The sequence below is a fragment of the Microcebus murinus genome, chromosome 14 (genome assembly GCF_040939455.1).
Source record: "Microcebus murinus isolate Inina chromosome 14, M.murinus_Inina_mat1.0, whole genome shotgun sequence".
NCBI classification, from domain to species: Eukaryota; Metazoa; Chordata; class Mammalia; order Primates; family Cheirogaleidae; genus Microcebus; species Microcebus murinus.
In genome coordinates, this window is record NC_134117.1 from 79,950,704 (window position 1) to 80,094,882 (window position 144,179).

Here is a 144,179-nt window from a genome sequence, read left to right on the forward strand (position 1 = left end):
CAATTAGAGCACTGATATTGACAAATTATTATTAACTAAAGTCCAATTTTATTTAATTTTCTCAAAACTTAATGTCCTTTTTCTATTTCAGGACCCCATAACTATTAGTAGCTAATCCCAATTATTCCTTCACTCTTATCTCTGACAGCTACTAAATCTACTTTCCATTTCTATGGAGTTGCCTATAGTGGAAATTTTATATAAATGGAATTGTATACTATGTGGCTGTTTGTTTCTGGCTTCTTTCACTTAGCATGATGTTTTTAAGGAACATCCTTTTAGCATGTAAGAATAGTTGATTCTTTTTTATGGCTGAATAGTATTTCATTATATGGATATGTCACATTTTGTTCATCTATTTTTCATTTCATGGACATTTGGGCTATTTCTATAATATGTTTTGACTATTATGAATAATGTTGCTATGAACATTTATATTACTGGTTTTTGTGTGAATATTTGTTTTAACTAGGAATGGAACTTCTGGGTCATAAGGTAATTTTATGTTTAACTTTTTAAGAAAGTGCCAAACTTTTTCACATCAGCTGCAACGTTTTTACATTTTTGCCAGCCATATATGAAGGTTGTATTTTCTCCAATTGTTGGTAACACTTGTTATTATCAATATCTGTTTTTAGAATTTTAGCCATCCTAGGGTATATGCATATCTTTTTTTGGTTTTGATTTATATTTCCCTGATAACTAGTGAATGTTAAACATCTTTTTATGAAACGTTGATAATTAGTTTATCTTCTTTGGAGAAATGTCTCTTCAGATTATTTGTCCATTTTTTAATGGTTTTTGTTTTTTTGTTGCTGAGTTGTAATAGTTCTTTATATATTCTGGATTGTATGCCTTTATTAGATATAGGATTTGCACATGTTTTCTCTCATTCTATAGGCTGTCTTTTTACTCTATTGATATTGTTCTTTGACATGCAAATGGTTTTAATTTTGATGAGATTCAGTTTATCTGTTTTCCCCTGATTCCCTGTGTGTTTGGTTTTATATGTAAGAAATTGTTGCCTAATTCAATGTCACAATAATTTTTACCTGTTTTCCATCTGAGGTTTAGATTATTAGATTTCACACTTAGGTCTTTGATCTATTTTGGGTTTATTTTTATATATATTAATAATCTGAGGTAAATGTGCAACTTCAGTCATTTGCATGTGAATGTCCAGTTGTCCTAGTACCTTTTGCTAAAGAGAATATTCTCTGTTCTGTTCCATTGATCTTTGTGTCTGTTCTTTCACCAGTTCCATGCTGTCCTGATTACTGTAGCTTTGTAGCAAGTCTTAAAGTTGGTTATTGTGAGTCCTCCAACTTTGTTTACCTTCAGTATTGTATTGGGCATTCTATATTTTTTGCTTTTAGAATCGATTTGTTAATATATACAAAATAGCTTTCTGGTTTTAAAATGATGATTGCATTGACTCTACAGATCAAATTAAGAAGAACTGACATTCAAACACTGCTGAGTCTTCCAATCTATGAACATGGAATAGCTCTCTATTTATTTAGATTATCTTGATCTCTTTGATCTGAATTTAGCAGTTTTCTACATATAGATCCTATACATGTTTTTAGTTAGATTACCTAAGTATTTCCTTTTATTTTTATGCTTTTATAAATTATGTTTTTATTTTACAATTCCAAGTATTATTGGTATATAGCAATGTAATTTGATTTTATATATTAACCTTGTATCCTGTGACCTTGATATATCTACTTATTAATTTCAGGAGATTGTTGTTGATTCTTTCAGCTGAGATAGTCCTTTCGTCTGCCAACAAAGACGGTTTTATTTCTTCTCAGTCTATATACTTTTATCTCCTTTCCTTTTCCTATTGTACTTACTAGGATTTCCACTATGATGTTGAAAGAATACATCATTTCCTAGTTCCTAATCTTAGGGGTAGACCCTTTAGTTTCTCACTATTAAGTAAGATTCTAGCTGCAGTGTATCTGTACATGTTCTTTATCAAATTGGGAAAGTTCTCCATACATTGAATGGTGAGATTTTGTTTTTTAATCATGAATAGATGTTGGATTTTGTCAAAAGCTTTTTTTGGATCCATTGATAAGAACATATAATATTTCTTTTAGTCTATTGATGTGGTGGATTACCTTGATTGATTTTCCTTGTATACCTGGAATAAATCCCACTGTATAATTATTTTTATACATTGTTGTTTTGCTAAGATATTGGATGGATATTTGAATTTATATTCATGAGACATATTTGTGTGTAGTTTTGCTTTCCTGTTTTATGTTTATCTGGTTTTACATTAGGATAATGCTGGCCTCATAGAATGTGCTAGTAAAGTTTCCTCTAATTCTGTTTTCTGGAAGAGATTCTGTAGAAATGATGTCATTTCTTTCTTACATGTTTGGTAGAATTCATTAATGAAGCCATTTGTGGCTGATACTGTCATTATTGGAAGGTTATTAATTTAATTTCCTTAATAGAGGTCATTCAGATTATATTGTTCTCAGAAAAGAAGGATAGCTTAGCCCTGCAACTAAGGTATCTTTTCTTAGGTTTCTGGTGAATGGCCTAGGCGCACCACAGGGTTTTTCACTGTGGGTAGAGCTTGAATGTCTCTGCCCTATGTGAGCACTGGGAATTGTTTTGCTTTAGCTCTCGTGTTCTCTGCCTGGTCTTGTGAAGTTACATTCCACACATATGTGGTTTGGACTTCAGAGGAGACTCAAGAGAAACTGTATGCAGATTTGTGGAGCCTCTGTTCTCATTGTGGGAAATACTTCTTACTTCTTGACAGTATAAATGCCCATGAACTTTTATTCATTCAGTACATTGAGTACCTACTTTCTGCCTGGCAATTTTCTAGGTTCAATGACTTAGCTGTAAACAAAACAAAGAGAAATTTCTATCTTCATGGTGTTTTCATTCTTGTGGAAGCAACAGACAATAAGTAGCTAACTATATGGTAGGTTAGATGGTGCTAAGTGTTATCAAGAATAGACAACAAGTATAGAGAATTAGTTTTTAAAAAGGGAGCTCAGGGAAGGCCTCACTGAGAAAATGACATTTTAGCAATGCCTTAAAGGAAAGGACAGAATAAACCATGTGGCAACAGTCACAGGAATGCCTTCCAGACACAGTTTGTAAACTGTTATAAAATGTATTCATTATGTACTCTAGTATTTTCTACTCTATACAATACTATTTTATTCTATTTCATACTAATAAGAAAACTTATAGTACCTTGGGTAGATTATAAGACTATCTCTAGAACACTATTAAGCCTTTTTAACTTTAGCCCAAGGAAAAAAAATATATATTTTACCTCAGATCCAGTATGAATATGCATATTCATGTTAAATATTTGGCATTTTTTAATTTCCATAGGCACTTGGTTTATATCAGTACACAAATTGCACAATTCCTTGTTCTCCCAGTCTTTATTCCAGAAGGAGAAATTCAGTTTTATTTATATACCCCGTGCCTACACACACACTTTGTGTATGAAAAGGTGACAAGTGCTAAGGAAATAAAAAGTAGTAAAACAGTATAGGAAGTTGCCAGAGGAAGGATACAAGTTTTGTCGTGGGCAGTGAAGGCCTCAATGAGATGACATTTGTGGGAGATGAGAGAGTGAACTATGTTGATACATGTGTTAGAACATTACAGGGAGAAAAGAATGAAAAAATCCATATATTAAATCTATAGCTAAATATATTTATATGTATAAGTTTTTTGTATTGAATGTGGTCTAAATAAAAAAAAAAAATGAAACAGTACTCTACCTGTGGTACATTCTGCTCTTTATTGTATTCTAGCCCAATTCCATAAACAAGGTGCTAACCTGTGTTAGGGTTCTCCAGAGAAACAGAGCCAATTGGCAAATGTGTGTGTGTGTGTGTGCGCGCGCATTTGTGTGTCTGGAGAGCGAGAGCGAGAGCGAGCGCGCGAGCCAGAGCGCCAGAACCAGAGCGCGCGAGCCAGAGCGCGAGAGCCAGAGCGCGAGAGCCAGAGCCATAGCGCGCGAGCCAGAGCCAGAGCGCGCGAGCCAGAGCGCCAGAGCCAGAGCGCGCGAGCCAGAGCCAGCAGCCAGAGCGCGCGAGCCAGAGCGCGCGAGCCAGAGCGCGCGAGCCAGAGCGAGAGCGCGAGCCAGAGAGCCAGAGCGCGAGAGCGAGAGCCAGAGCCAGAGAGCGCGAGAGAGCGAGAGCGAAAGAGAGAGTTGTTATAAAGCATTGACTCATGCAATTATGAAGGAAGACAAGTCCCAAGATCTGCAGGGTGAGTTGGCAAGCTTGAGACCGAAGGGAGCCAGTATTTCAGGTCAAGTTCAAAGGCAGGAAAAGTCAATGTCTCAGTTTGAAGGCTGTCAAGCAGGAGGAGGTTTTCTCTGGGAGGGTCAGCTTGTTTGTTCTATTTGGGCCTTCAACTGATTGGATTAGGTCCACACACATTAGGGAAGGCAATCTGCTTTACTCAGTTTACTGATTTAAATTTTAATCTCCTCCAGAAACACCTAGAATAATGTTTGGCATTATCTTGACACCCCCATGGCCCAGTCAAGTTCACACATAAAAAATTAACCATCATATAAGCCACTAAGTTGATTTCACAATTCACTAATAGATCATGTTATCCACTCTTCAAACCAGTTTTCTAATTTGTAAATCTGGTAGTGGGATTGCAGCATCATAATGTTCCTGCATTTGAATATGATTTTGCCATTTATCGTCTCAGCCCCTGGTAAGGATTAGTTTGACAGAAGCTTCCAAACATCTTTCTTCCCTTGTTCCAGCAAGTACATTTTCTTTTTTTTTTTTTTTTTTGAGACAGAGTCTCACTTTCTTGCCCAGGCTAGAGTGAGTGCCGTGGCGTCAGCCTGGCTCACAGCAACCTCAATCTCCTGGGCTCAGCGATCCTACGGCCTCAGCCTCCCTAGTAGCTGGGACTACAGGCATGCGCCACCATGCCCGGCTAATTTTTTTTTGTATATATATTTTTAGTTGGTCAATTAATTTCTTTCTATATTTTGGTAGAGACGGGGTCTTGCTCAGGCTGGTTTTGAACTCCTGACCTCGAGCAATCCGCCCGCCTCGGCCTCCCAGAGTGCTAGGATTACAGGCGTGAGCCACCGCGCCCGGCCAGTTTTTTTTTTTTTTCTTTCCTAAACATAGTCTTCCCATTCATAGTGTATCTGTCTCCCTTCATATACATCTTAATTACTGTCTTGTTAGAGAAAGGACTTATAACAACTCTCTCTGTCTCTTTCTCTATACTCTCTCTCTCTCTCACACACACACACACACATACACACACACACTTGGCCAGTTGGCTCTGTTTCTCTGAAGAAAGTTCTTGAGTACCTTTTCTCTTGGTATCATAATGACCACTTGCACCTCTCTACTAAAAGCCTTATTCCCTGCCCCACAGGGAGGCTATAGATACGTCAGCAGGAGAATTAATGCTGAAAAATCTTTATCAAATAGCTTACTGCATGCTTTACCAGCAAATTAGATATACCTGGATATTAGACTAGAAGAAAGTATCTGAATATTAATGAGAGGCCAAAATAAAGTATACAGTGTAGAGGTTTACTATATGCTTAATTGAAATTTTAGTTGAATAAGAGAGTGGAGATGGAGTTGAAAAAATATTCTGAAATGTAATAGCTTAGAAGTTCTCTGAACCCCAAACCAAAAAAAAAAAAAATTAAAAACTGCATACATCATAGGAAAACTGCTGAAAAGTAAAATAAGTAAACAAAATGTATAGGCCGGGTGCAGTGGCTCATGCCTGTAATCCTAGCACTCTGAGCTGTGAAGATTGCTTGAGCTTAGAAGTTTGAGATCAGCCTGAGCAAGACAAAACCTTGTTTCTACTAAAAATAGAAAAATTAGCTGGGCATCAGGGTGCACACCTGTAGTCCCAGCCACTCAGGAGGCTGAGGCAAGAGGATTGCTTGAGCCCAGAAGTTTGAGGTTGCTGTGAGCTAGGCTGATGCTACTGAAATATAGCTGGGCAAACAGAGTAAGACTCTGTCTCAGAAAAAAAAAGTGTAATCTAAAAGGTGCAATAGGAAATAAGATACAATTTTCAAATTAGCAATATTTATGCTAGCAATTTTGACTTTTCAACATAAACAACAGGCCAGGAAATAATAGGAATGAGTAGTAAATCTTATTAAAGGAAATTGCAGCCAAACTAGAATTCTACAGCCAGTGAAACTATCTTCCTAGAATTATGAATAAAGCTGTTTCAGACAAAAGTAATAAAACAGCAGACCTATACCCAAATAAAAGTGTTCTTTGGCATAGAGAAAAATGAATCCACATAGAAGCTTAGAGCTCCAAGGAAAAATTAAGAATGAATAAATTTGTGGGTAAACACAAATAATCATTGACTGGATAGTATAATAAATTGATATGGGATTTAAATATAAATACTTCAGTAAAAAGCTATAGTATGTGATTTTTAAAGGCATAAAAAAGCATTTTAGAGGTTTTTTTGTGTTATGTGGGTAATAGGTAGATGTGCCTATGGACAGTAGACTTTTATCAGGAGTGCATGCTACATCTCTTGTAAATATATGGAACTTCCAAGATAAGACAATAAAATTGCAAAAATGATCAATTAAAAGAGTGCAAAAGAAAGGAACATGGAACAGGTAGAAGAGGTAAAATTAACAAGGCATTGAGATAGAGTATGCTAAACTTTAAATATTCAGGAATTAATTATGTTAAATGTAAATAATTATTAAAGTACAGTTTTACAGAACACATTTCATAATAATATCTGTTTATTTACAATAGACATAAAACAATTATATGGAAAGAGTGAAAGCAAACAAATGAAAAACATCCTACACATACACCGTATGTTAATGTCAAAGTATACATTAAGACAATGTTAAGACAAAATGTGTTATTAGAGAAAAAGCAGGTACAATATGTGGTTTTTATCAAAAATTTATCAAAAATTTTATAAAATTTAAATTTATATTCACCTATAGTTTAATAGTATGCAAATATTACGGCTGAAATTAATGAGAACATACAAAAATTTAGAAAATCGGTGAAACCAAAATCTGGTTCTTTAAAAAAAATGTGACACACCTTTACTATATTGGCCACGATTATAAAAAGACAAATTACTAGAATCAAAGATTAAAGATAGTACTACTGGCTTTGATGGATTTTTTAAAAAGTTATTAAAGGAAAACAATTTTTAAAAAGGAAAATGAACAATTGAGCACAAATTATATAAATTAGGTGGACTGGAAAAATTTCTAGAAACACAGCAACTGCTGAAAGAGACTAAAGAAGATTTAGACAATCTGAATAGAATTATAAAGAGAGAAGAGATTGAATTAGTAATTTAAAAAACTATTCACAAAGCCCAGGACCAGACAGCTTCACCGCTGAATTCCACCAAAAATTTAAAGAGATATTCATGCCACTTTATCTCAGACACTTCCAGAAAACAGAAGAGAGGAAATGTTTCTCAACTCATTTTATGCAGCCAGTATTACCCTGATGTCAAAACCAAAGACATAATTAAGAAAACTACAGAACAGTATCTCTTATGGGTATGGATGCAAAAGTCATTTAAAAAACCCAAAAACCCTAGGAGATAAAATTCAGCCACATATAAAAAGAATTACATATGATAACTAAGTGGAATTTATCCCAGGAATGCAAAGCCGTTTTAACACTTGAAAATTAATTAATGTAATGCATCATAAATAGAATTTAAAAAATCATCTCTAAATTCAGAAAGACCATTTGACAAAATCCAGCACCTTTTCATGATGAAAACAGTCAACAAACTAGGAATAAAAGAAATTCACCAACTCAATAAAAGGCATCTATGAAAAACCTACAGTTAGCATATTTAATGGCAAAAAAACTGAAAGCTTTCCTAAAAATATCAAGAACAAAACAAGAATATCCAGTCTTTCCACTTCTATTCTACATTATACTGGAGGTTCCAGCCAGAGCAAGTAGGCAGGAGAAAGAAAGAAAATTATCTCTATTCACAGATGATATGATCTTGTGTATAGAAAATCCTAAGTAATCTACTAAAAAAAAGATTAGAACTAATAATTTCTGCAAGTTAGCAGGATATAATAGCAATATACAAAATTAATTGTATTTTTATACATTTGCAATAAATAATCCAAAAGATATAATTTACAAAGCATATCATTTTTACTAACATCAAAAAGAATAAGATAGTTATGAATAAACTTAACCGCAAAATGTATATTTCATAAACTACAAAATACTGTTGAACAAAATTTTAAAAGACTTAAGTACTTGGGGAAACTTCCTACAATTATAGATGAGAAGACTTAACATTTTAAGATGGCAGTAGTCCTCAAAATGATCCATAGATTCACTCCAATCCCTATCAGAATCCCAGTTGAATTTTTTCTGAAAATTGATAGCTGATTATAAAACTCATGTGGATCTCCAAGGGACAAAAACAATTTTGAAAAAGAGGACCAAAATAGGAAGACATATTTCTGCACAATTTCAAAATGTAATACAAAATAATGGTAATCAACACATTATAGTACCAGAACAAAACAGACACAAAGACCAATGGAAGAGAATTGAGAGTCCAGAAATAAAACCATATATCTTTAGCCAACTGATTTTTGACAAGGGTTCCAAGATCATCTAATGGGGGAATGAATAGTTTTTCAACAAGTGGTGCTGGGATAACTGAATAGCCACAAAAATAAATGAAGTTGGACCCTTACCTCATTATGCAAAAACTAACAGTGTGGGTCAAAGACACAAATGTAAGATATAAAACTATAAAACTCTTAGAAGAAAACAAGGTTAAATCTTAACCTTGGATTGGCAAAGGATTCTTATATATGATACCAGAAGCACAAGCAACAAAAGAAAAACATAGATGTTGGACTTCGGCAAAATTTAAAACTTTTCTGGTTCAAAATATACAATCAAGAAAGTTAAAGATAGCCCTTAGATAGGGAGAAAATATTTGCAAATCATATATGTGATACGTGATTTGTATACATAATATATAAAGAATGTTTGCAACCCAATAATTAAAAATCAATTAAAAATTGGTAAAGAGTTAGATGTTAATTGTAATCCCCAAGGCAACCAGCAAGAAAACAATAGCAACAAAATATATAGAAAAGGAAAGAAGAGAATCAACATGGTCCACAGCAAAAAATTAACTAAATACCAAAAAAGGCAGTTATGGAGGAATTAAGGAATAAAAAACATATAAGACAGAAAATAAATAGCTAAATGGGAGAAATATATTTTTAAATTAGTAATCACATTGGAATATAAATGGATTCAACACTGCTATTAAAAGACAAATTGCCAGATTGGATAATAAACAGAATATATCTATACACAGTCTATAATAATTTCAGTTTTGATATAAGGACAAAATGAAGTTGAGAATAAAAGGATGGAAAAAAGACATTCTGTGTGAATAGTAACCAAAAGGCAGTAAGAGTGGCTATATATATATTTTTTTTTTTTTTTTTTTTTTTGAGACAGAGTCTCGCTTTGTTGCCCAGGCTAGAGTGAGTGCCGTGGCGTCAGCCTAGCTCACAGCAACCTCAAACTCCTGGCTCAAGCAATCCTCCTGCCTCAGCCTCCCAAGTAGCTGGGACTACAGGCATTCGCCACCATGCCCGGCTAATTTTTTGTATATATTAGTTGGCCAATTAATTTCTTTGTATTTATAGTAGAGACGGGGTCTCGCTCTTGCTCAGGCTGGTTTCGAACTCCTGACCTCGAGCAATCCGCCCGCCTCAGCCTCCCAGAGAGCTAGGATTACAGGCGTGAGCCACCGCGCCCGGCCAAGAGTGGCTATATTATTGTTACACAAAGTACACTTTAAATTAAAAAAATCTTAAAGGGATAAAAAATAACATTGTATGTTGTTAAAAGATTCAATATGGCAAGAAGATTGAATAATCATAAACATATGCACATAACAAAGGGGCTCCAATTATATGAAGCCAAAATTGATAGAAAGGAAGGAAGAAATAGACACTTATGCAGTAATCAAAACTTCAGTACCCTACTTTCAATAATGAATAGAAGAACCAAATAGATGATCAGAAGAAATAGAGGACTTGAACAACTCCATAAACTTATTAAATCTAAGACATATACATATAGCACTCCACCCAACAGTGGCAGAATATACACTTTTCAAGTGCACATATTCCTGGATAGACTGCATCTTAAGCCACAAAACAAGTTTTATTGATTTAAAAAATACTGAAATCATACATAGCATCTTTTCAGATTATAATATAATGAAACTTTAATATTAATAATACATGGAAAACTAGGAAATTCACAGTATGTGGAAATGAAACAACACATTCTTAAACAACAAAGGGGACAAAGAGGAAATCACAAGAAAAAGTAGAAAATATTTTGAGATTAATGAAAACAAAAACATAACATACCAAGACTTACAGGATGCAGTGGTGTTAAGAGGGAAATTTATAGGCATAAATGCATACATTATAAAAGAAGACACATCTAAGATTATTAACCAAATCGTACACCTTAAAGAACTAGGAAAAGAAGAGCAAACTAAAGCCAAAGCTAGCAGAAGGAAGGAAACAATGAAGTTTAGAGCTGAGATAAATAAGATAGAAGGTGGAAGAACAATGGGGAACATTAATGAAATCAAAAGTTGGTTCTTTGAAAAGACCAACAAAATTAACAAACCTTTAGCTAAATTGACTAGAGAATAAAAGAGTGAACTCAAATTACTAATATTAGAAATGAAAACAGAGAGATTACTAACAATTTTATAGAAATAAAAAGGATTTTAAGAATACCACAAGAGTTGTATGCCAACAACCTAGATAACCTAGATGAAATGGACAAATTGATAGACACACACAGTCTACCCAAACTGACTCAAATAGAAAATCTGAGTAGACCTATAAATAGTAAGGAGATAGAATCAGTAATCAAAACCCTCCCAACAGAGGAACCCCAAGATCAGATGGCTTTCCTGGTGAATTCTACCAAATATTTAAAGAAGAATTAACACCAAATATTCTCAAACTATTCTGAAAAATAGAAGAGGACAGAATATGTCCTGAGGCCACCATTACTCTGATTCCAGAACCAGACACTGACACCACGAGAACACCACAGAGCCATGTCCTTTATGAATATTGATAAAAATTTGATCAACAAAATAATAGCAAACCAATTGGCCAGCATATTAAGAAGATTATACACAACAAGAAAGTGGGATTTATTCTGACAATGGAAAGATGTGAAATACAAAAATTAATTAGCACATTAATAGAATGAGGGAAATAAACTACATGATCATCCCAATTGAAGCAACACAAACTTTCGACAAAATTCAACACCCTTTTTTGATAAAAATGAATAAACTGGGAATAGAAGGAAACTTCCTCAGTGGATAAAAGCCATATATGAAACATTCACAGCCAACATCATGGGCACTGGGGAAAGACTGAAACTTTTCCCCCTAAGATCAAGAACAGAACAAGCACACCCAATTTTGCCTCTTTCATTCATTGTAGTAGTCATTGTAGTTCTTGCCAGAGCAGTTAGGCAAGAAAAAGAAATGAAAGACATGTAAATTCAAAAGGAAGAAGTAAAATAATCTGTCTTCATAGATGATATGATTTTATGTGTAGAAACTCTAAAGGAAGTGCCTGTGAGGGAAAAAGATTTAGTTTTAACAGACAAAGACTTCAAAGTAGCCACTAAAAATCCGTTCAAAGAATTAAAAGAACCATGCTTAAAGAAATAAAAGAAGATATGATGACAATATGTCACCAAGTAGAGAATATCGATAAAGAGAAATATAAAAAATGCACCAAGTGGAAACCCTAGAGTTGAAAAGTACAGTAACCAAAATGAAAAATTCATAGGAAGGCTCAATAGTAGATTTTAACTGGCAGAAGATAGAATTATAACTTGAAGATAGATTGATAGAGATTGTGCAATCCATAGAACACAAAGAAAAAGGAATGAAGAAGGATGAACAGGACTTCAAAGAATTGTGGGAGACCCTTAAGTGCACAAATACATGTTGTTATAAAAATAGCAGAAGAAAAGAAGATAAAATAAAAGAGCAGAGAAAAATTCATAGAAATAATGTCTGAAAACATCCCAAATTTGATAATATTAATTATACACCTAAGAAGGACAATGGGCATCAAATATGATAAATGCAAAAATAGCTACATCCAGACACATCAGAGTAAAAATGCCAAAAGCCAGAGACAAAATCTTGACAGCAGCAAGGAACAACAACAAAAGAGACTTATCATGTACATAGTAACCCCAATAAGAATTATCACTGACTGCTTATCAGAAACAAGAACATAAGGCAGTGGAATGATATATTCAAAGTGATCAAGGGAAAATACCTGTCAACCAAGAATCCAGCAAAATTATCTTTCAAAAATGAAAGCTGATGAAGATATTTCCAGATAAACAAAAATAAAAAATTGTTTGATTTTAAACCTGTTTTGTAAGAAACACTAAAGGAAATTCTTCAGACTGAAAGCAAGTGACCCCATGTCGCGCCCGCCTCGCCAGCAAGGAAGACGCGGCAACTGGAGTTCTTCTGACAGTGCTTTAATGGGGTTCCCTTTAGACTTACATGATGCGGAAGACCCTGAGCACAAGCTCTCACACACTTATATACTCTAAGGAAGGAGGAAAGTGATGGGGATAGGTTAAAAGCGCGCGAGGGTTATTACTGATAGGCCAAGCTAAGATCCTTCATATGCATACTTATAGAACAGGCCAGGACTTACTCTGCGCATGCGCTGAACTTGTTTACTACAGGCGGGCCACCGGAAATCGGCGCCATCTTGTAATGGCGTTGTCACCGCGCCCCACATCTCCCCCTGTTTTATTAATTTAATGAGAGCTGAGCAACCGTTCAGCACCGTCCTTCGACCGTGCGATCAAGGTTGCAGAGCCTCACTTTCACCAGCAACCACCTTACCTCGTGCAATGAGGAAAACTCGGAGGTGTGCAAAGGCTGGCTGTGGGATAGGAGACATGCCTTATCTGGTGCAATGGGAGAAATCCCTCAGAGTGCAAAGGCCATGTCTGCTAAAATACCCGGGGGTAGGAGCGGGTGCAACCCAAAACTAGGCTAACCTTTTAGCATGGTCAACCACACCTGTGTAGGCTGTCCCAGTTCAAGTGCAGCAAATGCCTGTGCCAATACCACATGGTCCCTCTGTCTCTGGGCCTGCAGCCTACAGATGGCCCACAGCCCGCCGCCAGCCGCAGCAAGCAGCAAGACGGCCGTGGCTGCAAGACCGAAACAGAGTCATAGAGCTAGGAGCTTTAACAGAAACAGGAATGTATCTAGGCAAGCGGGTAACAATGGCAGAGGGGTGAGACGTGGCATTCTAACACAATGTATAATTGCACGTATTAGAGGGACAGTTCACATGTGTACCAGAGGGTTTTTCCGTGGATACCACCCAGATAAACGGGGGCCAAACACAAACAGGTGTAGGGGCAAAGGTCGAGTTTCGCCCTCCCGCAATCACCCTCACAGAACCTTCAAAAGAGTCGCTAAGATTCCATGCGAAACTAGCATTCCCTGCCATACCCCCAGCCACCAATGGACAGGGGGGCCAAGTCCGTGCAGCTTCCGTTAACCCCACACAAAACACAAAGTCCCCTTCAAGGAGAAGGATCTATTTCCCTCCAGTTAAGCAGGGAGCTCACGGGCTCTCAATAACAGTAGGCGGGGGGAAACGGATGCGTCATGTGTCACAGGCAACGGCAGGGGAAGCACTGACAGGATCCCCCAGCGTGGCTCCGCTGCCATCCTCGCGATCATCCATACTGTCGTCAGGAGGAGTAGCCACTGGGTCCCCATGCTGCTCTGGAGGCTGCTGCACCGTTCTAGTCAGCCGCGTGGGCACCCAGATGGGATTGTCCTGGTCCTGTGGAAAACTACAAATAGCTCCCCTGGATCTCATTAACACTGGATCCGGGCCTTTCCATAGGTTAGACAACACATCTTTCCACTTCACTAATTCTTTCTGTGGCGGAGCAGGCGTGACATGCCTGTCTGCTGCCGAACGTCCCTTGACATCTAAATTTAAAAAATTTAAAGTAAAGAGAGCAAAGGAAAGGCATCTCCCCCTTTTTGTTTTTGTAAGTACATTTTGAGCGTGCCGTGAGCACGCTCCACGATGCCTTGCGCTTGAGGGTTGTAGGGAAGACCGGTACGGTGCTCCACACCCAAGCGAGTGCAAAACTGCTGAAAAGATTTTGAGGTATAAGCCAGGCCATTATCTGTCTTAATAACCCGGGGCTTGCCCCAGGCTGCCCAAGCTTCTAGGCAGTGAATGATAACGTAACTTGCCTTTTCTCCAGCCAGAGGCATGGCATGAAGGACGCCTGAGCACGTGTCTACAGACACGTGAACATATTGAAGCTTCCCAAAAGATGGGACATGAGTTACATCCATTTGCCACAGATGTAGAGGACGCAAACCCCTAGGATTCACGCCCGTATGAACAACGGTGCAAAAAGGAGCACAATTTGGACATTGCAGTACAATCTCACGAGCATCTGCACGTGTGATGTTGAACTTAAGTCGTAAGGTTTCAGCTGGCACATGATAAAGTTTATGAAAGTCTATGGCGGCGGCGTGGCCATCAGACACCCAGAGGGCGCGAGTGGCGCGATCTGCCATAGCATTTCCCGCAGCCATAGATCCAGGTAACAAGGAATGAGCTCTGATATGCTGAATGGAAAATGGGTTTTTCCTATTTTGAATAGTATTCCTAATTTCTGTAAATACAGAAAAGACAGTACTCTTGGCAAGAATGTGAAAGGAGCTCTCTAACTGTTTAACTGCGTTGACCACATAAAAGGAGTCTGAGATGATGTTGATAGGTTCAGTGATGGTACTGAGAACCAGACCGACTATGGCACACTCTACTAGCTGAGGAGAAGAATAGTTAAACTGTTTGGTATACACCTTGTCCTGAATGACATAGCTCCCAATACCCGTCTTAGAGCCATCGGTATACACATCCAAGGCATCAACCAAAGGTAACAGTGAAGTTACTCTTGGGAAAATAAGCTCGTTCCTCATTGCAAACTGCAACAAGGCATGTCTGGGATAATGGTTGTCAATGCTCCCCGGGAAGGTGCATCTCAATATGGCCCATGCATCAAGAGTGGCACATAAGGTGTTCACCTGATTGGCAGTATATGGACAAATCAGGCTATCAGGGTGACGCTCAAAATGGGACACAGCCAAACTAATACCCTTTAAAGCTATCTCGGCCACACAGGTAGGATAATGGCCAATCACCTTTCCTGGAGAGGCTTGAGGATGCACCCATAAAAGGGGACCATCCTGCCAAAGCACTGCCGTAGGGAGCGTGGGAGAAGGGGCAGTCCTCTTTGAACAGGCCCCATAAGCTGCATCTGGGCATTAATTGCTCTAAGGTCATGCAACAGTCTCCATTTACCAGACCTTTTCTTAATCACAAAAATAGGGGTATTCCAAGGAGAATGAGAGGGTTCAAGATGCCCAAGAGTAAGCTGCTCTTGCACTAGATTATGGGCCGCGAGTAACTTTTCAGAGGGTAAGGGCTACTGAGGTACCCACACTGGCTCCTCTGTTTTCCAGGGTATGGGCAGAGGATCCCCAGCGGCGGCGAGCGGCCCCTAAGAAAAACCCAGCCCTTCCCAAGGCGGGGCATGCGGAGGTGGGCGGTACCGCTCACAACCAGCCGCTTCCTGAAAAACTGGTTCCTCTTTCTTTTCTAGTTCCTCATCTGACTCTGGGCTATTTTCGCAGTCTGGCTCAGAGTCAGCAGTGTCAGATAAATGTAGATTGTCAAAATCTGATAAGGGGTCACAATTAGGCAGATCGGGCTGCGCTTTCCCTCCCTGCATTTTCCTTTCTAGCGCTTTACATTTCCTTTTTTGAGCTCTATATTCCTTTTTTCCACCTTTTACCGCGGTCCCTCCCTTACTGCTTCTCTCTGAGCTTGCGTCTTGCAAGTCACTCAGTGCTCTTTGGCTAGCTGCTACGCGCGGGCCTGAGCTTTCATCATACAGGCACTCCATAATTAGGTTGTAAACAAGGAGGGTGCCTGGCCTCAGAGTCCCCACACTACGAAGGTCCCGTCCTAACTTCCCCCAAGAGGGAATAGTCAAGGAACCCGAGTGGAGGAACCAAGGAGCTACACGGTCCACCTCCTTCAAAAATTTTATGAGGGTCCTTTCCTCACAGTGCACTCCTTGTGATGCTAAGAGGTTCTTAATAGGCCACAAAAAGCGCCGCAGCGGAATATTACCCATTTTTTTTGGAAGCAGGGGAGTTTTGGCCGTTCCACACGTCAGTTCTGAACTCACCTCTGTCGAGGTCGTCTCCGCTGGTGCCTCAAAGTTGTTTCAAGTCCCGGGTTTCGGCACCACTTGTCGCGCCCGCCTCGCCAGCAAGGAAGACGCGGCAACTGGAGTTCTTCTGACCGTGCTTTAATGGGGTTCCCTTTAAACTTGCATGATGCGGAAGACCCTGAGCACAAGCTCTCACACACTTATATACTCTAAGGAAGGAGGGAAGTGATGGGGATAGGTTAAAAGCGCGCGAGGGTTATTACTGATAGGCCAAGCTAAGATCCTTCATATGCATACTTATAGAACAGGCCAGGACTTACTCTGCGCATGCACTGAACTTGTTTACTACAGGCGGGCCACCGGAAATCGGCGCCATCTTGTAATGACGTTGTCACCGCGCCCCACAACCCCAGATGTTAATTTAAATATTTTACAAAAATATCAAATAACACTGATAAATATAATACTGTCCTAATGGTAGGTTAGGTTGAGGAAAAGTAGAATTGTCTTCTGCAATATATCTAGCACTTGAACAAAATGGGGAAATGGTAAGTTATGGAGTTAATGATTTTTCTATTCTGTCTCAGAAGCCTTGAAGATAGGATAGATTCAAGTTAGCCAAGAACCTATTTATGACATTATGTGAGAACTTACTGTATCTAAATTAGTCAAATTCATAGAATCAAAGAGTACCATGGTGGTTGCCAGGGTTGGGGAGAGGGAGAAATGAGGAGTTGCTATGCGACAGGTTCCAGTTATGCAAGATGACTGAATCCTAGAGATCTCCTGTGCAACGCTGCACCTATAGCTAGTAATACTGTATGATAACCTTTGTTACAATGGCAGATCTCATGTTAAATGTTCATATGTGCAACTGAAATAAAAATTTCATGAAGAAAACTTAAAAACAAAAAATAGACTTCTAATTAACATATGAATTAAAGAATAAGTCTCATGAGAAATTAAAAAATATTTTGAATTAAGTGAAAATGCAACCTTTCAAAACCTGTGGATGAACCCACGGCAATGTTATAATCTATGTTTTAAACAGTCATTTATTTTTAAAAAATCAAGATTTAAAAAGCCCTTTTATTTTTACTCAAACATTTACTATTTCTGATGCTCTTTAGTCTTTAAATTCTGAGTTTCTTTCTAGTATCATTTCCTTTCGTTTATAAGAACATCCCTCAGTATTTCTTGAGGGAAGGCCTGCTGGTATAAATTCTCTGAGTTTTTCCTTATTTGAGATGTCTGCTTTTAGCCTTCATTCTTTAAGGACATGCAATTCTAGATTGACCTTTGTTTCTTTCAGTACTGAAAAGATGTTGCTCCATTGTTTTCTGACTAAGTTTTAAATGTATTCTCTTCATTCTTGGTTTTTTTTTTAGCATTTTGATTCTCATATATCTATATTTGGTTTTCTTCATATTCATTCATCATGTTTAGGATTAAATATTATTTTTATACAATTTTTATACAATCCTCTCTCTCCTTTCCTAGGATTCTAATCCCATGTATATCTGGATTGGTTCCACATGTCTAATGTTCTAATTTTTTTCCAATTCTTTATTTCTATCTCTTCTTTAAATTGGACATTTTCTATTGATTTTTCTTCAAATTCACTTACTCTTTGCTCTGCCATTTCTATTAGACTTATAAAGTCATCCACTCAATTTTTATTTCAGATTTTATATTTTTCTGTTCTAAAATTTCTAATTGGTATTTTTAAAGAATTTCTATTTCTATGCTAGGACTTCCTATCTTTTCACTCACAAGTATACTTTCTTTTATCTCACTGAGTGTAGTTATGATGCATGCTTTAAAGTTCATATCAGATAATTACAAACCTGGACAACCTTGGTGTTGGCCTTTTTTAATCATCTTTTCCCTTGAGAATGAGTTAGATTTTCTTGGTTCTTCCCATATTGAGTAATTTTACATTATATCCTGCATAGGGAAATGTAATGTTGTGGAGACTCTCAATCTTAATGCTCTGGATGATTTTTGTGTTGGCAGGCAATTAACTTGGTTAGATTATAACTGAAAACTTATTTCACTTGCAGTGGGTAGTAGCTGAAACGTAGATTCAGATTGTTTGCAGTCTGTTCTGTACAGATCAGATCCTGTGTGGATCTGGAATCAGTGTCTTGGGAAAGTTCATACAGAATTTAATGTTTCTCTTCTCTACCTCTCCTTTTTTTTTAGGATTCTCCCCTGTCACACTCTAACAGCCCTTGTTCTAGGCTCTTTCTCTTGGTTCATTCAGCCAGAAAAATGGTGAATTTTCTGATAGAATTTTATCTGCCATGCCATGCTGTTCATGTGGCTGCCCTGTCCTATGGACAAGCCACAAAAATGGAAAATTCACCCTATGCTAGCTTTTTAAAAAATTGATGGGCAGGGGGTGTTTTATTTTATCCAGAATTTATAGTTGTTATCTGTGGGAGAGTCAAATTGTTAGGAACTCACTTCTCCAAGGAAGAAGCAGAACTTTGCCTCATTGCTTTCAGACCAGTAACTAACTCAGCATAGCTTAAGTGGGGAAAATATATACAATCTCTGCTGTACTGGGAACTTATTCTGAGGAGGTTTTTGACAAGGCTAATCCTAATAAAGGACCAGGGAAATTGACTAGGAGGGGGTCTTATGGTTATCAGACAAAGGAAGAGTATGTGAGACATAAGACTAGATAGGAGGGAGTACATCTATATGGCACATTCTCCTTTTACTTAGAACTTAATCTTTTGACATGGACATCTGAAGCTGGTTATGATACACTGCTGGGATGGCTTCTTGGCACTTGGATTTAATAATGGAGCACAGCAAGGTAGAGATTGTGGAGTTGCCTTGGATGAAAGGGACCCTGAGGTTAGGAATTTGGGCATGGTAGAATAGATTAATTATGTAAAACTGGAAGACCAACTATTTAACCATGGTACACAGGAGGGCTCTATTAATTCACTAAGGCAATAAGGAAATACCATAGTGGTTGAGACACAAGCATTATTGAAAAGCTCAGTGGTGCCTGTTTTCTATAGTCAGAGGTTAGCAATAGAATATATAGCCAAGGAACTGGCTTCATAGCACCAATGGGAGGACAAGATTCTGGGATAGCAGAGGCCAGATTTTATCACCTAACCAAAATGGATATAATCACCGTAATAGGCAGGATAATTGTCCAGGTGACTTGATCATCTGGGATATGTAGCAATGGGTAGTAGGTAGTGGTGTTCCTTGGGGTGAGACAGATTGATGCCCAATCAGAATATATATAATCTTATGGAACCACTATCATATATGTATTCTGTCATTGACTGAAACATCCTTATGCAGCACATGACTATACTTGTATAATCAGAAAAAAGTTAAGAGCTGAAAGGCCAATGTCATATCCCAAAGGAGAATTATTATCCTCATCCAAGTATTATTTATAAGCCATTTCTCAGTCCCTAATCCCACTGATTTACAGGGTGGCCAGACCTTATTGAGGAAGTACCCTGCAATGGAAGCACAAGTGTTTTCTGTATATATTCTCCTAATCCTTTCTCAAAAGTATTTACAGTCATTTACAAGAGCAAATTAGCACTAGGGAAAGGGCAACATCTACACTCTTGGGGAATCGTGGGCCCAGAGTGCTGACACCATTGTGACTTCAGTTATTAATAGAAGGTGTCTTATGGAGATCGTTGATGCAGGGCCTGTCACAGTTCATTGTCACAGTTAGTGCACCTACAGATCCACCCTGCAGTCATTTCCCCAGTCTCCATGTGTGGGTGGATATTGCTAGAAGAACCCTCATCTTGGTGCTCTACCCTGAGAGTAAGAGTCATTATGGTAAGAAGGGTCAAGTGGAAGCCTCTGGAACTTTTCCCTGGCCAAAATAGTACTTCATCCAGAGTGGTAATTTAGAGACCTTTGAAAACATAAGGATTCAGGGCTGTTTTGTCCACATTATATCCCAATTCGTTTTACTTGTTTGACCCCTGCAAGAACCAGATGATGGCAGATGATGGTGGACTACCATAAACTTAACCAAAATTACCCAATTTTAGAAGTTCTGCTAGATGTGATATCTTTACTAGAATAAACACAGTCTTTCATTTATAATCTGGAAAATGTGTTCTTTTAAACCCCATTTTACTAAAGGATCAAGAGCTACTGCTATTCACTCTCTGTCTTGTTCCAGAGCTGTGGTTGCACACCTTCTCTCTGTCACAAACAATTTTGGGGATCCTTGATCATCTTCTGTAGAAGAGCAAACTAGTCCATCATATTGAAGTCATTGTGCTAATCAGACTTGGTAAACAAGAAGTAGAAATACTCTGGATGCCTTAGTAGTTAGACACATTATGCCAGAAAGATGAGAGAGAAACCATACAAAAAGTGTAGAGCCCTGTCACATTGTTAATTTTTTTCAGGAGCCCAAGGGTCTGGGAAAGACAGGGCATAACTTTAGATAAGCATAATGTTTTGTATTTTGCACCCCTTCCTACTAGAAGGTTCAGCACTGTCTTGGGGTTAAGAAGCAAAACATAATGAACTCGGGAAAACTATTCTGACTCAAGTATTGCTGATTGTTTTGAACAGGGCCCACAAGGAGAATGGACTCTACAGCAGGTGTACTCTTTAGTGCAAGATTTCCTGACACTCAGGCCATATGACCTGTGAGATTCAGTCTTATTTTTCCCAGGCTCCGAATCAGCAAAGCATTTGCCATTGCCAGAGCATCCATGCATATTCACACTTCCCAGCATTTTTTCTATATCTAGAATTGATGACTAGGTTTCCTGCTTACTCAGAGGATATCTCCTCCCCACTGTCAGGCCTGGTTCTCAGGCAGGCTGAAGGACAGCATCAGCTCATTTTTTAAAAAACATTTTTTATTTTAGCGTATTATGGGGGTTCAAGTGTTAAGGTTATATATATTGCCTACGCCCCCCTCCCCCCTTGAGTTCAGCTCATTTTTTAACTTTCACTATCATGCCGTGCTAATCCGTCCAAAACTGGGCCTGGTTCTTTGCCTTCTCCATCAGTAAGAAACCCCTACAAGACAGGGGAGAGGCAATAGGGGCAGGTCACATGTGGGTCTGGGCCACCACTCTGTGCAATATGCCATCGACAGACATTTCCTTTTTATATTGTTGACACTTCATGTTGTTCTCTGCCAATCTTTTCTCTATGTATATATATATATATATACTTTTTTTTACATAGACATACAGATGCACAATTAGTGTCATTTTGTACCTATGCTTGTTGTTTTCTCTTTTCTTTAACTTTATAGTTAACTAGTTTTCCATATTTAAATATAATTTGAAAACATAGATATTAATGGTTATGTAATAGTCTATCATCTATTTTCCATAATTTATGTTCCCTCATCTCCAATTTTATTGCTGTTACATATAACACCATATAAATATCTTTGTCTCCATCCATGACTTCTTTAGGGTAATATCCTAGAAAGGGGAATTAGTGAGTGAAAGGATCAGAGCTATGTTCATGCCATGGTACTACCAAGGAGATTGTGCCAATTTGCATTCCCACCAGCAGTGCAAGACTGTAATTCTCCGAATGCATGCTAATATCATATTTGCTAAATTGGTAAGTAGAAAAAGTTATGGTTTTTTGAGTTTACAATTTGTACTGAACATTTTTCCTTAATTTATTTCCATGTGAATATCTTCTACTGTGTCTTGCCTAACCATATCCTTTGCCCATTTTCTGTTTTCATTTTAGGGTTTTGATTTTCTTGGTAATCCATTTTTATAAGGTATTTTTATGCTTGATATATTAGTCCTTGTTCTCTCCAACACAAGTGGTAAATGATTTCCTAATTTTTTAACTTTTTTTTAATTGACAAATAAAATTGCATATTTACCATGTAAAAAATGACATTTTGAAATATATATACATCATGGAATGGCTAAATTGAGCTAGCTAATCTATGCATTACCTAACATAGATATCATTTTTGTGGTGAGAATACTTAAAATCTACTCTTAGCATTCCTCAAGAATACAGTATATTGTTAATATTAACTATAGTCATCATGTTGTACAATAAATCTCTTGAACTTACTCCTAACTGGAATTTTGTATCCTTTGGCCAACATCTCCCTTACTCCTACCCTACTGCCCCAGCCCCTGGTAACCACCACTCTACTCTCTACTTCTATGAGTTCAACATTTTTAGATTTCACATGTAAGTGAGATCATGTGGTATTTGTCTTTCACTTAACATAGTGTCCTCTGGAATGTACCATTTCCATCGTAAGATAAATTGCTCCTTCATCTGTAAGACCTATCTTAGGGCTGGATATCTTGACAGTAGCCAGTGCCTCGTGCAGCTTCATTTGCATAGTCACCTCTTGTCTTGGTGAGACACTAACAGAGCCAGTAGCATTCCCAGCTTTTCAAATGGAGAAGAGTTCTTTACTGAGAAATATGTTTCTAGTCACAGAAACCTAGGAACTTGCACTGCAACTCTCCTATATTGTGTTTCTCCAAAGATTCTGCACGGCATTCCAATCTAACAGAACCTTTGGAGCTGTCATGTTACAAGGCCTGTGTGTAGGATGGCGTGTCTCATAGCCTGATCCTGTCTGAAAGAATTTGCTCTGCCTCACAGCAGGCCGGCAGTGGGTGGGTAGTGTTGCCCTGAGTGGTGCACGGCGTCTCCCAACCCAAAGAGTCCTATCAACTGCTCTGCCTCTTTCTTAGTAGAGGATGTGGTGCCTTGGAAGGATATCCCATGGGCCCCAGAACACTGTTCTTGAGAGCTTCACTGAGGTGACAAGCCCCACCGGTGCTCCCCCTCTGTGCCTCACCCTCTGTTGCTCCAGTTTCTGATCAGAGCATCTGAGTACTTGCTGCTTGTCACTGACACCATGTTATTAATAGAAGGGTCCCAGTGTTCTCCACAATTCCATGATAATCAAGGTCGCTCAGGGATGTATTGTGATGGAGAAAAGGAGAGTTAACAGTCACCAGGCAAGACAGCAAATGTGTACTGCTGGCCACCCACGTGACCAGTGTTGACCTTTTGAGTTAAATAAGTCAAGCAATGTCCTCATTAATTAGCTGCTGACTGCCTGACTCTTAGGAGCATGACAGTCTACATGCTGTCACCTTGCGTCCCTGGGGGTCAAAGTCCCCTGGTCCCCATTTTGGCCCTGCAGCCCTTTGCAGTCCTTCTGCCCACTTTGCTTATGAGTGTAGTGCTGCTGCCTGGTTGCTGCTGCTTCAGAATTCTGCCGTCTCCACTGCGTTCAGGAGACCAGTTCCACAGCGGTATCTCCTGCCATTAGTCCTGCCCTGCAGAGGGCAGTCACTGCCGTTTCTTTAGTCCTAGCCCCCACAGGGGTCCCTACCCCTTCGTGATAAAACCATTGTAAATTGAGGTTACCTGAGTCATCTGACCCTTTCCTCAATGTGCTGTCAGTGTTGTTGCAGTATCTGCGTCTTTGTGTTGTGGAGTATTGTTCTTTCCAAGATGCAGTGCGCCACTGGGGCCAGCACCAGGTGTTCTTGCCAGGATGCTAAATCCTGACTCATAGGAGGGTGGCTCCATTATCAATAAACTCTCCACATCAAGTCTTAATTCCACCATGCCTAGTTCAGGATCTATAACTTGCATTTATCCAGTTGTATAGCTGGTTTTTTTGTTTTGTTTTGTTTTTGTTGAGACAGAGTCTCACTTTGTTGCCCAGGCTAGAGTGAGTGCCGTGGCGTCAGCCTCGCTCACAGCAACCTCCAACTCCTGGGCTCAAGCAATCCTTCTGCCTCAGCCTCCCGAGTAGCTGGGACTATAGGCATGCGCCACCATGCCCAGCTAATTTTTTGTATATATATTTTTTAGTTGGTCAATTAATTTCTTTCTATTTTTAGTAGAGATGGGGTCTCGCTCAGGCTGGTTTCAAACTCCTGACCTCGAACAATCCACCCGCCTTGGCCTCCCAGAGTGCTAGGATTACAGGCGTGAGCCACCGCGCCCAGTCTGTATAGGTGTTTTGATGGCACATCCATTTTCTCCACTGAGACACTTAATCCATTAATCTCATTTCTCTTTGTAGCCACTGCAGCTTTGGTTTTAAGCCTGAGGGAGAACACCCATTAATTGGTTGTGAAATTCTTCAGTGGATGTAAGCAAAATGTTCTCATATATGAGGCTGCAATTAGAATATAAAATAGAGTATATTGTAAGTAGTGAGAGTATTCTTTCAAGAAAATGTTTTGGGATATCTATTTTCTTAATTGTTTATACAATAGATATACACATTTTTTTCTTCTACCTTTAATACTTTTACTCTAGATATCAATATGGGCTCCTTCCCCTATATCCTTCAGGGTTTCCTCAAGTGTAACCTCAATGAGAACTTCCTTGGCCACACACTGTATGCCTCCTCCATGAATTCTCTACCTTTCTTTCTGAGTTTTTTTCCTAAGAACTTATCATAATCGACAATAATAGGTGTTTTACTTTTTCCTCCTGTCTTCCCCAACTACAATAAAAACTCCATGAGCATATGTGGTTTTCTTTTGCTCACTGCTGTAAACCCCATGCCAAGAATAGTGCCTGCTACATAGTAAGTGCTAAAAAGTTGTTGTATACAGGATGTGCACATTTATGTTTTTATTGTCATACAAACAAAAGTGCATTGTTTAGAGTTGGATTAAGGCTAAAAAACCAGAAAAAAAATCCTCTTTAGAGAAACTCTCATAATCTGTACAAGACCTATATGAGTGTTCGTATCAATAAAAAAAGGATAAAATAGTACAAAATTGATTAGAATAGAATTGATTAGAAAATATAAAACACATCATGGGTAGAAATGGTAAGTGTTGTTTCTGAAACACAATGTTTCAAGTTGATATATGTATATTATTCAGCTTTGAATATATTTGTAAATATATGTATAATTATGTATATTATCTATAAATACCATATATTCGCATATTATATATTCCCACACATATCCACTAAGTCGACTTCCTCATTCTTTAGCTATTTGCTGAAATGTCATTTTCTCATTGAGGCCTTCCTTGACCACCCATTACAATTGAATCACCTCTCTATAATTCCCTATCTACTTTTCTTTTTCAGAATAGCACTGGCCAATCTCACCTACTACATATTTTTACTTTTTATATTGCTCAGACTCGGTTCCTCTCCTCCCCTGCCCTACACTATGACACAAGCATCATCAGGGCAAGGTGCTATTTTTCACTGCTGTGTCCCAGTACCTACAAGAGTTCCTGATGAATGGTATGCGCTCAGGACAATCCGTAAATGAGCTTAGGTATTTGTGGGTGTGTTGAGTCTTAAAATATAACAAATTATTTCCTACAGGGTGTTAAGCATTTTCATGTCTGTGTTGTAGTGTTTTAAAAAAAAGCTTAAAATATGTTTAAAACACTCTCTAAAGAAATTCTTACACGAAGAAAACATGAGCAAAAATTAATTTTCATTACAATAGTGAAATTATTTTACTATATTTCACTACTTATAGTAATGGAAAATTGGAAACATTTTAAATGTTGAACAGTTGAGAAGATTATTGTAGTTTTATAAACTAGAATATTATACATAAGTTGAAATAATCAACTTGAGCTATATAGATCAACATGGATAAATCCCCAAACCACAGAATAGCAAGTTTCAGAAGAGCATATATGTTACCATTTATATAAAAACAAGCAAACCAAAAATACACATTTACAGATACAAACACATGAAGTAAAAGTGTGAATAAGTAGAGGGGATCAACAAACACTGAGCTGAGAGTGGCTGTCCACAGTGGGAGAACTATTGGCTGGGGGATGATTTTGCTAAGGTACACGTGGACATTGAGTTTTATAATCTTTTACTTGTTAACAAGGGAGTAGGTGGTCTTGTTATTCTCTGTTCTTTTCTCTTCGTGTGAAATCCTGTATTTAAAAAATTACCAAGTTTCCTATACCCTAAGAAGGTTGGCTGTATCTCAGTGCACATCCCCTGCCCCCACTGCTTTCTGGGAACTGGAGCCCTGGGGGCCTCTGGGATGGCAGTTCTTCAGCCCTGGGTGTGGAAACGCTGTGCTCCCAGGAGAGGCAGAATACCCTGGGGTAACAGTGTCATCCACTACCACTGGCTCCTCTCAGTCTCTCTTCAGGGGAAGTTTTGACCAATCTTAAGCTTCCCTAAGGACAGCTCTAGAATGAAACAGACAGGCAGGCAGCAAAAGCTGACAGTCCTGTGATAAACAGGTGAAATGCAAAAGTCACAGTTTTGCAAGGCTTCCCGCCAAAGTATGACAAGAGGCTGAGGACAGACTTTCACACCAACGGGATGATGAGATACAGGCACTAAGTGTTGTAGCCTCTGAAAGGATGTCTATAATTAGGAAGTCAATATTTTGTCAAAGAATTACTTAGATGTATTTTGCTTTCTGTACACAAATTTGCTCATATTAAAAAGCTGCTCATTAGACTCTTGTCAATGGACAAATGATGAAATAAGATTCATATGTGAGGGCAAGTAGGCAATTGGAGATACAATGGAAAAAGGAATCTGATGTTTATATTTTTAGGTAAACTTAGTTGGCAGCTAAGAGTTCAGTCTGGGAAGTCCATCTATCCTATCCAGAACACCCAAGAAAATATTAGTTTTCATGGATTCTCTAACAAAACTTGAGAGTTTAGCTGTTGAGTATATATAACAGGTTGTCTCTTGAAAATTTATGTCTGTATCCTATGAATATGTATGTATCCTATGTCTGTATCCTATGAATATCAGCTAGGGCCGATCTGTATTAATTCCCTCATTAGAATTGCTCAATTTCCCTCACTTTGGTCAAAGCAATTTTGACCATGAAATCTTTAGTCTCCTTAACACACAATCATCATTGGGATGTCAGCTGAGCAAACTGGCTGTGTAACAACATTTAAGCATCTGGAAATCATATATATATATATAGATAGATAGATAGATAGATAGATAGATAGATAGATATACTCTTTCTATGCAATATTTAACATTAATTTCATTTCTTAGGATACTCTAGTCAGGAAATTTATTTTAGTCTGAAGGGCCTTTACAATTTAACCTGTTTTGTCATTTATTTCAAAGTAAGAAATAAATAATGAACCATACATTCTGATAATTTTTAGCCATGGTTTTATTCTTGTTATATTTATATAATGGTCATCTTCCAATGTGATTTTAAAGCTTACATTGATTGGTGTCTTTTTTTTTTTTTTTTTTTGAGACAGAGTCTCCCTTTGTTGCCCGGGCTAGAGTGAGTGCCGTGGCGTCAGCCTAGCTCACAGCAACCTCAAACTCCTGGGCTCAAGCAATCCTTTTGCCTCAGCCTCCCAAGTAGCTGGGACTACAGGCATGCGCCACCATGCCCGGCTAATTTTTTCTATATATATTAGTTGGCCAATTAATTTCTTTCTATTTATAGTAGAGACGGGGTCTCGCACTTGCTCAGGCTGGTTTCGAACTCCTGACCTCGAGCAATTCGCCCGCCTCAGCCTCCCAGAGAGCTAGGATTACAGGCGTGAGCCACCGCGCCCGGCTTGATTGGTGTCTTTTTAAACATAGTTAATCTGATTATGTTACTGTCTGCTGAATGGAGGTACTTTCAGATTTGGTGCTCATTGGAAAAAAAGAATTTTAGGAGGCACCACATAAGCCAAAGCCAGCAGCTTTTATTGAAAGACTGAAAGTGAAAATACACCCTCTTGAGAGAGAGAGAGCGGCTGTACCAGGAGAATATGGTTTTTGGTCTTATGAAGTCTTACTAATTGAGGGGAGGAATATTCAGGCTAAGGGGTTGGTTTTTACTAATAATTTGGGTAGTAATCCCTAGAGTTGGGTTCCTTCCCATTTTCACACTTTATATAGTTGTTTCAGAACTTTCATGGTGATTTCAAGGGCGGAGAAAATTTAAAACCACAATGCAAATGATATTGTAATTAGCCAAAGTTCCTGTAAGGTGACCTGGATAGCTGACAGGCTGGTGCTGGCCTCTGGCTATCAACCCCCCTTAGTTAGACTCTAACACCTGCAAGGACTCTGCAAGCCCCTGTATCTGGTCCCAGCCCTGTTTCCTGCTCTAACAATTGTATAATATGTAGAGATGTTTCTGGTGACTTTCCCTTTAGAAATGCAAAGTTTTCACCTGTTGGGCATATGACTATTTACCTGGCATGAGTTATTTGGTAATCTCAATTTGGAATCTGTAAGGGGAAAATCCAAGCCAAGTTTCAGATTGTTCAGTAACAATTTTATATGATGACAGTTTAGAGGTATTCTAAGGTTTAGATCATAGTCATTATCATTAGGGGTAGTTGTAGAACTTTCAGCTAAGGAATATGAACTTTTTTGAAAGTATAGTATATTATGTTAATTATATTTTTTAATTATGCTTTTTAGAATTTTCTGCATCTATGATATTTTGACATTTTAAAAAACTTACTGGCCCCAGAGAGACTGCCCCTCACAAGACTAAACAATTCCTACAGATAGCAACGTGCTCAGCCTGGAGCACATATTTGATTTGCAAACCTACGGTCCCAACCTCAGTCACCTCCTTATCTCACTGTCACACATCAAGCCAGTATTTATCCTACCCTAAATCATCCCAAGGTCAGGTATCAGACCACTAGAGACCAACCCCAAAGCTTGCTGGAATTACTCACATTAGCCAATCCTAAACTGTTTGTTCTACCCTGCTTTTCCGTTTTCCTGGATTTCCCAATAAGGGGCATGGCCTAGGCCTTCCCCTCAATCCTGCTTCTTCCTCCTAACTGACTGGTTCCTCCTCCTAACTGGTGGCTTGCTGTGGCCCTGTGTGGCACATGGTGACCCCTCTCTGGGACCTGTGAGTGTAATAAATGTCTTCCTACCAAGCCTTGTTCTCATTTTCTCCTGTGGCTACACCAACTTTCCCACACTGTGTCCAACATTTACATTCTTAGAACACAGAAAATTTTGAATCGAAAGTAATTCACTTGTTTTATCTTCTCAGAACTTTGTGGATTATGTGGACGATGAAACTTATTTTTAATGAGAGTATCTTCATAGTTTAAGTATTTCACTAGGAAATGAATCTCAAGGTAGGAAAAAAGTCAGAACACTCTTGAATCAAGATATTGGTTCTTACAAGGAAAAGTTTTAATCCAAACAATTTACATAAACTATTCTAAAAACATTTCATGCCTGAAGTAGTTGAATTGAATTCATTTATAAATGTCTAAATGCTCAGTGAGTCCCAAGCCATATCTCAACTTTACAGATAAGGCAAGATCTGATCACCTTGAATCTCTTGCATAAAATCCTTATTTAAAAAAATATGAACAGGTTTTTTTCCTGTTATTTAGGTGTATTCTTTACTATGTAAGTTTCAAGGTCTGAACATAGTTTTAGGTGACACCATGCAGGATAAGACAATTTAATTTCACCAACACTGCTTCTCTTTCATGGAGGAAGATTGTTATATTTGAGTAAGCCCTTTTGAGAAATCAGATTAAACAACTGTCATTCCAAATGGTTGTGAACTTCTAACTGCCACTCACACTGCATAACTATTATTGTGAAAGAAGAGACTGACCATCTAGTTTCTCAAAAAAGCTTGTTTTATTGCTTACTTCCTGTTTCAGTTCAAAATGCCCAAAACTTAATGGCTTAAAACAATGATTTATTTATTACTTCTGTGTGTAGACTGGGTGGTTCTTCCACTCCACTTGGCATTAGCTGGAGTCCCCAATCAGGCCAGCTACCATGTTTCCCTGAAAATAAGACAGGGTCTTATATTTATTTTTCCTCAAGAAGACACCCTAGGGCTTGTTTTCAGGGGATGTGTTATTTTTTTTTAAGTACGGTACAAGAATTTACATTTATTCAAATATAGTAAGTAAAATTAGTAAAATGGCAGCCACAGCTTTCCTCCTTCCCCTTGGGGACACAACACCTAAAGCGGAGCGTCCCGCTCCTCACTTCACTGAGGAGACTTTCCCCTCAAAGCCTCAGCCTGCAGCACGCACAGGATGCCGGGACCCAACAGGGGGAGTGACCTTGTTGGTGGGGCTGCCCGCACCTTCCCGGTCACCTCTGGGATAGTAGCTGTCACGATGGGGCAGATGAGAAGGGCTGTTGGTCTTCTTTACGGCTCCATGACAAAATGCATGGGTTGTGCAGATACACTGTGCAGGCACATCCATCACTAGGTCTTATTTTCGGGGTAGAGCTGATAATGCACAAATATTTAGAAATCCTGCTAGGGGTTATTTTATGGGTAGGTCTTATTTTCGAGGAAAAACAGTGTGTTCAGCCAGCAGAGAGGCTGGGCTGGGAGACTAAGAAGGCTTCACTCATATGCCTAGTACCATGGGGTCCACCACAGGTGGCTTGACTTTCTTCGTGGCATGTCCACAGACTAGTCCCACTTTTTGCATGATGGTTAGCTTCAAGAAGGAAAGTGGAAGCTGCCACACTTCCTAAAGGGTATGCCTAGAACCTCTGCCATATCCTACTAGGCCAAAGCAAGTCAGAGGCCAGCCCAGATTCAAGGATGGGAAAGAGAATCTCCCTGTTGTGAACAGAGTGGCAGGAGGGAAGGAGTTGGTAGTGCTTCTCTGGCCATCACACTAACCAAAGAACCATACTTGCAAATCACAAAGTATGAGATGATACAAGGCTTTGGGAAACAAAGGATTTATGGAATGGTGAGCTTTTGAAAGCAGGAGTGTTGAAGGACTGGCTTTCTTTCAGCTGTAAAGTGTGGTCACTGGGCTGAGCCAACTTGCTAACTTTTCAAAGCGTGGTCAGTGTGAAAGCTGTTGTTGACTGCCTTTCAGAAATGTGTCGCTGTCACAGATTGGGTGGCTTTCATAAACATGTGTGCTGATGAGGGATCGATTAATTTCTATCAATGTCTGATCAGTTGTCTCATCAATTTTGGTGTGACCAATTCATGGAGTGCAACTATGGCCAAGAAATAGTCTCAGGTTTGAATCTGGAGAATAAGAAAATCATTGAATTATTGAATAGGAATATTCCTATCAGCTAGAGTATTTCTTTTAAGTATTCTTGAAAGTATAGGCTTCATTCTTTTTAACAGATTTGCCTTGTCAGTTATTGGACTGTCCCCAGAAAGTACTGATTTCTATTTATTTTTTGATTGAGAAGCCTGAGGAATTTAGAAAGTTTCTTTTATTTCTTTATTTCACACAGGCTGAAATAAAGAATGATCTTAAAGGCCTATATGTAGATAGATGTTACCATAAGCCTCTATCAAGATGGCTTGGTCACACCAGAGCTGAGTAGAATAAAATATTGGTTACAATGTTTCCCCATAGAGTATTCAGAAGTTATAACATGTAAGCACAGAGTATATTAATTAATCACTAAATATCTTCATATTAGGTGTTCATCAGTGCTAAATATAAGACAAATCAGAATGAGGAATCATGCTTAAGAAGTTGAATATCAGTGAAAATAATCTGTATTAGGAAAGAAAAGCAAGATGCTGGCAGGGCTTAGGTTGAAGCAGCATTTGAAAATTACAGGGAATGCAGGCAATAAAATTTTATAGGTTACTAGTAATGTAGCTGGTGTAATTAGTATAAGTTTTTAGTTATTGGGTTATGTAAATTAAATATGACATAAAGATGGTAACTTATGGGAAAGTAATATAATTATAAGATGATATGGCAAAAACTAGCCATTATCTTGGAAGAACATAAAGGAATACTGTGGGGAGGAATCAATTAAGAATTTGATTTAATTTAGACAATATTTATTTCATATATTTACTGCTACATTCCATCAGGAAACATCTTACTTTGATGTTATAACAATTCAGCAAATAAAAAACACATTTCTTTGGGAAAAAATACTTCTAAGCGTAGGCTTTTAACATACAAATATAATATCCAAAATAAATATACTGAACCAAAACCACCCACCCACAAATTGCTGTATGCATCATTTCTGAAACACATAACATTTTTCAAAGTGTATCTCTACATTTGTGATGTTTGCAGTTCTAAGTAACAGAAAAACTTATTTTTTGAAGTGCCAATGAGTAAGTACCTTATGTTCTGTGGGCCACATGGTATCTGCCACAGCTATTCAACCCTGCAGGGGTAGTATGAAGACAGCCATAGGTAAAACATAAACAAATGGTTTTTGTTTGTGATAGTGTTCTCAAAACTTTATGGACACTGAAATGTGAATATCATATAATTTTCATGTGTCACAAAATATTCTTTGATTTTTTCATCCATTTAGAAATATAAAACTATTCTTAGCTTACAGGCTAAGTGGACAGTTGGCCAGATCTGTCTGACAGCTATAGTTTGCCAACCCCTGACTTCATCTCCTCAGGACCTGCCCCTGAATCACTTACAGGAAAATGAACTACCAAACCAAATCAAGGCATTAGCAGCAATATGGTGGGGGATGAATTTGGGTAACTAACTTTTTTTCCCAGCACGATTCAGGAAATACAAATTATAATAATAATATCTAACATATAGCTCTTCCTGTGTCTCAGACACTGTTCTAAGTGCTTTAAAAATATTAATTCATTTGGACGTCAAAGCAATCCTAAGGAGTTGTTACTATCACTACACTTATAGAAAAAGAACTGAGGTACAGAGAGGTGAAGTGGCATGCCCCATGCTGGAATCTGGGCCTAGACAGCAGGAGTCCAGAGTCCACACCCTCAACTATGCCGTGTTGCTTCTACTGGCAAGGACAAGGTAGTAAAGAACATTCAGGATGCCCAGACAAAATACAAACACAGATAACTCTGCACCCTGCTAAAACATCAACAGTATGATAGATAATATTTCATACATAGCACTATTCCATTTCATTGTGTAATAAATATTACTGTTTTCAGCTGCTTTAAAAACAGCTCAGGCTTTTGTTATAAATAAAGGCAAAATTTGGCTGACCATGAGACAGTTGAAAATTTTACAAAAACATTTTAGCTTCTTTTTGAAGTATTAGTTTAGTGACAATGTCTACATCTCATTTACAAATAGGATGAAAAGATATATTATAATTTAAAAAGAATATTATACTTACAATAATACATTAACAAGAGTCACTACTGAGACTTAGTGTGAGATATCTTCATATACATACCAGTTATTGAACTAAGGTTATATATTTACCTATGTACAATTATGGATGGGTTCCACATACATGCCAAATACCCACAAGATATGTTTTGTAGCACGCTCACAAAGTCCTGCATACTAAAGGACTCAGCATATGTGATGTTGCCTGATTTTTTAATGTATTTGTGCTTTTTTTTTTTTTTTTTTTTTTTTTTTTTTTGAGACAGAGTCTCACTTTGTTGCCCAGGCTAGAGTGAGTGCCGTGGCGTCAGCCTGGCTCACAGCAACCTCAATCTCCGGGGCTCAGCGATCCTACTGCCTCAGCCTCCCGAGTAGCTGGGACTACAGGCATGCGCCACCATGCCCGGCTAATTTTTTTTTATATATATATCAGTTGGCCAATTAATTTCTTTGTATTTATAGTAGAGACGGGGTCTCGCTCTTGCTCAGGCTGGTTTTGAACTCCTGACCTTGAGCAATCCGCCCGCCTCGGCCTCCCAAGAGCTAGGATTACAGGCGTGAGCCACCGCGCCCGGCCTGTATTTGTGCTTTTTAAAAGTTTCATCTATCTAGACATTTAAAGGTTTCTTTAAAGAAAAAAAATCTTAAAATCAGATCTGCAAGCCGGGCGCGGTGGCTCACGCCTGTAATCCTAGCACTCTGGGAGGCTGAGGCGGGTGGATTGCTCGAGGTCAGGAGTTCAAAACCAGCCTGAGCAAGAGCGAGACCCCGTCTCTACTATAAATAGAAAGAAATTAATTGGCCAACTAAAAATATATAGGAAAAATTAGCCGGGCATGGTGGCACATGCCTGTAGTCCCAGCTACTTGGGAGGCTGAGGCAGCAGGATTGCTTGAGCCCAGGAGTTTGAGGTTGCTGTGAGCTAGGCTGACGCCATGGCACTCACTCCAGCCTGGGCAACAAAGTGAGACTCTGTCTCAAAAAAAAAAAAAAAAAAAAAAAAAAAAATCAGATCTGCAACAAAACTTCTAGTATAATTGTTTCTCTTGTTCAAATTCTTTGAATTTTTGTTAAAAAACTTTCAAGCATTTAAAGTATCTATTCAAGTACCATTGGTCTGTCAATGAAATATCAATTCTTGATAAAGGCTTCTACATCTGTCACGATCTTTGTAGTAATCCCTGTTGAATTCTCTGATATAAGAGCCCCACTTGTGTAAGAGATTTCTGAATACTCAGGATACTCAAAAGAGTTTCTCATATGACATTTTGCATGTCTAGTGTTGGCTGCCCTGACAGAAAACTTCTTGACATTTATTTTACTTATAGGATTTCTCTGTGTGGTTTCTATGCTATAAAACAAAGTATGACTTCTTTTTTTTTTTTTTTTTTTTTTTTTTGAGACAGAGTCTCACTCTCTTGCCTGGGCTAGAGTGCCATGGTATCAGCCTAGCTCACAGCAACCTCAAACTCCTGGGCTCAAGCAATCCTCCTGCCTCAGCCTCCCAGGTAGCTGGGAGTACAGGCATGCGCCACCATGCCCGGCTAATTTTTTCTATTTTTAGTTGTTTGGCTAATCTATTTCCATTTATAGTAGAGACAGAGTCTTGCTCTTGCTCAGGCTGGTCTCGAACTTCTGAGCTCAAACGATCTGCCTGCCTTGGCTTCCCAAGGTACTAGGATTATGGGAGTGAGCCACCATGCCTGGCCAAAGTATGACTTCTAACAGTAAGGTTCCTCTCACATTTTACAAGTTGTATGATTTCTGCCACCTATGCTGTCTGATATTTAGTAAAGTCTACCATATGGTAAAAATTTTTCCCTTATAAATTTACAGAATTTCTATGTTATTTGTAAGGAAAGATTGTGACTAAAGATTTTACCATTTTGATGATATCTTTAAGAATTCACACCTCAATATCATTATGAATGAACCTTATGAATATCACTCACTATTGATATTTGTAAGGTTGCCCTCACGTGAATCATCTTATTATTCTGAAGGATGAATTCCGACAGGATTTCTCAACTCATGCTACTTGTCAGCTTTTCCCTTCTTTGTGTGTGTCTTCTGATGTGCAGTGAGTTGTGACTTCTGGATAAAGGTCTCTCCACACTCCTGACACTCATAGGGTTTCTCCCCTGTATGTTTTCTCTGATGTATGATAAAATGTGACTTCTGAGAAAAGGATTTCCCACATTCCTTGCATTTATAAGGTTTCTCTCCTGTATGGGTCCTTTGATGTAATCTGAGGACTGAATTCACAGAGAAAGATTTCCCACATTCTGTACATTCATAGGGCTTCTCCCCTGTGTGTTTTCTCTGATGTTTAGTGAGGTCTGATTTATAAAAAAAGTTTTTCCCACATTTATTACATTCAAAAGGTTTCTCTCCTGTGTGAGTTCGCTGATGAACTGTGAGGGCTGACTTCTGGTAGAAGCATTTTCTACATTCCTTACATTCATAGGGTTTCTCTCCTGTGTGAGTTCTCTGATGGGTTTTGAGATGTGAATTCCTAGAAAAGAATTTCCCACATTCCTTACATTTATAGGGTTTCTCTCCTGTGTGTGTTCTCTGATGTACTGTGAGGTGTGACTTCTGGGAAAAGGCTTTCCCACATTCCTTACACTCATAGGGTTTCTCCCCTGTGTGTGTTTTCTGATGTACCATGAGGTATGCCTTCACATAGAAGAACTTCCCACATTCAGTACATTCAAAAGGTTTCTCTCCTGTGTGTGTTTTCTGATGTTCAACTAGATGTGGCTTCTGGTAGAAGGATTTCCCACACTGATTACATTCATAGGGTTTCTCCCCTGCATGGGTTCTCAGATGTCTACTAAGAGATGACAGGTGATAGAAAATTTTCTTACATTCTTTACATTCATACGTTTTCTCTCTGTTATGAGTTTTCTGATGTATTGTGAGTTCTTCGTTTTTAGAGAAAGATTTCCCACATTTATCACAGTCATAGGATTTGTTCTTTGAATGAATATGCTGATGTACTATGAGGGCAGTCTTCTGGCAGAAGAATTTTCCACATTCCTTACATTCATAGGCTTTCTCTCCGGTATGAGTTTTGTGATGTTTTTTGAGTTCTCCATTCCTAGATAAAAAGTTCAAAATTCATTAATATATGAGACTTTTAAGGCTTTTATTTTCCTGCTGTGTGTATTTTCCAAGTAACTCTGAGGGCTAATTTTTAGAGATGTTCCCATATTCATCATATCCACAGGGCTTCTCCACTGTGAGCATTCTCTGACATACACTGTAGTTTAACATCTGATAGAATGAACCTTATCTGCATGGGGTCTCTCAACTGCCTGCATTCTATTTTGTGTATTAAAGCCTTCCTCATTATGTAATTCAGAAAAGTCAAAAGACTACTTCAAAGTTTGAATCTCCTAATCCTGAATAAGGTCCATATGAAAAATGGCATTCCCTTTTGGATTACATTCTTTGAGATTCACTCCAGTGTTAGTTTTCTCCAATTAGTATTAACTAGTGCTCTCCCATTTCCAGTAACCACTACAGGACTCTTTTTTACAAAGCTTCTATCTTAAACATTAATTCTTGAACTTGCCTTGAATTTCCAGCTTGGCTTTCCTGGTTTCTTGCTCCTAGGTCATGAATATTCCTTAGATCTTCTACAAAGGAATCCAAAATTTAATACTTTAATAAATCTTAACACATTATTATGGTCATAGGATTGATTCTTAGCTTCAGGCCAATCTCTCAAAATGAAAGAACTCTCAAATGAAAATTTCCTCTCTCCTATTGTTTTAGAAAAAAAAAACAAACTATAAAAAAACACTGTGGTGGACAGGGAAAGGAACCTGATTATAAACCCAGATACTCTGACACTTTTACAAATATGATCTTAAAAACTGGGAGGAGAAAGTTCAGATAAAAAAGAAAAAATAGGAAGCAGAGAACAAAATATATTCAAAGTGTTGCTAAAAGGGAATGCAGAAATCATAGAGAATGCTGTGAGTCCCTTAAGAACAATGAACAGGAAGTAGGATAAGAAAGAGCTGTGTTCATTGGAAATATCAGGGAAAAGATTAAATTGGATGAAGGAGCTAAAGTATAGGTCTTATCCCCTCAAACCTAGATTACTGTGTTAGGATTCTTAGTAGTTAGCAAACTATAAGCTTCTCCTTTGTTTCCTCTTTATCCATCTACAACAATCTCCATGTCAACACTAAAGTGATTTTTCTTAGAACATCAGTTTCCTCCTACTTAGGGGAATAGTCCTATAGCTGGGGCTTTCACTTTCCATCTAGTTGGCTTAACTGTCACTCGGACAGGAAGGCCCAGGAACACATACATCCAAAAGGAAGGATTTTTTAAAAAGCAGAGGGCAAGGCTTCTATCCAAGGATGAATTCACAGTTGCATCATCAGAGATTTTCAATCCCGAACTTAGACTGAGCACCAAATCCTGCACTTCCAAAGCAGCATTACTCACAACCCAGCACTAGCCTTGAGTTCTGCTTTCATATCTGGCCTCCTACATCCCTACTTCCAATTTACTACATGATCTTTAGAGATGAGATTATTCAACATCATTCTAGAACCTTCACTGACCTTAATATTTATTCATCTTTAAATGCATGGAAGCAAGTGAAAGACTATAAGCAGGGGTTTGGGGTTGGAATCTCATGGCATTTGTGGGTAACACATAAGAAAAGTCATTTGATGGGGACCTGTGTAACTTCAATACACACCAAATAAAATCCTATGTATGGAAAATATTTAAAAGGATGGTAAAATTGAGATTAACATGTGTTTTGGGGCCATAAGGAGAAATAAGAGGCAGTAGGCAAGAAAGGGTCAGAGACTAGTTCTTGACAGAAAATTAATTTAAATGTGTATTGAAATAGTGAGTCAGTATAAGTTTACCATGACAGGCTAGTGGCAATATAAGTTTGCCAGATTATGTAGCTACTATGAGAATTTAAATTAAGAATTTGGTTTTAAAGCTGGGGGTGGTGGCTCACACCTGTAATCCTAGCACTCTGGGAGGCCAAGTTGGGGAAGATAAACTGAGCTGAGGAGTTCGAGACCAGCTTGAGCAAGACAAGACCCTTCTCTACCAAAATCAGAAAAAATTATCCTGGCGTGGGGATATGTGCCTGTAGTCCCAGCCACTTGGGAGGCTGAGACAGGAGGATCGCTTGAGCCCAGGTGTATGAGGCTGCAGTGAGCTATGATCACACTGCTGCACTCTCCCCAGGGTGACAGAGTGAGACTCTGTCTCAAAAAAAAAAAAAAAAAAAAAAAAAAAGATTTTGTTTTTGATTCTAAGAAGGAAGAAAGCAGAATCAGAGGAACTATTTTGTAAGAAGATAAAATATGGGACCAGAATACAAATACAACAAGGATGCTGGACAGGTCGATTTTAGGACTTCTTAGTGTAAAACTCAATGCTTAAGAATGGATGAGCCCTTGCAGGAGTTACTATGAAGCAAAAGATAGAGTCTGTCTCTTGTTAATCAAAATTCATTTCAACAAATATCTAGTGAGCAAGTAATACGTATATGTACCACGCATTGTTCCTGATCCTGACAACACATCAGAACACAAGTCAGAAAATACAAGAAAAACAATGAAAGAAGCAGGATGAGATTATCTTATTGTTATAACACTCCAAATAAGGTGCAGGAGATTGTAGGAAGGATAATTAGCATTTTGTGTGAAAGATAAACACATATCTTTAGATATGTGTTTAGATAGAAGGAAGTATCAATTCTGAAATGATACACTAATAACTGATGAATGGTGTAATGATTTATAATCTGCATTCGGAGTTTACAGAAATAATAGGAAGTTAAAACTGGTGGCAAAAATAATTGAGGCACTTTGTTGTTTGTAAAAGAAGAGAGATGTCATTTGAAAAAAAACTGTAAGTCAGATTTATAAACACTAAGATTATAGTTGTATACTCCAATGCCCGAGAGTAACTGGGAATTCTACAGAAAAAGACAAAATAAAAGACAAGGTTATGTAGGGATTAGAGTTTATATATAGGAAAGAAAAGTAAATCAATTTTTTAAAAGTCAAGCAAAGAAGAGAATTTAAGTGGAGAGACTGGAGGTGTGATTTAGGTTTCTGACATGTGTACATCAAGTGTCCTCAGTCATTTCCAGAAGGATACTTAAGAAAGAGAGTCCTGAAAAACATTTCAAAAGGCAAGAGGCACCAACCACCTCACCAATAACATGGAGTATCATTTCTTCTAGCTCACCAGGGCAGCTCCGATGTGGAAATTCTACTTCTAATACCCATGGCTCTTTTCCTTGCTTCAACTTGAAAACTCCATTTGGCTTATTCACACGATAACCTATTAATGGAAAAGATAAAGGAAATGATACAAATTGCTTGGAATTTAGATATTCTGAAGGATAAAGTAGTTTCAGGAGAACAATAAAGGTCCCACTTAGGTTTGGCAAATTTAGATTCTTTCAGTGGGGATGTAGGGACACAAATATTTTTTCCTACCACCCAAAATGGATTCATTAACTTTGACCTCTGAAATAAACCTGTTATCATTCAACCCTATACAGACCTTATATGTTACAGCAACTGGGAAAAGAAATGCAAACTAATGGGAGCTACATATGGAGAAGTTTTTCTCACCCACTGAGACGAGGTGACGATAGTTTTCCAGCATCACATCCTTGTACAGGGTCCTCTGAGCAGGGGTCAGTAATTTCCATTCCTCCTTGGTGAATTCCACAGTAACATCCTTTAGTGTCACTGGTCCCTGGAACAACATACTTCAGTTCAATCTGAAGTAACCAGAATGGAGTACTATTGAACAGACACATGTGAACTGACTCTTAATATACCAACTGCAGAGTTAACTTTGGAAAGTTATGGTATGCTGCTACATATTTGACCTATGTATCCTGCTGTACACATAGGTCAAATATTTGCTTAATACATGTTTGCTGAGCTACCGCTCCATGTCTGGAACTCCGCTGGAGATACAAAGATGATAAAAGCAACTATAGTCATGCTCTGCATAATGACATTTTGGTCAATGACTGACTGCATATATGACAGCAGTCCTATAATGCTGTATTTTTATTGTAACTTTTCTATGTTTAGATATTTTCTATATTTAGATATGCAAATACTTTCTGTTGTGTTACAACTGCCTACAGTATTCAGTACAATAACATGCTGTACAGGTTTGTAGTAGTCTAGGAGCAAAAGGCTATATAGCCTAAGTGCACTATTTAAGTTGGTATAAGTACTGTATATTCTATGATGTTTGCACGATGATAACATCACCTAAGAACACATTTGTCAGAACATATCCTTGTTGCTAAATGGCGCATGACTGTATTCCTGTTATCAAGGAGCTTCCACTTGACACAGAGGCACAGATATAAGTGCTTAAAATACAATGTACTTGGCAGGTGCTATGACAGAAATATGCACACAGTAAAAGATGGTCACAAATGGGGACAGTTATTTGCATTTTGTATTATCATGTTAGATTTTATTAGATGGTCAAATTGACTAATGTAAACTTTAGGAATAAAGGAAACACAGTTGGCAAAGGCATGGATGTAAGAGAAATGGCAAATTTAGGAAACTACAAATAACAGCATGATACGAGAATAGGGTGTAGAACCAAGATTAGTAAGAAGGTTATAAAGTCAGGTGACAGAACATGAAGAAATTCTGAATTTGTCTTTTGGACCAATAAAATATATTTTACATATTACTTAATAGATCTCTGCTTATTAATATATTACATACATTTATGTTAATCTGTTTATTAAAAATAACAAGTTTTTGTTTATGTGAGAAAAATATAAATATTCTGCTATTTCATACTATGTGGACTGTCTTATACAGTTTTGGGATGCTTACGATTCATGTGCAGATACAAATACAGACAGTGGGAGCTGCAGAAGAGACAGGTGAGCATTGGGGTTACAAGAGTGGATTAGTTTAGAAGAAAACTCTAAAGTGACAAATGGCACATCAGCAGGAAGATACAAATGTGAGTAATACACATTTGCATTAAGGTAGCAGCAGTAGGGGGAAAGAAGTATAACAAAACTTTGTAATTAATTTGGAAATTAATAACCACTGAGAGAAAGGGGAAGGATCATTCCCATTGTGTCTGTATGCTTTGGTAGTAGCTAGAGTCAGAATGCCAATTATTTTCATTCATATGTATTGATAGAAGTATTTAAGGGTATCAAATTTCCTCTAGTCATTACTTTATTTATATTCCATAAAATCTGAAATATAGTATTTTCACTTGAAGATTATCTTTGCTAGATATAAATTCTTGATTCATACTTTTTTCTTGAGTTTCTTTTATTATTTATTTATTTATTTTTATTTTAGTGTATTATGGGGGTAACATGTGTTAAGGTTACATATATTGCCCATGTCCCCCTCCCCCATCAAGTAAGAGCTTCAAGCATGGCCATCCCCCAAATGTTGCACATCTTGCTCGTTGTGGTTGTATATACCCATCCCCACATCTCCCCTCCCACCCTTCCGACACCCGATAGATGTTACTCCTATATGTCCACTTAGGTGTTGTTGAGTTTCTTGAAAATAATTGTTCTACCACTCTTGCTTTATATATTTATATGTTGCTTTTAAGAATTAAGTAAATTTTGTTTTCTCTCCTTGCCAAGTGACTTGGACTTTTTCCCTTGAGACCAAAAGTAATGTTTTTTCTTTTCTTTTAAATATGGCAGTTTTAATAGTCTCTCTTGGCATTTACTATTCTGGGTCAATTCTCTCTGGCATTCAGGGGCCCCTTAAAATATGTATATTCAGTCTTATTTATGGAAAGTTTCCTTGGATAATAGTTTAAATATAAGTTTACTTTCACTATTTAGTTTTTGTTACTTTGGGACTCCACTCTTTTTTCTATTTTTAGTACTATCTTCCTCATCCTTATCAATTCTGTTTCGTCCCCAACTTTGGTCTCTTTACACCCATCTCCTCCTGCATGTCATATACTGTACCTTCATTCATCTCTTCTCCCTTGGGCACACTGCAACTTATAAAAAATTTGCAAAGATATAAACTGTAACCAAAATGTTAAAAAAAACACATTTTTCGGTGTCAGGCAGGTGGGGGGGGAGGAGAGGATAGGTATATACATATATAATGAGTACGATGTGCACCATCTGGGGGATGGACACACTTGAAGCTCTGATTTGAGGGAGGAAGTGAGGCAAGGACAATATATGTAACCTTAACATTTGTACCCCCATAATACGCTGAAATAAAAAAAAAATTGGGGCCGGGCGCGGTGGCTCACGCCTGTAATCCTAGCTCTTGGGAGGCCGAGGCGGGCGGATTGCTCAAGGTCAGGAGTTCAAAACCAGCCTGAGCAAGAGCAAGACCCCGTCTCTACTATAAATAGAAAGAAATTAATTGGCCAACTGATATATATATAAAAAAAAAAAATTAGCTGGGCATGGTGGCACATGCCTGTAGTCCCAGCTACTCGGGAGGCTGAGGCAGAAGGATCGCTCGAGCCCAGGAGTTTGAGGTTGCTGTGAGCTAGGCTAACGCCACGGCACTCACTCTAGCCTGGGCAACAAAGTGATACTCTGTCTCAAAAAAAAAAAAAAAATTTGAGTTGATTTTCTATTCTGCTACTTATTTCCTGAGTTAATTCACCTATATTTTATATTTACTTGTTTTTCTATTTCTGTTGTGAGTCTTTAACTTCTGGTTTTTAAGGTTCTTTCCTATCTGAAATTACTTAATATTGGAGAAGTACAGTTTTCCTCTAGTTTGTTTATGTTTGGGGGAGATTTATATCAATTAAAAATGTTAACTCATACTTTCTGCTTTTATCTTATATTAGTATTATATAGATGTTGGGTAACTTATTTTATTCATGATCAAATGAAGATAAAAGTTGATTTTTATGGTGGGGAGTAGTGAAGGGGTTACTCTAGGTTTAGTTCAAAAGCTCCCTCTTCTGTTGGCATAGTAAGTTACACATCCTTCCATAGGACCATTTGGAGTGGTGTATTTAGGTTCTGTGATACTCCTGGGAACCCCGATTTCAGCAGCTTACTTTGTTATTAGCCTTCACTATCAAGAATCTGAACCATTCCTTCCTTTCCTGTGAGGTGTTACCTGCTCCAGGTTGCCACCTGTGTTCCTGCACCTATCCCTAATCCCTTCCTTTCTATTCCCAGTGCCAGTGCTTAGACCCCATACATCCTAGACCTCTTCTCCATCCTTCTCCAATCAGTGTTCTTTCCCAGCAGTATGCCTACTTGTAAAGTAGCTGTAAAGTCTGCTTCCTTTATGGCTATAATATCACCAACTCTTCTCTTTCCTCCTGATGTCCTGCTCTGGTGTCAATTCCAAACTGTTTCTGCCATTTGGCAGAAACTGATCTCCCAACTTATATGTAAATTGAAGTCCCTTAGTTATATAGTAGAAGCAGGTTATAGCATATTAAGACATTTGAATTTTACCCACTAACATTATTCTATAGCAACCAGGAAATCCATAAATTAAAATAGGAACACAAGGAAAATGATAAGTTGGGCAGAAGGAGGCAATGATTTGAATTTTGTTCATGCCGTGCTTAAAGTGACTATGGAACACAGAGCTGGAATTGCCCATTTTGGCAGATATACATATAAATAAATTTCCACAAATAATGTTTTCACATATATGAAAAAATTCTAGAAGAGCCCAAAAATGAATACATGGGAATAGCACTATTTGAGATGAGGGCAGGAGAAACTAGGCCCAGACAGTGAAGTCTGAGAGAGCTTCTAACTATAAGAGTAGGCCAGGAGGAGAGTGTTTATGAAACGAAAGAAAGGGAGATTCATAAATAAGGGACAGTTCTAGTTCAGAATCCAATTGTGAAAAGTCCAAATTTATTCTATCCCATAACAGCACAGCAAAGGTGTGAAAGCTGTAATCAGTAAGCAAGACTTTTGAGAAATTTTGAAAGATCTAGAATTTACAAGACTAGATAAAAGAATCCAGCTTCTGGACACACATCCTAACAAAGGGCTCATGAAAATTTCTATGTTCAGAGTCAAAGGGCTAGGGTTTGACAAGAGCAGAAGAATGACTGATTTTAGATACAGAAATTAATTAAAGATCTGTCAGTCAAGCTTAATGACTCCTCAGTTCTTTTTTAAACAAACAACATCCAGCAGAAAGCAAAAGATGATGAAAAGAGTTCATCACATAGAGAAGTAATTCAGGTTTCTGAATATGGGCACAATACAGCCAAAAAGAGAAATACAAAATTGTGGTATACACACACACACACACACACACACTCTTTTACAATACATATGGATTTTTTTAAAATAAGATTTTTGTGAAATATATACACATACTCTTTTTCTAGAGTACAGCAATCCCACTTCAGCAATTAAGAGATCACTTAAAAGAATAATAAAACTGACATACAATTTTTCATATGTAGAACCAAATGCCAAAAGACAAAGGAGGAATACTCACACATTCTAAAGGACAAAGGTTCTGAACAAAGAATTCCATGCCCTGCCAAATTTTTCATTCAAGGATAAGAAAAAAAAAAGATATTTTCATAAACACAAAGATGTTAAAAGCATATAAACTACTCACCTATTTTGCTAGGCACCCTAGAATACACTTCACAGAAACCATGAAAGAAAAGCACATGTCAAACCAAATATAAAAGTTAACAGATATAAAAGATTAAGAAATTATTTCTGGTATAGCCATGATAGGAGGCTGTGGAAATTAAAATGGCTTGCTTGCAGAGGAAGTCAGAAGGAAAAGACTGTTCTATATACTAAACAATTACACTGTCCTTCCAAGATATTTATAAATATGTTAGCAAAGTGCTCACATCTTTTCATGGAATATTCACTGAAAGACCATTTCTGGGCCAGAAAACAAACCTGAAACTTAAAGGAATTGAAATCATACAAAATATGTTCTCTGACTCTAGCAGATTTAAACTAGAAATCACAACAGAAAGTTATCTGGAAAATCAACAAATATTGGGAAATAATAAGCAAGCACTTTATTTAATATTAGAAAACAGTAATACTCCAAGTTGGTTCTCTGAAAAAGCCAAGAAAATTGATAAAACTACATCCAACAATCAAGAAAAAAGAAAATACATGTTAACAATATCAGAAATGAAAAGGGGGATAATTACTACAGATCCTACAAACATTAAAAGGATAATGAAAAAATACTATGAACAATTCTATGCCCATAAATCTGACAACTTAGATGAAATGGACCAATTCCTTGAAAGAAACAAACTACCAAAATTTAGGGGAAAAATACCTAAGCTGAAGTCTTTAATCTATTAGTCCTATATCAACATGAGTGAGGGCATAAGAGATGGTGACTTAGGGAGCTCCAAAATTGGACCTTCTATTGAGGCACCATTAAACTTGCAAAAACTGATAGAATCAACTTTTGGAACTCTAGAATTTAATTTAAAAAAACTTATAGCAAACAGTGGAGTACTTAATGAAGAAAGAGGCTGCTAAATTTGGGGAAGAAAGCATGTAGTATTTTTGCTTACTGACCTACTATCACCTTCTTTCTAGCTCTGGTAGTAGTGAGGACAAGGCCTATGTTTCTGGTGTAGCCTGCTGTGCTACAGGACCTTGTTCTCAAATTATTGCCATGTATTTTGATCTGTCTGACAGTTACCTGATATACAAGTGCAGGGGTGTGCCTTTGTTTCACCCCTCTGAGACTGGAGTAGCTTCCTGGCCACGGTCAATTAAAAGCATTCAAAGACATAGACTATCCACAGTCATGAGGGACACATAGGGCTGGGGATGGAGCATGAGGCAGGCAGAAGACTGTTCCAAGTACCCAGGAAGGAAGAGGGAGAGGAGGATGATACTAGTGAGAGTAGAGCTTTGAAGGACTTTAGCACACAAACTGGGGAATCCAGAGAGCAACATGCATGCCCATGGCTGGATGCATGCTCAGAAAACACCTTGCGAGGACACGTGGCTGATTTTAGGACTCTGTACAAGCCAAGAGGTGAAGAGTAAGACAGAGGTATAGGCAGCCTGGCTAAGTGTTGAAGGACTGCCCCAGTTCAAAGCCAATATGTAAAGACTGGGTATTTTATTTTTCTTTTTGGCTCCAGAAATTTAAAAAGACCTCTGTCAGATCACTGGCTGACCACTGAGATAATGGCACAGAGACAACAGTGACCACCCATAACAAAGGATACAGGTTTTTAAAAATAGTTTGGAAAAGTAACCAAAAAATGAACAATTCCAACTTTCAATAAGCAATAATAGCAAACCCTGGGAATGGGGCATAATCTGATTTCCAGAGTAACCACATTATAATATTCAAAATGTCCAGGCTTTAAGAAAAATTACAAGTCATACAAATAAACAGGTAAGTATGATCTATTCATAGGAAAAAGAGAAATTGACAGGAATAGTTCCTGACGTAATTGAGACATTGGACTTACTAGATAAATAATTTAAATCAACTTTTTAAAGTGTGCTCAAAAAGCTAACAGGAAACCATGGACAAAGAACTAAAGGGAACCAGGAGAATGATAAATAAAGAATATCAATAAAGAGACAGAAGTTATAAAAAAGAACCAAAAATAGGCCAGGCATGGTGGCTCATGCCTATAATCCTAGCACTCTGGAAAGCCGAGGTGGGAAGATCTCTCAAGGTCAGGAGTTCAAGACCAGCCTGAGCAAGAGCGAGACCCCATCTCTACTATAAATAGAAAGAAATTAGCTGGACAACTAAAAATATATATATAAAACATTAGCCAGGCATGGTGGCACATGCCTGTAGTCCCAGCTACTTGGGAGGCCGAGGAAGAAGGATTGCTTGAGCCCAGGAGTTTGAGGTTGCTGTAAGCTAGGCTGACACCACGGTACTCTAGCCCAGGCAACAGACCAAGACTCTATCTCAAAAAAACAAAAACAAAACAAAACAAAAAATAACAAAAAAAGAACCAAAAAAATATGGAGTTCAAAGGTAGAATAACTAAATGAAAAATTCACTAGAGAGGATCAACAGCAGATTTGAGCAAGCAGAACACAAACTTTGCAAACTTGAAGATAAGACAACTGAAATGATCCAGCCTGAGGAGCTGGAAGAAAAAGAATAAAGAAAGATGGACAGAGCCTAACAGACCTGTAGGACACCATCAAGTATACCAACATAAGCAGAATGGAAGTTCCAAAGTAGAAGAGACAAGGAAAGGAACAGAAAGAATACTTGAAAAAATAATGATCCCAAACTTCCCAAATTTGATGCAAGACAGAAATCTACATATCCAAGAAATTCAGTAAACTCCCAAGTAGAATAAACTCCAAAGAGATCTACACTGAGACACAGTATGATCAAATTGTCAAAAGCCAAGGAAAGACAAAGAATCTTGAAAGCAGCGAAAGAAGCGAGACATCATGTACAAGGAATCCTCATTAAAATTAAAGCATTTTCTCAACAGAAACTATGAAAGCCAGATTACAATGTGTGACATGCTATAGTACTGAAAGAAATTAAAAAACCTGTCAATCAAGAAGTCTAATATCCAGCAAGACTATACTCCAATAATGCAGAAGAAATTAAGGCATACTAAGATAAAGAATAGCTAGAGGAGTTAGTTGCTAGATCTGCCCTACAAGAAAAGTTAAAAAGAGTCCTTCAGCCTGAAATAAAGGATACTAGACAGTAATTCAAGGCCACATGAAAATATAAAAAACACAGGCAAAGATAACTATATAGGTAAACATGAAATCCCATATTATTGTATTTTCGGATTACAGCTCCTCTTTTTGCTTTCTATATGACTTAAAAGACAAATGTGGCTGGGTGTGGTGGCTCACACCTGTAATCCTAGCATTTTGGGAGGCCAAGGCAGGAGGATCACTTGAGGCCAGGAGTTTGAGACCAGCCTGAGCAAGAGCAAGAACCTTGTCTCTACTAAAAAATAGAAAAATTAGCCTGGTGTGGATGCCTGTAGTCCCAGCTACTCAGATGCTGAGGCAGGAGGATCACTTGGGCCCAGGAGTTTGAGGTTGCTGTGAGCTATGATGACACCACTGTACTCTACCCTGTCTCAAAGGAAAAAAAAAAAAAAAAGAAAGAAACCAAAAAGGACAACTGCATGAAATAATTAACTATATGTTAATGGGCACACGACATACAAAATATAATTTGTGACAGTAACAACATAAAGGGGGGAGAATCAATAGATAATTATAAATTAAGGATGTTAATTGTAATCCCTGGGGTAACCTGGGTAAAACAACTAAAAAAACATTCACAAAAGGAAATGAATAGGAAAGCAAAATGGTACATAGAAAAAAATTAAAAACATAAAGGCAGTAATATAGGAATTCAGGGAAAAGATATAAGGCATGTAAGAAAAAATACCAACGTGTAAAAATAAATCTTTATTAAAAATCACTTAAAATATAAGTAGATAAGACTCACCATTTAGAAGCATAGATGGGCAGAATGGATAATAAAAACATGATCCAAATCTATGCTGTCTAAAACTCACTTTAGAGCCAAAAACACACATAGGTGAAAGTGAAGGATAGAAAAAGAAGTTTCATGAAAATAGTAACCAAAAGAGGGCTGGCTGGCTATAATAAGATCAGACAAAATAGACCTTAAATTTAAAAAAAAATGATACAAGAGACAAAGAAGGACATTGTATGTTGTTAAGAGTGCCTCAAAAAGGTATAACAGGCTGGGCATAGTGGCTCACACCTGTAATCCTAGCAGTTTGGGAGGCTGAGGCAGGAGGATCACCTGAGGCCAGGAGTTCAAGACCAGCTTCAGCAACATAGCAAGACCCTGTCTCTACAAAAAAAATGTTTTAATTAGTTGGGCATGGTAGTGCACGCTTGTAGTCCTAGCTATTTGGGAGGCTGAGGCAAGAGAGGATTGCTTGAGCCTAAAAGTTCAAAGCTGTAATGAGCTATGATCACATCACTGCACTCCAGCCTGGGAAACAAAGTGAGACTTTGTCTCTCTAAAAAAAAAAAAGATATATTTATAAACATATACTAATCAGAGGCCCAAAACATATAAAGCAAAAAATGACAGACTTCAAAGAAGAAATAGAGAGTTCGACAATAGTTGGAGACTACAATACCTCACTTTTAATAAAGGATAGAACACCTAGACAGAAGATTAATAAGGAAATAGAGGTCTTGAACAACACTATAACCCAACTAAACCTAACAGACATATATAAAACATTCCATCCAACAACAGCAGAATAAACATTCTTCTCAAGTAAACATGGGACATTGTCTCAGATAGACCATTGTCCCATATAGACCACAAATGAAGCCTCAATAAAGTTAAAAAGATTAAAATCTTCCAAGGTATCTTCTCCAACCACAATGGAATAAAGGGAAAAATCAATAACAAGGAAAACTGGAATCCACAAAGAAATGTGATAGTTAAACAACACAGTCTTAAACAACCAAAGGGTCAAAGAAAAATCACAAGGAAAATGGGAACACTTAAAGAAGAATGAAAATGAAAAAAAAAAAAAAAAAAAGGCATACCAAAACTAATGGGATGCAACAAAGGCAATGCTTAGAAATTTATAGCACTAAATACCTATATTAAAAAACAAAGAAATTTCAAATCAATAACCTAATTTTATACTTTAAAGAACAAGAAAAAGAGTAACCCCAAAGCTAGCAAAGGAAATAAACAATAAAGACTAGAGTGGAGATAAATGAAACATAGAATAGAAAAATATAGATATCAACAAAATCAAAAGTCGGTTCTTTAAAAAATTGATAAACCTTTAGCTAGAATGACTAACAACACCAAAAAGACAAAAATAATTAAAATCAGAAATGAAAGAGAGAACATTGTTACCGACCTTTCAGAAATATAAAGTATCACAAGAGAATATTAAGAAAAATTTTATACCAACAAATTGGATGACCTAGGTGAAATGGACAATCCTAGAAATATAGAAACTAACAGAACTGACTCAATGAAAAACAGAAAGTGTTAACAGGGCTATAATAAAGAGATTGTTATAATCAAACACTTCCCTCTCAAAAGCAGTTCCATGACTATAAGACTTCACTGGTGAATTCAGTCAAACATTTAGAACTAACATCAATATTTCTTGAATTCTAATTCATTTTATGAGGCCAGCCTTACTCTGATATCAAAGCCTGAAAAAGACATGAAAGGAAAAGAAAACTACAGACCAATATCTCTTATGAATATACAAGTATAAATAATGAAATACTAGCAAATCTAGTAACATAAAAAATAGATTATTGGCTGGGTACAGTTATACCTGGAAGGATGACTTGAGGCCAGGAATTTGAGACCAGCCTGGGCAATACAGCCAGACCCCATCTCTACAAACAATAAAAAAATTAGCCTGGAGTAGTGGCATGTGCCTGAGTGGTCCCAGCTACACAGGAGGCTGAGGCAGGAGGATCACTTGGGCCCAAGAGTTGGAGGTTGCAGTGAGCTGTGATCATGTCACTATACCTGAGTGACAGAGCAGGACCCTGTCTCAAAATAAAAAGTTATATAAGGTAACCTTTGTGAAAGTTGATAATATGATTGGGTCATTCTTGTCATACCCAACTAAAACAGCCAGAGGGAAATGCACTCAGGGCATAAAATATTGCTCCAAAAATGTGTTACTCTGAAGCCTGGCGACTGAAACTGCCTGCTGTCCTGAAACCATTTTGATCTAGTGAGTTGAAAAGACCTACTGCAATTCTTAAGACTAGTTTTGCCCACTTCAGTTACTCACCAGTCAGAACCTGCCAGGTCCTTAAAATGTCACCAGTGCCAATGGAATTTTTCAAAGAGCAATAATTTAAAATTTCTCTTTTTTTTTTTTTTTTTTTGAGACAGAGTCTCACTTTTTGTTGCCCAGGCTAGAGTGAGTGCCGTGGCGTCAGCCTAGCTCACAGCAACCTCAAACTCCTGGGCTCAAGCGATCTTCCTGCCTCAGCCTCCCGAGTAGCTGGGACTACAGGCATGCACCACCATGCCCGGCTAATTTTTTGTATATATACTTTTAGTTGGTCAATTAATTTCTTTCTATTTTTTTAGTAGAGACGGGGTCTCGCTCAGGCTGGTTTCGAACTCCCGACCTTGAGCAATCCGCCCGCCTCGGCCTCCCAGAGTGCTAGGATTACAGGCGTGAGCCACCGCGCCCGGCCAATTTCTCCTTTTTATACAACCTCTAACCTTCTCTTCTCAGGACATACCAAAGACCAGCTGGTCTGCATTGAATTGCAATTCTTTACTCCCAAATAAAATGTTTTGAGAGATTCATCTCTGTATGATTTCCAGACATGCAAAGGTGACTCAACAAATGAAAATCAATTATATTAATAGAACAAAGATATAAAAGTAGATGATTAGTTCAACTGATACAGAAGAAGATTTGACAAAATTCAACACTTTCATGATTGAAAACACTCAAGTTCAGGCAGAGAGCGCGGTGAGACGCGGAGCGGCAGTTCGCAGGCCGGCCGGGCCTTGCAGGCGCTCCAGCCCCGGGTGAGCTGGGGCCCCGGGCCGGCCGGGCCTTGCAGGCGCTCCAGCCCCGGGTGAGCTGGGGCCCCGGGCCGGCCGGGCCTTGCAGACGCTCCAGCCCCGGGTGAGCTGGGGCCCCGGGCCGGCCGGGCCTTGCAGGCGCTCCAGCCCTGGGTGAGCTGGGGCCCCGGGCCGGCGGCCTGCAGACGCTCCAGCCCTGGGTGAGCTGGGGCCCCGGGCCGGCGGCCTGCAGACGCTCCAGCCCCGGGTGAGCTGGGGCCCCGGGCCGGCGGCCTGCAGACGCTCCAGCCCCGGGTGAGCTGGGGCCCCGGGCCGGCCGGGCCTTGCAGACGCTCCAGCCCCGGGTGAGCTGGGGCCCCGGGCCGGCGGCCTGCAGACGCTCCAGCCCCGGGTGAGCTGGGGCCCCGGGCCGGCCGGGCCTTGCAGACGCTCCAGCCCCGGGTGAGCTGGGGCCCCGGGCCGGCCGGGCCTTGCAGACGCTCCAGCCCCGGGTGAGCTGGGGCCCCGGGCCGGCCGGGCCTTGCAGACGCTCCAGCCCCGGGTGAGCTGGGGCCCTGGGCCGGCCGGGCCTTGCAGACGCTCCAGCCCCGGGTGAGCTGGGCCCCGGGCCGGCGGCCTGCAGGCGCTCCAGCCCCGGGTGAGCTGGGCCCCAGGCCGGCGGCCTGCAGACGCTCCAGCCCCGGGTGAGCTGGGGCCCTGGGCCGGCCGGGCCTTGCAGACGCTCCAGCCCCGGGTGAGCTGGGCCCCGGGCCGGCGGCCTGCAGGCGCTCCAGCCCCGGGTGAGCTGGGCCCCAGGCCGGCGGCCTGCAGACGCTCCAGCCCCGGGTGAGCTGGGCCCCGGGCCGGCGGCCTGCAGACGCAGGAGCCCTCGCTGGGGCCCCGGGCCGGCGGCCTGCAGACGCAGGAGCCCTCGCTGGGGCTGCCCTCCGGCCAGGCCCAGGCCTAGAAGCGGCGGACGTCTCCGCCAACCACCTAGGCGACCTGATGGCGGCGGCCTCCCCGAGGCCGGCCTCCGCGACTGCCGGGTCTCCTGGCCCGGCCCTGCCGACCTAGGCCCTACTTGGTCTGGACAACGGCGGACGAAGGCCGGAGCGGGCGTGGAAGGCGAGCGGGGCCTGGGATGACGACGGGCGGAACGGTTAGCGGGCCATGGGACGGTTGGTCTTCGATCTGCCACGAGACAGAAGAAAGAATACCACATTTGCAAATGCCCAGCACCTTTGAGAAGATTTACTGGCCGTTTATGGAAGAAGGCTTGCACATATAATATAAAAAAACTGCTCTCAACTTTTCTCCCAGCCTTTGAAAGAAAACGTTTACTACATCTAATCCTTCTAGATGTAAAGAGGTTGCTGACGTATGATAGAGTTAGAAAATAACACATCTTGTAAATGCCCATTTGTTAAAAAAAAAAAAAAAGGAAAAAAATGTCTTCTGCAAATGACTTTTCCAAATGGAATTGTTAGACCACCTCTGGAAGCGACACTTGTCCACATTTGTTCAGTGGGTTTAGAGGACATGGAGCAGAAGACCTTGAGAAAGAAGAGAAGATTCTGTGCCAGACTGGTCATATTTAGAAGACATTTTCATATCATAAGCATTGTTTTGTGTGTGCATTTTATTCCTCATTACTGTTTCTATAGTTGACAAAACGAACTACTTTTTTGAAATATCTAGTCTTTCTAGATGTTCTGAAGTGACTGATATATGTTAATATATGTGAATACCTTTTTGTAAAAGTTCATATGAAATTTTGGGGGGGAATGGCCAAACCACCTCTTGAGCAGTACACATTCTGTTTGTGCAGAGGTTCAGGGGAGGAGGGAGGAGAAGGAAGAGCTCTATGTCAGTACCCTTACAGTGAGGCAAGATTAACCATAGTTCCTGTGTCTGTGCATTTGGTCTTACTTACCTGTGTATATAGTGTATATAAAGGACAAACAAGTCCTAATTTACATCTAGTCTTTCTAGATGTTAAAAGAGGTTGCCAGTGTATGACAAAAGTAGAATTAGTAAACTAATATATTTTGTACATTTTTGTTTTTAAATTCGTAGGAAAGATTGTCTTCAGAAAATTTGAGCATTATAGCCCACTGGGTTGGTGGAGGAGGGAAGGGTTCTAGGCCAGAATGTTCATATTTTAAAGACACTTTCAAATTATAACTGTTACATGTGTGCAGTTTATTTAAAACTGCTGTGTATATAGTGGACAAATTAAATCCTTACTCAAAACATCTAGTCTACCTAGATGTTTACAAGTGCCCGAACTATGTTAAATGTAGAGGTAATAAAATATCATTTTGTAAATATATTGTTGCTGAAATTCACAGGAAATAATGTCCTTTGGAAATAAAATTGCTAAACCATTTCTGTGAGCAGTATATATACCATCTATACTCATTCAATGGTTTGGAGGAGGTGGGAGGGAAGGAATTGGCAAAAGGTAATATGCTAGTGTGTTCATACTTGGACATTATCAGATATCAGTTTTCTTATGTTTTGTGCATTTTGTTTTTCTGTGTGTATATAATGTGTATAATGGACAAATGAGTCCTAATTTTGCAATATCTAGTCTCTAGATGTTAAAGAGGTTACCAGTGTATGACAAAAGTACTTAGTAAAATTAGCACATTTTGTACACTTTGTGTTGAAATTCATAGGAAAGCTTGTCTTCTGTAAATTACTTTTGGATATGAATTTGTTGAACCATTTCTAAGCATTACACATGCCTGTTCTTGTCCACTGGATATAAAGCAGAGAGGAGGAAATGAGGAAGGAATGGTTCAAGGCCAAAATGGTCATATTTAGATAATACTTCAGATTATAACAATTGCTATGTGTGTGCAATTTTATTTAACAGTGCTGTATACATGATGGGCAAGTTCTTATATGAAATATCTAGTCTTTTTAGATATTTAGAAGTGCCTGATGTATTTAAAAGTAGAATAGTAAAATAACACTTTGTAAAATAGCTTTTAAAAATGGATGGGAAATATTGTGTTTGGAAGTGGATTGTTAAACCGCCTCTGTGAACAATATACTCTCTGTACTTGTTCACTAGGTTGAGGTAGGGAGGAGGGAAGAAATTGCAAAAAGTCTTTTGTGTGTGCATACTAGAGAATTTCAGCTTATCCCTTGCCCTTGCACATAACATTGAAGTGTTATGTGCATTTCATTTAACTTTGCTATATTGTATATATAATGGGCAAAAATGAGTCCCAATTTTATAATACCCAGTCACTAGATGTTAAAGAGGTTGCCAATGTATGACAAAAGTAGAGTTAGTAAGATAACATTTTGTACACTTTGTGTTAAAATTCATAGAAAGGCTCTCTTCTGAAAAGGACTTCTGGAAGTGAAATGACAACATCACATCTGAGTGACACATGTGCCTATATCCACTGGATTGTTGGTGAAGAGGAGTTAGAAGAAATGAAGGATTCTAGACCAAAATGTTCTTTTTTAGAAGACATTTCCAGTTATAACCATTGTTACATGTGTGTATTCAACACTACTGTGTATATAGAAGACAAACTTAAGTCCTTATTTGAAACATGTAGTCTTTCTAGATGTTTCAATATGCATAAAGTATGTTAAAAGTAGAGTTAGTCCCAAAGTGATCTACAGATTCAATGCAATCCCTATTATAATACCAACGTCATTTTTCACAGACATAGAAAAAATAATTTTATACTTCATATGGAACCAAAGAAGACCCCATATAGCAAAAACAATCATAGGCAACAATCAAAAACAAAATGGGGGGTATCGATTTACCAGACTTCAAACTATACTACAAGGCTATAGTAATTAAAACAGCTTGTGATTGGCACAACAGGGACATTGACCAGTGGAACAGAACAGAGAACCCAAATATAAAACCATTCTCATATAGCCATCTAATCTTTGACAAAGCAGACAAAAACATACACTGAGGAAAAGAATCCTTATTCAATAAATGGTGCTTGGAAAACTGGATGGCCACATGTAGGAGACTGAAACAGGATCAACACACCTTTCACCTCTCACAAAAATCAACTCATGCTGGGTAACAGACTTAAACCTAAGGTATGAAACTATTAAATTCTAGAGGAAAATATTGGAAATACTCTTCTAGACATTGGCCCAGGCAAAGAATTTATGAAAAAGACCCCAAAGGCAATCACAGCAACAACAAAAATAAATGGGACCTGATCACATTAATAAGCTTCTGCACAGCCAAAGAACCTGTCATGAGAGCAAACAGACAACCTACAGAATGGGACAAAATTTTCGCAAGCTACACATCTGATAAAGGGCTGATAACTAGAATCTATATGAAACTCAGGAAAATCAGCAAGGAAAAATCAAACAACCCTATCAAAAAGTGGGCAAAGGACATGAACAGAAACTTTTCAAAAGAAGACAGAATAATGGCCAACAAACATATGAAAAAATGCTCAACATCTCTCATCATCAGGGAAATGCAAATCAAAACCACAATGAGATATCACTTATCTCCAGTGAGAATGGCCTTTATCAAAAAGTCCCCAAACAATAAATGTTGGCATGGATGTGGAGAGATAGGAACATTCATACGTTGCTGGTTAGACTGCAGACTAATGAAACATCTGTGGAAAGTAATATGGAGATACCTTAGAGATACAAGTAGATCTACCATTTGATCCAGCAATCCCACTACTGGGCATCTACCCAAAAGAACAAAAGACACTCTATAAAAAAGACATCTGCACTCGAATATTTATAGCAGCACAATTCACAATTGCAAAGATGTGGAAATAACCCAAGTGCCCATAAATACATGAGTGGATTAATAAAATGTGGTATATGTATACCATGGAGTACTGTTCAGCTATAAGAAACAATGGTGATATAGTATCTCTAGTATTTTCCTGGACAGAGCTGGAACCCATTCTACTAAGTATTCCAAGAATGGAAAAATAAGCACCACGTGTACTCACCAGCAAATTGGTATTAACTGATCAACACCTAAATGGACCCTAAATGGACCCTAAATAGGAATAACATTTATTGGGCGTCGGGCAAATGGGAGGGGGTGGTGGGGATTTAAATACATAGTAAGTGTGATGCACAGCATGGGGGGATGGACATGCTTGAAGCTCTGACTTGGTGAGGGGCAAGGCAATATATACATAACCTAAACATTTGTACCCCTATAATATTCTGAAATAAAAAGAAAAAAAAAACAAACGAAGATCCAAGTAACAACAACAACAAAAAAGTAGAGGTAATAACACATTTTGTAGATGTCCTTTTGTTAAAATTCATGAAATACTGTCTTTTGAAAATTGATCAAACACTTGTCTGGGCAGTACACAGTATTTGTGCTGTTAATGGAGGAAGGAGAAGAAAGTGCAAAGGGCTTTATACCAATGTGGTTATGGTGAGGTGAGACTGATTATTGTCCCTTATGTCTATGCATTTTATTGTACTTTGCTGTGTATATAGTGTATATAAAGGACAAATGAGTCCTAATTTATAACATCTAGTCTTTCTAGATAAAGAGGTTGCCAGTATATGACAAAAGTAGAGTTTAGTAAACTAGTACATTGAGTAGAATCTGAGTTAAAATTCATAGAAAAGACTGTTCTTAAAAATGCTTATTGAAGTGAAATTATTAAAATGCCCTGTAAGTATTACAGATGCTTAGAACTATCCACTGGGTTGGTAAAGGGTAGGAAAGGGAAGAGTTCTAGGTTAGAATGTTCCTAATAGAGGACATTTTGAAATTATAGCTTTTGTTACGAGTATGCATTCAATGCTACTGTGTATAGTGGAAAAAAACTTAAGTCCTATTTGAAACATCTAGTCTTTCTAGATGTTTAAAAGCGCACAATATATGTTAAAAGTAGAGGACTAAAGTAACACCCCTTGAATGTTTTTTGTTATTTCATAGGAGTGGTTGCATTTGGGGAATGGAATTGTTAAACTTGATGTCTTAGAGAGTATGCTGTCACTGGGTGGTGAGGGAGGGGAGGGGAAAGTCTGAAGAGAAGGGTTCTGTGCCAGTGAGTTTGATTAGTTAACCATTGTTCTATATGTGCCTTTTAGTTAATGCTGCTGTGTATTAAAGGATAAACAAATCCTAATGCTCAAAGTATGTTAAAAATAGAGGTAGTTAAACAATCCCTTTATGTATGTGTTTTTGTTAGCTTTTAGAAAGGACTGTCTTCTGAGAGTGACCTCTGTTAATCCACTTCTTGAAGCTAGACTTAGTCCTGTACTTAGTCGCTGGAGTGGGGGAAGAAGAAGAGGAAGGGTGAAGGGATGGGGTCTTTGCTAGTATCTCCATATCTAGAAGATGGCTTTAGATTATAATCATCAGTCTATATGTGCATTTTTAGTAAAGCATATGTTTATTGTGGACAAAGTTCATTATTTTGCAACATCTAAACTTTGGAGATGTCTTGAGGTGACAATGTATGATAAAAAGTAGAACTAGTGAATAGCCATTTTGTGAGTACTTTGTTGTAATTGATAGAAAAGATGCATCTTGGACATGTAATTGTTAAACCACTTCTGAGCAGTGTATATCAGGACTTGTTCATTAGGTTGGCAGCAAAGGGGCAGAAAGAAGTATGAAAGGCGAGAAATATACAGATGTCTTCATATTTACATTTTGATGATAGTCAATGATGTATGTTCATCCCTTTTGGCTATACTATAAGAATATATTAAGTAATTCAATAGAAACATACCTTCTTATTAATACTTTAATGGTATATATCTGATAATGAATTCTCTTAGAAACATTACACTTAGTGTACTCTGTTGCGTTATGTTTGATTTTAAATTGAGCACTAAGGGAATGCAGTATTTTGATTGGAACTCTGCCAGTACTTTTATCTAGAGGACTGTTGCCATTTTTGTCTTCTATGAAATTTTCATCCTAATAAAGGCAGGATTACATTTTTTCCTAACAGATTGAGTTGGTGTAGTGTATTCTTGGCTATCAAAATACTCACAGAGCTTTGGGATTTTGGATTGGTAAATATTCATGATGTGTGAAAAAGCACCATGCATACTGTACTAGCCCAATCCCATAACATTGGATGTTGTGTTTGTCAGGATCTAGAAGGACATGTCAGACTGTGAACTGCTCGTGACTGTGCATGACTTTGTTCTTTGCTTCTTGTGTTTTTCAGTTTCCTATACTGCACATATTAATTTTTTTAAAAAATAAAGGTTATTTTAAAAACTTGAAAAAAAAGAAAGAAAACACTCTGTGAACTAGGAATAAAAAGGAAGTTTCTCAACATGATAAATAGCATTTATGATTGCCTCCTCCTTCCCCCAGATAACAGAGTGCACAATAATAAAAGACTGAAAACTTTCTCACTATGACCAGGAATAAGATATGGCTTTTGCCACATTTAATCAACACTGAACTGGAAGTTCTAAGTAGACCAACTGGACAAGAACAACAAATAAAGGCATGCAAATTGGAAAGGAAAAAGTAAAACTATCTCTATTTGTGGAAGACATGACCTACTATGGAATATTCCAAAGAATCCACCAAGAACCTCACAAACTATTAAAGCTAATAAATTCACAAAATTTCAGGATATAAAATCAATCCACAAAGCAACTGTGTTTCTATGCAACAGCACTGAAAATCCAAAAGGGAAATTAAAACAATTCTATTTAGGGTAGCATCAAATAGAATATCTAGAAATAAATTGACTTTGTGTGTGTGTGTGTGTGTGCGCGTGTGAAATGTGTGGCACATTACAGATGAACCCTAAGCCCCATGAGCCAAGCCGGAGCTGCGGGGCGGTGTGGAGCCAGGCGCAGTGCCGCGGCCGGCCCTCGGGGGTCGCTGTGTGGCACTGGCTGCCGGGCTGTGGCAGCGGCACCGGCAGCGGCAGAGAAGGAGGCTGGTGGGGAGGGAAGCGGGCAGGCGGCGCGCAGCGGCTCACCTGCCGCCCCTGCCTCTGCCTGGGGATGCCCCGGCCTCCGGCGAGACCCAGCGTGAATGTGTGCAAGGGCCCCGCTGAGCCAGCCGGAATGTTTTAACATAAGGAGCTGTTTATCAGAGATAGCCACCTGACATAGATTTGTTGTGTAAATTGAGGACCTGCAGGTTTGTCTTGCATACCCTTAGGCCTGTTACTGGGTCACAAAGGATGTCTCCAACAAGGGAGGGGGGCATTATGGGGCATGTCTGACTTCCCTCCTGGCAGGCAGTTTGGTTTTAGGATATTCCTTTGGGCACCGGGGGTCCATTCAGTCAGCTGGTGGGGGTGGGGGTGAGCCTTAAGATTTTATTTTAGTTCACAGTAACATCACTAATGTAGTGTATTTATACTTGAGATCTGCATCAAGTCCAAATCCCTCCTAACCAAGTTATGACAGTAAGCTGAATTCATGTTGATAGAGAAAAAGAAAATTCCACTAAGCTAAATTCCTCCCCTACGTAACTGCTAAACTGCTGCCTCTTTTGCTTCTCTAAACTGCTTGCAGCAACTTCTGCCATGGTGTCACAGCAAGTGTTACAGTGGGTGGTCTCGAGGACAAACTGAGTGGCACATGGAGAGTTTGAAAATCAAAGTTTATTTTGCCAGTGGGCTCAGAGGGCCCTCACCACCAAATTCTGAGCACCATCTACCTGATTTTCCCCACTTTTATTAAGTTGAAGTGGTCCGAGGGGTGGGGTACCAGGTGTAGGTTAGTTGATGTGTCACTCAATAGGTTAACATTATGTTGAGGCAATAGACTTAGTGTTATGCTGATGCCAGGCAATAGACTAGTTGATGGGCCAGGAAACAGGTTAGTATTATGTTGATGTGGGTCTTCTGTGAGTGGCAGGGGGGGGAGGGGTGTCTCTGGTGCCTGATGCACCAAGTAACAGATGGAGGTTTCCCTTATCATTCCCCCCTTTGATGCCCTTATATGTCTACTATGCATCATTTCCCAGTGAGTGATAGCCTGGTAAGGCCATATGTGAGCTGTTGCTCTCCAGGTTACAGTTGTCTATGAATTTTATAATCACACTCAATACGCAGGGGCCTGTAATGGTGCCAGTCCAGTATTTCTTTCCCACTGGCACACCTGAGCCCGACTATAACACCTCTTTGGCATGTATGTGCGGACTGTGAAACTTCCCATGGTCCAGAAGCGTCCAGTAATCCCATTAGTGGGGGGGGATCTAAATCCTAGCATAACAAGCCTCAGGGCAGTGTTTCTCTGCCATAGTTTTTAGGGCGAGTGCCCCAACCAGGAGGAGGGTAGGGACTGAGGCAGGAGTAGACATCCTATAATGAGCCAAAACACCACAGTTAGAGACGCTCTCTGCAGTACAGCCCAATATCCCGGGGCTACCAAGAAGAGTCCAATCCCCAGTAAAGTCACTACAACCCCAATGAGGTCCAGGGCCAGTGGTCCCATTTACTCCTGTTCAGTCATGGGTGTGGCTGTCCTTGTTGGGAGATGGTTAAGCTGGATCTTAAGTGGGTTCTGCTAGTCCTGATGCACAGTCCAGAGATCAGTTTCGTTGTCTGGTTCACCCTTTTTCACCCAGGAGTGATGGATCCACGGGGTGATACCTGCTTTAACAGCAGTGGGAGTAACCAGTACCACAGCATGAGGATCCTTCCAGGTGGGCTCTAAGGGTGTTCTTTTCCAGTCCTTTACTCAGACTAGATCCCCTGGTTGGTGGGGGAGGACAGGGAAACCCAGGGTGATAGGGATTTTTCTAGGATGGTGTGGTGGATATGGTGCATAGTTTTGGCTAAGGCTTGGAGGTGTGTGTTTATATTCAATTCCCCTAGTTGTCTAATGTCTCCCCTTAATCACCGGATGAGTGGGGGAGGTCTAACGAACAGGATTTCAAAGGCTAAATATCCTGTAGGCCCCAGTGTGCACTGGATTCTGAACAGGGCTAGGTTTAGCATGTCTACCCAGGGTAATTGTGTTTCCTGACATAGCTTTGCTAAAGTGGTCTTGAGGGTACGGTTCATGCCCTCTATTTTCCCTGAGCTCTGTGGCCTGTAGGTTGTATGTAGTTTTTATTTGATTCCTAGTGCCGTGGTGAGGGTTTGTATGACCTCTGCAGTGAAGCTTCATCTGCCAGGCAATTGCTGGTGGCAATTGGATCTGTGCTCTTTTGGTGCCCTCAACAGCGGATGACTGCAATTTATTTTGGCTCCCAAACTGCCTCCAGTAGTTGGAGGATTTCATTCCTATTTTTGATCTTCTTTCCTCCTGTAGTCAGCAGTCCCTTCTCCTTGTATATTGCCCAGTGGATATGTATTATGGCAAAGGCATATTTAGAGTCTGTGTATATGTTTGCCTTCTTACCCCGGGCATGCCTGAGGGCTTGGATGAGGGCTCATAGCTCTACCCTTTGTGCCTACCACCCTTGGGGCAAGGGAGCTGACACGATGACCTCATCAACTGTGGTGACTGCGAAGCCCGCCAGTTGTTTCCCATTCTGGACAAAACCACTGCCATCTGTGTAGAGTTCTAAGTCCAGTGCCAGTAGTGGACTGTCTTTAAGATCTGGCCAGCTGGCATAGACCTCCTCTACCACCTTGGTGCAATCATAGTCCTGGTGACCTGGCTCGGTGGGTAGGAGGGTGGCGGAATTCAAGGTCTGCACAGTCTTCAGGGTGACCTGCAGATTTTTGCACAGCAGTCCCTGGTATTGCACTAATCGGTTGCTTGAGAGCAACTGGTACCCTGAGGTGTTCATTAGAGATATTACTGAATGAAGGACTCGCACACGGAGGTTTTGTCCCAGTGTGAGTTTCTCTGCTTCCTTGACTAGCAGGATGGTGGCTGCCAGAGTGTGGAGGCAAAGTGGCCATCCTGCCACTACTGGCTCCAATTGTTTTGACAAGCAAGCCACTGGTCTCTGCTACAGGCCCACAGTTTGAGTCAAAACCCCCAGAGCCACTTGTTTCTTCTTATGTACAAACAGGTTGAAGTCTTCGGTGAGGTCAGCTAACCCTAGGGCGGGAGCTCTTTCAGTAAGTCTTTTATTTCCTGGAAAGCCCTTTCCTGACTCTCGGCCCATTCCAATTCTTTGTCTTCAGGCCCATGTAGGACCTTGTACAGAGGATTGGCCTTTAGGGAGAAACTTGGGATCCAGATGTGGCAGAATCCGGCCACTCCGAGGAAATCTCTGAGTTGTCTCTGACTGGTAGGCCTGGGAATTCTACAGATGGCATTCTTATACTCATGTCCCATTGTCCGGCATCCCTGAGTGACATGGAAACCCAGGTACTTCACCTGTTGCCTGCAGATCTATGCCTTCTTCCAGGAGACTTTGTATCCTGTGTCAGTGAGCAGCTGGAGCAGGCACCAGGTTCCCCGGTGGCAGTCTTCCCTGGTTGGGCTTGCTAGGAGGTCATCGACGTACTGTAGAAGTGTGCAGTGGGTTTCTTCTTGTGTAAAGGAGATGAGGTCAGTAGCTGGAGCCTCGCCAAACAGAGTTGGTGAATTTCAAATCCCTGTGGTAGCTGTGTCCAGGTAAGTTGGGTTCTCCTTCTAGTCTGAGGATCCTTTCACTCGAAGGCGAACAGGGGCTGGCTCTTCGGAGCAAGCCTCAGGCAGAAGAAAACATCCTTCAAGTCCAGGCAGGATAGCCAGGCAGCATCAGGTGGAATGAGGCCCAGGAGGGTGTATGGATTCAGTACCACTGGGTGAAGAGTCACTGTGGCCTCACTAATCAGTTGCAGGTCTTGGACAGGCCAGTATCCACCTCTATTGGGCTTTTTGACAACATAAAATCCTGCCGAAGTCAGACAGGTTCTGTTGCTCTTTGGCCTCATCTTATAGCTTCCATTCTGATTCCTGGGGCAAGAGTGACTGCCATTATGAGAGTCTCTGGGGCGCCGAACATGAGGCTTGTGGTCCCTTCCAGGTGGGAGGTGATCTGGGCTTGCAGTTTGCTCAGGAGATCTCGACCTAGAAGGGGAACAGGACAGTCCGATATTATAGGAATTCAAGTCTTATCTAGTGGCCCCCCCATCTGGCATATTTGGGATTACCAGATGGGCCGAGCTACTAAAGTTCTTGTGGCTCCTCCATTCTGACCATAGGCTACCGGAGGCCAAGAGTCAGGGAACCTGGTCAGTCCTATTCTGAGTTGACCCCAATGAGACAGATGAGGTCCTGGGTCTCTGACTCCTACTGGAAGCCCCTGGGCAGGTTCCTGTTTGGCAGTGGGTAGTTTTATTGTTGGGGCATTCATGCTTCCAGTGACCAAACTCCTTACAACAGGCACACTGGTCAGGCTTCAGGGTCCCTCGTCTCCCAGGTCCTCCTTCCTGTGATGGCCCAGGTCTCTTGGCTGGGTCAGGTCTTCCAAGGGCAGTGGCCAGGAGAGCAGCTTTCTGTTTCATTCTCTAGTCACTGTCCCTCTGGGCAGTCTGGTCTCAATTAACGTAGGCCTTCTGGGCCACTTCCAACAGCTGTGTGATGTTCATTCCTGCAAACCCATCAAGTTTGTGGAGCTTCCATCGGATGTCAGGATAGAACTGCCAGGATAGGACTGCCTAACAAACGCAGCTTTCACCATCTGCTGATTTTTGTCTGCCTCTTGGGTCGAAGGGTGTGTAGACTCCGTAGGCCTCACAAACGCGCTCGGCGATTCCTCTGGCTTCTGGGTGATCAGAGCAACTTTGCTCATGTTGATTGGTTTTCTGGCCCCCTCGCAGACCCCGTGGAGGAGAGCTTCCTGATACTTTCTGAGTGCCTCTCATCTGCTCAGGGAGTTGAAATCCCAATCCAGGTTGGTCTCGGGTGCTGCTCTCTGCACCCACTGCCCCATGTCCAAGGTCCCTGCTGAAGCCTGGTCCTGGAGCCACCTCTGGGTCTCAGCTACAATCCAGTGTTGTTCTTCTGTGTTAAAAAGGGTCAAAAGGAGTTAGCAGCAGTCTTCCCTAGTGGGATGGTGGGTCTGGAAGATGGATTCCAGAAAGACAACAAGGGCCTGAGGTTACTCGGAGTATGGCGGTGTGTGGTGCTTCCAGTTCAGAAGGTCAGTGGTGGAGAAGGGCTGGTAATACAGGACTGGTTGACCTGGCTAAATGGACCCATCGTCTGTAACCTGCATCGGACCTCACACCTCATGCAGGGGCATCTGGAGGGCTGAAGTTGGGGCCTGAGCTGACCGTAGCCAGTGAGTGATGGGAGTGTCAGCACCCAGTTGGTCTGGAACTGGCAGGGAGACTGACAGTGGTGGGGTGTCTGGTGGATTTGGGGGTACTTCATGAGGTGTCATGGTAAGGTTGTAGGGCAGTGGTGGTGGATCCTCTTTAGAAGCTTCCTGATAGGTTTGGACAGTTTGGAGTCTCTGGCTCTTTGGGCCACAAAAATCCTGCTCTGTCCCTTATTAGCACAGAACCGGACCCCAAGGGGGCATGGTCTGAGCAATCTCTAGCCATGAATCTATGTAAGGAAATTGGTCAGGGTGGCTGGGAATCCCAGTCACAATTCTCCAAACTACTGGCACTGTGAGGAGGTCTAAGGTTCCTGTTGTGGGCCAGTCAAACCCGAATGTGGGCTGTTCCTGTTCACAGAGGGCCCTGAGTCTACTGGGATTCAGTGTGATGCCATGATCTCCCATGAAACCCTTATTAAAGTTCTTTAATATGCATTAAGGACTGTAGGCTTAGATTCTACCTTACCCATCCTAGACCCCTGAATGGTGTCACAACTTAACAGACAAAGGGGGAGGGTTTCTCTCAGGTGTCCGCCTGGCTGCGTCCCTTGTGGGAACGCAGACATGTCTTGGCTAATGTGTACCTAAATAAACCCTGGGCCAGGTCACTCCCTTTGGGGGAGTGAATCACCGTTATGCCAAACAGAATCACAGGTTCTGTAGCCGTGGAACCACAAACAGTCACTCTTCATTCACTCACTCAGATAGGCAGAGGTTACACATTCCCACCCTGGGAATTCCCTGCACTCAGGAGGTGATCAAGCTCCTCTTCCATCAACTGACCGGCCTGACTCAGACTGGTCCTGGGACCTTACCTGGTCCAATGCCTCCAGACTTGATTTGACTTATCCTTCCCTCCAGCGTGTCCAGGCAAGTTTGGGACTCTGCGGCTGACGGGAGCTCCCGAGGAGAGAAGATATTCTGCAAAATGGCGGTTGGTGCCAGTTCGCTTCTGTCGCTGAGGTCCCGCCGGTCGCTGTGCCCGTCCCTGGACTGGTGACTTCAAGGGGCCAGCACGGTCGGTTTTCCCAGTCAGGGAACCAAAATGTTAAAGCAAGTGTTACGGTGGTCCCGAGGACAAACCAAGCAGCACACGGAGAGTCGGAAAATCAAAGTTTATTTCACCAGCGGGCTCAGAGGGGCCTCACCACCAAATTCTAAGCACCATCTACCTGATTTTTCCCACTTTTATTAAGTCCAAGGGGTGAGGTACCAGGTGTAGGTTAGTTGATGTGTCACTCAATAGGTTAACATTATGTTGATGCGTCAGGCAATAGATTTAGTGTTATGCTGATGCCAGGCTAGACTAACTAGTTGACGGGCCAGGAAACAGGTTAGTATTATGCTGATGTGGGTCTTCTGTGAGTGGCAGGGGTCTCTGGTGCCTGATGCACCAAACAGATGGGGGTTTCCCTTATCAATGGTAAGATAAGACAGGAAGAAATTCCATAGAAACTCTATACCAAGAACTGGGGTCGCTCGAGACCCTGCCCTGCTAAAGATAACCACACTGTAACTGTGCCCTATATCCTCCCTCAAATGAAATGTACACACTCTGTTCAGGGCTCAGTTTGGTAGCAATCCCCCTCTGGGCCCACTGGAGTAAATAAACCTGGTTCTCTCCACCCTTTTGGTGCCATTCGGTTTGTTCTTGGTCAGCTGTGCTGTAACAACATAACCCAGCAAATTGTAAACTGAGACCCTTCCCATGTGAAAGCAAACTGTGGTTAGCTCTTTTCTGAAATTAAGATATAGAAGGTATTTGAAGGTCAATCACTGAGTACCAGTCTCCTTTGACCTGTTGTATATTATGTATGGCTGAAACCATGTCTGGGACTGCTGAGCCTCTGGGCAATACAACTTTATTCAAGCCTCAATAGTCTACTGTTAGAAGCATCCACCTTTCTCACTAGTCACACAGGATTACTGTACAGACTTTATTTGGTACCAGCACTCCAGCTTCTAGCATGTCATTGATTAAAATGGTAACCTCTTTCTGCCCTCCAGGTATTCTATATTGTTTTAAATTAACTACCTATGTGGATTTAGGCAGTTATAGTTGTTCCTATTTAGCATGGCCATTCAAGACTGGCCTGAGGGTGGACTTACATGCCTTCTGTTTTACAGTATTAGGTAGAAGAAGTGATTCCCAGGTAGATATAATACCTATCCCAATAATACAATCAGGAGATTATAATATAAAGGAGACATGACCACCTCATATAAAGTTTGTTTAAAAGTCTGAATTTTCATCCAAACCTTCACCTTAGTCCCATCAACTGCTATAAGTCCATATCCTCCCAGTCTAACCTTAGCCACCATTAAGATTCGGCTTCAGAATCACAGTGTATTAGGCTGCTGTGTCAAGGAGTATCAAAAAGGTTTCTTGTCCCCTATCTGGCCATTTTACCTACACCTATACAAATGGCCTCAGGTCCCCAGTGGAGGTGGGGGGACTGGGGAATATTGTGGGGGTTGGACCCGGAGACCCTGACCTGTCAATCATTACCCTGATTAATCATTGTAACCATCCTCCAAAGTGATTCCAGGTGGGGTTTCTCATGTAATCTTTGGCTTCTGACTTCTTAAATTCCTCCAGACTAGGATAATGGAGCAAACTTACTTGGGGCATTTTAAGGTCAATGGTTAGTAATGGAGCGGGGGGGTGGGGGAGGGTGGGTCCCAAGGTGTATCAATACCTTAGTTTCAGCCCCATCAACGTCTCCCACATTCATCCCATTTTTTAATAACCAAAGTTCCCTGATTCTCCCCTCTGCCTCTCTCCCCATTTTCTTTTTAATCAGTTTAATATCCATGGTATCAGTAAGACCAATACAGGGAAATTAAGACAGCAAATCAAGTAAGGTTTCAAGTAATGTCTGCCTCAGTGCAGAAGGGACACCCTTAACCACAGCATTTACCATAACCTGGGTAATGGGAATATTTAGTAGGTAAATATCCCAGTCATCATGAAGCCAGTGCCACACTGGTTGCATACGAAGCAGGTCAGCTGCTTCCTCTGGGGTCCTCCACTTAGCATTTATAGGGAGAGTTGGGCAGTTCCCTTTCTCAGGATAAACACACTTTATAGTGGTTTTTATTGATAGTCCTCCAGGCTGGCCATTCCCTCGGGAAGAACCTTCCATGTGTCTAGATCATGTATAGCCATCTCCGACTGTTACATAGTAAGCTGTGGGTCCTGCATCACTTAAAACATGTTCTTCCATTCTGCAGCATTTAAAACCAAAGATACTGTCCCAAATGAGTTATCCTAACAATCCATTTTAGTAAAGGCTCCTTAGGAAGCTGATGATACCAATCCACAAATGAGAAAATTCCTTCACATTATACCTCCTGATCTCAGTAGTTTCTTGGTTTTTCCCTCCCCCAACATTGACTACTTTCTTGGTAACCAAAGGTTGCAGAGGTACTTCCTATTGTCCTGGCATAATCTTCCCCTTTGTGGGTGGCTTTGAGGCTAGTGGCCTGAGCTCAGACAGACCCACATCTGAACTTGGTAGAGCCTTAAGGCCCAGCCCAGCACTGCTCTTTTACTTTCATTTTATAGATAGCAATTACCAAGAGATTATGTCTATCATGATTCTTATTATTTTGCATTTCCTTAAGTATCCAATGAGCCAACTACCCTGGAATTGGGTCTACCCCCATCTCTAAATTCCATTGATAATTTTTACCTTTAGTCACTGAATGCAGAGCAGGTGCAGTTTCATATTATGAGTGTCTAGGGGGCTCTCCAAAGAGCAAAGGTTCCTCATCCCCCATCCTTTAACCCCTTCTCTTCCCTAATCACGTTTCTGTGAGCTAGGGCTGTTCTAGGAAATCTTGTGTCACTGACACCAAATGAGTAAAAAAACCAAACAAACCATTTTTCCTCTGCTTTCACCCTACAACAATCAATACAGAATACTTCTGTGACCAAATGTGTGGGGTTATTTCCCCGCAAACTAAGAAAGCAATCAATTCTGCAGTGGATTCCATCTGAGTGTCGTTTGATTCAATTCAATTTTGACTCTATCTACTGGGAGACAGTGTTATATCCCACAGGTTGAAGATGCAGTCCCACAAGACTGAGCTCCACTTCTGATGCCAATCACAAGCCCAAGGTTATTTTTTGTTTTGGGGGTTTTTTTTTTGCCTGTGCTTCTGACCAACTCAATAAATCAGAGTTCCCACAGCCCTCGCCTTGGATTAGATTAATTGCTGGAGCAGCTCACAGAACTCAGGGAAACAGTTACTTAGGTTTAGCAGTTTATTACAAAGGATATTTTAAAAGATACAAATAAAGATGAAGACATACATAGGGCAAAGTCTGCAAGGGTCTCAAGCACAGGAACTTCTGTCCCTGTGGAGCTGGATTGTGACATCCTCCCAGTTCATGGATGTGTAAACCACCAGTGTTCAACTCTCTGCAAGCTCCCTGAATCCTATCTCTTTTTGATTTTTTGTATAAGCTTCATTAAGTAGACATGATTGATTAAACCACTGGCCACTGGTGATCAACTTAATCTTTAGCCTCCTCCCTCTGGCCTCCTCCCTTCCTAGAGGTTGGGGGTGGGGCTGAAAGGACCAACCCTCTGAGCTTGTGGCTGGTTCCCCTGGCAACCAGTCCCCATCCCTTGGTATCTAAGGACTTTCCAAAAATAGACTCATTAGCATAAGCTCAGGTGTGTTTGAAAGAACTTGTCATTCATAACAAACGACTGTCTTTCACCTTTGTCATTTAAGAGCTACTTTCGAGAATCAAGAAAAAAGACCAAATAATTTAATAAAAGATATTCTTATCACTCTAGTCACTTTTGAAATGAAAAGGTTTATAGAAGCTGAGAGCCAAGAGTCAGGGAGAGAAAAATCAAAATATATGTATAATAATATCACAAGTAGTGTTTGCTAGTTTTCTCCACTGTAAAGTAACTATTTTTTCTTTTTCTTACTTTATTCTTTAACCACTTCGGTATGAGCGTCAACCATAGTCATAGCCACGGATGAACACACACAGCCAAGCAATGACTTCAGCTGACAGCCGTGATATGAAGGCACACAGCCAAGCGTCAACTTTAGCGTTAATAACAAAACTTGACTTTTCTAATTTTTCATTTATCAAAATAAAATTGTGAACATTTAAAAACAATGTAATAAAAACATATATGTAAATGTTATCTATTCTGATTTACAAGTAAAGCTGCCTGTAAAGTAAAACAAGCTTTCAGTGCTTTCAAGCTTTCCTCATCACACAAGAGCAAAATGGATTCATCATCAATGCACAGCACAAACTATCATGTTGACTATGAGTACCAGCTGTGGGCAAGGTTTTGTGGCTGATGAGCTCCGTACCAAAGTGGTTAAAAGCAAATCAAAGTCCAGTCCATACTCAAGGAGGAAGGGAATAAGCTCCACCACCCACAGGGGACAGTATCTACACATATTATTTGGAATTCATAAAGAAGAGTTGTCTCTTCTACCAATTTATTGATTTATTCAATTGTTTATTTTTATCAATATGGCCTTGTGTGTTTATTTTGTGCTTTAAGTAAGAATCCAATACTGTGTTATTTGTTTTGTTGCTCAAATCATTCCAGCTTTGCCTATTAGGAGCTATTTCAGGTCATCTCCTATGTCTATTAATATTTAACATGTCTCCATCATTTTGTAAAGCCCTTTCTTACTTTCTGATACCACAAAATGGTCTGAGCTTATTTTGCATTTCCCTTGCCTGGGTCCTATAATCAAGCAATTCTCCACAAAGTTCTAGTTCGTTTCATTGGAGAATAGTATCCAAGATCTGGATGCTGAGATACTAGGATATTTCTTTGAGAAAGAAAAGAAACTTTTTATCTGAGGAATCAGAGCCCCCTTTAATTATCAGGCCCAGAGAGGCACTGAAATGCAAGAGCAGTCATGTCTCACTCTTCCCTTGAGCTAAATTATTACCTCTTGAAGCCACTTGCTATATGGCTCTAGACTAAGACCAAGTAGCCTTAAATGCCATATGCAAGACACCATAACTCATATCCTATAGTTCTACAATGTACAGCCATTAACTAATCAATGAGTGATTAGTATTGAGAATTCCTGTCAAATAACTTTCTAGCTGCCCACTTCTAGTCCCCTTTGTCTTTAAAAACCTGCTTGTAACAAAGGCTGAAAAGAGCATTCCCCAAGGAAACTTGGAGTGTGTCCTGGGTGCTAGTCCTCAACCTTGGTCCAAATAAACTCTGTATATTAATTTTGCCTCAGTTCCTTTCTTTAGCTCGACAGCATCTAGGCCTTCTAAGCACAGTTAGTAAATACTTGTATGTAAGTATATTAACCCATTTATTTACACATATATATAATTATTTACCCATATCCCTGTTAAGCCAATATATATTAAGATAATATAAATATACACATAGACACATTACTTTCCAATTAAAAATCACCTCAAAATGAAACACACAGAGAGGTGGAGCAAGATGGCGGATGAGAAAAACCGCCAGCCAGAGTGGCTCTGCAAAAAAGACAGATTTTTGGAAGAAAGTAGAAGAAATAAGTAAGTAGACAGGCATACATCAGACAAGGGTCAGAAGGAGGGGTACCTGAGACTAGGGGAAACCCCATGGGAAGAGGCTGCAGAGAAGAAATGGAAGAAGAGACCTCCCGAGAAGCTTGGAGACCAGTGACAAGGGTAGGTGGAGCAGTTAACTTTCCCCTCCCTTGCATCTCGGACTGCTGGTGGGCTCCCCAGCAGTTGGAGAGACCTGCGGACACCAGCCCAGAGACGGCCACTGCCAGTGAGCGGTGAGCCTGTTGTGGACATGGCACCAGGCTCCCAACTCCCTTGGGGCACCTCCCTGTGGACAGACCTGAGCTGCTCAGCAAGTGCCATATTGCTATATTCTACCCTCCCCCTTCCCTATCCGGGCTGCTGAGAGAGACAATTTAGCCACCAGCCGGAAGCATCTCCAGGGAATGGGACCTTTCCTTTTGGGTCCCTGCAGCTGAAAGAGAGGTACTCTGACAGTGAGCTCCCTACCTGCCAGCCCTCCCAGGTGCTGCTGGCCTGGTGACTCCAGGAGAACAGGGAAGATCCTGAGGCTGAGAGACATCAACCCAGCTTGGGTACCCCGTGGGTGACTTAGGACCAGCACTCCTCTCCCTGGCAGGGTCAGGGATTGAATTCCAGGGCCCAGAGAACAGGCCTGCAGACCAGATCCCGTGCACCCAGGTCTCACATTGCCCTGGGCACAGAAGGGATATTTGTGAATAAGCCTACTGAGGTGTGTCTGCCTTCACCGGGGGATGAATGTGATTGAGGGGCAACCCTCCTCCCACAGGAAGGCTGTGAGCCCAGCCCAGGCTACGATCCTGCACAGGGAACCTCCCAGCCCGCATCACAGCCAGGGGAGACCCGCTGGCCTGAGATCCTGCCTACTGGCAGAGGCATAGGAGAAGCTGTGGAATGGGGGAGGGTGGAAAGGAGCAAGGCATGCTCCAGACTGCAGGTCTCAGACAGCCCCACCCCCACATGCAGACTTTTCGGCTAAATGGGGGCATTGCAGCTACTCCCGACAGTTTTGCCAAGAAGCAGAGAACAGACCTTTGACCCCTGCTAACAGCATCTGTGGTGCTTGACAGCAGGCTCACCCAACCCAGCTCTGCCCAGACTCACTCCTAGACCTGCCCTCACTGAGGTGGAGAAGAAGGATACACGTGGTAGTCCCAGGGCCCCATTCACCATGTGAGGCACAAGAGTGCCTCTCCAGAGGAAGAAGAGCTGGTTACAGGACCCCAAAACAACACGGTAGCCTGCTACTCACAGCAAGTGCCATCTACTGACAGGGAGGTCATTCTGCACACACTTTTACTGCATCTATTGACTCATCATACAGGGTGTGGTCGAATCTCACGCACAAAGACCACCTACTGGCTCAGAGACTAAACAGGGCGAGTCATTATCCAAACAAAAATCTAAAGGTAAGAAGCAACAACTGATCCAGATGGGAAGAAATCAGTGAAAGAACTCTGGAAGCATGAAGATTCAAACAGAAAGCACACCCCCAAAGAGGAACACCAGCTCTCTAGAAATGGATATCAACCAAAATCAGAACACCAAAATGACAGAAGAAGAATTTCAAACATGCATTGTAAGAAAACTCAATGACATGCACGAAAAAATGGATAACCAACACAAAGAAACCACACACAAAAAAATCCAGGACCTGGAAAGAAAAATTAACTAAAGAAATTGACATATTAAAGAAAAATCAAACCGAACTCTTGGAAATGAAGAATCTATTCAGGGAACTACAATACACAGTGGAAGGCCTCAAGAACAGGGTAGATCAAATAGAAGAAAGAATCTCAGAGCTTGAAGATAACACCTTCCAATTAAATAAGTCAATCACCGAGATAGAGCAGAGAAAAAGAGAAAAGAACAAAGCCTACGAGAAATGTGGGATTATGTGAAGAAACCTAACGTGATGGTTATGGGTATTGTGGAATGGGAAGAAAAAAACACGCAAGGATTGGATAAGCTATTTGAAGATATAATAGAAGAAAATTTCCCAGGCCTTGCTAAAAATCTAGATATCCAAGTACAAGAAGCTCAAAGGATTCCTGGGAGATACAATGAAAACAGGAAGACACCATGACATGTAGTCATCAGACTGACCAACATATCAACTAAAGGGGCCCTTCAATGAGCTGTAAGGTGAAAGAAGCAAGTAACATATAGAGGAAAGCCAATCCGAATAACACCAGACTTCTTTACTGAAACCTTACTGGGAAGGAGAGACTGGGGCCCCATTCTCACTTTTCTGAAACAGAATAATGCCCAGCCTAGATCTTGTACCCTGCAAAACTAACTTTGTATATGAAGGAGAAATAAACACATTCTCAGATAAGCAAATACTGAAGGAATTCACCAAGACAAGACCAGCCCTGCAAGAAGTACTCAAAACAGTGTTACCCACGGATCAGCACAATAAACACTCATGTAAAACCACTCAAAAGCTAAAGATAAAGATAAAGGCCAGATACCACAATGTCTCAAGAGAGAAAACAGAGCAACAAAGTTCAACCCAAAAGGATGAACAGAAATTTGCCTAACCTATCAGTTCTCTCAATAAATGTGAATGGCTTGAACTCCTCACTCAAGAGACATAGGCTGACTGAATGGATACAAAAATACAAGCCAAGTATCTGCTGTCTTCAGGAAACACATCTAACCTGCAAGGATGCATTTAGACTAAAGGTAAAGGGGTGGAGAACAATATTTCAAGCAAACAAAAGCCAAAAAAAGGCTGGTGTGGCGGTTCTGATTTCAGATAACTTAGTTTTTAAATCAACAAGAGTAATAAAAAGACAAAGAAGGTGACTATATAATGGTGAAGGGCACAGTCCAACAAGAAGAGATAACAATTTTAAATATATATGCACCCAACTTAGGTGCACCCAGATTCATAAAGCAAACCTTACTGGAGCTAAGCAAATGGATTAATAGCAACTCCATAATCGCCGGAGATTTCAACACCCCACTGACGGCACGAGACAGATCCTCCAAACAGAAAATTAATAAAGAAATAATGGACTTAAACAAAACTCTAGAACAATTGGATCTGACAGACATCTACAGAACATTCTACCCAAAATCCACTGAATATACGTTCTTCTCATCAGCTCACGGGACATTCTCTAAGATTGACCATATCCTAGGACACAAAGAAAATCTCAAGAAATTAAAAAATAGAAATCATACCATGTACCTTCTCAGATCACAGTGGAATAAAACTAGAAATCAACCCTAACAGAAACTCACATTTCTACACAAAAACGTGGAAATTAAACAACCTCCTACTAAATGATTACTTCGTAAATGAAGAAATCGAGACGGAAATAAAAAAGTTCTATGAAGAAAATGACAATGGAGAGACAAGTTATCAACTCCTCTGGGACACAGCTAAAGCAGTTCTGAGAGGAAAATTTATCTCCATAAAATGCCTATAACCAAAAGACAAGAAGATCACAAATAGACAATCTAATGAAACGACTCAAAGAGCTGGAAAAAGAAGAACAGACCAACCCCAAACCCAGCAGAAGAAGTGAAATCAACAAGATCAAATCAGAACTAAACGAAATTGAAAACAGGAAAGCTATTCAGGAGATTAATAAAACAAAAAGTTGGTTCTTTGAAAAAATAAACAAAATTGACACACCATTGGCTAAGCTAACGAAAAGCAGAAAAGAGAAATCTCTAATAAGCTCCATCAGGAATAAAAAAGGAGATATCACAACTGATCCCAAAGAGATACAAGATACAATTTATGAATACTACAAAAATCTTTATGCACACAAACTGGAAAATGTGGAGGAAATGGACAAATTTCTAGAAACACACAGCCTCCCTAGGCTCAACCAGGAAGAAATAGATTCCCTGAACAGACCAATCTCAACAGCTGAAATAGAAACAGCAATTAAAAATCTCCCTAAAAAGAAAAGTCCCGGTCCAGATGGCTTCACATCTGAATTTTACCATACTTACAAAGAAGAACTAGTACCTATCTTGCAGAAACTATTCCACAACATCGAGAAGAACGGAAACCTCCCCGACACCTTTTATGAAGCGAATATTACTCTGATACCAAAACCAGGAAAGGATGCAACAAAAAAAGAAAACTACAGACCAATATCCCTAATGAATATAGATGCAAAAATTTTCAACAAAATCTTAGCTAACCGAATCCAGACACTTATCAAAAAAATAATCCACCACGACCAAGTGGGCTTCATCCCAGGGATGCAGGCATGGTTCAACATACGTAAATCTATAAATGCAATTCACCACATAAACAGAAGCAAAAACAAAGACCACATGATTCTTTCAATAGATGCAGAAAAAGCTTTTGACAAAATTCAACACCCTTTCATGATACGAACACTTAAGAAAATAGGCATAGAAGGGACATACCTAAAAATGATACAAGCCATATATGACAGACCCATAGCCAACAGCATACTGAATGGGGAAAGATTGAAATCATTCCCACTTAGAACTGGAACCAGACAAGGCTGCCCACTATCTCCACTTCTGTTCAACATAGTGCTGGAAGTCTTGGCTACAGCAATCAGACAGGAAAATGGAATCAAAGGTATCCAAATAGGGGCAGAAGAGATAAAACTTTCACTGTTTGCTGATGATATTATATTGTATCTAGAAAACCCCAAGGATTCAACCAAGAAACTCCTGGAACTGATCAATGAATTTAGTAAAGTCTCAGGATACAAAATCAATACACAGAAATCAGATGCATTCATATACGCCAACAACAATCTAATTGAGAACCAAATCAAAGACTCAATTCCCTTCACAATAGCAACAAAGAAATTAAAGTACCTAGGAATATATTTAACCAAAGAGGTAAAAGACCTCTACAGGGAGAACTATGAAACACTGAGGAAGGAAATATCAGAGGATGTAAACAGATGGAAATCCATACCATGCTCATGGATCGGCAGACTCAATATCATCAAAATGTCTATACTACCCAAACTAATCTACAGATTCAATGCAATACCTATTAAAATCCCATCAGCATTCTTCACAGATATAGAAAAAATAATTTTACGCTTCGTATGGAACCAAAGAAGACCCCGAATATCAAGAGCAATTCTAGGCAACAAAAACAAAATGGGAGGCATTAATATGCCAGATATCAAACTATACTACAAAGCTGTAGTAATTAAAACAATATGGTATTGGCACAAAAACAGGAATATTGACCAGTGGAACAGATGTGAGAATCCTGATATAAAACCATCCTCATATAGCCATCTCATCTTTGACAAAGCAGACAAAAACATACGCTGGGGAAAAGAACTCTCTTCAATAAATGGTGCTGGGAAAACTGGATAGCCACCTGTAGAAGGCTAAAACAGGACCCACACCTTTCACCTCTCACAAAAACCAACTCACGCTGGATAACAGACTTAAACCTAAGATATGAAACTATTAGAACTCTAGAGGAAAAAGTTGGAAACACTCTCCTAGACATCGGCCTGGGCAAAGAGTTTATGAAGAAGTCCCCAAAGGCAATCACAGCAGCAACAAAAATAAATAAATGGGACATGATCAAACTACAAAGCTTCTGCACAGCCAAAGAAATAGTCATGAAAGTAAACAGACAACCTACAGAATGGGAGAAAATTTTTGCATCCTATGCATCCGATAAGGGACTGATAACTAGAATATACTTAGAACTCACGAAAATTAGGAAGAAAAAATCAAATAACCCCATTAAAAAGTGGTCAAAGGACTTGAACAGAAATTTTTCTAAAGAAGACAGAAGAATGGCCAACAAACATATGAAAAAATGCTCAACATCTCTAATCATCAGGGAAATGCAAATCAAAACCACAATGAGATATCATTTAACCCCAGTGAGAATGGCCTTTATCAAAAAGTCTCCAAACAATAAATGCTGGCGTGGTTGCGGAGAGAGAGGAACACTCCTACACTGCTGGTGGGACTGCAAACTAGTTCAACCTCTGTGGAAAGCAATATGGAGATACCTTAAAGCGATATAAGTGAATCTACCATTTGATCCAGCAATCCCATTGCTGGGCATCTACCCAAATGATCTAGTGACACTCTACAAAAAAGACACCTGCACTCGAATGTTTATAGCAGCACAATTCATAATTGCAAGGCTGTGGAAACAGCCCAAGTGCCCATCAATCCAAGAATGGATTAATAAAATGTGGTATATATATACCATGGAGTACTATTCAGCTCTAAGAAACAATGGTGATATAGCACATCTTATATTTTCCTGGTTAGAGCTGGAACCCATACTACTAAGTGAAGTATCCCAAGAATGGAAAAACAAGCACCAGATATATTCTCCAGCAAACTGGTATTAACTGAGTAGCACCTAAGTGGACACATAGGTACTACAGTAATAGGGTATTGGGGAGGGGGGAGGGGGGAGGGAGGCGGGTATATACATACATAATGAGTGAGATGTGCACCATCTTGGGGATGGTCATGATGGAGACTCAGACTTTTGGGGGGAGGGGGGGGAAATGGGCATTTATTGAAACCTTAAAATCTGTACCCCCATAATATGCCAAAATAAAAAAAAAATTAAAAAAAAAAAGAAGACAAAACAATTCTAAATATGTATGCACTCAACTTAGGTCCACCCAGATTCATAAAGCAAACTCTAGTTGATCTAAACAAATTGATAAACAACAACACCATAATAGCCAGAGACTTTAAAATCTTGTTGACAGCACAGGACAGATCCTCCAAACAGAAAATTAACAAAAAAATAATGAACTTAAACAGAACTCTAGAACCAATGGGCCTGACTGAGATTTACAGGACATTCTACCCCAAAACCACTGACCATATGTTCTTCTCATCAGCTCATGGGACATTCTCTAAGTTTGACCATATCCTAGGCCACAAAGCATGTCTCAAAAAATTCTAAAAAATAGAAATTATGCCATGTATCTTTTCAGATCACAGTGGAATAAAAATAGAAATCAACCCTAAAAGGAACTCTCATTTCTACACAATGTCATGGAAACTAAACAACCTTCTGCTGAACAATCACTTCATAAATGAGGAAATCAAGATAGAAATCAAAAGATTCTTTTAACTAAATGACAAAGGAGATACAAGTTATCAAAACCTGTGGGACACAGCTAAAGCAGTCCTGAAAGTTTATTTCCATAAATGCCTATATCTAAAAGTCAAAAATATCACAAATAGACAACCTAACAAATCAACTGAAAGAGCTAGAAAAAGAAAAACAGACTGACCCCAAACCCAGCAGAAGTGGTGAGATCATTAAGATCAACTAAATGAAATAGACAACAGGGAAACTATATGGAAGATTAATAAAACAAAAGTTGGTTCTTTGAAAAAATAAACAAAATTGAAAAGCCTCTGGCTAGACTAACAAAAAGCAGAAAAGAAAAATCTCGAATAAGCTCCATCAGGAATAATAAAGTAGAAATTATAACTGATGCCACAGAGATACAAGATATAATTTATGAATACTACAAAACCTTTATGCATACAAACTGGAAAATGTGGAGGAAATGGACAAATCCTTAGAAATACACAGCCTCCCTAGGCTCAACCAGGAAGAAATAGAATTCCTGCACAGATCTATATCAAGTATTGAAATTGAAACAGCAACAAAATACCTTCCTAAAAAGGAAAGTCCCAGACCAGATGGTTTCACAACCAAATTTTACACCATGTACAAAGAAGACCAGGTGCCTATCCTGCAGAAATTATTCCACAACATTGAGAAGGATAGAATCCTCCCCAACACATTTTATGAAGCAAACATCACACTGACACCAAAACCAGGAAAGGATGCAACAAAAAAAGAAAACTACAGATCAATATCCCTTATGAATATAGATGTAAAAATTCTCAATAAAATCCTCGCTAACGGAATCCAGGTGCTTATCAAAAAAATAATCCATCACAACCAAGTGGGCTTCATCCCAGAGATGCAGGGATAGTTCAACATATGCAAATCTATAAATGTAACTCACCATATAATCAGAATCAAAAACAAAGACCACATGATCCTCTCAATAGACGTAGAAAAAGCATTTGAGAACATTCAATATCCTTTTATAATAAGAACACTTAACAAAATAGGCATAGACGGGGCTAAAAATGATACAAGCAATACATGACAAACCCACAGCCATCATCATACTGATGATGAAAAATTAAAAGCATTCCCACTCAGATTTGGACCAAGGCAAGGTTTCCCACTATCTCCAGTTCTGTTCAACATAGTGCTGGAAGTCCTTGCTATAGCAATCAGACAAGAGAGCAGAATTAAGGGTGTCCAGAGGGGAGCAGAAGAAAACAAACTCTCACTCTTTGCTGATGATATTATATTATATTTAGAAAACCCCAAGGAGTCAACTATGAGACTCCTTGAATTAATAAATGAATTCAGTAAACTCTCAGGGTACAAAATCAATACACACAAATGAGAGGCATTCATATATGCCAAAAACAGTCAAAGAGAGAACCAAATCAAACACTCAATTCCGTTCAAAATAACAACAAAGAAAATAAACTACCTTGGAATATATTTAAGGAGGTAAAAGACCTCTACAGGGAGAACTATGAAATGCTGAAGAAGGAAATAGCAGTGGATGTAAACAGGTGGAAGACCACACCATGCTCCTGTGTTGGCAGAATCAACATTGTTAAAATGTCTATACTACCCAAAGTGATCAACAGACTCAATGCAGTCCCTATTAAAATGCCATCATCATTTTTCACAGATATAGAAAAAACAATTTTACACTTTGTATGGAACCAGAGAAGACCCCTTAGAGCAAAAGCAATCATAGGCAATAAAAACAAATTGGGAGGCATCAATTTACCAGACTTCAAACTATACTAGAAGTCTATAGTAATTAAAACAGTTTGTGACTGGCACAAGAACAGGGACATTGACCAGTGGAACAGAACAGAGAACCCAGATATAAATCCATCCTCGTATAGCCATCTAATCTTTGACAAAGCAGACAAAAACATCCACTGGGGAAAAGGATCCTTATTCAATAAATGGCGCTGGGAAAACTGGATAGCCACATGTAGAAGACTGAAACAGGAACCATACCTTTTACCTCTTACAAAAATCAACTCACACTGGGTAACAGACTTAAACCAAAGGTGTGAAACTATCAGCATCCTAGAGGAAAACATTGGAAATACTCTTCTAGACATTGGCCTAGGCAAAGAATTTATGAAGAAGACTCCAAAGGCAATCACAGCAACAATAAAAATAAATAAATGGGACCTGATTAAAAAGCTTCTACATAGCCAAAGAACCTGTCATGAGAGCAAACAGACAACCTACAGAATGAGACAAAATTTTCACATGCTAACACATCCAATAAGGAGCTGATAACTAGAATCTATTTAGAACTCAGGAAAATTAGCAAGAAAAAAAAGCAAACAACCCTATCAAAAAGTGGACTAAGAACATGAACAGAAATTTCTCCAAAGAAGACAGAATAATGGCCAACAAACATACGAAAAGATGCTCAACATCTCTAATCATCAGAGAAATGCAAATAAAACCACAATGAGATATCACTTATCTCCAGTAAGAATGGCCTTTATCAAAAAGTCCCAAAACAATAAATGTTGGTATGGATATGAAGAGATAGGAACACTCAGACACTGCTAGTGGGACTGCAAACTATTTCAACCTGTGTGGAAAGCAATATGGAAATATCTTAAAGTGATATAAGTGGATCTACCATTTGATCCAGCAATCCCATTACTAGGCATCTACCCAAAAGAACAAAATACACTCTATAAAGAAGACATCTGCACTCGAATTTTTATAGCAGCACAATTCACAATTGCAAAGCTGTGGAAATAACCCAAGTGCCCATCAATACATAAGTGGATTAATAAAATGTGGTATATGTATACCATGGAGTACTATTCAGCTCTAAGAAACAATGGTGATATAGCACCTCATTTATTTTCCTGGATATAGCTACAACTGATTCTACTAAGTGAAGCATCCCAAGAATGGAAAAACAAGCACTACATATACTCACCATCAAATTGGTAGTAAGTGATGAACACCTAAGTTCCTATGTAGTAATAACATTTATCGGGCATCGGGCACATGGGAGGGGGATGGAGGGCGTTGGTATATACATACATAATGAGTGCAGTGTTCACCATCTGGGTGATAGACATACTTGAAGCTCTGACTTGGTTGGGCAAGGGCAATATATGTAACCTAAACATTTGTTCCCCCATAGTATGCTGAAATTAAAAAAAAAAATTGAAAAAATAAAGATCCTACAATGTATATACAGTAAAAAGAAAGAAAAAAAGAAAAACGAGCTCTTAAAACTCAACAGTAAGAAAACACCAAATTTTAAAATGGACAAAAGATATGAAGAGATACTTCACAAAACAAGATATATGGCCAGCAAATAAACACATCAAACAATGTTCAATATCATTAGTTGTTAGGGAAATGCAAATTAAAACCATAATGAGATATTAATATGCACTTATCAGCATGACTTAAAAAAAACCTGACAATACTAAGTGCTGTCAAGTAACATGAAGCAAATGGAATTCTACGAAATTGTAGTAGGAATATACAATAGTACAGCTACTCTGGAAAACAGTTTGGTAGTTTCTTATAAAGTTAAACATAATACTTATCAAGGACTCAACAAGTGTATTGCTAGGCATTTACCCAAGAGAAGTGAAATCTATGTTCACACAAAAATCAGTACACGAATATTTGTAACAGCTCTGCTCATAATTGCCAAAAAACTGGAAACAATATTTTCAATGTTTGTTCAACTAGTGAATGGATAAATAAATGGGGTACAATTTATTTATCCCATTATTTATTCTACAATGAATACTATTTAGCAATTAAAAATAATGTATTACTGATACATGCAACAACATATTCAAATCTTAAATGTATTATGCTAAATTAAGAAATATAAGTCAGAAAAATTTCATACTATATAATTCGATTTATATGACCTGCAGGAAAAGGCAAAATTATATGAATGAAGAATAGATCAATGATTGCCAGGAACTAGTGGTGGGAGGACTACAAAGAGGGAGGTGATAGAGCTGTTCTATAGCTTGACCATGGTAATGAGAATGAGTATGTGCTTTTATGCGTATGCCAAAATTCAATGAAATGTTCACCCCAAAAGAATAACTTTTGCTGTGAGTTAAAAAAAAATAAAAACACAACATGAAACAAAAACAAAACCTCTTTACACTTATTAGGATGGCTATCATCCAAAAAACCCAGAAAGTAACAAGTATTTGTGAGGATGTGGAAAAACTAAAAACCTTGTGTATTACTGATGGGAATGTAAAATGGTGCAACTGCTATGGAGATCAGTATGACAGTTCCTGAAAAAAAAATAAACATAGAATTACCATATGATCCAGTATTCCACTTCTGGGTATATACCCAAAAGAACTGAAAGCAAGAACTTATACACAGATATTTGTATCGTGTTCATAGCATTATTATTCACAATGGCCAAAAGATGAAAAGTAACCCACGTGTCCATCAATGGATGAAGAGATAAACACTATGTGGTATATACAAACAATATAATATCATTCAGCCTTAAATACAAAGGAAATTCGACACATGTTATAACATAGATGAACTGAAGACATTATGCTAAGTGAAATAAGATAGTCACAGAAGGACAAATACTGTATGATTCCACTTACACGAGATGCTAGAGTAATCAAATTCATATAGACAAAAAAATAAAGTTGTGGTTGCCAAGGGCTGGTGGAAAAGAGTATAGAAAGTTAATGAGTACAGAGTTCAAGTTAAAAAATAAAACACAACATGAAACAAAAACAAAACCACTTCACACTCATTAGGATGGCTATCATCCAAATAACCCAGAAATTAACAAGTATTTTTGCAAAATGAAAAAAGCATTAGACACGGATGGTGATGACAGTTATACAACAATATGAATGTGCTTAATGCCACTGAATTGAAAGCTTAAAAAATGGTTAAAATGGGCTAGGTACAGTGGTTCATATCTATAATCCTAGCATTCTGGGAGGCTGTGGTGGGAGGATTGCTTGAGGCCAGGAGTTAGAGACCAGCCTGGGCAACATAGCAAGATCCTGTCTGTACAAAAAATTTAAAAATTAGCTAGTATGGTGGCACATGCCTGTAGTCTAGTCCCAACTACTTGGGAGACGGAGATAGGAGGATTGCTTGAGCCCAGGAGTTGGAGGTTGCAGTGAGCTATTTATATAATAGCACCACTGCACTCCTGCTCTGACAACAGAGCAGGACGCTGTCTCAAAAAAAAAAAAAAAATTAAATCAAGGTGAAATAAAGACATTTTCAGAAAGGAAAGCCAAGTGAATTTGTCACCATTAGTCCTGAGTACATTAAATGATAAAAATAAGCTGTTTAGGCTGAAGGGAAAAGATATGACCAGAGAATCCCAGACCTGTAGGAAGGAATAAAAAGCCTCTGAAGCATATATATGTATGCTATTTTATTTACATACACATAGATTTTTTAAAGATTAATAATTGTTTATAGCAAAATTAACAAGTATTTGAGGTTAAAATATATGAGAAATGAAATATGAGACAAAGACCACAAAGGGTAAAAAGGAAGTAAATAGGATAATACTACTGAAAGTTTATTACATTGTCCATTAAAAAGTATATTATTATTTGAAGATGCTATGATAATTTAATTATGCATATTATAATCTCTAGGCTAATCAACAAACACCACAAAAAAGTACACCTTAAAAGTCAATAAAGGAAATACAGAGTAATACTCAAAACACTTAAATAATCCCAAAGCAGCACAAATAAATTTCATTGGGATAAAGAGAAATCCACACATAAATACACTAGAGTAAAAGATATCTTAAAAGCAGCTAGCCCTAAAATAGACTTGCCTCAAAGGTCTGGCAAATTGACAAGTGAATTTTCAACAGCATCAATAGTTGAAGACAGTGAATGCTTTTCAATGTTTCAAAGGATGAAAACTGCCAACCAAGGCTTCCATACACCATGAAAAAGTTCTTCATGAATATTTTAGATAAACAAACTGAAAGGTTTCCACCAGTAGATCCTCACTAAAACAAAATAACAGTAACTATGAAGAATGTTTCTGAGCAGGAGAAATTTATTCCAATAGAAGTTTAGAGACATAAGAAAAAACGCAAAAGATATCAAATCTGACCAAAATGGCTATGAACAAACAAAAAGTTAGAGGATCTGCATCAAGTAAACTTTTCCAGGAGTCAGCAGTGACAACTGCACTCAAAATTACTTCAAAAAACAAAAAGGCTAACTAGTTATTTCAACTATTCAAGACCATTCAGCAGTTAGTTATAGAGCATAATGTAGCGAAAACATCATGTATACTCTCCAGTGAATTTTGGATAAGGAGAATTTAACATAAAAGTCAGAATTATGTTCAAGATCAACTGAAGCAGAACTATAGAATAGGTTAAATTGTTTGAATTTCCTCTTACATTTTTCTCCTTCTTTCTAGAGATTTTCTCTCTACCAAGATGCCCAAACGCTGTGGTTTGGAAAGACAAGCAGATGGTGTTGACACTGAAATTTGACACATTGATAACACTCCAAAAGGCGGTTGGGAGGATTATGTGAAACAATGTCAGGTTCTTAACAGAGGGTTAGGTGTTTAATTAATTGCCAATTATGTTGTTTTGTTTATAAACAATTAAATTTTAAAAAGCAAGGAAATAGTTATCATAGAATTCAGGATTCATTTTCTCTGGGTGATAGTAGAGATGAAACTGAGAAGGGGCACACAGGGGCTTCAAAGTACTAGTAATTATCATTTCTTAAGCCAGATAGGGGATATACTGGTATTTGCTTTATCAATATCACCTAAATCATACATATGTTATATATATTATATACATTTTTTTATTATATAAAAAGAAAGATTTTTAATTTTTTTAAGACAAGGTCTCACTCTGTCACCCAGGCTAGAGTACAGTGGCATCATCATAGCTCACTGCAGCCTACAACTCCTGGGCTCAAGTGATCCTCCTGCCTCAGCCTCCTAAGTAGCTGGGACTATAGACACATATCACCACACCTAGCTAATTTTTAAATTTTTGTAGAGATGGGATCTTGCTATTGCCCAGGCTGGTCTTGAATTCCTAAACTCAAGTGATCCTCCTACCTTGGCCTCCCACAGTGCCAGGATTATAGGCACTGTACCTAGCCAATTTTTCAATTAACAAATAAAATTAAAGTTGCCTACAGTGTACAAGGTCCTATGTGTTCCAGCTTTCCTTTCCTCTTTGATCTTACTTCTTACCAGGATTTCCCTAAGTCACTTCTCCCTAGCTTCAATTTTCTCAAAACTGTTTCTAGAACATGCCTCAAAGTGTTTGTATTTGCTATTCCTCCTACCTAGAATGTTCTTCCCACAGATTTCTATCTTGCTCCCTCTCTCATTTAATTCAGGACTTTCCTCAAATATTACCTTTTGGAGTGTCATTACCTAATCAACCTATTATCTGTTCCTTTCTTATCTGTATCGCTGTGTCCTCAAAAATTGCTGAGTTTGTCTCTGAGTACACACCTTAGAAATATTACTCAAACATTGACATTTTATTATAAAATACTTTAAAAATCATATTTGTTAGTATTGGTGTCATTGTCTTAATTCATGCCAAACAGGCAGCAATCTATGTATTACTTTTATACCATCAATACAAATATCTGCTAATACTATGCATATGGATCCCACAGACCTCTTGAGAGGGTCTTGGGGCTCCCAGGGATCTGCTGACCACACTTTGAGAACTGCAGTTTTATTCAAACAGTATTTTCCCTGAAGGTGATTTTTAACTATTTCCACTTTTCTAGTTCTACGGACTGGTTCTTTCATAAAATGCATTAAACACACACACAGTGAAACAAAGTAAGGGCTAAATAAATGACTCACCCGGAACTTGTTCATTTTCTGCTGTTCTTGGGAAAGGGTAGAAACTATGAAACCAGAGCAGGGAAAGTTGGAAGACAGAAGTCATAAGAGACCTTATCTTGCAGCTCCAGGAATCACCTGTGAGAAATTTCCATACAACATTTTAGTAAGCTATACCTCTGGGAAAATGTCCTTATGACCCATCAGAAGGATTAGGAAGGAACATGATAAAGTAGTACCCACATGTCCACGGGTGACTCTCAAATAAATCATGATGAACCTAGGATATTTCTGAGGGAATCTAAACATTTCTTTCCTATTGGCTGTTTTGAAAATTATGAGTCTGTTTACTGAATAATACAAAATAACTGAAAACAAATATCCAATAGTAGCAGATTATTAAGAACAGGTGTTAATATATCCAAAGTATGGAATCCTATGCTGACATTAGAAGTGATGTTGAGAGACATATTTATTGAATACATAAAAGCTGTTTTAAGTGATATCATAATTTTTCCTATGAATATTATAAACCCCACAGGGTTGTAAAGTCTTTTTAAAAGTTCTCAAAAATAAGATGTTTCTTCACCTAAATTGCAGTTTCTAAAAAACCACTTCTCCAAGAACCTTTCTCTGACTTAAATATGATATAGCAAACCTGGAGACTTCAGTTCTACCCCTAGGCTCAGTTCTACCCGAGGCTCTGCTATTAACAAACCTAATGATTGTCTTGGTTTCAATGATTCATTTTTAAAATGAAGAGGAATTAGATAATCTTGAACAAAACTTCATGTGCCATTATGATTCTATAAGTCTTCACATAGATTCACAAATCCAGACAGGGTATCTGGAATTCACCATACCCTCAAAACTTGGGCTGGGCCTAAGGTAAAATTTAATTAGATCTTGATGAACTCTGATATGGCCATCTAATCTGTTGTTATGACACAAATATAGCTTCTAAAATAATAGTTTGGCACCATAATTCCCAAACAGGTACTTTACGTATATAGCAAAAGACAACCAGATGCCTTAATTCTGAGATCCTTTTCATAAGCAGCAGAAACCATAAAGGGCATCCAAATTGGAATGGAGGAAATCAAGTTATACTTGTTCACAGACAACATAATACTATATTTAGAAAAATCTGAAGATTTTGCCTAAAAATGGTTAGAACTTATAAAAGAATTCAGTAAAGTTGCAGGACACAAAATCAAGATACAAAAATCAGTAACATTTCTACACTAACAGTGAACAATCTGAAAAAAAATCAAGAACACAATCCTATTTATAATAGCTACAAAAAATATTACCTAGAAATAAATTTAACCAAGTAAGTGAAAGATCTCTTCTATAAACTATATAACTATAAAACACTGATGAAAGAAGTGGAAGAGGACACACACAAAAATGGAAAGACATCCCATGCTCACGGATTAGAAGAATTAATGTTAAAATGCCCATACTACCCCAAACAATCTACAGATACAATGCAATTCCTATCAAAATACCAACGATATTCTTCACAGAAATAAAAAAAAAATCCTAAAATTCATATGGAACCACAAAATACCCTAAATAGCAAAAACAATCTTGAGCAAAAAGAACAAAGCCAGAGGCATTGCACTACCAGACTTCAAAATACACTATAAAGCTACAGTAACCAAAACAGCATGGTGATAGCATAAAAACAGACATATAGGGCAGTGGAATGGAAGAAAGAACCTAGAAATAAATCCATGCATTTACAGCCAACTCATTTTCAACAAAAGTGCCAAGAACATACACTGGAGAAAGGACAGTCTTTTCAATAAATGGTGTTGGGAAAACAGGACATCCATATGGAGGAGAGTAAAATTAGAACCTATTTCTTACCACATATAAAAATCAACTCAAAATGGATTAAAAACTTAAATCTAAGACCGGAAACTATGAAACTACTAGAAGAAAACACTGGAGAAATGCTTTAGAACATTGGTGTGGGCAAAAATTTAGGGGGCAAGATCTCAAAAGCACAGGCAACAACAGCAAAAATAGACAAATGAAATCATATCAAATTAAAAAGCTTCTGCAGAGCAAAGGAAACAACCAACAGAGTGAAGAGATAACATAAAGAATGGGAGAAAATATTTGCAAACTACCCATCTGACAAGGGACTGATAACCAGAATATATAAGGAACTCAATTTGATAGCAAAAACCAAATAATCCAATTTAAAAATGGACAAATTTTCTGAATAGACATTTCACCAAAGTCATACAAATGACCAAGTATATTTAAAAAATGCTCAAAATCACTCATAAGGGAAATGCAAATCAAAACCACAATGAGATATCATGTAACCCCAGTTAAAATGGAGTTAAAATGGCTATTATCAAAAAGACAAAAAATAACAAATGTTGGCAAGGATGCACACTCATACATACACTGTTGGTGGAAATGTAAATTAGTACAGCCATTATGGAAAACAGTATGGAGGTTTCTCAAAAAATAAAATATAGATCTACCACATGATCCAGCAATCCTACTGCTGGGTATATAGTCAAAAGAAAGGAAATCAGAGCCGGGCGCGGTGGCTCACGCCTGTAATCCTAGCACTCTGGGAGGCTGAGGCGGGCGGATTGCTCGAGGTCAGGAGTTCGAAACCAGCCTGAGCAAGAAAGAGCAAGACCCCGTCTCTACTATAAATAGAAAGAAATTAATTGGCCAACTAATATATATATATATAAATTAGCCGGGCATGGTGGTGCATGCCTGTAGTCCCAGCTACTCGGGAGGCTGAGGCAGGAGGATCGCTTGAGCCCAGGAGTTTGAGGTTGTTGTGAGCTAGGCTGACGCCACAGCACTCACTCTAGCCTGGGCAACAAGCGAGACTCTGTCTCAAAAAAAAAAAAAAAAAAAAGGAAATCAGTACATTAAAGAAATATCTGCATTCCTATGTTTATTACAACACTATTCACAATAGCCAAGACATGGAAGCAATCTAAGTGTCCATCAACAGATGAATGAAGAAATATAGTATATATACACAATAGAATACTAGGAAAGGAAATCCTGTCATTTGCAGCAACATGGAACGAATCGGAGGATATTATACAAATATCACATGTTCACGTTCATGTGTGGGAGCTAAAAAAGGCTGATCTCATGAAGATAAAGAGTAGAATGGATACCAGAGAAGGGAGGAGATAGGGGAGAGGGGGGCGATGAACAGAGGTTGGTCAATGCGTACAAAAACGGGGTTACATAGGAATGAATAAGTTCTAGTGTTTGATAGCACAGTATGAAGACAATAGTTAACAATAATTTATTGTGTATTTCAAAATAGATTTGTGATGTTTCTAACACAAATAAATGATGAATGTTTAAGGTGATGGATATGCTAATTACCCTGTTTGATCATTACACATTGTATGGATGTATCAAAATATCACATGTATCCCATAAATATGTACAATCATGATATAACAGTAAAAAAACAGAAAAAATCTAAAAAATAAACAAAAAACAGCAGAAACCACTTCCACCCAGCTTGGTGCTCACAAAATGCCTAATAAGCTCAGATATCACAAGCCTGTCAGAGACATTATATCACTAACATAATATGGAGCATGAATAAATTAGTTTTCATCTTTAAAAAAAATCTGTTCCATTTCTCTCTTTAGAAACTAGCCTCTGGCCTAGATAGGATTCCCAGCTTCTCCAGTAAAATTTAAAATTGAGGGCTCAAATTGTGGTTTCAATTTACGTGTTTAACAGTCCTCTGAGAAGACAGAGACAGTTTGGAAGATGCTGGATGGATGGCCTTAAATAACATTTTGGCTGACGGGTTCAGAAGACTCCCCAAGCATTTTCGGAAATAGAACACTACATGAAAGATCAGGTTTAGTACACTCCACAACTATGTTCTGGTGGTGCTCAGGAACAACTGGTGTGCTAAATACAAGCCCGAACTGTGGGTTTTAGCGTGGGATAGAGTAAAACAAGTGAGAATTTAAGTGCCACCTGCTAATACTGGGTAAACTAATCTCTGAAGGTTTAGTACTCTTATTTATTAAAATGGAGGTGGTTAAAGGGAAAGGATGGTTGTGACGCTTCAATCAACCAATAACGAACACAGCATGCCTTGTAATAATAAAAGCTGCTCACCTTTATTGAGTCCTTGACCATACTTTATAACTACTACCCCACTCAATGCGGCAAGCGACCCTAAAGGTTACTGCCACCATTTCACAGACGAGTATCTGCGACGCTGGACCCCAGCCCAGGCCCTGCGCTTTCCAGCCGGCGTCACAAGCAGCCCCACGCGCGGGCCGGGCCACGTCACCGGGGCCGCTCCCTCCGGGAGCCCCGCTTTCCCGGTCGCCCCAGACCTCCTGGGCTGCCCCGAGGCGGGGCGCGGAAACAGCTCCTGGAGAGGGACGCGAGGGCAGACGGCCGGCCTCGTCGCCAGGGCCGCTCCCACCCGGGGCCCCCGCGGGGCCCCCCGCGCGACGCCGAGACCCGCTCCCGGCCAGCCCGCAGACGCCTTCGACACACCTGCGGGGGCTTTTCCTCTGCTCTCAGCCCGCTCGGAGCCGGCCCCGCCCTCTGCCGACCGCGGAGGCCTGGAAGGTGCGGAGTCCGCTCCCCTGAAGCAGGGGACACTACGCCAACGCCCGGACGGAGCCGGCACTGCCCCTGCGCACAGCGCGCCTCTGCCCCGCGGCGAAACTACGCTTCCCAGCAGCCCCGGCGCGCACGCCGCCGCGCACAGCGTGGGGGCTCCCCCTGGCGGCGCGGGGCTGCTGCTGCGTGCCCGGAGGCGCGGCCGTCCGGCGCAGGGACGCAGGCGTGGGCTTGGCGGCCGCTGCCCGCGCGGGGAGGCGGAAGCTGCCGTGATGTGGCGGGAGCAATGTCCGTGGGTAATTTAGTTAAAGTACTTGGAACTAAGTACGTACAGGAATGCATTCAAAGAATAATGCCCCGTAAGAGCTGACTTTATCTTAGGCATGCTAGCTTTCAATATGCAAAATACAAATGGTCCGTGAAACGTGTAATAAACTAGAAAACGTGTAAGCTGAAACATGACGAGGGCCACATGTGTCGCTTCTCAAAAGAAAAAAAACGCTTAATGTTATGTATACATTGTCAGATTGTTACACAGATTTTATCCTCGTGGTATTGAATATCATGGCTATCATTTCTCTAGGGAATATTATACAGTCCTCCTCCTTATCCACGGGGTCCATGTCCGTGGTTTCAACCAGCCTTGGATAGAAAATATTTGTGGGGAAAATTGCCTCTGTACGGAACATGTACTAACTTTTTCGTTTGTCATTATTCCATAAACAATACAATGTAACAACTATTTACATAGCATTTACATTGTATGACGTTTATAAATAATCTGGAGATGATTTAAAGAGTATGGGAGGATGCACGTAGCTTGTATACAAATACAAGACCATTTTGTATTAGGGACTTGAGCATCTTCAGATTTTGGTATGGGGGAGGTCCCAGAGTCAATCCTCCACAGATATTGAGGGATGCCTTTACTGAATATGTAAAATAAATTACATGATTTCTTGGTCCAATGACTATATGAAATTAACTCTTTTTTAAAGTTTTTTATTTATTACTTTTTTATTTCATCGTTTTATGGGGGTACGTCAACTATAGAAATGAGTTTCCATTCGAAATAGTTTCAAAAATATTAAATTTTTGTAATAAAATTTAATTTAAAACATGTAGAATCCATATAGAGAAAATATATATATACAGACACATATGACATCTATCTATCTATATATATATAAACACTTTTCTGGATGGGAGGTTGGGGAAATAATAAAGTTTTTTTGCCAATCCATAAAATGCTCCCCACAGATGGAGAAAAGAACAAAACCGTTTTATTATTCAATAAACATTAAACCAGACTGTGATGAGCATCACAGGCAATACACTAATGAGATTTCAAAGACAGAAAGAAACATCACATTTTTATATAGCCACACAGGTACAACTCATCCCATTTTCTCAAAATGAAAAATAACTTGTCCTCAAGTAGTTATGCTACACATAATTCATCCTAAATTCACCTGGTAATTGGGATAAACATCTGTGTTAGTTAATTTCCTTTATCCAAATGAAAAATAAAGCTTCTTGTATTTCTATGACAAGAAGACAGTTGCACATATAGCCAGGAACCTGAGAGTTTACCACAAAGACAGAGAAAATGAGGTGCAATCTTCTTTGATGTTCACCTTTCAAAGACATAGCTTAAGGTCATTAGGAAAAACCTTCTTGGGTTGTAAAACTAGCAATAAACTTGCTTACTTTTTAGAAAGATTTGCTAAATCTCAAAGGGTCAGAGGAAGGATTTACACTTGCAAGTTTTCTCAAAGAAATGCTCTAAGAAAAGAGAAGGAGAAAAGGTCTTTTTCCCTTTTTGCAAGAGGGAAAATACAATCTTTTATTTTTATATTTACCATTACAGAAAACTGTATTAAAATTTAACACAATTTCAATGAAAATCTCAATAAAAATTTTTGATGTAGAAGTTGGTTTTGTTTTACTTGACAAAGCAATTTTTACCTTCCTCAAGAAATAACTTTGGAAAATAGCCAGGAACATTTTTGAAAATGCAAATTATAAAAGTAATTTAGGCCAGCGCGGTAGCTCACGCCTGTAATCCTAGCATTCTGGGAGCCCAGATGGGAGGATTGTTTGAGCTCAGGAGTTCAACACCAGCCTAAGCAAGAGTGAGACCCCGTCTATATTAAAAATAGAAAAAAAAATTAGCCGGATATGGTGGCGCATGCCTGTAGTCCTTGATACTCAGGAGGCTGAGGCAGAAGGATTGCTTGAGCCCAGGAGTTTAAGGTTGCTGTAAGCTAGGCTGATGCCACTGTATTCTAGCCTGGACAACAGAGTGAGACTCTGTCTCAAAAAAAAAAAAGCATTTAAAAATTTGGTGCTTGTTTCAGAAAGGTACAGAAACAGATCCAAATATATAATACATGAGAATTTAGTGTATGTTAAAATTGCCATTTCGAACAATAGAGATAGTGTGGATATTGCATTTTTTTTTCTTTCTAATTTGGTCTTGGGGGGTCTCTCTCCTGAGGGTGGCTATGAATTCTAGCCCTGCCCTGACAGGGCTCCAGGGACTTTGTCATGGATGTTGACAGTGTGCCCTTCATGGATTACTTCTTTATTATGGTGGACACCCTACTGCCTAAGTGTCTGAAATATGACAAGGTGTACCTCTTACTGGAGACCTTTTTATACAGCAGATACCCTGTGGCTCTTGTCTGACTCAGGTTCAGTTTTTACCTACCAAGATAGCCACTCTCTAGAAGAACCCTAACTGGAAAGAGAGTTAGGTTCAGATGTGTCAATCAGGTGAGACACAGAGGAAGCAGCACAACAAAATACATGAAATAACAGAAGCAGTTTTTATTACTTAGAGATTCCAGAGACAAGAGGGCAGCCCACCTCCACGGGCCAACGAGGAGACAGCCATCTGTGACATGCATACTCAACCAGCAGGTGGGGAGCAAGAGAGAGAGGGCATAAGAGACCTGGTACCAAAGCCTTTTTAGGGGTCTAGGTCATTATTCAAGCAGGTTTCCACAAAGGAGCCTAATTTGTGGGCTTAAAATAAACAGGCACGGGTTTCAGGATTTCACACTGTGAACCAGAGGTGGTCGCTCACAATCCATGCCGGGTGTGGACGTCAGAGGGTGAATCAAGTAGTTGTATCCAGTTGTCCCATAGGAAGGTAGTCACCAGGAGGTGGTTGCATAAGGCAGGTATCTAAATGGATCATTTTGAGGAACTGGGAGAGGCAGAGAACTAGAAACTGTGTCAATGGGACTATATGGATTCTGAGGCAACATAAAATTATACAGTGAAGTATATCAGTTTACAATAGTGAAGTATAATATGTAGTAAGTGGTGTTGAGAAAATAATATTAGACAGTTATCTCACGCATGAAAACAAATACATATATTCAGTATTTAAAATTTTCAAAAAGTAAAACATTAATTACTTAAAATATAAATAAAAGATTTTAAAGAACACATAGTTTGGGATAACACAAAAAGCAGAAACCACAAAAGATATAAACATTTTGCTATGAAATATTTAAAAGTCCAATTTCAAAAGAAAAAAATTTAAAACACTGAGAGAATTTATTCAACACTTATGAGACACAGTATTCACACTCTTGATAAACGACTCTTACTAATCAATTACAAGGTTAACATCCAATATGCAATGAAAATAATATAAGAATAGCCTATTCTTTTCATCCAATCAAGCATGCCATGGATTGCCAGATACTCCATTGTTTTTACTGCAAAAGAAAATATTTGGTCAAACTGTGACATGCCATTGACTTTAAGATGTTTTATAAAATGCAATTTCAGAGGTATTGAAATAAAATATGAAAAATGCATGTGTCAGAAATATTGAAATGCAGTTATGAAAAAGAAAGTACAATTAACCTCTAAGTATATAAAAATATATTCTATCACTAAAAATCAAAGAAATGTTAAAACAAACATGAAGTGCTATTTTATTTCAAATTTTTATTCTCTTTCAAATATACTGCCTTAACTGAAACACCAAATAAAATGTTGCCCAAATTTATTTTCTTCACACAGTTTAGCCCAGTAATTTCTGTATGAGTGATCCTGGGGGATGACAGTAGGATAAATGTGTAGACTAATACTATTCATATGGCCATTTTATTGTCAGGTATTTTTGGAGTCAGGTCAGAGCATTTGAGTCTGACTACATTTCTCCAGTTTCTAGATTCCCCTGAACTATATAGTTATTTGCTGCCTGTCCAGAGGGACTGGTTCAAATTTACTGAAAGTCCAGCCTTAGTTTCTAGGAGTCCATAAGTTCCAGAAGAAGTGGCAATTTGGGGTCATTTGTAAAGTCCTCAAATAAAGTGAATTTTTTTCTTTGGGCTTCTCTACAGCACAGGAATAAAACTATTATTTTGAAATAAGGAGTGGGGGCAGCAAGAAGCACATGATCCTGACTTGAGGCCTTTCACCAGAGATTTAGGAAAGAAGTCACAGAAGGCAAGTGATCCTGGAGTTGTTACATCTGGATCAATTCTTTTTCTTTTTAACTTTTAAAATGTTTTTATTGAAGCATTAAAAAATATTAAAGTGCACATAGAATAAGTATATCATTGTATATTTGATACATGAATTACAAAAAGAGCTGAACACATCCATATAAATACTGAGAATTCAAACAGAACATCACTAGTGTATGAAGTTCTGAAGTCCCCCTTAAGGACCCTTTCCCTATTATTAGTTTTCTTCTCAAAAGTAGACACATCTTGACTTCTAACACTAAAAACTAATTTTGTAATTTGTTACTGTAATTTCTTTTATCCGTTTGTTTTGTAATAATCTTTTTTTCTTATTTATTTATTTAATATTTTTTCTTTTCTTTCTTTTTTTGTTTCACCTCAGCTTCCCTCAATAGTCCTATGTAATAATCTTTAACTTATAAAAAAAGTTGCAAAATAGGATAAAGAACTCCCATATATACTTCACCAAGATTCTTCAAGCATTAATTTTTCCATATTTGCTTCATAATTTTTGTGTGTATAGTACGTATTTACTTTCCCTCCCCTCCCCTCCTTCCCCTCCCTCCCCTCTCTCCCTCTCCTTTCTTTCTTTTCCTCTCTTTTCTATCTTTCTTTCTGTCTTCTTTCTTTCAACAGACAACAGAGTTTCTTCTGTTGTGGTGTGATCATGGCTCACAGTGACCCCAAACTCCTAGGCTCAAGCAAGTCTCCTGTCTCAGCCTCCCAAGTAGGTGGGAGTACAGGTACATGCCATCGTGACTAATTTTTTTCTATTTTTGGTAAAGATAGGGGTCTCGCTCTTGTTCAGTCTGGTCTCGAATGACTGAAGCATCTTGGTGAAGGATATATGAGAGTTCTTTATCCTATTTTTGTAACTTTTTTATAAGCTAAAGATCATTACAAAATAAATGGATAAAAGAAATTACAGTAATAAATTACAAAATTAGTTGTAATCCCAGAGTGCTAGGATTACAGGTGTGAGCCACCGCGCCCAGCTGGTATTTATTTTTCTTAGTTATTTGAGAGTCAGTTGTAGGAATATTTCCCCTTCTAAATTCTTAACTGTATATTTCTTATAAGCAAGGATGAAATTCTTATATAAGCATAATACAGTGCTCAAAATCAGAAAAATTTAACAAAGATAAAATACTAACATATAATCTACAGTCCATGTTCAAAAATTTCACTAAGTGTCTCAACTAAGACTTTAAAGGATAATATTTTCTAATTCAAGATCTAATTCACAGACTCTCTGTTTCTGGCCAAGGTAGAGTAACAGGGACTAGATTTACCCTCCTGCTTGAAACAACCAAAGAAACCAGATAAAATATATGAAACAATGGTTTCAAGACACTGGATATTAGGCAACTTTAAGCTGCCTAACATAACATGAAACTGAAGTCCACAAGAGAAAGCAGGGGGAGATAGAAAAATTATTTGTAAGATTAATAGCCAGAAATTTTATGAAAACCATAGTTGAGAAAACCATGAAGCTCAATAAACTATAAATAAGAAATATTTTCTAAAAACCTGTGCTTAAATGTCATAATCAAATTTCTCAATACCAGTAATAAAGAGAAAATCTTAAAAGAAGCCAGAGTAAAAAGACACATTATGTAGAGAGAAACAAAGATGTAAAGATGACTCTGTTTCTCTTCAGAAAAAAATGCAAGAAGATAGTGCAGAAACATGTTTAAATACTCAAAAATTATCAACCTAGACTATATAACAGAGCAAAAATAGCTTTCAAAAATAGCTTATTTTAGGCATACAAAACTGAGACTAATCACTAGGAGATACAAATTCTAAAAAATGTTAAAGGAAGTCATTCAGTAGAAGAAAAATGGTACCAGATGAAAGCATGGATCTATGTAAAGAAATGAAGAACATCAGAAATGATAAGTATATAAGTAAATATAGAAGTATTTTTCTTATTATTTAAATCTCTTTAAAAGGTAATTGCTTAAAAATAGGAACAATGTATTATGGGGTTTATGACATATGTAAAAAATAAAATGTATGATATTAGCATAAAGGTCAGCAGGGGACAAATGAAGCCAGACCACTGGCAGGTCTTATAGTATATATTTGAATGTTATAATATCATGTGAAGGTAGCCTGTGATAAGTTAAAGATGTACATTATGAATGCTAAAGCAATCAGAAAAACAAAACAAAGAGTTATAGTTAATAAGCCCACAAAGGAGATAAGAAAAAATCATAAAAAAAATACTCTATTCCAATGAAAGTAGAAAAAGATTTTTAAAAGGGAACAAAAAACAGATGAGACAAATAGAATAGGAATAGCAAGATGATAGATTTAATCTTAATTATATCAATTATCACATTAAATGTAAGTTGACTAAAGACCCTGATTTAAAGGTATAGATTGTAAGGTTGAATTTAAAAAATAAGAATCAGGCCGGGAGTGGTGGCTCATGCCTGTAATCCTAGCACTCTGGGAGGCTGAGGCGGGCGGATGGCTCAAGGTCAGAAGTTCGAAACCAGCCTGACCAAAAGTGAGACCCTTTCTACTAAACATAGAAATAAATTAATTGGCCAACTAAAAATATATAGAAAAACTGTAGTCACAGCTACTCAGGAGGCTGAGGCAGGAGGATCTCCTACACCATGGCACTCTAGCCCGGGTGACAGAGTGAGACTCTGTCTCAAAAAAAATAAATAAATAAAAGAATCAACTATATGTTGCTGATTAATATAAAGACAAAAATAGGTTAAAAGTAAAAGTATGAAAATATATACCATGCCTAAACTGGTTGAGAAAGAAAGCCAAAATAGATATGTTAATATGAGACAAAGTAGATTTCAGAGGAAAAAATACAATAAGATAAAAAGAAGATTATATCATAATAGATAAAGGGGTCATTTTTATCAAGAGGGCATACAATCCTAAATGTTTATGTGCCCATGAGGGAGCTGAAAAAATACATAGAAGTTATTCATAATTACAATTTGAGATCTCATATCCCTGTCCTTTTTTTAGACATACAAAATGTTATATTTGGTAGAATAAATAGAAAATCAGCAAGGATATATTAATAAAAGACTTAAACAATCTAGTATCTATAAAACACTCTGTGCTTCAATGCAAAATACATGGAATATTTACCAAAAGATACTATATTTGGGGCCACAAAAGAGGTCTCATAAATTTAAAAGAATTCAAGTCATTGAAAATGCATTCTCTGACCATATTGGAGTTAAATTATAAATTAATACCAGAATATATCTGGAAAATAATCAAATGTTTGGAAACTAAATAACATGCTTCTAAATAGCCCATGAGTCACAGTGGAAATCAAAAGGGGAGATTAGAAGGTAATTTGAACTGGATGAAAGTAAAAGCACATGAAAATTTGTGTGATGCCACTACAACTGCACTCATAAGGCACTAAACACATTTTTTTAAAAAAGGATTAGTCTTTAATGAAAGACCTCAGATTTGACCTTCAGAAACTAAACACATAAGAGCAAATGTAACTAAAAGTAAGCAGAAGAAAGAAAATAATAGGCATCAGAATGGAAATCAATGTAATAGAAAAAAAAGGGAAAATCAGTAGACTCAAAAGCTTGTTCTTTGAGAAGATAAATGAAATTGATAAACCTCTAGCCAGAGTGGTTAAGAAAAGAGAGGGAACAAACAAATGACCCATATCAGTAATGAGAAAGGTTACATCACTAATGAGTCAACAGATATTAAAATAAAAATAAGTGAATATTGTGAACAACAATTTGACAATAAATTTGACAATGTAGATTAAATAAAAAGATTCCTTGAAAACACATATTACCTAATCTCATTTATGAAAAAAATTATACAAACAACCCTATATTTATTAAAGAAATTGAATATATTTTATGAGTCTTCCCACAAAGAAAACTTCAGTTCCAGATGGCTTAACTAGTAAAATAATAATATTGATTCTACACAAAATCTTTCAGAAAATCAAAGACAAGAGAATACTTCCCAAATTGTTTCATGATACCAACATTAGTGTGACATGAAAGCAGACAAAGATACTGTAAGAAAATAAAACTATGGGCCAGTATTCCTCAAAACATACATGCAAAATTTCTAAACTAAATTTTAAGCAAATTGAATCCAACAATAGTTTTAAAGGAATAATATGTCATAGCCAAGTGGATTTCTACAAGGAATGAAAGGTTGTTTTAACATTTGAAAATCAGTTTGTTGTAATTCATTATATAAATAAACCCAAAAAAGAAAAACTATATAATCATATCCATAGATGCAGGAAAAGAATCTGACAAAATTCAACAACCATGATAATAAATCTGAGCAAATAGGAATATGAGATAATTTTTCAATTCATAAAGAACATTGTTAAAAATCTCACAGCTAACATTGTACTTAATGGTGAAACACTGAATGCTTTCCCCCAAGATTGGGAACAAGGCAAGGATTTCCACTCACACCACTTCTATTCTACATTGTTTTAGAGGGTCTACTAGCAGAAAAATAAAGTAGTTGACTTCTGTAATGACAAAATGAGGATTTCCATCGACCTTCTCTCTAGTGTAACAACCTTAATTAGTGAAAAATATTTTTTAAAAAAGCAGCCATTTAATGTTTCTGGAAGTTGTTTTAAGGGTATACAGAAAATGAAGAAAAGGTTACTCAAGAAAGTCCACTAAATCTCAGTAAGCATAGCAAGAGTCTTTGACATTTGAACCATGAACTCTTTTCTTCCGTCCACTCAGCTCAACATAATGGGAGCTCCAGTTATGGGCAGGTGCAGCAAAGAACACGGTTCCCGTTCTGTTCACCTTCCTATATCTCTCTGGAAAGGACAGGCCACTAGAATCTCTCATCACTCTTCCAGAGGATATATTCCAGGTAAGTATACTGAGGTGTCAGAAGCTCCCTTTCACTACCCAGACCCTGCTCATAGAGCACAGGCTCTATTGCAGCCATAGCAGACTGAAAATAGGGGACTCTGATTGCCCTTGCCACAGGATATCTATAGGGTGAAAGTTTCATGCCAGGTGTCCAAGCCAATACCAAAGATCATTGTCCTCATCCAGTGGCTTGCCTGCAAAGCAGGGCTGTCACTCAGAGAACTGGACACTGTTCCTGCCCTGACTCCAGAGCAGTGGCACAGAGGTTTCTGCACAGAGGGAGAAACAGGCCCCAAGAACAGAGAGCTTTGAAGCTGTCTCTGTGAGAACTGACTGTATTTGCGACAGAGTGTAGGAAAGTTAAAGCTTAGGAAGCTGTTGAAAACAATGGAGATTTGGGGGTGTTGGCAATTAAGGAGGTGACTAGCTCAATGAGAGCAACAATCTAAACCATAAACCAATTAGAAGTTCCCAGAGAAAAGCAGGCAAAAAGATAGCTATGAAGAATGCTCCTGGAATCAAAATGAATCTGAAAGCCTGACCTCAAAGACTACACTGGCAAAGGGGCCTGAATCTAAATGGATCACTGCAGAGCAACTTATGCTCTAGGGAATTGTGAAAATGATAGCTCTATCAGCTGGAAATTAGTAATGACTAGCCAACGAGACAGACAGCTTAATAAAGAAATCAGGGAAAGAGACAGTCTAAAAGACCCTTGCTAGAAACCCTGCTATTCTAGGGTAACTGTACATTTGCCCAGGGCTGAGCTTTCTAAGGAGCAGCATCAGAGGCTGTATGCTACATGCAAGGGAAATGGACGTCATTATAATAGTCCAGACAAGTTATTAAACACAAGAATATACCCTGGGGGGATCAAACTGGATATTTTTCCAGCTATTGATAGCCACACTTTCTACAGTATATTATGAAAAATATCCAGTTTTCAACAACAACAAAAAATGAAATGCAAAGAAACAGGAAAGTGTAACCATGTGCTAGCAAAAATGCAGGTAACAGAAACTGCCTTTGAGAACCCAGATCATATGTAGCTAAGAATTAAAAGTAGCTCTAATAAATATGTTCAGAAAACTAAAGGAAACTATAACCAAGGTCAAGCTCATTACCACTCACTGCTGAACAGCCAATAAGTCAAGAGGCAAAGTGATGGGGTAAGGGAAGTGACTTTTATTCAGAGAGCCAGAAAACTAGGAAGACAGAGGACAAATGTCCTCAAGAACTACCTTAAGTGAGTCTGAACTTTAGGCATCTTTTTCTTTTAAGGCAAGGGGGAAAAAAAGGGAATTTGGGTTGCAAGAGGTAACCAAGGACTGTAGACATCTGGGAGTCAGCAAGTGTCTGAAGAGATTGTAAAACTTCTCTGTTCTTGGTCTGCTAACTTTGAAAGTCAGGATGTTTCTACATATCTTCAATATAGCAATTGTTACCCATATTATGCTTTCCTTATCTCTCTAGGAGTTGGTGTTTAAAAAGAGATTGTTATCACCTTTCTTCTAGCCTACTGCCAAACTAAGCAGAAGTTTTTAACCCAAAAGATATTACTATAGGGGGTCAGAAACAAAATGGAGCTAGTTACGTTACACCTCCGTTCCACTGTTAACAACATTTAAGGAAATAAAGATATAAAGACAATAATATCTCATCAAATGGAAAATATTAATAAAGAGAGATAAAATATTATTAAAAAGAACCAAATGGGGGGGGGTAGTGGAGCAAGATGGAAGACAAGAAACACTGCCAGACAGAGTGTCTCTGCAGAAAAGACAGATTCTAGCAGAAATGAGAAAAAAAAAAGCAAGAAGACGAGCATACAGCAGATGAGGGCCGGAAGGAGGGGTACCTGAGACCCCGGGAGACTCCACGGGAGGAGGCTGCGGAGGAGAACTGGAGGCTGAGACCACCGGAGCAGCCCGGAGACCAGCAGCAAGGGTAGGTGGATTTGCCATTTCCCCTCCCCTGCATTTGGGACTGCTGGTGGGCTCCCCAGCGGGTGGAGAGACCTGTGGACACAAGCCCAGAGACGGCCGCCGCCAGCCAGCGGAGAGCCTGTAGCAGATGTGGCACCAGGTTCCCAACTCCCTCTGGGCACCTCCGTGAGTACAGACCGCGTGGCAGGCTCCATGTTGCCTCCTCCTCCCCTCGGCCGACCCTACCCGTGGCTGCCCAGAGAGACAATACAACCACCAGCCAGAGGCACCTCCAGGGAATGGGACCTTCCCTTTCGGGACCCTATGGCTGACTCAGGGGAACTCAGACTGTGAGCTCCCTACACGCCAGCTCTCCCAGGTGCTGCTGGCACGGTGTTCCCAGGAGAACAGTGCAGACTCAGAGGCTGAGAGACATAGACCCAGCTTGGGCTTCCTGTGGGTGAATTGAGACCGGAACTCCTCTCCCTGCTGGGGATACAGTTTGAACTCTGGGACCCAGAGGTCGGACCTGCAGACCTGATCCCCTGCACGACGGCTAGCATTGCCCGGGGCACAGAAGGGTTATACGTGATCAGCCTACTGAGGTGTGTGTGCCTTCAGGGGCAGATCAGCTTCCTAGAGGGCAACCCACCTCCCAGGAGGAGGCCATGCACCCAAACCAGGTGGCCTTCCTGTGCAGGGAAACTCCTCACTGGAATCACAGTCCAGGGAGGCCTGGTGGCTTGTGGTCTGGCCTGCTGGCAGAGGCCCAGGAGTAGCTGCGGAGTTGGGGAGGGTGGAAAGAAGCGAGGCCCGCTCCAGACTGCGGGTCTCAGACAGCCCCACACCCACACCCAGAATTTCTGGCTGAGCAGGACCATTCCAGCCCTGCCCTGACAGCTTTTCCTGGAAGCAGGAAACAGAACTTTGACCCCTGCTAACTACCAGAGGGCAGGCTTACCCAACCCAGCTCCGCCCAGAACAAGAGCTGATAACAGGACACAAAATCAACAGCATAGCCTGTTCCTCCAATAAAACGCCACCTACTGACAGGGACGGCATCCTGTACAGCCTTTTCACGGCACCCACTGACTCAATATACAGGGAGTGGTCCAATATCACCCACAGACACCAGCTAATGCCTCAGAAAGTAAACAAGGCGAGTGAATACCCAAACAGTAACCTAAAGGAAAGAAACAACAACTAATCGACATGGGAAGAAATCAGCGAAAGAACTCATGAAATATGAAGAACCAAATGGAAAACACACCCCCAAAGAGGAGCACCAGGCCCTTAGAAATGGACACCAACCAAAATCAGGCAACCAATATGACAGAAGAAGAATTTCATATGTGGATCATAAGAACACTCATCGACCTGCAACAACAACTCAATAACCAACACAAATAAGCCACAAAAAGCCGCCAGGATATGGAAAAAGAAATAGACACAATGAAGAAAAGTTTAACCAAACTCCTGGAAATGAAGAATCAATTCAAGGAACTACAAATACAGTGGAAAGTCTCAAGAACAGGGTAGATCAAACAGAAGAAAGAATCTCAGAGATTGAAGATAACACCCTCCAATTAAATAAATCAGTCACAGAAATAGAGCAGAGAAACAAGAGAAAACAACAAAGCCTACAAGAGCTGTGGGATTATGTGATGAAACCTAACGTGAGGATCATAGGGTTACCACAAGGGGAAGAAGACAACACTCAAGGGTTGGAGAAGCTATTTGAAGATATAATAGAGGAAAATTTCACAGGCCTTGCTCAAAATCTTGATGTACAAATTCAAGAAGCTCAGAGGACCCCTGGGAGATTCAATGCAAACAGGAAGACTTCACGACATGAAGTCATCAGACTGACCAAAGTATCAATTAAAGAGGCCCTTCTAAGAGCTGTAAGACAAAGGAAGCATGTAAACAACAAGGGAAAGCCATTCGAATAACATCAGACTTCTCTAATGAGACTTTACAAGCAAGGAGACACTGGGGCCCAATTCTCACTCTTCTGAAACAAAAGAATGCCCGGCCTAGAATATTATTCCCTGTAAAACCAAGCTTCATATATGAAGGAGATATAAAAACATTCTCAGACAAGCAAAGGCTCAGAGAATTCACCAAGAGAAGACCAGCCCTACAAGAAGTACTTAAAACAGCATTACGCACGGAATATCATAATAATAACCCACGAATATAAAACAACCAAAACCCAAAGATATTAAAGGCCAGATATTACAATGGCTCAAGACAGAAATCATAGCAACAACATCCAACCCAACAGAATGAACAGTAATCTACCTTACCTATCAGTTCTCTCAATAAATGTGAATGGCTTAAACTCTCCACTCAAGAGACATAGGCTGGCTGAATGGAAAAGAAAATACAGGCCAAGTATATGCTGTCTTCAGGAAACACATCTAACCTGCAAGGATGCATATAGACTAAAATTAAAAGGGTGGAGATCAATATTCCAAGCAAATAGAAGCCAAACGAAGGCTGGTGTGGCAGTTCTAATTTCAGACGATTTAGTTTTTAAACCAACAAAGGTAGTGAAAGACAAAGAGGGTCATTATATAATGGTGAAGGGCACAGTTCAACAACAAGAAATAACAATTTTAAATATATATGCACCCAATTTATGTGCACCCAGATTCATAATGCAAACCTTACTGGAGCTAAGCAAATGGATTAATAGCAACTCCATAATCACCAGAGATTTCAACACCCCACTGAGGGCACGAGACAGATCCTCCAAAAAGAAAATTAATAAAGAAATAATGGACTTAAACAAAACTCTAGAACAATTGTGTCTGACTGACATTTACAGAACATTCTATCCAAAATCCACTGAATATACGTTCTTCTCATCAGCTCACGGGACATTCTCTAAGACTGACCATATCCTAGGACACAAAGAAAATCTCAAGAAATTTAAAGAAATAGAAATCATACCATGTACCTTCTCAGATCACAGTGGAATAAAAGTAGAAAGCAACCCTAACAGAAACTCACATTTCTACGCAAAAACGTGGAAATTAAACAACCTCCTAGTAAATGATTATTTCATAAATGAAGAAATCAAGACGGATATAAAAAAATTCTATGAAGAAAATGACAATGGAGAGACAAGTTATCAACTCCTCTAGGACACAGCTAAAGCAGTTCTGAGAGGAAAGTTTATCTCCATAAATGCCTATAACCAAAAGAAAAGAAGATCACAAATGGACAATCTAATGAAACGACTCAAAGAGCTGGAAAAAGAAGAACAGACCAACCCCAAACTCAGCAGAAGAAGTGAAATCAACAAGATCAAATCAGAACTAAATGAAATTGAAAACAGGGAAGCTATTCAGGAGATTAATAAAACAAAAAGTTGGTTCTTTGAAAAAATAAACAAAATTGACACGCCACTGGCTAAGCTAACGAAAAGCAGAAAAGAGAAATCTCTAATAAGCTCCATCAAGAATAAAAAAGGAGATATCACAACTGATCCCAAAGAGATTCAAGATACAATTTATGAATACTACAAAAATCTTTATGCACACAAACTGGAAAATGTGGAGGAGATGGACAAATTTCTAGAAACACACAGCCTCCCTAGGCTCAACCAGGAAGAAATAGATTCCCTGAACAGACCAATCTCAACAGCTGAAATAGAAACGGCAATTAAAAATCTCCCTAAAAAGAAAATGTCGGTCCAGATGGCTTCACACCCGAATTTTACCACACTTACAAAGAAGAACTAGTACCTATCTTGCAGAAACTATTCCACAACATCGAGAAGAACGGAAACCTCCTCAACACCTTTTATGAAGCGAATATTACTCTGATACCAAAACCAGGAAAGGATGCAACAAAAAAAGAAAACTACAGACCAATATCCCTAATGAATATAGATGCAAAAATTTTCAACAAAATCTTAGCTAACCGAATCCAGACACTTATCAAAAAAATAATCCACCACGACCAAGTGGGCTTCATCCCAGGGATGCAAGGATGGTTCAACATACGAAAATCTATAAATGCAATTCACCACATAAACAGAAGCAAAAACAAAGACCACATGATTCTTTCAATAGATGCAGAAAAAGCTTTTGACAAAATTCAACACCGTTTCATGATATGAACACTTAAGAAAATAGGGATAGAAGGGATATACCTAAAAATGTTACAAGCCATATATGACAGACCCATAGCCAACATCATACTGAATGAGGAAAAATTGAAATCATTCCCACTTAGAACTGGAACCAGACAAGGCTGCCCACTATCTCCACTTCTGTTCAACATAGTGCTGGAAGTCTTGGCTACAGCAATCAGACAGGAAAATGGAATCAAAGGTATCCAAATAGGGGCAGAAGAGATCAAACTTTCACTGTTTGCTGATGATATGATATTGTATCTAGAAAACCCCAAAGATTCAACCAAGAAACTCCTGGAACTAATCAATGAATTAAGTAAAGTCTCAGGATACAAAATCAATACACAGAAATCAGAGGCATTCACATACGCCAACAACAATCTAATTGAGAACCAAATCAAAGACTCAATTCCCTTCACGATAGCAACAAAGAAATTAAAGTACCTAGGAATATACTTAACCAAGGACGTAAAAGAGCTCTACAAGGAGAACTATGAAACACCGAGGAAGGAAATAGCAGAGGATGTAAACAGATGGAAATCCATTCCATGCTCCTGGGTCGGCAGACTCAACATCATTAAAATGTCTATACTACCCAAACTGATCTACAGAATCAATGCAATACCTATTAAAATCCCATCAGCATTCTTCACAGATATAGAAAAATAGAAAAATAGAAAAATAATTTTACGCTTTGTATGAAACCATAGAAGACCCCGAATATCAAGAGCAAGTCTAGGCAACAAAAAGAAAATGGGAGGCATTAATATGCCAGATATCAAACTATACTACAAAGCTGTAGTAATTAAAAGAATCTTGTATTGGCACAAAAATAGGAATATTGACCAGTGGAACAGATGTGAGAATCCTGATATAAAACCATCCTCATATAGCCATCTCATCTTTGACAAAGCAGACAAAAATATACGCTGGGGAAAAGAATCCCTTTTCAATAAATGGTGCTGGGAAAACTGGATAGCCACCTGTAGAAGGCTAAAACAGGACCCACACCTTTCACCTCTCACAAAAACCAACTCACGCTGGATAACAGACTTAAACCTAAGGTATGAAACTATTAGAACTCTAGAGGAAAAAGTTGGAAACACTCTCCTAGACATTGGCCTAGGCAAAGAGTTAATGAAGAAGTCCCCAAAGGCAATCACAGCAGCAACAAAAATAAATAAATGGGACATGATCAAACTAAAAAGCTTCTGCACAGCCAAAGAAATAGTCATGAAAGTAAACAGACAACCTACAGAATGGGAGAAAATTTTTGCATCCTATGCATCCGATAAGGGACTGATAACTAGAATATACTTAGAACTCACGAAAATCAGGAAGAAAAAATCAAATAACCCCATTAAAAAGTGGTCAAAGGACTTGAACAGAAATTTTTCTAAAGAAGACAGAAGAATGGCCAACAAACATATGAAAAAATTCTCAACATCTCTAATCATCAGGGAAATGCAAATCAAAACCACAATGAGATATCACTTAACCCCAGTGAGAATGGCCTTTATCAAAAAATCTCCAAACAATAAATGCTGGTATGGTTGTGGAGAGAGAGGAACACTCCTACACTGCTGGTGGGACTGCAAACTAGTTCAACCTCTGTGGAAAGCAATATGGAGATACCTTAAAGCAATATGAGTGATTCTACCATTTGATCCAGCAATCCCATTGTGGGCATCTACCCAAAAGATCGAATGACACTATACAAAAAAGACACCTGCACTAGAATGTTTATAGCAGCACAATTCATAATTGCAAGGCTGTGGAAACAGCCCAAGTGCCCATCAATCCAAGAAGGGATTAATAAAATGTGGTATGTGTATACCATGGAGTACTATTCAGCTCTAAGAAACAATGGTGATATAGCACATCTTATATTTTCCTGGTTAGAGCTGGAACCCATACTACTAAGTGAAGTATCCCAAGAATGGAAAAACAAGCACCACATATACTCACCAGCAAACTGGTATTAACTGAGTAGCACCTAAGTGGACACATAGGTACTACAGTAATAGGGTATTGGGGAGGGGGGAGGGGAGAGGGAGGCGGGTATATACATACATAATGAGTGACATGTGCACCATCTGAGGGATGGTGGATGCTGGAAAATCAGACTTGTGGGGGGGAGGAGGAGAGGGCATTTATTGAAACTTTAAAATCTGTACCCCCATAATATGCCAAAATTAAAAAAAAAACCTTTATACATTAAAAAAAAAAAGAAAACGAAACAAAAAGTAAAATGGTAGTTTTAAATCCAATTATATCAATGATAAGAATTAATGTGAATGGATTCCCCAATTCAATCAAAAGTCAGAGATTGTCAGGCTGAACTAAAAAAAGTATATGCTAGGCTGAGCGCAGTGGCTCACACCTGTAATCCTAGCACTCTGGGAGGCCAAGGCAGATGGATCACCCAAGGTCAGGAGTTCAAAACCAGCCTGAGCAAGAACAAGACGCCATGTCTTGTAAAAATAGAAAGAAATTAATTGACCACCTAAAAATAAAAAGAAAAAATTATCCAGGCATGGGGCGCATGCCTGTAGTCCCAGCTACATGGGGGGCTGAGGCAGAAGGATTGCTTGAGCCCAGGAGTTTGAGGTTGCTGTGAGCTAGGCTGATGCCACAGCACTCTAGCCCAGGCAACAGAGTGAGACTCTGTCTCAAAAAAAAAAAAAAAAAAAAAACATAAAAAAAGTATATGCTATCTATATAAAGTTTGTTTCCAACACTTGAAGAGTCCTGAGTAGACAGAAAGGGTAGGACCCTCCCCCACATCTGTCAGACCACTTTCTGAGAAGTCCCATAAAGCCAGCCTAACAAAGCAAAAACAAACACAACTGCCTCCTGTTATCATTTTGCAACAATAACTACTCTATCGTTATCCCAATAAAAGCCCAAGCCAATAATCCTCAGGACTGGTATTCCTTCTTTCTTTTGTGCCATGCCCTCTCCTGTCTTGGAAAGTAAAATAAACTTTTTGCTTTAAAATCTATCCTAATCTTTGAGTCAAGAAGTATCTCTCAGCCCACACTATGAGCTCCTACCCTAACTGACATCTATATGGCACTTCACCCAACAACAGTAGGAATATATATTCTTATCACATGCACACAGAATATTTTCTGAGATAGACCATATAATAATACATAAAACAAATTTCATAAATTTAAAAGGATTTAAATTGTACAAAGTATGTTCTCCAACTACAATGAAATGTTTTAGAAATCAATAACAAAAGAGATTTCAGAAGTTAAACAGCATATTCCTAAATGACCAATGGGTTATAGAAAAAATACAAGGGAAATTAGAAACTTATGATATGAATGAAAATGAAGGCACAATGTACCAAAACAATGGGAATCAACTAAAGCAGTATTTTGATGGAAATTTATAACTTAACACAAATATTAAAAAGAAGAAAGAGTCATATTATCTCAATAGATGCAGAAAAAGCATTTGATAAAACCTAGCACCTCATCATTGAGGTGAGGGTTGTTGAGGGTTAAAAACCCTCAACAAACTAGGCATAGAAGGAACATACCTCAAAATAATGAAAGCCATATATGACAAACCCCATGTTGCCAACATCATACTGAATGGCGACAAGTTGAAAACATTACAATCTCTAAGAACTGGAACAAGAAAAGGATGACCACACTATCAGCACTTCTATTCCGCGTAGTACTATAAGTCCTAGCCAGAGCACTCAAGCAAGAGAAATAGAGGGCATCCAAATCAAGAAAGGGAGACAACTATCCCTGTTTGCTGATAATATTATCTTATATCTAGAAAACCCTAAAGACTACACCAAAAGAACTGCAGAATTGATAAATGAATTCAGTAAAATCTCAGGTTGCAAACAAAGTTTCAGGTTACACAAATCAATAGTATTTCTATATACTAATAACAGTCAAGCTGAGAGATCAAGAACCTAATACCTTTAAAATAGCTGCAAAGAAAATAAAATACCTAGGAATATACTTAACCAGGAGGTGAAAGAGATCTATATAAGGAGGACTACAAACCACTGATGAAATAAGTCATAGAAGACAAACAAATGGAAACACATCCTGTGCTCAATAGACAACCCACAGAGTGGGAGAAAATATTTGCTCTCTACACCTCTGATAAAGGTCTAATAACAAGAATCTATCTAGAACTTAAAAGAATTAACAAGAAAAAATCAAACAATCCCATCAAGAAATGGGTGACAGAAATGAAAAGAAACTTCTTCAAAGAAGACAGGATAATGGCATGCAAACATATAAAAAAAATGCTCAACTTTTCTAATTATTAGAGAAATGCAAATCAAAACTACAATGAGATATCACTTAACTCCAGTGAGAATGGCCTTTATCAAAGTTTCCAAATAACAAATGCTGACGTGGATGTGGAGAGAGAGGAACACTCCTACACTGCTGGTGGGACTGCAAACTAGTTCAACCTCTGTGGAAAGCAATATGGAGATACCTCAAAGCGATACAAGTGAATCTACCATTTGATCCAGCAATCCCATTGCTGGGCATCTACCCAAAAGATCTAATGACATTCTAGAAAAAAGACATCTGCACTAGAATGTTTATAGCAGCACAATTCATAATCGCAAGGCTGTGGAAACAGCCCAAGTGCCCATCAATCCAAGAAGGGATTAATAAAATGTGGTATGTGTATACCATGGAATACTATTCAGTTCTAAGAAACAACAGTGATATAGCACATCTTATATTTTCCTGGTTAGAGCTGGAACCCATACTACTAAGTGAAGTATCCCAAGAATGGAAAAACAAGCACCACGTATACTCACCAGCAAACTGGTATTAACTGAGCAGCACCTAAGTGGACACATAGGTACTACAGTAATACGGTATTGGGCAGGGGGGAGGGGGGAGGGGGGGCAGGTATATACATACATAATGAGTGAGATGTGTACCATCTGGGGGATGGTCATGCTGGAAACTTAGACTTGTGGGGGGAGGGGGGAAGGGCATTTATTGAAACCTTAAAATCTGTACCCCCATAATATGCCGAAATAAAAAAAAAACTATGGTTTTCAAATGGTGGCAATGCTCACTAGGGATGGGGGGGGAGGGGACCCAATCTTAGGGAGGTGGTGAGCACTTTGGAGGGGAAGAGCATAACTCTAACCCTTCTTAGGGAGAGCCAAAGATATACAATGTAACCAAAATGGCAAAAAACCCCATAACTTTTTATCGGGCAGTGGGCAAGTGGGAGGGGAGAGGAGGAAAGGGGTGTATGTTTTCATAACATGTGTGGTGCACACCACCGGGGGAGTGGACACATGGGGGGGGAGCGAGGGGGGAGGGGCAATATTTTTAACCCTAACAATATTTGTACCTCCATAATATGATGAAATAAAAGAAAAAAACAACATCCTGTGCTCATGTTAGAAAAACCAACATTGTTAAAATGTCCATACTGTGCAAAGTGATTTACAGATTCAACACAATTCCCATCAAAATACCAATGTTATTTTTCACAGATCTAGATAAAACAATCCCAAACGTTATGGAACCAAAAAAGAGCCTGAATAGCCAAAGTCGTCCTACGTGTGAAAAGAACAGATCTGGAAGCATCACATTACCTGACTTCAAATTATACTACAAGGCTACAGTAAGCAAAATAGCATGGTACTGGTATCAAGGTAGACACATAGATCAATGGAACAGAATAGAGAACACAGAAATAAATCCATATAACTACAAGCACTGATTTTTGACAAAGCAGTCAAAAAACATACACTACAGAAAGGACACCCTATTCAATAAATGGTGCTGAGAAAACTTGAATAGCTACATGCAGAAGAATGAAACTGGATCCCTATTTCTCACTGTATACAAAAATTGACTTAAGATGGATTAAAGACTTAAATATAAGACCTGAAACCATAAAAATCCTACAAGAAAAGATAGGAAAACCTCTTGTGGACATTGGCCTAGGCAAAAAAATTATGAATAAGACTCCAAAAGCAAATACAGAAATGACAAATATAAATAAATGGGACTTAATTAAACTAGAAAGTTTCACATCAAAGGAAATAATCAATAGAATAAATAGACAACCTACAGAATGGGAGAAAATATTCACCAACTATACGTGCAACAAAGGACTAATATCCAGAGTCTACAAAGAACTCAATCAACAAGAAAAAATAATAACCTCATTAAAAAGTGGATGAAAGACATGAACAGATTTTTTTCCAAAAGAAGGTAGACAAATGAATAATAAACACATGAAAAAAATGCTCAATATCACTAATCATCAGGGAAATGCAAATTAAAACCACAATGAGATACCACTTTACCCCTGTCAGACTGGCCATTATTAAAAAGTCAAAAAACAATGGATGTTGATATGAATGTGGTAAAAAGGGAAGGCTTATATACCCTTGGTGGGAATGTAGACCTACCACTTGATTCCACAATCCCATTACTGGGTATCTCCCAAAGGAAAAGAAGTCATTTTATAAAAAAGACACTTGCATCCGAATGTTTGTCACAGCATAATTCACAATTGCAAAGATGTTGGATCAACTTAAGTGCCCATCAACTGATGAGTAGGTAAAGAAAACACACACACACACACACACACACACACACACACACACACACATAATGGAATACTACTCAGCCATTAAAAGGAATGAATAATGTCTTTTGTAGCAACTTGGATGGAACTGGAGACCATAATCCTAAGAAAGTATCTAAGGAATGGAAAAACAAATACCACATGTTCTCACTTATAAGTGGGAGCTAAATGAGGGATATATATGGTCATAAAGTGGTGTAATGGACATTAAAAACTAAGAAGGAGAGAATGTGAGAAGGATAAAAATTTACTTATTGGGTACACTCTGCACTATTTTGATGATGGGTACACTGAAAGCCCCAACTTTAGCATTATATAGCCATCCATGCAACAAAAATCACCTGTACGATCTAAAGCTATTGAAATAAAAAAAGAGAGAATCTACAAGATATTTTTAAAAAATTCTTACAACTCAGTAATAAAAAGATAAATAACCTAATTATAAATAGACAAGTGATTTGATTAGACATTTCTCTGGAGAAGAAATACAAGTGGCCAAAAGCACATGAAAAGATGTTTGACAGTAGTCATTAATGACATGAAATCAAACCATGAGATAACCACTTTTAATCTAATAGGATGGCTAGCATCAGAAGGTCAGATAACAAGTGCTGATAAGGAACTGGAGAGATCAGAACTCTTATACACTGCTGGTGGGGATGTATTAGTAAAATGGTGCAGTCATTTTGGAAGACAGTTTGTCAGTTCCCCAAATAATTCAACATAGAATTTCCATATAACTCAGAGATTCTACTTCTAGAGAAATGAAAACATACATCAACACCAAAAACTTATACATGAATGTTTATAGCAGCATTAATAATAATGGTCAAAAGACAGAAACAATCTACATAACCATCAACAGATGAACAGATTAACAAGAATGTGGTATATCCATACAATGGGATATTATTCAGTTATAAAAAGAAAGGAAGAAAATGGTGGAGTAGAGGTAACACCTCGGACTCCTGCTCCCAGAGAAGGAGACACGGATCTTGGTCTCCTATACTCAAGTAGATCTCCCCACTACAAGGACAGCATCAAGAATCCGCAGAGGTTCAGCATGGGACTCTCTCAAAAAAGGAAAAACAAGGTGATCGGGAGATAAGATCGTGTTCTCTGGAGACTGCAAAGCAAACAATAGGGCGTGTGGGAGGGCGCTGGGTGGCCAGGCCAGGGGGTGAAGTGGGATCAGACCCACAGGAGAACTCCTTGCTTCCCCATCGACCTCCACGCCCACCTAGCCAGGGACCTGTCTGAAACTGGTGCAAAATCTCGGCAGGAGAAGAGGGTGCTGGAGAGTGCCATCATTGGGGGAAAGCACCGTGAACTCCCCTGAGCCCCGCGCTAGGACAGCTCCAAGACAGAGGTAACTGAACTGAGCTGATAGAGGAGGCAGTTAGATGTCTTGCCTCTGGTAACCAGTGGAGCCAGCCCTACAGAGCTGTTCACTAAGTAGGGGACTCTAAGCTGGAACTGCCCAGGGTGAATAAGACTGCACAGGGCGGGTCAGTAAGAGCGAGGGCTATGGCTGAACAGGCAGTCGGGCAGGCAGCATAGAAGAGGCTATGACCCAGGCTCCCAACCCGGCACCTGCTGCACCCTAAACAGTCGCCTCCAGTGCTGGTGCCCTGGGAGTGGGCAAGTGGTCACCACTGAGGGGGTCCACAGCTCAGCTGTTATACAGGGCAGCAGGCAACCCCCCTCCCCCGACCAGCCTAGAGACTCTCCTGGAAAATTCCGCCCCTACACAATCTGTGATCGGCTCGCCAGGCCTGGCTCCATCAACGAACTACTGAGAAGTCTAACAGCTGAAGGGAGTTACAGCCACTGGGGTGCCAGGGTGCAGGGCAGATTGGGGAGATACCTCCTCCTCGTAGCCTGCATCTCTCCTGCTGAAAGTGGTAGACTCCACCCCTGGAGGCAGAGTAAGACAGGAAAACTCACTCTCCCCCAGATCTAGGGAAACCTGATAGGCCTGTGTAGTGCATAAGCAGGCAGTATAAAAGACTTGGCTTCTCAGAACAGCTTAGGTCACCCAGTTGAACAAAAAACTGGGACTGGATCTCCTCCCTGGTCAGGGGTAAGCTATATGAGCAACCCCTCCCATCAGGGGAACCTTCCAAGTGTGGTGGAAGAGCTCCCTTCAGTGGCTGATAAAGAAACTACAGAAGAGAGGACGCCTGAGCACTATCAATTGATCCAGATGGGGAGACCCCATCGTAAAATTTCTGGAAGTTCAAAAAACCAAACTGAAAACACTCCCCCTAGGAGATACACCATCTCTCAAGAAATGGGGACTGAACAAACCCAAAACACTAAAATGACAGAAGAAGAATTTCAAAATTGGATTGTAAGAAAGCTCAATGATATGCAAGAAAAAATGGATAACCAACACAAGGAAACTACAAAGAAAATACAGGAAATGGAACAAAGATTCACCAAAGAAATCAAGATCTTGAAGAAAAATCAACCTGATATCCTGGAAATGAAGAATCTATTCAGGGAAATACAAAACACAGTGGAAAGCCTCAAAAATAGGGTGCACCAAACAGAAGATAGAATCTCAGAGATGGAAGACAACACCTTCAAATCAAATAAGTTAATCACAGAGTTAGAGCAGACAAATAAGAGACATGAGCAAAGCTTACAAGAATTGTGGGATTATATAAAGAAAAATAACCTGCAGGTCCACTGGATTCAAGAGAAGGAGGAAGAAAAAACCCAAGGGTTGGATAAGCTATTTGAAGAAATAATTGAGGAACATTTCCCAGGTCTAACCAGTAACTTAGAATTAGAAATACAAGAGGCCAAAAGAACTCCCGGGAGATACAACACAAACAGGAAAACACCACGGCATGTAGTCATCAGATTGACCAAAATATCAACAAAAGAAACCCTCCTTCAAGCTGTAAGGCGAAAGAAGTAAGTTACATACAAAGGAAAACCAATCCGAATGATGCCAGATTTCTCAACTGAAACAATACAAGCAAGGAGGGAATGGGGACCCACTCTCACTCTTTTAAAACAAAACAACACCCAGCCTAGCATCTTGTACCCTGAAAAACTAAGCTTTATATATGAAGGAGAAATTAAGACATTCTCAGATAAACAAAGTCTCAGAGAATTCAGCAAGACAAAGACCAGCTCTACAAGAAGTACTCAAAACAGTGTTACGCACGGAATAGCATAATAGAAACTCACGAATATAAAAGCAACCCAAATCTAAAGATTAAAGTCCAGATATTACAATGGCTCAAGACAGAAATCCAAGCAACAACATCCAACCCAACACAATGAACAGTAATCTGCTTTAACTATCAGTTCTCTCAATAAATGTGAATGGCTTAAACTCTCCACTTAAGAGACATAGGCTGGCTGAATGGATAAGAAAATACAGGCCAAGTATATGCTGTCTTCAGGAAACACATATAACTTGCAAGGATGCATATAGACTAGAAGTAAAGGGGTGGAGATCAATATTTCAAGCAAGTGGAAGCCAAAAGAAGGCTGGCATGGCATTTCTAATCTCAGATGATTTAGTTTTTAAACCAACAAAAGTAGTGAAATACAAAGATGGTCATTACATAATGGTGAAGGGCACAGTTCAATAAGAGGAGATAAAAATATTAAATATATATGCACCCAACCTAGGTGCACCCAGATTCATAATGCAAACCTTACTGGAGCTAAGCAAATTGATTAACAGCAACTCCATAATTACCAGAGATTTCAACACCCCACTGACTGCACAGGACAGATTCTCCAAACAGAAAATTAATAAAGAAATAATGGACTTAAACAAAACTCTAGAACAATTGGGTCTGGCTGCCATTTACAGGACATCATACCACAAATCCACTGATTATACATTCTTCTCATCAGCTCACGGAACATTCTCTAAGATTGACCATATCCTAGAACACAAAGTAAGCCTCATGAAATTTAAAAAAATGGAAATCATACCATGTATCTTCTTAGATCACAGTGGAATACAAGTAGAAATCAACCCTAACAGAAACTCACATTTCTACACAAAAATGTGGAAATTAAACAACCTCCTACTAAATGATTACTTCATAAATGAAGAAATCAAGATGGAAATAAAAAAATTCTTTGAACAAAATGACAAAGGAGAGACAAGTTATCAAATCCTCCAGGACACAGCTAAAGCAGCCCTGAGAGGAAAGTTTATTTCCATAAATGCCTATAACTAAAAGTCAAAAAGATCACAAATAGACAATCTAATGAAACGACTCAAAGAGCTGGAAAAAGAAGAAGAGACTGACCCCAAACCCAGCAGAAGAAGTGAAATCAACAAGATCAAATCAGAACTAAACGAAATGGATAATAGGGAAGCTATACAGGAGATTAATAAAACAAAAAGTTGGTTCTTTGAAAAAATAAACAGAATTGACACACCTTTGGCTAGGCTAACGAAAAGCAGAAAAGAGAAATCTCTAATAAGCTCCATAAGGAACAAAAAAGGAGATATCACAACTGATCCCAAGGAGATACAAGATACAATTTACGAATATTATGAAATTTTATGCACACAAACTGGAAAATGTGGAGGAAATGGACAAATTTCTAGAAACACACAGCCTCCCTAGGCTCAACCAGGAGGAAATAGAACTCCTGAACAGACCAATATCAAGTGATGAAATAGAAACAGCAATTGAAAATCTCCCTAAAAAGAAAAGCCCCGGTCCAGATGGTTTCACACACAAATTTTACCACGCTTACAAAGAAGAACTGGTGCCTATCTTGCAGAAATTATTCCACAACATAGAGAAGAATGGAAACCTCCCTGACACCTTTTATGAAACAAATATTACTCTAATACCAAAACCAGGACAGTATGCAACTACAGACCAATATCCCATATGAATATAGATGCAAAAATTTTCAACAAAATCTTAGCTAACCGAATCCAGATGCTTCTCAAAAAAATAATTCATCACGACCAAGTGGGCTTCATCCCAGGGATGGTTCAAAATATGCATATCTATAAATGTAATTCACCACATAAACAGAAGCAAAAACAAAGACCACATGATTCTTTCAATACATGCAGAAAAAGCTTTTGACAAAATTCAGCACCTTTTCATGATACGAACACTTAATAAAATAGGCATACAAAGGACATACCTAAAAATGATACAAGCCATATATGACAGACCCATAGCCAGCATCATACTAAATGGGGAAAAACTGAAAGCATTCCCACTCAGAACTGGAACCAGACAAGGCTGCCCACTATCTCCACTTCTATTCAACAAAGTGCTGGAAGTCCTGGCTACAACAATAAAACAGGACAGTGGAATTAAAGGTATGCAAATAGGGGCAGAAGAGATCAAACTTTCACTGTTTGCTGACGATATGATATTATAGTTAGAAAACCCCAGAGATTCAACCAAGAAACTCCTGGAACTAATCAATGAATTTAGTAAAGTCTCAGGATACAAAATCAATACACAGAAATCAGAGGCATTCATATATGCCAACACCAACCAAACTGAGAACCAAATCAAAGGCTCAATTCCCTTTACAATAGCAACAAAGAAAATAAAGTACCTAGGAGTATACTTAACCAAGGAGATTAAAGACCTCTACAGAGAGAACTATGAAACACTGAGGAAGGAAATAGCAGAGGATGTAAACAGATGAAAATCCATACTATCCTCATGGGTTGGCAGACTCAACATCATTAAAATGTCTATACTACCCAAACTGATCTACAGATTCAATGCAATACTTATTAAAATCCCATCAGCATTCTTCACAGATATAGAAAAAATAATTTTATGCTTCGTTTGGAACCAAAGAAGACCCCGAATATCAAAAGCAATTCTAGGCAACAAAAACAAAATGGGAGGTATTAATATGCCAGATATCAAACTATACTACAAAGCTGTACTAATTAAATAAATATGGTATTGGCACAAAAATAGGAATATTGACCAGTGGAACAGATGTGAGAATCCTGATATAAAACCATCCTCATATAGCCATCTCATCTTTGACAAAGCAGACAAAAACATACACTAGGGAAAGGAATCCCTTTTCAATAAATGGTGCTGGGAAAACTGGATAGCCGCTTGTAGAAGGCTAAAGCAGGATCCACACCTTCCACCTCTCACAAAAGTCAACTCACGCTGGATAACAGACTTAAACCTAAGGTATGAAACTATTAGAATTCTAGAGGAAAATGTTGGAAACACTCTCCTAGACATCGGCCTAGGCAAAGAATTTATGAAGAAGACCCCCAAAGGCAATCACAGCAGCAACAAAAATAAATAAATGAGACATGATCAAACTAAAAAGCTTCTTCACAGCCAAAGAAATAGTCATGAAAGTAAACAGACAACCTACAGAATGGGAGAAAAATTTTGCATCCCACACATCTGATAAGGGGCTGAATCTACTTAGAACTCACAAAAAACAGCAAGAAAAAATCAAGCAACCCTATCAATAAGTGGGCAAACACATGAACAGAAATTTTTCAAAAGAAGACAGTAGAATGGCCAACTAATATATAGAGAAAAAATGAGCCGGGCATGGTGGCGCATTTCTGTAGTCCCAGCTACTCGGGAGGCTTAGGCAGCAGGATTGCTTGAGCCCAGGAGTTTGAGGTTGCTGTGAGCTAGGCTGACATCATGGCACTCACTCTAGCCTGTGCAACAAAGCAAGACTCTGTCTCAAAAAAAAAAAATGTGGTATATGTATACCATCGAGTACTATTCAGCTCTAAGAAACAATGGTGATATAGCACACCTTGTATTTTCCTGGTTAGAGCTGGAACCCATACTACTAAGTGAAGTATCCCAAGAATGGAAAAACAAGAACCACATATACTCACCAGCAAACTGGTATTAACTGAGCAGCACCTAAGTGGACACACAGGAACTACAGTAATTCGGTATTAGGCAGGTGAAAGGCGGAAGAGGGGCAGGTGTATACATACATAATGAGTGAGATGTGCACTGTCTGGGGGATGGTCACACTGGAAGCTCAGACTTGTGGGTGGGGGAAAGGCATTATTTGAAACCTTAAAATTTGTAACCCCATAATATGCTGAAATAAAAAATAAGAAATGGAGTACTGATACATGCTATTAATATAATATTGATGAAACTTAAAAGCATTATACTCAATGAAAAAAAAGCTGGTCACAAAAAGTTACATACTATAAGATTTCATCTCATATGAAAGTTCAGAATAGGGAAATCTGTGGAGACAGAAAGTACATGTGTTAGTCATGATTCTCCTGAAAAATAGAACTAATTGAATGTACAGGTACATATAACCATCACACACATTTAAAAAATGCATTCAAGGTCAGGTGCAGTGACTCATGCCTGTAATTCCAGCACTTTGGGAGGCCAAGGTGTGAGGATCACTTGAGGCCAGGAGTTCAAGACCAGCCTGGACAATATAACGAGACTCCATCTCTACAAAAAAATAGGAAAAAAATTAGCCAGATGTGAGTGCATGATCCTGTAGTCCCAGCTACTCAGGAAACTGAAGCAGAAGGGTCACTTGAGCACAGGAGTTGGAGGCTGCAGTGAGCTGTGACCATGCCACTGCACTCCAGCCTGGGTGACAGAGCAAGATCCTGTCTATGAATAATTAAATAGCACATCTAGACAGAAGGTCATTGATGTAATGAATCAAAGTGATGTCTTGTGGAAGGGCAGGGTGATTGAGATCTTTGTGTTTATAAAAACTGGTGTTTATAAAAACAACTGTGCGCCATAGCTAGTCATGTTGACACATAACATTAACCATTACAATCCACTTCTTATCAACTTGGCAGTCATACATATTTCCTTATGTGTGGTCATAACTCCACCTAACATGATACAACTATCCTGTATAAAACAAAAATGCACTAATTCTTCCTTGGAAGATAATATAAAGCCCTTGAGTGATGCTGACTGCACTTGATATCCAGTAACTTAAATACTATGATATTAAGGTTGCATATATATGTTATATTATAATGGGACAAAAGAGGGAAGAAAACAAAGAATTATGTATATCTATACATATACATATATATATATACATGTGCATATAAGCAATATATATATATATATATATACACGCACGATTTGATACACAAAATAATGAAGAAATACTCTTTAACAATTAGAGTCCTCATAACAATTACAGTCCCTAACTATCCAGCCAAATCATGGGCCACACCCCATGTATGGGTATACCAATTAACATCTGGCCATTTCTCCTTCCAAGCAAAGTGAGTAACTAGTCACACTGCTGCAAGTTCTGCCTGCTGGGAGGATTTCACTTCACCTGTGCTCGTCAAAGATGTCCCAGAGAGGGCCTGCAGGTTGCAGAGTGGCAGCCCTCCACTTTTGGGTGGTACCTACATATCACATAGAACCATCTGTCAGGTTTGAGTTTGCTTTCTTTTCCTCTGTCAATCAATCACAGAGAACTCCCCATGAGGCCATAGGTGTAGGCTGGGAGAGAGAAGGTAATACAGCAGGAGTGGGGGCCATTGTCATTTGGGTCATATCCTCATGTAAGTTATTTGTATGTACCAGGCCCACTCCAGCCCAATATCATATCCACCACTTTCATTTGATGATGGAGTATTGCTGTGCATACTTGACCTTACAACTTGGTGACTCAGATAATACCCAGTTTATGATGGGTATCTCGGGTCACACAGTAACTTGTTGGCCCTTGCATTTGTAGAAACTAATGCCTAAGCATTTAGTTTCTACTAGGCCTGGAAACTGGCCAAACTGCCACTCAAAAGGAGAGTAGTTACCTGCGAATGATGGCAGGGCCTTGCTCTGAAATCCTAAAGGCCTGCACTGTGAATCACATATAGGGGCCTGCCAAAGGCTCAGAACAGCATCCCTATCTAACACTGGCACTTTAAGCGCCATTAGATTAATTGGCTCATATGACCCAAGTGGCAGAACAGCTTGCACAGCAGCCTGGGCCTGTTGCAGAGCTGCCTCTTGTTCTGGGTCTCACTCAAAAGTAGCAGCTCTTTGGGTCATTCAGCAAATGACCCAAAGTAGCACAGCCCAGTTGAGGGATATGTTGCTCCCAAATCCCAAAAATCCTGCGAGGTATCGTGCCTCTCTTTTGGTGGTGCTACTCAAAAGTAGCAGCTCTTTGGGTCATTCAGCAAATGACCCAAAGTAGCACACCCAATTGAGGGATATGTTGCTCCCAAATCCCAAAAATCCTGTGAGGTATCGTGCCTCTCTTTTGGTGGTATAAGGAGCCAGATGTGACAAATTATTCTTTACCTTCAAAAGGGTGTCTCAACATGCCCACACCACTGGCCTCCTAGAAATTTCACTGAGTTTGAAGGCCCCTGAATTTTTGTCAGATTTATTTCCCACCCCCCCAACACAAAAATGACACACCAATATAACTAGAGTAGTTGCTACTTCTTGCTTCCTAGATCCAGTCAGCAGAAGGTCATTGATGTAATGAATCAAAGTGATGTCTTGTGGAAGGGCAGGGTGATTGAGATCTTTGTGAACTAACTTATGATAGTGCTGGAGGATTGATTTACCCCTGAAGTAGAGTAGTGAAGGTGAATTATTGAAAGTAAGCTGCTTCTGCTGGTCTGTACTAACAGATATGGAGAAAAATGTATTTGCCAAATCAATTGCTGCAACACAGGCTCAACCAATGAGACCACATCTGGTACAGCATATGCAATTGGAGTCACTATCTCATGACTCAAAGTCTACTGATTTAAATATTAATTATATCTCAAAAAATACCTTCATAGCAACATCTAGACTGGTGTTTGATCAAACATCTGGGCATTATAGCCTAGACAAGTTGACATATAATATTAATTGTCACACCAGACAAATCTTTAATGAACTTTTGATGGCTACAGGTGGGTAGACGTAACTGATTAGCATTCTAAAGACCACCACTTAGAGTGTAAGTATGCACTCACCTGCTAACTCATTCCCACAGGGCCTTTTCCAATTGCTTAGGGTAGTATCCCAAAAGCCAAGAGTGGGAACACAATTCCCACTGAGGAATGCTCCCCTAAGTAAGGTAAAAGTTGTGGGAGGTGAGCTAAGAAAAACGACTCCAGAAACTCTTGGAATTTAGAAATCAAAGGTGGGAGTGTGGCAAAGTAACTGAAGGAAATCCCTGAGTATTCTGGGCCTTCATAGTCTATAAAGAGGCCACTCTCAACTGGTGCAAATCAGCAGAAAGTTATCCTAATGCACAGAAAGCCAGGAGAACTCAGTGACCCAAACATCTGGCAACCAGGTTGTAAAACAGAGAGAGCTCTCCCATCATTTTGATAGCTGGAGTTGTGACTGAAAACAAAAATAGATCTTTGGAATATTGCAGAGCTCTGATCCCAAACCCTATGTAAAGGAAATTCTGATCACTACTCTCAAAATATTTCAAACCAAAGTTGTTATGGACTACATGTTTGTGTATCCCCCAAATTCATATGTTGAAACATCCCCAATGTGATGGTATTTGGGTATTTGGGTACATGAGGCTTTTAGGAATTAGTAAGTGTTATATTGGCTCATGAAGGTAGGGCCCTTATCAAGGGACTAGAGGCTATGTAAGAAGAAGAGAGACAGGTATCCCTCTCTTTCTCATCACATGCATGTACCAAGGAAAGGCCCTGTGAATACACCACAAGGAGGTGGCTGTCTTCAAGCCAGGAAGAGAGAAACCAGAAGCTGAATTGATCAGCACCTTGATTTTGGGCTTCCCACTTTCCAGAACTGTAAGAAATAAATTTCTGTTGTTTAAGCTACCCAGTTTATAGGATTTTGTTATGACAGTATGAGCTAACGAATGGTGAACTGAGTCAAATTACAGTTGCAACACATCCCAGACCCAGTTTTAAGGGTAGATCACATTTACTCAGCTTCTCACTCTGTCACTCAGATGCAAGGAGTGTGAACTTTTCTGAAGGGAAAAGTTCACATCTCCATTCTTTTTTAAAATCATATTTTCGGAATACAATTGACCTCTAAAAACGCAAGAGTTAGGGGCACCAAGCCCCAGTGCAGTTGTAAATTCTGCATATATCTTCTGACTCCCTGAAAATTTAACTATTAATACAATAACCTGCTGTTGACCAGAGAAGCCTTACTGGTACAATAAACAGTCAATTAACACAGATTTTGTAAGTTACATGCATTATATACTGTTTTACCGCAATAAAGTAAGCTAGAGAAAAGCAAATGTTAAGAAAATCATGAGAAAGAGAAAATATATTTACTATTCATTAAGTGGAAGTGTATCATCACAAAGGCCTTCATCCTCATTGTCTTCACACTGAGTAGGCTGAGGAGGAAAAAGAGAGGTTGGTCTTGATGTCTCAGAGTGGCAGAGGTGGAAGAGAATTCACATGCAAGTGGACTCATGCATTTCAAACCTGGGTTGTTTGAGGGTCAACTTTATAATAAAAAAATGACTTCATGTAGAAGACAATAAAATGTAACTCATGATGAGAGGAAGTAGTTAATACAAGTAAACCCAGTGATGGCCTAGGGGGTGAAATTATGAGATAGAAACCTTAAAATAATGATGCAAAAAAACTTAAAGAAAATTCCAAGTGTTTTCCCAAGACAGTTGTGCACTCCTATAGCTGTGCATAAGATTTCCAGTTGTTGTACATCTCTGCCAATATTTAATGTTGTCTATCTTTTTATTATTAGCCATTCTTTTGAATGTGAAGTAGTATCTTACTGTACTTTTAATTTAAATTCTTTGTCATATACTTATTATGCATATATGTATTTATTCTAAATTTGTATATTTTCAGCAAAATGTCTGAATATTTCACACACTGTTTACTAGGTTGTCTTTTTACTATTGATTTGAAGGCATTCTTTATATATTTTATGTATTTTCCTTTTCCGATATTAAGTAATGTGAATTTTTTTTAAATATGTGGCTTGCAACATTTAGAAAAATTATTTAAGAAAAGTTGCAAGCACACCACAAAACGCCTGTGTTCTTGACTTAGATTCACCAAATGGCAACATGCAAAGGAACCTCTCTTTTATTACACCTCTCTCTCTATATATATGAATGTTGGGAGCTGTCCCGAACACGGGAGAGTTAAAGTGCGGTTGCTGCCCGGAACACTGGGGTCCTTGAGACACAGCACCTGGCGCCTTAACTCATAGCTCTGACATTCTTGGCCTTTCTTCTAGCTCACGGAGGGTGCTGGAGATAGCAGTAGCAGTTATAGAAGGTCACTGAAGTAATCCTGTGCACACAGCCCTCGTAGCTTATAGCCCCCCCAGGCCCTGCACACTCCTTTCTCAGAATTGTTAATTACACTTGGGTGCTCTTTCCTTGAACTGCCTGAGTGATCATAGTTGAGTATTTGTAGCTTTTTTGATATCAGAAGAAAGTTAAGTTGTAGATTAGAAAACTTCTTAAGCAAGGAAAGGGGCTATCAAAGTGACGTAAGGTTAAAAGAAACAAGAACTGTTTTGTTTTCTGGTTTAATGAAGACATGCACCACCTGTTCCTTTGCATTTTGCTTCTCCTTTGTTCTTATCTGTATAAATACAGCAACGGAAATAAACGCGGCGCGGCAGTCAGCAAGGACTTCGTCCTCCCGCCCCCATCTTTTAGTTGTCTCTTCATTTCTCAGCCTCGCCCCCTAACTCCAGGTGCCGCACGTCGCCGGCTGGCTCCGGCATATGAACACACATATATATATATATGAACACATGTAGTCTTTAACTGTTTGAAGGCAAGGTGTAGACATGATTATCTAAACATTTTAGTGTATATTGCCTCAAAACAAAAGCATACTCCTACATAAGCACCATATTGCCCCAAAATAAAGAAGTTGATATAATTTACTACTATTTGATCCAGACACTATTAAAATCTCACCAACTATCACAAAAATGTTGTTTTTTTCTGTCTGCTATAAGTTCTGTCCAGGAACACTTTTTCAATCACGTTTCAGGTCTCCTTAGTATCCTTCAACCCAGAACAATAACTAAGCCCTTCTTTGTCCGTCCTGCCCTAAATAGGTACTGTCCAATAGAAATATAATACAAGCTGCATATTTAACTCAAAATATTCTAGTAGTCACATTAAGGACAACATAAAAAGAAAAAAGATAACATATTTAGCTTAGTATGTCAAAATATTATCATTTTAATATGTAATCAATATCAAAATTATTTAATATTAATGAGGTATTTTGTATTCTTTTTTTCTATACTAAGGCTTTGAAATCTGGTGTGTTTATACTTAAAGTACATCTCTGTTTATACTTATCACATTTCAAGTATTCAGTAGTCACGTATGGCCACTGCCCACATTGGGCAGTGGAGCCCGAGACAATTTTAAACAGCAGTTCGGGACTATTGCTCTGTAGCCTGATTCTAAATCTGGATCCAGGTGTCTTTCCTGATGACCAGTGTCAAGTTATGCATTTCTGGCAGAAATATCACTAGAGTGATGCATTGCCCTGCTGAACTCATTGAATTAGGATGTTGACATGTTCCACCATTGGTGACATTAACTCTAATAAACTGATCATGTTAGTGTCTGCCAAGCTTAGTTAGTGCTATGGTTTGAATGTTTTTCTCCCTTCCAATACTCATGTTGAAACTTAATCCCCAATGCAACAGTGTTGGGAGGTGGGGCCTGATGGGAGGTTTTTAGATCACAGGGGCTCTGCCCTCATGAATGGATTAATGCCATTATAAATAAAGGGATGAGTTGGGGCCCTGTTTGCCTCTTTGCCCTACAGTCTTCCACCATGTGAGGGCATAGTGTTGGTCTTCTCCATAGGATGCGGCAAGAAGGCTCCCTCACCCGGATGCAGGTGCTTTGATCTCAAACTTCTCAGCCTCCATAACGATGGGAAAATAAAGTTTGTTCTTTATAAATTACCTAGTCTCAAGTATTCTGTAGCAACAGCACAAACTAAGAAAGTTAGTATGGAAAAAAAATGAACCTTGATCTTGTCTTCAAATCTTCTAGAAAAATTAATTCCCAGACTACATCAACACCTAATCCTCATCAAATCCCCTGCCTGATTCAATCACTACTGATGATTGCCAAATGTTGATTTTTTTATTTCCACTCTTCCTTACATATTCTTGCATTGCTTGTGATTTTTGCAAGAAAGCATCTAGTTTTTCATCATTAAGTATGATGGAGTAATAAGTTATTTTTACAGATGTTCTTTATCAAGTTGAGGAAGTTCCCCTCGATTTCTAGTTTGCTGAGAGTTCTTGTCATTAATAGATGGTGGATTTTGTCAAATGCTTTTTCTTTGTCTATGAAACAATTGTGAATTTTTCTTCCTTAGCCTATTGATGTGATGGATAACATAAGCTTATTTTCAAATGTTGAACCATCCTTGCATATTTGAAATAAATCCCACTTGGTCCTGGTATATAATTCCTTTTATACATTAGTGGATTCAATTTGTTAATATTGTGTTGAGGATTTTTGCATCAGGGAGATACTGGTTTGTAGTTTTTTTTCTTGTAATGTCTGTTTGGTTTTGGTATTAGGTTTCATGGAATGAGTTAGGGAGTGTTTCCTTTGCTTCTGTCTTATGGAAGATAATATTGAAAATTGGCATCATTTCTTCCTTAAATGTTTGATAGAATTTGCCATTGAATCTATGGGGTCTGGTGCGGCTTGTTATGGAAGGTTATTAATTATTTTTTAACTTATCTGTATTTGTTACAAGTTTTAAGTGGATTGTGACTTGGGCACTACATTTCTATTCACAAGCCTCATTTTCAAAACAGTTTTACAACACATATGGGTAGGGCTTATAATTTGGCTCCTCTAAACAATACTACTTCTTTGGAAAATAAGCCCTGTGTAGAGTTTCAAGTTGCTTTACTTCACACATACTTATTTCTAGAGGACTAGTAGTACATGCAGAGGAAGGTTATTATTTATTGATTCAATTTTTTAATGTATATACAGTCCTATTCAAATTATCTCCTTTTCCTTTTGTGAGTTTTGGTGGATATCTCTCAAGGAATCGGTCAATTATATTTGAGTTATCAAATTTGTGGGTATAAAGTTGTCCATAATATTACTTTATATCCTTATAATGTCTATGAGACCATTAGAGATGGTCCTTCCTTAATTTATGACATGGATACTTTATATCTTCTCTTTTTTCTGAATTAGTCTGGGTAGAAGCTAATTGACTTTTTTTTATCTTTTCAAAGACCTAGCTTTTGGTTTTGTTTATTTTCTCTATTGATATCCTATTTTCAATTTCATTAATTTCTGTTTTAATTTTTATTTCTTTTTCTAATTTTCTAAATTTTATTTCTTTTTCATCTGCTTACTTTAGATTTAATTTTCTCTTTTTCTAGTTTCTTAAGACAGAAACTTAGACTATTGATTTTAGATCTTTCTCTTTTTCTACCATGTGCATTCAATTCTATAAATTTCCCTCTGAGCACTGTTTTTGCTGCATCCCACAAATTTTGATAAGATGTAAAATTTTTAAATTTCCTTTGAAATTTCTTCTTTGATCCATGCTATAGACTAAATGCCTATGTTCCCCCCAGATTTGGGGATTAGGTTATATTTATAACCTAATCCCCAATGTGACCATATCTGGGAAGTGATTAGGTCTTTAGAGCTCCCTTATGAATGGAATTAGCACCCTTCTAAAATACAGCCCAGAGAGCTCCCTGCCTCTTCTGCCATATGAGGACACAGCAAGAAAATGACCATCTATGAACCAGGAAGCAAGTCCTCACTAGGCACCACATCTGCTAGTGCCTTGATCTTATGGTGCCTTGATCTGAATTTCCCAGCCTCCAGAACCATGACAAATTAACTTCTGTTGTTTGTAAGCCACCCCATCTGTGGTATTCTGTTGTAATAGCCTGAATGGACTAAAACAAGCCATGTGTTGTTTAATCTCCAAATGTTTAGAGATTTTTCAGCTTTCTTTCTCTTATTGATTTCTAGTTTAATTACGTTGTGGTCTGAGCATACACTGTATAATTTCTATTCTGTTAAATTTGTTAAGGTGTGTTATATGGCCCAAAATGTGGTCTACCTTGGTGAATTTTCCATGTGAGCTTGAGAAGAATTTGTAATCTGCTGGCTGGATGAAGTAGTCTATAGATGTCAATTATAACTAGTTGATTGATAGTGCTGTTGAATTCAACTATGTCCAACTGTGTCCTTTTTGCCTGGAGGATCTGTCCCTTTCTGATAGAGGGATGTTGAAGTCTCCAACGATCATAGTGGATTCATCTATTTCTCCTTGCATACATCTATTTCTCCTTGTATACACATTAAGGATTATTATGTCATCTTGGAGAATTGACCTCTTTATCATTATGTAATGCTTCTCTTTATCCCTGATAACTTTCCTTGCTCCGACATTTACTCTGTCTTTACTTAAGATAGCTACTCCTGCTTTCTTTTCATTAATGTTGTATGCTATACCTTTCCCCAACCATTTACTTTTTGAACTCCTGGCCTCAATCAATCCTCCTGTCTCAGCCTCCCAAAATGTTAGGATTACAGGTATGAGGCAACACACCTGGCTGCCCTTTACTTTTAATCTATATGGGTTTCTGGTAGATAACATGTAGTTGGGTCTTGTTTTTTGATCCACTTTGATAATCTCTGTATTTTAATTTGTCTATTTAGACCATTGATGTTTAAAATGATTATTGATGAAGATGGATTAAAAGCTACCGTATTTATTACCGTTTTCTATTTTTTGTCCTTACTCTTTGTTCCTATTTTTGCCTTCTACCCTTTTTATTCCTTTTTTGTTTTTGTTTTTATATATGTTTGTTTATTTATTTATTTATTTATTGAGACAGAGTCTCACTCTGTTGCCAGTGCCAGAGTGCCGTGGTGTCAGCCTAGCTCACAGCAACCTCAAACTCCTGGGCTCAAGCGATCCTCCTGCCTCAGTCTCCCAAGTAGCTGGGACTACAGGCATGCGCTACCATGCCTGGCTCATTTTTTCTATATATTTTTAGTTGTTTGGCTAATTTCTTTCTATTTATAATAGAGATGGGGTCTCGCTCAGGCTGGTTTTGAACTCCTGACCTTGAGCGATCCTCCCACCTCGGCCTCCAAGAGTGCTAGGATTACAGGCATGAGCCACCATGCCACTTTTTTGTTTTTCATTGAGCATTTTGTAGAATCCATTTTTATCTCCTTTCTTAGCATATCAATTACAATTCCTTTTTAAAAACTTTTTTAGTGGTTGCCCTAGAGTTTACAATATACATTATGACTAATTCAAGTCCACCTTCAAATAACACTACCCACTTTATGTGTTGTGCAAGTACCTTATAATAACAAAATATTCCTAATTCCTCCCTACCTTCTCTTTTATCATTACTGCCATTCATTTCACTTATTCATAAGCTATAACTATTCATTGCAATGTTGCTATTATTATTTTAAATAAACTTATCTATTAGATAAATTATAAATAATATAAAAGCTTTTATTTTATCTTCACTATTCCTTCTCTAATTCCCTCCTTTCTTTACATAGATCTGGGTTTCTGACCTATATCATTTTTTTCCTCTGAAGAACTTCTTTTAATATTTCTTGCTAGGTAGATCTACTGGCAGTAAATTTCCTCTTTTTTTTTTTTTTAAGATAGAGTCTTGCTCTGTTGCCTGGGCTAGAGTGTAATGGCATCATCCCAGCTCACTGCAACCTTGATCTCCTGGGCTCAAGTGATCCTCCCTGCCTTAGCCTCCCAAGTAGCTGGGACTTCAGGCATGTGCTACCATACCCATATAATTTTTCTATTTTTTGTAGAGATGGGATCTTGCTCTTGCTCATCATGGTCTTGAACTCCTGGCCTCAAGCCATCCTCCTGCCTTGGCCTCCTGGAGTGATAGGATTACAGGTGTGAGCCACTGTGCCTGGCTTTTCCTTAATTTTTGTTTGTCTGAGGAGTCTTCATTTAGCTTTTACTTTTGAAAGATAATTTTGCAGGATAAAGAAGTCTAGGTTGGTGGTTTATTGTTGTTGTGTTTTTTTTTTTTTATCTCAACAGTTTAAATTTTTCACTTCACTCTGTTCTTGCTTACATGGTTTTTATTTTGCTTTGTTTTGGAGGCAGGGTTTTGCTCTGTTTCCCAGGCTGGAGTGGAGTGGTGTAATCATTGCTCACTGCAGCCTTGATCTCCTAGGCCTCTCCCACCTCAGCTTCCTCAGTAGCTGGGACTACATGTGCATGCCACTGCATCCGGATAATTTATTTTGATTTTTTTTGTAGAGATGGGGTCTCACTAGGTTGCCCAGGCTGGTCTTGAACTCCTAGCCTCAAGCAATCCTCCCACCTCAGCCTCCTAAAGTTCTGGGATTATAGGTGTGAGCCACCATGCCTAGCCCTTGCTTGTATAGTTTTTGAGGAGGAGTTGGGTATAATTCTTATCTTTGTTACTCTGTTGATGAACTGTTTTTTCCCACTGACTTCTTTCAGACTGCTTTTATTTATCTTTCATTTTCTGTAGTTTAAATATAATATGCCTGGGTTTAGATTTTTTTTTCTTTTTTGGTATTTATCCTACTTGCTGTTCTCTGAGTATCTTGGATCTATGGTTTGGCATCTGACATTAATTTAGAGAAATTTAAGTTGTTATTGCTTCAAATATTTGTTCTGTTCCATTCTCTTCCTTCTGGTATTCTCATTATATGTATTTACACCTTTTGTAGTTGCCCACTTTTCTTGGATATTCTGTTCCATTTTGCCCCCAGTCCTTTTGTCTCTTTGCCTCATAGTTTTGGAAGTTTCTATTGACGTATCATCAAGAGTAGAGATTGTTTCCTCAGCTGTGTCCAGTCCCAGTGAGCCCATCAAAGGCATTCTTCATTTCTGTTACAGCGTTTTTGATCTCTAGCATTTCTTTTTGATTCTTTTTCAGAATTCCCACCTCCATGCTTTCATTATCCCATCTGTTATATATGTTGTCTACTTTTTCCATTAGAGCCTTTTGCATGTTCATCATAATTGTTTTCAATTCATGGTCTGATAGTTTCAACATTGCTGCCATATCTGTCTCTTCTTCTGATGCTTGCTCTGTCTCTTCAAACTGTGTGTTTTTGCCTTTTACTATGCCTTGTGATTTTTTTTTTTTGATTGAAATATAGACATGATGCACTGGGTAAAAGGGACTTTAGTAATCAGAACTTGAGTGATATGATGATAAGGTACAGGGGACAGGAAAGGGGACTTATCATCTATAGTCCATAGTTAGGTCTCAGTAATTTTTGGTTTTTTTTAGACAAAGTCTCTCTCTGTTGTCTGGGCTAGAGTGCCATGGTGTCAGTCTAGTTTACAGCATCCTTAAACTCCTGGGCTCAAGCAATCCTTCTGCCTCAGTCTCCCAAGTAGCTGGGACTACAAGTATGCGCCACCATGCCCAGCTAATTTTTTCTATATATTTTTAGTTGGCCAATTAATTTATTTCTATTTTTAGTAGAGACAGGATCTTGCTCTTGCTCAGGCTGGTTTAGAATGCCTGACCTTGAGTGATCTGCCCGCCTCAGCCTCCCAGAGTGCTAGGATTACAGGTGTGAGCCACCGCGCCAGCCAGGTCTCAGTCTTTTAGTGAGCCTGTACCCCTGGGCTGTGAACTTTACCAGTCCTTCTCAGTTTTTCCCCCTCTTAGGTGGGAAAGGATGGCTAGGCAGGGGCTTGAGTTGGGTATTTCCCTTCCCCCAAGTCAATTATTCTCTGAAAAACTCCCATAGGTTAAGCTCTAGTTAAATAGTTTCTCTTGAGGGCAGACCTGTCAAGTAGATTGGAATGCTCTGGCATATTCCAAATGGTTACTTTTGAGGACTGACCTCTGACCTTTTTCCTTGCTAAAATCTCTTTCTAACGGGCCTACAAGAGTCAGCATGATAAGCCATAATTGTAAGGCTGGTGGTGGGGCCCCCTCCTCTCCCTAGATAAAAAAGAAAAGGCTCACGAGACCAGAGCGCCATAAAAACAACTGCTAGGCCCTGCTGAGAACAACCACACCCGGATGTTCACCCAGATAAGAAAGTTTCGGTTCCTGGAGTCTGCAGATACCACCAGCCCCTCCTCCTGGAATCTGCAAATACTGCCAGCCCCTCCCATTTCTCAAGAACAGACAAAGGGCCACAGTGGAAAATCCCCAGTTCTTCCTGTCAAAAGTTCCCAGCCCACCTCAGGCAGCATAAAAGCCCCCACCCCTTTCAAACAGGCACAACTTCTCTGACCCCTCTTTCGGGACCTGTGAACCTCACCTGGGAGCGCTCAATAAAGTCACGTTGTTTGGTCCTACTTTGTCTGTCTTTTCCTCTCATTGCCAAAAATTTTACAATAATATCTTGTTTTTTACAGCAAGTGTTACAGCAGGTGGTCCTGAGGACAAACTGAGTGGCACACAGAGAGTCGGAAAATCAAAGTTTATTTTGCTGGTGGGCTCAGAGGGGTCTCACCACCAAATTCTGAGCACCGTCTACCCAATTTTTCCCACTTTTATTAAGTTGGGGTGATCCGAGGGGTGGAGTACCAGGTGTAGGTTAGTTGATGTGTCACTCAATAGGTTAACATTATGTTGATGTGCCAGGCAGTAGATTTAGTGTTGTGCTGATGCCAGGCTAGTTGATGGGCCAGGAAACAGGTTAGCATTATGCTCATGTGGGTCTTCTGTGAGTGGTGGGGGTCTCCAGTGCCTGATGCACCAAATAACAGATGGGGGGTCTTTTTGACCCAGCTTATTGTGGCTTACTTTCACAAACCTGACTCTGATATGGCATCACATGACAGACAATAGACCCCCTTATCTTAAGCATTCTCTTTTACAGACTCTAAATTTTTAAACAAAGATTAACTCTTCCAACCAATTGTCAACTGAAGAATCTCTAAACCCACCTATGACTAGTAAGCTTCTGCTTTGAGATATTCCACCTTTTGGGGCCAAACCAACGCATACTTTGTGATTTTACCTGCAATTCTTATCTCTCTGAGGTATATAAAACCAAACTGTAACCTGTTTCAGCACACTTTCCCAGGACCTTTTGAGACTATTTCCCTGAGCTGTGTTAACTCACATTGGCTCAGAATAAACTTCTTTAAATATCTTGGCAGAGTTTTGTTTTCCATCAACCCCTTTTCCTCTCTCCCTGTTTGAAGCAGGAGAGGATTCTTCATATTCATTGTGAGAATCGTGTAGAGCTTCTAGAGGTAAAACTCATGTGCAGGGACCCTGCATGACAGTTCCCCTGGAGTTTTCAACTCTCAGTTGTGGCCACATTGAGCCTCCAGCAAGTTACCACTTATAGTCTAAGTTTTCTTACTGGGAACTAAAATAAAATCTTAAGGCTCCCCACCACTGGCTGACTGAATAGAATCCCTCTTGGCCAAGGGGATATCCTAGAATTAAATTGCCAGCCAGGAGAAGGGGGGTCAGACAGGCCTCATCATGCCCCCCTCCCTTCTTCGAGACATTCTTTGTAACCCATTAACAGGCCTAAGCTATGCAAGACACACATGCAAGTCCTCAATTTACACAACAAATATGTCTGGTAGCTTGTCTCTGATTAACAGACTTACTTGTCTTAAAACAGGCATCCTCAAACTACAGCCCACAGGTCACATGCCACCACCAAGGACATTTATCCGGCCTGCTGGGTGTTTTTGCCACCGCTGCCTGTCCTGCTTAGCAGCCAACTCATCCCAGGCCCACAGTGCGCACTCTCCAATGATCTGAGGGACCAGGAACTAGCCCCCTGTTTAAAAAGTTTGAGGACCCCTGTCTTAAAACATTCTAGGCCTTTAGACTTGGACTTCATGTCTTTAACCAATTACAAGTCAAAGGATGTTTAAACCCACTTATAACCTGTAAGGCCCTGCTTTGAATTGGCCAACTTTTTTGGGCCAAACCAATGTATGCCTCCCATGTATTGATTTGTGACTTAACCTGTAACCCCTGTCTCCCTGAAATGTATAAAACCAAACTGTAACCCAACTACAATGAGTCCACTTGCTCAAGGCTTCTTCTTCTTCTTCTTCTTTTTTTTTTTTTTTGAGACAGACTCTCACTTTTTTGCCTGGGCTAGAGTGCCATGGCGTCAGCCTAGCTCACAGCAACCTCAAACTCCTGGGCTCAAACAATTCTTCTGCCTCAGCCTCCTGAGTAGCTGGGACTACAGGCACATGCCACTATGCCTGGTTAAATTTTTTCTATATATTATTATGTGTTCAAGTAATTTCTTTCTATTTTTAGTAGAGATAGGGTCTCCAACTCCTGAGCTCAAACGATCCGCCCACCTCTGCCTCCCAGAATGCTAGAATTACAGGCATGAGCCACCATGCCCGGCCCTGCTCAAGGCTTCTTGAGTATGGCTCCAGGTCATGGTCCTCAAATTTGAATCAGAATGAACCTCTTAAAATTATTTTACAGAGTTTGGCTTCTTTTCCATTGACATTACCCTGGTCCTGGTTCCCACCGAGGTTCCTGACTTGGAAAGTGGTAGTTATCTGTAATTGCCTTTCTGTCTTTCCAATTTTGTGGCGATAGTTTGCCATGAGACCTCACTTCTCTGAAGTATTTAAGAAAAGTTGTTGATTTTTCAGTTTGTTCAGCTTTTCACTTGTTGTTAGGAGGAGTGATGACCTTCAAGTTCTTTCCAAGGTGGTTTTGTATATGCTGAAGTGCTTGTTTAAGTATATTTAATTCTGTTTTGAGTATACTTAATGATTTTCTTAGGCTTTGTGTTTTGTTTTGCTTTGCTTGTCTGAGTGTTACCAAAAGCTCGGCCACTTGTCCATGAGGCTGAATCAGAAGAACGAGGACAAGTGGCTTGGGGAGGAAAGAAAGAGATATTTTTTTTTCGGCATATTATGGGGGTACAGATTTTAAAGTTTCAATAAATGCCCTTTCCCCCCTCCCCCCACAAGTCTGAGTCTCCAGCGTGACCATCCCTCAGATGGTGCGCCTATCACTCGTTATGTATGTATATACCGCCCCCCCACCCCCCTCCCCAATACCCTATTACTGTAGTACCTATGTGTCCACTTAGGTGCTACTCAATTAATACCAGTTTGCTGGAGAATATATCTGGTGCTTGTTTTTCCATTCTTGGGATACTTCACTTAGTAGTATGGGTTCCAGCTCTAACCAGGAAAATATAAGATGTGCTATATCACCATTGTTTCTTAGAGCTGAATAGTACTCCATGGTATACATATACCACATTTTATTAATCCATTCTTGAATTGATGGGCACTTGGGCTGTTTCCACAGCCTTGCGATTATAAATTGTGCTGCTATGAACATTCGAGTGCAGGTGTCTTTTTTGTAGAGTGTCATTGGATCTTTTGGGTAGATGCCCAGCAATGGGATTGCTGGATCAAATGGTAGATTCACTTGTATCGCTTTAAGGTATCTCCATACTGCTATCCACAGAGGTTGAACTAGTTTGCAGTCCCACCAGCAGTGTAGGAGTGTTCCTCTCTCTCCGCATCCACGCCAGCATTTGTTATTTGGAGACTTTTTGATAAAGGCCATTCTCACTGGAGTTAAGTGATATCTCATTGTAGTTTTGATTTGCATTTCCCTGATGATTAGGGATGTTGAGCATTTTCTCATATGTTTGTTGGCCATTCTTCTGTCTTCTTTAGAAAAGTTTCTGTTCAAGTCCTTTGCCCACTTTTTAATAGGGTTATTTGATTTTTTTCTTGCTGATTTTCGTGAGTTCTAAGTATATTCTAGTTATCAGCCCTTTATCAGATATGTAGGATGCAAAAATTTTCTCCCATTCTGTAGGTTGTCTGTTTAGTTTCATGACTGTTTCTTTGGCTGTGCAGAAGCTTTGTAGTTTCATCATGTCCCATTTATTTATTTTTGTTGCTGCTTTGATTGCCTTTGGGGATTTCTTCATAAACACTTTGCCTAGGCCGATGTCTAGGAGAGTCTTTCCAACATTTTCCTCTAGAATTCTAATGGTTTCATACCTGAGATTTAAGTCTGTTATCCAGCGTGAGTTGATTTTTGTGAGAGGTGAAAGGTGTGGGTCCTGTTTTAACCTTCTACAAGTGGCTATCCAGTTTTCCCAGCACCATTTATTGAAAAGGGATTCTTTTCCCCAGCGTATGTTTTTGTCTGCTTTGTCAAAGATTAGATGGCTATATGAGGATGGTTTTATATCAGGATTCTCACATCTGTTCCACTGGTCAATAATCCTATTTTTGTGCCAATACCAGATTGTTTTAATTACAACAGCTTTGTAGTATAGTTTGATATCTGGCATATTAATACCTCCCAATTTGTTTTTGTTGCCTAGAATTGCTGTTGATATTCGGGGTCTTCTTTGGTTCCATACGAAGCGTAAAATTATTTTTTCTATATCTGTGAAGAATGCTGATGGGATTTTAATAGGTATTGCATTGAATCTGTAGATCAGTTTGGGTAGTATAGACATTTTAATGATGTTGAGTCTGCCAATCCACGAGCATGGAATGGATTTCCATCTGTTTATATCCTCTGCTATTTCCTTCCTCAGTGTTTCATAGTTCTCTCTATAGAGGTCTTTTACCTCCTTGGTTAAGTATACTCCTAGGTACTTTAATTTCTTTGTTGCTATTGTGAAGGGTATTGAGTCTTTAATTTGGTTCTCGATTTGATTGTTGTTGGCATATACGAATGCCTCTGATTTCTGTGTATTGATTTTGTATCCTGAGACTTTGCTAAATTCATTGATCAGTTCCAGGAGTTTCCTGGTTGAATCTTTGGGGTTTTCTAGATATAATATCATATCATCCGCAAACAGTGAAAGTTTGATCTCTTCTGCCCCTATTTGGATACCTTTAATTCCACTTTCCTGTCTGATTGCTGTAGCCAGGACTTCCAGTACTATGTTGAATAGAAGTGGAGATAGTGGGCAGCCTTGTCTGGTTCCGGTTCTAAGTGGGAATGCTTTCAATTTTTCCCCATTCAGTATGATGTTGGCTATGGGTCTGTCATAAATGGCTTGTATCATTTTTAGGTATGTCCCTTCTATGCCTATTTTCTTCAGTGTTCGTATCATGAAAGGGTGTTGAATTTTGTCAAAAGCTTTTTCTGCATCTATTGAGAGAATCATGTGGTCTTTGTTTTTGCTTCTGTTTATGTGGTGAATTGCATTTATAGATTTACGTATGTTGAACCATCCCTGCATTCCTGGGATGAAGCCCACTTGGTCATGATGGATTATTTTTTTGAGAAGCGTCTGGATTCGGTTAGCTAAGATTTTGTTGAAAATTTTTGCATCTATATTCATTAGGTATATTGGTCTGTAGTTTTCTTTTTTTGTTGGATTCTTTCCTGGTTTTGGTATCAGAGTAATATTCGCTTCATAAAAGGTGTCAGGGACATTTCCGTTCTTCTCGATGTTGTGGAATAGTTTCTGCAAGATAGGTAGTAGTTCTTCTTTGTAAGTGTGGTAAAATTCGGGTGTGAAGCCATCTGGACCGGGACTTTTCTTTTTAGGGAGATTTTTAATTGCTGTTTCTATTTCAGCTGTTGAGATTGGTCTGTTCAGGGAATCTATTTCTTCCTGGTTGAGCCTAGGGAGGCTGTGTGTTTTTAGAAATTTGCCCATTTCCTCCACATTTTCCAGTTTGTGTGAATAAATATCTTTGTAGTACTCATAAATTATATCTTGTATCTCTTTGGGATCAGTTGTGATATCTCCTTTTTTATTCTTGATGGAGCTTATTAGAGATTTCTCTTTTCTGCTTTTCGTTAGCTTAGCCAGTGGCGTGTCAATTTTGTTTATTTTTTCAAAGAACCAACTTTTTGTTTTGTTAATCTCCTGAATAGCTTCCCTGTTTTCAATTTCATTTAGTTCTGATTTGATCTTGTTGATTTCACTCCTTCTGCTGGGTTTGGGGCTAGTCTGTTCTTCTTTTTCCAGCTCTTTGAGTCGTTTCGTTAGATTGTCTATTTGTGATCTTTTTGACTTTTGGTTATAGGCCTTTATGGAGATAAACTTTCCTCTCAGAACTGCTTTAGCTGTGTCCCAGAGGAGTTGATAACTTGTCTCTCCATTGTCATTTTCTTCATAGAATTTTTTTATTTCTGTCTTGATTTCATTTATGAAGTAATCATTTAGTAGGAGGTTGTTTAATTTCCATGTTTTTGTGTAGAAATGTGAGTTTCTGTTAGGGTTGATTTCTACCCTTATTCCATTGTGATCTGAGAAGATACATGGTATGATTTCTATTTTTTTAAATTTCTTGAGATTTACTTTGTGTCCTAGGATATGGTCAATCTTAGAGAATGTCCCGTGAGCTGATGAGAAGAACGTATATTCAGTGGATTTGGGGTAGAATGTCCTGTAGATGTCAGTCAGAACCAATTGTTCTAGAGTTTTGTTTAAGTCCATTATTTCTTTATTAATTTTCTGTTTGGAGGATCTGTCTTGAGCCGTCAGTGGGGTGTTGAAATCTCTGGTGATTATGGAGTTGCTATTAATCCATTTGCTTAGCTCCAGTAAGGTTTGCTTTATGAAACTGGGTGCACCTAAGTTGGGTGCATATATATTTAAAATTGTTATCTCGTCTTGTTGAACTGTGCCCTTCACCATTATGTAATGACCCTCTTTGTCTCTCATTACCTTTGTTGGTTTAAAAACTAAATCGTCTGAAATTAGAACTGCCACACCAGCCTTCTTTTGGCTTCCACTTGCCTGGAATACTGATCTCCACCCTTTTACGTTTAGTCTATATGCATCCTTGAAGGTTAGATGTGTTTCCTGAAGACAGCATATACTTGGCCTGTATTTTCTTATCCATTCAGCCAGCCTATGTCTCTTGAGTGGAGAGTTTAAGCCATTCACATTTATTGAGAGAACTGATAGGTAAGGCAGATTACTGTTCATTCTGTTGGGTTGGATGTTGTTGCTGTGATTTCTCTCTTGAGCCATAGAGATATCTGGCCTTTAATCTTTGGGTGTTGGTTTTTTTTTTTGTTTTTTTGTTTTGTTTTTTTTTTATATTCATGAGTTTCTATTATGGTGTTCCATGTGTAACACTGTTTTGAGAACTTCTTGTAGGGCTGGTCTTGTCTTGGTGAATTCTCTGAGGCTTTGCTTGTCTGGGAATGTCTTTATTTCTCCTTCATATATGAAGCTTAGCTTTGCAGGGAATAGGATTCTAGGCTGGGCATTGTTTTGTTTCAGAAGAGTGAGAATGGGGCCCCAGTCTCTTCTTGCTTTTAAAGTCTCATTAGAGAAGTCTGATGTTATTGGAATTGGCTTTCCCTTGTATGTTACTTGCTTCTTTTGTCTTACAGCTCTTAGAAGGGCCTCTTTAGTTGATACTTTGGTCAGTCTGATGACTGCATGACGTGATGTCTTCCTGTTTGCATTGAATCTCCCAGGGGTCCTCTGGGCTTCTTGAACTTGTATATCGAGATTTTGAGCAAGGCTTGGGAAATTTTCCTCTATTATATCTTCAAAAAGCTTGTCCAGCCCTTGAGTGTTGTCTTCCTCCCCTTCAGCTAACCCTATGACCCTCACGTTCAGTTTTTTCACATAATCCCACAGCTCTTGTAGGCTTTGTTCTTTTCTCTTGTTTCTCTGCTGTATTTCTGTGACTGTTTTATTTAATTGGAAGGTGTTATCTTCAATCTCTGAGATTCTTTCTTCTGCTTGATCTACCCTGTTCTTGAGACTTTCCACAGTATTTTGTAGTTCCCTGAGTTGATTCTTCATCTCCAGGACTTCGGTTAAAGTTTTCTTCACTGTGTCAATCTCTTTGTTGAACCTTTGTTCCATTTCCTGGAGGCTTTTTGTGGTTTCTTGGTGTTGGGTATTGAGTTGTTGTTGCAGGTCAGTAAGTGTTCTTATGATCCACATTCGAAATTCCTCTTCTGTCATTTTAGTTGCCAGATTTTGGTTGTTGTCTGTTTCTAAGGGGCTGGTGCTCCTCTTTGGGGGTTTGTTTTCCGTTTGTTTCTTCATATTTCCAGAGTTCCTTCGCTGATTTCTTCCCATTTTGCTCGGTTGTTGTTTCTTTCCTTTAGGTTTCGTTTGGGTATTCACACGTCTTGTTTAGTTTCCGAGCCAGTAGATGGAGTTGCTCTCTGTCAGCAGCCTTCACTGGGGTGGTGTCTGCAGGTCTCTCAACCCGCTGGGGAGCCAGCAGTCCGAGATGTAGCGGAGGGGAAACAGCTAATTACCCTACCCTTCCTGCTGGTCTCCTTAATTACACAGGTGGAAATAGATGGCAGGAACCAGAGCAGTTCCTCTCTCAGCTCCACCCCCAAGGCGGGGCTAGAGACTTTGGAGTCACCAGAGTGTGTGGGTTGTAATGTCTCTCTGTCTAGTATTCACCAAAGGCTGCTTCCTACAAGGCTCAGCTGTGCCCAGGCAAACTCCAGGGCCTGGACACCGAGCGCAGAAGACCTGTGCAGACAGAGATTGGCCTGAAGCCGGCAGGCCCGTAGCCAAACCCAGGGAACCCCGTCTTCTGTCTCTTTAATTGCACAGGTGGAGATAAGCGGTAGAAATGGGAACAGTTCCTATCTCAGCTTTGCCCCCAAGGCGGGGACAGAAACTTTGGAGCCAGGGCTCAGCCACAAGAAACAGGATGGTGGTAGATGTAAAGACTCTCTGCCTTATAGCAGCTAAGGGCAGCTCTTTCGTGGGTATCTTCTGCCAGATGGGCTCTGCACTCTGGACACAGAGCGCGAGAGACCTGTGCAGTGAGAGATTGTCCTGAAGCCAGACCCACCAGGTCCCTTGTTCTGTCTCTTTAATTCCACAGGTGGAGATAAGCGGCAGGAATGGGAGCAGTTTCTATCTCGGCTCCACCCCCAAGGTGGGGATACAAACTTTGGAGCCAAAGGCCTAGCCCCAAATCCCCGGATGTGGGGGTCGTAAAATATCTCTGCCTTATAACCACTGATGGCTGCCTCCTGCAAGGCCCAGCGCTCCACACTCTGGGCACAGCGCGCGCGCGGGAGACCTGTGCTGGGTGAGACTGACCAAGAGCTGGCAGGCAGTCAATGAGACCCACCTGTCCCTGCCTTTTGTTGCTTGAATTACCCAGGTGGAGATAAGCGGCAAGAATGAGAACAGTTTCTATCTCAGCTCTGCCCCCAAGGCTGGGGCAGAGACTTTGGAGCCCAGAGCAGGGCTCCGGGTTGCAGGAGAGTGTGGAAGTCACCCTTTCTCTGCCTTAAATTCGCCAAGGGCAATCAATCTCCCCTGTAGCTCTGCCCCGTCCAGGCAGGGTCCACTCTCTGAGCACAGAGTCAGTGCCGCTTGTGCAGCAAGTGACGGTCCAATATCAAATTGGTGGAGCAGGGGCGTGTACCAGCGGTTTCTCTGCGCCTCCTCTCCAAACCCCGAGCGCAAGTCAGCGCTGGAATGCAGGCGGGAGCGGTGCCGGAGGGCAGAGGGAGGGGGGTCCTAATGGATCAAGGAGTCTAACTTTGCGCACTCTGACCTCTCAGTGCTATCCCAAACCTCCTCCAAATCCCAAGTCAAAGCCTCCTGCTGTGTAAACTCCCCTTACCCTTGACCTGGGAGTGTGCTGCAGGGGGATGCCCAAGTGCGCTCTGGTTCCTGCTGCGCGGAGAGCGGTTGCTGCGCGCGCAGACCCTCCCCCACCTTAAACCGCGGCCGCTGTGTGCTCTAGCGAACTCAGCGCGTTCCCTACTCTAGTCTCCTCTCCACACGGCTTAATCCCGCGCTGCCACTTCTCACCAACTTCAGGCACCTCCCGGCCTACGTGGGAGTGGAGCTCGGTGTAGGAAGGGGTGTTTCTCAGCGCCGGTTAGGGCTGGTGCCACTGCCCGCTGGCAGCGGCTTAATCCGCGCCTCGCTCCCTCCCTGCTGTGTGCCTCCGAATCCCCGAATCCCCGAGTTTTGCGGAAGAATGATCGGTTCACCTTTGCTTTAGGCTGTAAATGGTCTTATCCCTCCATTTCCTGTTGGATATTCTGCAGGCTTGCGAAGCTGGTCTCGTGGAAGTGTAGATCGCTGGAGTGTGGCTATCCGCTTTCTTCACTATTTGCTCTGGGAGCAGAGAGCCAGGAGGGCACCCCTACTCCGCCATTTTCTCTGGAAAGAGATATTTTTATTCTCTTGCCAGCAAAGGGAGGAAAAATGGAGACTATCATCTCAAAATCCAAATTTCCTGAACATAGGCAGAAATACAGAGCTTTTAAAGGGAGGGTTCTCAGCTTCAGGCAATTACTGTGGTTGACTATTCTAATCATTCCATCTTTGCCCAAGACAAAGCCTGTGAACTCTACAGCCACGTATGGTGGGAGTGGGGAGGGCAGGTGCCACCTGGGAATTTTAACATAAAAGACTCAACCTGCCTCAGGGTTGCAGGCCAGAATGCAGTGCCCAAAAAGAATGGAAGAAGTTTTAAAGAGACAGAAAAACTTTTTGCCGTTTTTTTTTTTTCAGTTATATATTCCCCACTCTCAATATTTGCCTTCCATATCTATTGGAGGAGGGGTGACTACTCTGTTACAGGAGAGATTTCTGCAGTTGATTTGTGTGAAAATTTGTATGCTGATTTTATGCAATATTTTAATTTCATCTTGTGCCTTTTCATAAAATTGGGCAATTTTTACATAATTCTTAGTTTAATGGTTCCCTTTTCTCTCAGCCTAGTGAGTTTTTTAATTTGTCTGGTTTGTTGCTAAGGGATAGCTATTCTCTGATTTTGTTGTTCTTTGTCTTACAAGGCCCTACAATTTTCCCTTTTTCTTCTTTTCCCCTTCATCAC

At 39.4% G+C, this 144,179-nt stretch overlaps 1 protein-coding gene across 4 annotated transcripts; it reads right to left on the bottom strand.

Annotated features, from left to right (window-relative positions):
• Positions 1-34,058: 34,058 nt before the first annotated feature.
• LOC105879012 (uncharacterized) lies at positions 34,059-91,420 on the bottom strand. 4 transcript variants are annotated; one of them, XM_076010352.1, is made up of 6 exons: positions 90,886-91,420; positions 86,758-86,874; positions 40,108-40,234; positions 39,683-39,811; positions 37,050-37,113; positions 34,059-36,572 (listed from the first exon to the last, which is right to left on the bottom strand). In XM_076010352.1, the coding sequence occupies exons 2-6, from the start codon at positions 86,770-86,772 to the stop codon at positions 35,504-35,506; spliced, it is 1,404 nt and encodes a 467-aa protein (XP_075866467.1). In that variant the 5' UTR covers positions 86,773-86,874; positions 90,886-91,420; the 3' UTR covers positions 34,059-35,503. The 4 variants fall into 4 exon arrangements, with proteins under 4 accessions (XP_075866467.1, XP_075866466.1, XP_075866468.1 ...); XM_076010351.1 differs by having other exon boundaries at positions 91,276-91,397; XM_076010353.1 differs by lacking the exon at positions 90,886-91,420 and having other exon boundaries at positions 40,108-40,259; positions 86,758-86,873.
• Between the last annotated feature and the right edge of the window lie 52,759 nt (positions 91,421-144,179).

Bases quoted from the DNA above. Each gene is read 5' to 3' on its own strand.
- LOC105879012 (XM_012778955.3), bottom strand. From the start codon at position 53,218: ATGTGGTATTCTTTCTTCTGTCTCGTGGCAGATCGAAGACCAACCGTC. The intron at 40,235-53,077 runs GTAGGGCCTAGG...ATGTTGTTCCAG, and splicing joins TCCGCCGTTGTCCAGACCAA to GGACCAGTGACACTAAAGGA. The intron at 36,573-37,049 runs GCAAGTTCAAGA...CTTTTTATCTAG, and splicing joins AGCCAAGCTGGAAATTCAAG to GAATGGAGAACTCAAAAAAC.